This window comes from Trachinotus anak, unplaced genomic scaffold, assembly GCF_046630095.1.
Source record: "Trachinotus anak isolate AG129_WGS33_773 ecotype Australia unplaced genomic scaffold, CSIRO_AGI_Tana_v1 ptg000008l, whole genome shotgun sequence".
Taxonomy (NCBI): Eukaryota; Metazoa; Chordata; class Actinopteri; order Carangiformes; family Carangidae; genus Trachinotus; species Trachinotus anak.
In genome coordinates this window covers 20086334-20230512 of record NW_027273859.1, presented here as the reverse complement: position 1 = coordinate 20230512, position 144179 = coordinate 20086334, and the positions used below count along the sequence as shown (strand labels likewise).

The 144179-nt window shown below is 42.5% G+C and overlaps 1 protein-coding gene and 1 long non-coding RNA gene across 3 annotated transcripts; one reads left to right on the top strand and one right to left on the bottom strand.

Annotated features, from left to right (window-relative positions):
* Positions 1-51706: 51706 nt before the first annotated feature.
* efna5b (ephrin-A5b) lies at positions 51707-143884 on the bottom strand. 2 transcript variants are annotated; one of them, XM_071483375.1, is made up of 5 exons: positions 142702-143884; positions 71755-72047; positions 58511-58576; positions 58058-58138; positions 51707-56432 (listed from the first exon to the last, which is right to left on the bottom strand). In XM_071483375.1, exons 1-5 carry the CDS (start codon positions 142824-142826, stop codon positions 56308-56310), a joined length of 690 nt encoding a protein of 229 aa, XP_071339476.1. In that variant the 5' UTR covers positions 142827-143884; the 3' UTR covers positions 51707-56307. The 2 variants fall into 2 exon arrangements, with proteins under 2 accessions (XP_071339476.1, XP_071339477.1); XM_071483376.1 differs by lacking the exon at positions 58058-58138.
* Positions 56337-57771, top strand: LOC139624329 (uncharacterized). Its single transcript, XR_011691648.1, has 3 exons — positions 56337-56456; positions 56706-56878; positions 57410-57771. It is a non-coding gene; the product is annotated as an uncharacterized lncRNA (long non-coding RNA).
* Positions 143885-144179: the final 295 nt, after the last annotated feature.

Here is a 144179-nt window from a genome sequence, read left to right as displayed (position 1 = left end):
ACGTGTGCGTGGTCGGAACTAAAGAAAAAGAAAAGAGAGCGTGAGAAGGGGCATGTGTTTCCTCATCGTTAACCGCTATGTTTCACTTAAACTGGCAACATTTAATTTGGCAACATCGTATTTTGCAGCTTTGCCAATACAGCATAATTGAATGAAACTGAATGGAGTGCGAGTGATTATAGAGAGAACAGTAAAAGTAGTTCTCACATTTATTGTGGACATAATTTCCAACAGACAGGTCATTTACAGCTCTCTATTCAGTTCAGCCACGGGAGCTCAGTGGACTCATTTAGTCGCTGTTTTAAATTCTTGCCCATTTGATTCAAATTGAAGGAGAATGCCATTAAATCTAAGAACGATGTTAGGGATTTAAGGCAGGACACTAAGGCAGGAGATCCCTCTTTCTTTATATTGCCGGCTATAAGACACAGTTGTGTGTTTTTCTAACACAGCAAATACTTTAAATCATTCTGGGCACAGAAATGTCATATTTGATGTTAAAATTCACAGATATTCCCCCTTGAAATATTTATGACTGCATAAACTCTTGCGGCTGGAGATTTTCTTATTTTTTTATTTTTTTATTTTTATGAATTTTAGTGCGTATGTTTATGTTCAGCAGCAAACTCTAGGGACACTGAAAATGTATTGGTTTGTCCAAACATATTCAGACATATCATAGTGAGGACTATGTTGAAATTAAATATGAATCAGTTCATGTAAAATCAAATAAATATGTACATATATTAATAAATACTTTACCACTTATAAACTTATCTTTTATCTTTAATTTTTTTTTACATCAAAAAACCTCAGGTAAAGGCAAAATATAGAGAAATATATTTTTGTCGTGCCCAAAACTTTTAAGTTATATTACAGCTTTCATGTCTGTGTCACTAATTTTATATCTGCAGTGTATAAACATTTTTCCATTGTTTTTGCAGCCTCACTGTGCTCGAGAAAAGGGTAGGGTTGTGCTGAAAACATAGATTTCAACAATATTGCAACAACTCTGGGGACTTTCTGGAGTAACTATAGCTCAGTTAATAAGACTTTTTTGATCGTGGATTTGTTCATGGATTGTTTTTTTGTTCAGTGGCAATCGCCACCAACTAATTCTGAGATAAAGAGTTGAGAAGGGAAAAAAGCTTGTCTTGGCTGCAGGAAGGGAAGTGTTGTTAGAATGATAACAAGTGTTTAAGAGGAGGAGCTGGCACACGGGAGATCTCACTTTGAAAGCCATTAAAAAGACATTGATGTTTATTTATTGGGAGATGTAACCAACAATCTTTCATTAATAATACAGGGAAAGCTCTTTACGTTAATGTACATATGTTTATGGGGTATGTGTGCATGAAACGCATATGTGTGTGTGTGTGTGTGTGTGTGTGGGTGTTTTAATAGTACCTCCATGCAGACACTCCTCACCTCCCTACACTGCCACGCAAACACACCTAAGCACACACAAACACACACATGAATTGTAAGATCTGGGCCAGGGGTGAGGGAGCTTTAGCTGTTTGCTTAAGCCTTGAGTTTATTGGGTGGCAGGAGTTGCCTCCCCTTTTCACACCATTAATCTTCTGGAAGGTTTCTTCCTTCTGAGATCCTGTTCTCACAATTTGGATCTAAATTTATTCATAGGAACATTTTTGTGGTTGTGATTTGGCAAACAGCAAGGTGTATTGGGAGGTTTCGGAGAAAAATGCTCTCATCGCTTTTTAAAACAAAACAAAGCAAACAAGGCATTGAACTATTATACCCCATAATGACTCCTATCACATGCTTAAATAGTTTCCACAGAACCTGAGGTCTAATACAGCATGCACAGGGATTTCAAGTAATAATTATATTTAAAAAAACTACTACTCTTTGCTGCTCTAAATCAAGAATCCTCAGACACACGGGAAGTGATGCATTTTACATTACTGGCAGTGGAAACAGTGGCTTGTTTGAATAAACAGGAGAAGAACTGTGTAGTTAGATCAGAGCTGACCATTACTGAACCAGCCTGGTATCACCAAATGGTGTATGAATAAGGTGCCAGTTTGCTTAAGTCATTTCATGCGTTATCACTACACAATTTTTGTAACAACCCTTCAACCTAACCCTGGTTGGAATGTTTTTGAATGACAAAGAGCTTAAAACGTGTACACATGACATGCAAAATGTCCTTGACAGTGGCGTGCTTTTTATACGTTTTTATAACTCCCATGATATCATATGTAACTGAACAAAGATGATCTCCTTTGCAGGAGATAGCATTTTAAAATTACAGTAAAAATGAAATAAATGCACATTTTAAATGCATAAAAATTGTGTATGGTGATGCTTTTGATTACATTCAAACTTTCTCTGTCACAGTGCATCAAGGTTATAAGTTGATTGAGAAGTTCAGCAAAAGAATTTGAAGTGTGGAATAAAAGATTGAGAATACAACAAAAGCTGTAAGAATGATTCTGGTCAGCTTGTGGGCTGTTAAGATACAGTACGTGCGGTTCATGCTCGCTGGGTGCTTATGTCGTACCCTGAATGCCTCATCGTTAGTCATAGTTAAATAACAGTAAATGGTGGGAGCTGCAATGCAGAATTATCACAATACTTAAAGAACAGAAGAAAAAAATTGTTCCATCATTTTAATTGATTTATGACAAATGTCCATTTCAAGTAAAACATGAAATCATGACTTTGTAATGGAAAAGCATCACGTACATTTATCGGTGGAAGCATTAACATGTAAGCACGAGTTTCATTTGGCAGACAGGCAGAGCCAAATGTATGCCTCTGGTGTATCTCTTAACCTTCAGCATATTCATTACATGACTGCGTCATCTGTAGCAAAAACAATGACCCCATTGTTTACCTTCACCTCCAATTTGAGTCAAAGAAGTTCCTGGCTGACCTGTGTGTGTGTGTGTGTGTGTGTGTGTGTGTGTGTGTGTGTGTGTTGTACAGTGTTATTAGCACATATAGCAATACTAGCAAAACTCCAGGGGATATAAATAAGTTGTGGTCTGTTTTAATATAATTTTATTACTTTTGGCAAACTGAGTCTCTAAACAGATGCACTTTTGTGTAGTAAAGTGAAAGTATTAAATGTCCCATATTTCCACAATTTTATTTGAGACTTTCATATCCATAAGAAGATATATTTGTGATGTTAAGTAACAAAAACCATCACAATGTAGTTCTACATCCCCTCTCTCAGGCTTCTTTCTGGAACTTTAGTAACAACAATTCAGTGAAGGGCTCGGAGCCTCTCTTCTGATTGGCTGACTGTGTTCTGAGTAATCTAATAAAAATATAGAAGATTAAAGGTAAACACTCAGAGACATCACAGTCCTGCAAGTATGGATGGTGGGTGTGGGTGGGCTGGGCATGGGGCATGACTGCTTTCTTGTGACATCACAAAGTTACAGAAGTCCTGAAGGCTCATTTTTAGGCTCAGTTTCTGAATACTGGCTGTGTGCATTTCTCTGTGGACTGAGCGCAGTATTAATATAAAATCCAGACCTGCTTTATAATTAAGAAGACATGGAGATCTCACTTTTTACAATATGGGGCCTTTAAATCATAAAAGATGAATTTTCTCAACTGTGATGGTGCTTATGAGATGTTAGGACTACAGAAATGTATCTTGACCACAAAAATAGAGTGGTGGGACGGCGTGCGTGTGAGAGAGGATATGAACAGTCTGGCACTGACTGTGCTTAAGGCGTCACGCCGTGCTGTCTGTTTGATAACAGATCCGATCTGGAGCTGAAAAATAGAAAAAGCTCAACAGTGCTGGGGATACAGCACACAGGAAAAAATAAATAAATAAAAAATAAGACGACAATAGCTGGAAAGACCATGCAAGTGGAAATATATAGAGCAATATGCTTTCAACCAGTGTTTTCCTCATTGAAACTGTTTACTGAAATTTCACTGTCATTACAAGCATTATTTAACAGAGGCCAGATGAAGGCAGTTTAAAGCCAGCTGTTTATTATTTTGCTTTCGTGGATGTAACAGATGATGAGCGCCACAAAATACACAGTTATAACCTGTGATCTTGCGGTGCTTATTACAGCCGATCGGTCTGTAGCCTGTATTGCCATGTGTTTTATGATATGTCAAATTGTGTTTACCCCACTTCCTTGCTTTCTAAACATTAAGTTTTATCAGTGGTAAACAGAATCACCCTTGTTTGGGCTTCAAGAGAGCATAATGTTTGTATATGCAGAGGTTTTTATTGTTTAATCTGGCTTGTGTTAGGTAGCCTTAATGAAAATGCGATGGGGTCATTTCTATGACCTCATTTCTTTCTGATAAGCCTGTTTCTTGGTTTGATCTTTCCCCAGTAACCTTCTCTTAGTTATTAACAACAATGCAGGTGTATCAGCCCAAGTTAAAGCATTAATAATGGCAGTCTGAACTCAAAGCTTAGGCCATGCGTTTGTACCTCTGGTTTCCCACTGCTGATCATGACTCCCAACTTAAATACACGTTAATTACAGTTGGAATTGTTTTCTGACTGCATGCTAACCCCTGGTCGCCTAATAACCTAGCATTTACACACAAACACAAATATAGATGACTATATCTGCTCTTGTCTTAACACTTGTGACACCTTGTATTTCCACCTTAAACAAGCAGCTGTGGCTCAGCTGTAGCAGGACGTCTGAGTCTCACTGATAGTTGGAACTATCATCACAACCAGAGAAGAAGCTTGTGAATTGTGTGACCTTTCTTATAGTGATTCCTTTGGTCGGCGTTGCCACCCTGCATCTTTTTTTTTTTTTTTTTTTAATATTTGAAGTATTTATGTCGTTGTCATTTTAATTGGTTGACTAGTTTATCAATGTCATTTTGATATGTTATCTGTAATATCCCCAATGAGTGCAACCAACAGAGATATGGCCTCTTTCACCTCGCCGGGCTGCTGAGAGATCCAACTACTCAGTCTGTGCAGGAAAATTAATGGGAACAAAAATTTCCCTCAGTGGAAAAACAACTGTGCCATAGTGCACTTATGAAGCATTTTGAACATATCCATCTCCTTAATCTCGGAAATGCATCTCCAACATAGTGATACTCCATCTGTTGTGTTCTGTCTGCTTTGATTCTGATGTTTTGCCTCTTGCTGTCTTGCACTTCAGTACACTGAAGGGCATAGGCTGAAACATCCTTACCTTTCTAAACCCCTCATTGAACTGATGAAACATCTTTGGCATAGATAGCAATTTTTGGAGTGCAAACCTGAAACTATTTACTGCTCCTCCACTTTGATCAGCCTCTTAAACTGTGATTGCACTTTCCTTTTTGGGGCTAGCTCGCCTCATCTCTGTCTTCACATCAGGAGTGGGAGGCTACAGTGTGAACTCTGAGGAGTACTCCGGATTCTGACACATAACCCGGGTGTTGCCTGGCTAATTTTTGAGAATTTATTTGTAGTTTCTTAGGCTTATCAATTCTAACCTTTTAACCCTGTGTTGGTGGCAAAAGCTTCTTTCTTGTCCTTAATGAATTTTAAATGTATTTTTCCACATGTGTATTATTCATTAATAATTATCAGTTTTCCAGTAAAATCTACCAATATTATTATAGTCATTAATACAAAAAACAAGCAAACTATTGAAAAATTCTCAAAAAAACAAAACAAAAAAACACTACCTTGTCAAATCCTGCAGGCATGGTATCTGCAGGCTGCCATGAGATGAGCATTAAACATACTGGATATCAGTACTGGGACTAATTTGTGATCAGAAGCATGCATTAAATGAGCAGCATCTCCAGCATTTACTACCACCACTGAGCTGAAACTAGCTTAAGGACCCTCAGACGCCCTCGGCCATGTGTGGCCAACCATATGCCCACGACAACTATGGACTACTTACTGATTCTGCAGGTGCAGAACATGCATGTTGCAGTCATCTGGTTGTTAAGTGTATATTTGTATGTATTTGCCTAAAATGGCTTTATGATCTGTACATATATACCCTCTATACATACCCTCTATACTTGATCTGGTCAACAAACAGCAGCATGTGAATAAAAACCTGACACATCAGCCAGTTTTTGTCAGTGCTAGTTCCAGAGGTCAGCTTGGCACATCAGGGTCCAGAGTTTGTACAGATATAGTAAACTCTGAGTGGAAAATGTGCCACCACCCACACGGGTAAATCTACAGTTTTTCACACTAACACAGTTCAGAGTAAGTTTGTAACAGTAAATGAAGGCCATAATGCTTCTGTTACATTCTCTGGCATTGTAGATTTCACAGAAGCCAAGGGTAGGCAGGGGAAGGTGAGAGTTGATATCCTCGGAGTAGGAGGCTGTACTTAGTGGAAGCAGAACATACCTCTGTAGATGCACCAAGCTGAAAAAGTAAATAGTATTAGAACATTGTTAGTTCATGTTTGCCTAGTACAAGCCCCTTTTCACTCAAAGTGCTGTCTTAGCTCCTCAGGCTTGGCTCTCTTGGCAGCTCTGAGGTTAAAGGCAGAAATTGATCCGCTCACTCAGAGCCCATGTGGACTGCCCTGTATACGGGGAGCTCAAACTGGCAAAATACAACATTGCCTGTTAAGTCAATTGGAATCTGTGAAATCTGTTCCACGACTTGCCTCAGAGTGTAGAGTGAAGATATGTGAAAATGTTTCAGTATGGTGTTCTCTATGCCCTTTGCTTTTACACACTTCCCTCATATAGCAAAACCATCTGTGTAACTTATTGGTCTTTCCAGTTACAAGCAAAGACTTAAATTAATTAGCCCTAATAACTTTTAATGTCATCACATTAACTTATTTCATTAAGATGTTTTATGACTTATTTAAGCAATTTAGAAACAGGATATTCCATTACATTTTGATATTATCCATCAAATATTAAATTAACAGTTGCTGCAGCCCATTAATATTCTAATTAGCAGTTTTATTACCAGTTATCTGATCACAGGTGGTATCTGCTGGCTGTTTTGTGTTGTGACCTTTGAAGCATCTCACCTAGCTCGCTGCCTTATTCAAGGCAGTAGCTTTTTGAGGGGCGAGGGAGGTCTGGAAATAAAATCTACTCTGCATGATCTGTCATTCAAGATGCTAATGCTAATGCAAAGTTACGTGATTGCTGCCTAATGTTCATCAGGACGTCTATTGCAGTGGAGCACACCTCCCTGCAGGTTTGAGCATGTAAGCTCGACGGCGTGGACCCCTTCTCATTAACTTTGACCCAGCAGATTTCTCTACTGTAGCTACCAGGGGATTTAAACCTTCTGGTCTCAAAATCACTTCCTAATATAAGCATAAGGCTCACGCTGTCTTGAGTAATCCCCATGGCACACCCCTGATAGAGACCATGCTTACACAGTTGGTTGGGCAATTATAAATGCTTAATCTTAATGTGTTTGGTTTATAGTCACCAAGAAAGTGTTTAATTTCTTTAATCAACAGTCTGCATTTGAATGAACCACAACTCGGATCCTTGAGAGGAGCTTGTAATTCAAAAATATTAAGCTGCTAGACTCCAAACAACATAAGAATGCAAGCCTCAAGGGCACACACCAGTCTTGTGCAAACACTAGCGCACCTCTTTGGTATGGATTGTGCACTAAGGATCTCCAATCAGTGCACTGGTCTATTAGTATTGACCCTGAGAGTGGAAAACAAGACCCCTCATACCGAATATTGATGCCAGCGAGGCAGCGTACAGGATGATTTGTGCTGCACATGCTTCCTCATTGATTGTTTATTACAGCTGCACACTATGAAAAAAGGCTTCATCCATCACCCACCAGTAATGAGTTTTTACATGCAGACTCAATTCAGGGTCTAGGCATCTCAAATGGGCTGTCTCTGAAAAAGACAAAGATTGAGCAGCAATCATAGCTTATTATGTGACTGCACTCGAAGACTGGAGAGAAAAGGAGGCTGTTGCTGAATGGATGGTTGGAGGTGGAGGAGGGGGAGGTAGGTGGAGGTGGGGGTGGGAGGGGTGACCAGTATTGGGTGCAGCCGGGGACCTTTGCCTCAAGCTACCGTCTAGCCTCCCTCACCCTACAGGGCAAGTGCTGGATCAATGATAGTGCTTTATCACATGATGGCAAAGACTGATGTGCTTCTGTTAAAATGCAGACAGGAGTCCTGGGGTGAGCTATGCATGTACACTAATGAGCTGTGCTGCTGCATGTTGTCGTGGTGATTACCATCTCTTCTGGACATTGATCCCAGCAGGGTAAAAAAACAGGAAGGAAAGAGGAAGGCGACTAACAGCAGCAGCGGCAGAAGAAGAAGAGAGTGGCACACTAGCCTGGCATCACACCAGGAAGTTCAAGGTCTTTTCAGAGATGCTCTCTCAAACCACGGAGCCTCCTGTGGACCTTAATTTGAATTACATCAGCATATTATTATTTTTTGTCTGTTGGATGAATGTAAATCCCAGCATGGAAATGGGAATTATTCACAGCTGTTTTTGCTCTGGAAGTTTTGGCTCCTGCCTGTAAGCGGGAAGCCAAAGATGGGTTATGTCCTGACAGCTAATGATAACAAAGCCAAGTGCCCCATGCCCCCCTCAGGACCTGCCCTTCAGCCAGATGTGTTTTGACTGAGCTAATGAAAATTTGTCAGGTAAATCTGATATGTTGGACTTGACTTCTGGCCCTGTTGTAGTGTAGGTCTGAATCCATTGAGGCTCCATTAAAGTGGATACACTGCCTGTGCTGATCAATACACTAACACAAGTGAGAAACAGCATCATTTTTATTGATGAGAAGGCGCTTGGACTTTATAGGAAAGCTCTCAATAGACACTTGGAGAGAGGTTTGTCTTTATCACATGGTGTGTGCTTGTGGTGTGATACGCCATTGCTTAAATACACAAGCATGACTTCAAGGGATTAGAAGGCTCCCAAATGATATCTGATACAATTATGGAGAAGCTTTTAAGATAAAATAAGAAAAGATAAAGCTTTAATCATCTCTGTGGGGAGATGGTTTTGGGGACAACGATGAACACTAGGATACTTTAGTGGAATAGTAGTGTATAAACAGAAAAATAGAATATCACATGCGGGGCGATATAACAACACCATAGCCATGCTATAAATTTTCATTTACAGTTTATAAAAGGCTAATATGAGATGGCAAGGTTTAAATTGCCTTGACATCTATTAGCATAAGAAATTTGCATACAGGGATTTCCTGTTTGTCTGTATTATTTTCTTTAAGGTATTGTCTTTATGTCAATTTAAACTGTCAACTAAGACTCCTCCAATGAAACTGGAATTTTTTTTGTTTTTTTCTGGGTGCGTATTGTGTGCATTGACAGTACCATGGATGGTAGGAATGCATAGCCGCTAAATCAAATGAGCTTTGCATGTTTTGCTGCGGACACACAACAGGTCTGTTGTACACAGTCTGTCATTTGCAATCTGGTCGATCTGCAATGAATAGCCTGTTCCGCAGGGCTGCCTCCAGAGAATGGAAGCTCGCACAGCTCTGAAGCCTAAAACAACAGAGAAGAATCTCTCATATTGTATCTCTGGGTATAAATTTACATTTCTAATTTTTCTGGCGTTTAGCAGGCAGCCCCACAGGCCAATACAGATGTCTCTGGCAATGACCTAACTCTTCATTAATATGTAAGCTGACAACCAGCCAAAAAGAATAATAAAATTGCTCCTCTCCAGTTACAGCTTCTCCAGGCTCCCAGAGCACCAGGGAGAGCGAGAAGCTGTCCGAGTGCACATCACGAATTCCCCTCTCCTCTCATCTCCGTGCTGCTTCTCCTTCATCCATCTGGACCAAGTGGGGTGGTCGGCTCTTATTAAGAGACATTTAAAGAGGATCCTTTACCCGCTTCTCCTTTAATGTAATTGTTTAAGTATCAGAGCTCACATCATAGCATGTCAGAGAGGAAGCCTCTTTTGTTGGGAAAGAGGAAACAGTGATGTGATTGTTCAATGTTTTTCTTTTTTCTTCGGTCACATCTTAGACAAGTTAACCTCTTTAATTAAGAGTACTTAGCTGTGTGGGCCCGGATGGGGCAGGAAGCGATTGTTGAGACCCTGCCAAGCTGGATCGGGTTTCTCGGCGGCCCATGCTTCCAGCCAAGGCTGAATGGGAGGCTGGCTTGTCAGCAGATGCTGTGCTCAGGGATCAGTGTCTCTCTGTTGGGTTACAAGAGCCCTTTTCCTCAAGACAAGAGAGGGGGAAAAAAAAACACAGAGGACGAGTAAAGGGTGTAGTGGCGAAACAAGGATGTAGGGGAAACTTGTATTGTGAGATATGCGCTCTGATGTTAGAAACTGAATACTTGGCATAGGCTGTCAGTTTGTTTCTGGCCCAGTGAGCATGTCAGCACAGCATTGTCCTCTGTGGGGATATCATCAGTAGCAGTGCAGTATATCAAAATCTTCGTAAGAGAACGACACAATCCAGTCACTTAACACGAGGGAAGGAAGTTGCATTAAATGCTGCAGTGTTCAACAGCAGTGGACACTTCTTAATACTTACTTACTACTTGTACTCTGGGACAAAATCAAAGAAGATCAGCTAACATGTGTCGAGTTGATCACACTTACATGGCTGTCAAAAATAAATGCGAATACCCCGCGTCTATTAAAAGATGTGTGGAGCTGTTTTGAAGTCCCACATAATGAATCGCAGTTCTAAGTCTTCAGTTCCGGCAATAATAAGATCCAGCCCGCTGTGTTTCGCATGGTAATTTCATCTAGCGTCTAACCCTAAATGAATACATACGTCATGTGGTTTGCATACTGTATCTGTATTAGTTTCTCCAGAGCTCCAAGAAAGACGCCTCTAATTTCAGTTTTTGATATCCTAAGTATGCTTTATGCTTGTGGTGACATGGAATGTTCTGGAGGGACAACCCCGTAATCTTCATGTTTATTGGTCTGTTTGCCAGACACAAGAGCGGTGACGAGTGCAGAAAAACTTTCCAGTGTATAAAGAGACACAGCGAAATACAGTTCACGACTAAAGATCTCAACATGAAGCACAAACTTGTATGATAGCATCATTTATGTAACTGCTAGTGAGTTATCACTTGAATGACTTGCTGGAAGGATGTCAGGCTGGTTATGGAAAATTTATAAATGAAGTAAAAAACTTTTCATTTACATTTCTATCTTGCCATATATGCCACTGAAATGTAATCTCATGTCAAAATTCATATCAGTCATGATATGTATCTTCATATTTCCCTACTCTACATTACAATATAAGGTTTTTCATTCTTCCCTCCTTAGGTTTGTGAGTGTTACAGTTTTAAGATTTTTTTTTAATAAGACATTCGCTGGAATTGTAAACATTCCTAATTATGTTGTTGTCATGGTAATTCATATATAAGTGTGTTTGTGTGTGTGTGTGTGTGTGTGTGTGTGTGTGTGTGTGTGTGTGTGTGTGTGTTGTGGTCGTGACTTCTGGGTGCCCTGGATTGATAATGTGCCTTGTCTATTATCTTCTTAACGGTGACTTCTTCTTTACCTTAGCTCACTGTGAACTGAACCTGGCAACCCTCTAAGTGTATCAGTGTACTGAAACACACCCATATAGAGTTTCCCTGTCATGAACTAACATACAGACACACCGGGGTCTACAAGAGTTCAAAGTTCTTGGGTGTCCTAGGGGACAAACCAGAGTGAAAGGATAGACTTATTTTGGTCTAAATTACTTAAAATGACTTTCAAATTACACCCTCCGATGTCTAGACTCTTTAAAAATGCACTTTAATGCCTATATGGTAATAACATCCATTAAAATGAGGCGTCTGTAGTGAAATCTCAGCTCGAGCCATGCCTTTATCTTTTAAAGAGAAAAAGCGTGTAACATTTAAAATTTGCACCTGCAAATGTCACCCAAGTGTTCCCTTAACAACATTTTCCTGTGATCCGAAGGAGATTACAAATGAAATGGATGACTGTGTCTAATTGGCTATTCTCTTTGATCTGGGATCAATCTCTACCATATGAGCTGCGGTTTTTGTTGAAGGGAAAATTGAGAGGGATGGCAACCTCATTTCCCAAGTTTACCACAAGGTTCAAGCGTCCATAGCCTGTGGTCAGTGCCTCCTTGCATGCTCTGGTTAGGTCCGTCTGCTATGCTCTTCTTCTCCTCCTCAGCCCGTTTCTCGTGTTTCTCGCCGCCCTCTCAGGAATATACTGACCCTGCAGGGCCATTGAAGTATTCACCTTAAAGACCTTTGAAGCTAAAGGTGACGGCCTCGCTCGTATCTGACAGATTAACGACTAACCACATCCAACATGACACACATGTCCACACTCTTCAGTGAGCCTTCTCGCTTATATCATACCTGTGACTGATTTGTATTCATCCACAACGACGTGACCCGAGGGTAATGAGCGAAGATAAAATAAAAAGCATGACTTTATTTAAGTTCTCTGCACCTTCAACAGACCCTCCATTGTTACAGAGCCGAGTCCCACTATCCAACATGCATATTTTGGCATCTTGAGATGTTTAGTGGCAATGTCAACAGCAGCAGCGGCAGCTCAATTGAAATGGAAAAGTATTCTGAAATCAGAAAGGGGGTCTAGCTAGCTGCCTGTGAAAGCACTCAGGCTCATCTGGAGCTGTGGGCCGCGGTGCAGGGGGATCCAAGCCCCACCTGTAACTCATTATACCCAAGCCCGGCACTATGCACCATCCACATTTTGATCTTTCTCCATTTCATCTGAAATAAATTCCATGAAAAAGAGCAGCGGATTCAGGGCGTTAGTGTGTTAGGCTCGACGACTGACACAGCTGCATACACCGACTTCCTTTCCCCCCTATTAGCTAGCCCCTGACTGTGGAAGATTAGAGACAGATTGCAACTTGGGACTTTGGCCTCACTGCAGGGAGAAAATGACAAGGAACGTTCACCATCACCAGGCTGCAGATTTTGTACTGATTTAGTGTTTATTTTACATTTAAAGCGAAGGACGGAAACTATGAAACAGCAACAGGTTGGTATTTGATGTTTGTTCCTCTTTGCATTCTTCATATTTGCATTTGGCTGCAGGTGCTTGCATTGAAATTGTGATCATTTAAAACAAACATCTTGTACCTCTGTCGTGCTGTAATAAAACTACACCACAACAATTATATTCTGCATAGTGCAAAAATACACACACACACACAAACACACACACACACACACACACACCCACACACATATATACACCCACACACACAAATATGTATTTAATGAGATCATCTATGAGATTTAAACAGACAAATTATAAAAGCTGCTTTCGAGACGCCTCTTTGTCTTGTAAACCGTGAAATATTTGATCAAGGTACGCAGCTGACAAGCAACCTTAAAGATCAAGTATCCTCTTCAATTATCATTTGATATTTTTCCAACATACTAAATCTCTGCGGTCGCCATTTTACAAATGTATAGAGCCCCCACGGCAGGGGTTTCAGGTTTTGCTCTCCCCGTCTGAGAGCTATAATGCTCAGAACTTGGCATTGCTGCTGTCTGGGCTGCCTTCCAGAAAGCCCCAAAATGCTCCAAAATTTTCAATGTCGATCCTTCATTCTCTAGTTTAGACACAACATTAACAAGCGAGCTGCTTGCCGCAGAGTCAGATGGATTGAGTTAAACAAAATGAGCCATACTAATATGATTATTATGTAAAGAATTTAATGGGGGTTGCTGATAGTGTTTTGCTGAACACACTAGTATAAAGGATTCTGGTCGAGTCAGGTATGTTTAGCATTTAGCATATTCCTTACTGTAAGCCAAACTGTCTTCTGTGTCTTTATGGAAAATTTGTTCTCTGCAACAACTGGCTGACAAAGTAGCAATTTGCCTCTAAGATGGTGCTTGTTGGGTATTTTTGTTTCCCTCATCAGCACAATTAGGCCCATTTATTTCTTCCATCTTCTGCTAACCAGCCTTTTTCCTTTGGAGAGCCAATTCTATCTCAGTATGAGTAATGCCATTTCATCTGGTTTAATAAATAAATAAATAAATTTGCAGAGTGCAAACCAATTTAATAATGAATTCCTTTTGTAGGGGAAGGTCACTGCACAACAGCTGGAAAAAATATGCTCTCCTATAGCGGAGTAGCATTTTTTTTTTTTTTTTAGTGGAGTAGATAAGCATTTATTTATATTTTGCATTAACTGATAACACAACAATGTATTTTGAGTAAAAAAAGCTTGTCCATTTAATTTCAAAAATACCCACGAAGCATTATAAAAACCGAAGAATTAAAAAGTCTACAAGCTTTTAAAGGCGAGAGCCCTGTTGTCTGGTTCACTGCAGCAATTCTACTGACTGAGATGATCTTATGTGTGTTCAGTAATAATTACCTAGTTTCAAGTGCTCTCTTGGAATCCCACTTTATTACCGAAAGTGACCTAACTCTTATCTTGTACGTGCCACTTCTTTCCAGAGACTCGCTCAAAAGGATTTTAATTCAATGCTAAATTACTTTTCATGACAGACAGTCATTTTGTGACTCTTCATGATAACAGGCGGTCTAATGTGAGAACACCTACTGTCGTTTGAAGGGTGTAACACGCGGTAATACATATATACTGCGTGGACAGTAATGATGGCAGGTGTTTGGAGGCTGGGCAGGAAGGTTTCCATGTGTCTTCCTGACCTTGGGCTCATTTCCCTGTTGGCACCACCCCTGCAGCACACAGGAGCCCTCTGTGAGATGACTCATATTTGACCCCGCACATGTACGGGAAATGCATTGGGAGAAAAACATCCTAGCATACATGGTGCATTGATACAATATGTATATGTATATGCAATATATAGGATATTTCCTATTTTCAAAGTTATGTGAAATTTAAATGCAGTAATTATAGAGCAAAGATGCAGAGACTATTTGTGATGTTCGGTGTCAAATTTATGCAAAAAAAAAGATTCCTTGCAGATTAGACTGATGCTTCTGTGGTGGTTTAATTGGCAATGTTATTTAAACTAGTCTGTTTCAGACACGGGCAACTGGACAAATGTAAAAACAGTGATGAAACAACCAAGAGAGAACGTCCAGTGTGCATGCGTCTTTCTTTTCTGTTTTAATATCTCCTCATTTGAATGAAGCACCTGGCCAGTACTTTGAAAGTGCTGACACTCGCTCGTTGCAGAAAATCAAAATGAAACAAGCGTGCCAGTGTTTTCCTTTCAGACACCTTGCGCGAGTGTCGTTCCGAGGCAGGATAGAGTCTGAATGAACTCCCTGTGGAGTTGCCAGAAGGAGAGTCCGGCTCAGCAAGGCCAGGTGATCTTACCTGCCGACAGATGATAGCTGCATTGTTCTCTCTGACTCCTCTGTTTGAAAAGTCCTCTGGATTCAATCGCAAATGCCCCCGCTGCTTTGATACAGTTGCCTGGATACCAAGTCCACCTGGACTAGCATATGGTCACAGCATGCCGGTCTTCATGTGAGAGAACCGCTCAGCCAAAACTGTCTTTTCCTCCCTTTCTCACTCCCCCCTCCTTCTCTCTGTCTCTCTCTACCTTTCTATTGATATCTCACTTTTTTTTTCTGTCCCACTGAAAAAAAATGTGCTCCTGTGATATAGTGGTGTGAATAACCTACACAAAAATAACAGGATTATACAGCATCAACATAGCTGCCAAGCCAGCGGAAACACATGGTAAAAATCTCCACACAACTGCCCCCATGCCGCTTGAAGCCGACACACCTCAAACTGTCTCCGAGGTCTTAATTCTGTCACTGATGAGGTTGGCCTGCGTGTCTCCAGCTCTAATCACTTCTGCAGATAGTCTGAGAGCAGACGTTTGCGGGGCTCGCCCTTTTGTCGAACGCAGCCTGTGAAAGTTACAGTGACAAGCAGAGCGGTAGCTGTACAGAGTAATTATACACCGGATGATGGATGGGTCATAGGCAGTGAATGACAGGGGGGATATGGGGTACGGTTACATTGCCTGGCCCCTTGGGGACTGGCTTAAAGACGTACAGAACCAGGCAACTGAGATGAAAATCATTAGATGTTCTACAGGCTGTCGAGGATGACATGGAGCAGACAGAGACCACATGGGTCCCGGAGGGAGTTTGATCGTAGAACAATAAGCAGCTAGTCACAGCACAATGCATATCAGTTCCTCTGACTGATTCACTGATGGAGATAACTGCTTGTCTGTATATGACAAAGTGCTTTTTATAATAACGCCAGCTCTGGACTCTGTTACTTTTATCATGATAAATGCCTCTATTAGGTTATAAACAGTAAATATAAGATTCTCAGAAATTTAGATTTCATCAGAAAAATTAACCAAATATAGGACATAATCTTATTTTCACAGTCAGTTTCTAACTCTGTGAGACAGATCTAAACTTGACTGCACATCATCATCAAATATGAATGGAAACAAAAAGCACATTTAGACACCAGCTGTCTTATCAAAGCTCTTGCAATCAGATACTTTCTCCCCCATGTAAATTGTAGCACAGTGTAAATTAGTGAATGAGTATAATTAGCAGTGTACAACCGGCACAAATAACTCTGATGCAACATGTATGGTTATTGTGACTTCAAAGACGTCTTCATACGCTGACACCTCTCTCTTGAGTCCACATACTTGCGAATTGCTTTTTCCAACCCTCAGTATTTGGATAATGAATATGACATGGATTTATTTTGTAAGCCACAGCAACAGTGATTTTGCTATTGTTCTGTGTCTTTTCTTTGGGGGGGGGGGGCATACCGACAAGTATGGCTCCATTGTGATCAAGGCACAGAACTAATTCATAAAGAATTTGTTTTTTTCTTTTGAACTTGCCTTTTATGAGATTTCTGCACATGGACACACACAGACTTGGACTCAACACTCAGTTTAGTGAGTGTTGCTGCAGGGGAGTGATGAGAGATGAGATCAGAGGTCAGCAGTACATATGGCGAACTCTGTGGATGGCTCAGGTTAGACAACAGATGCAAACACCTGCTGCTTCAACACACTCACCTCTGTCAGGCTGATGTTGGCACAACCCCTCACTGATCAGATTAACATTTGTGGGGGAGAATTTTTTTTTTTTTTTTTTTTTTTAAGGATCAGCATGATAAGTTTTGAGTTTTGCAATTCTGTGGCTTTACATACAGGTATCATGAAATAATGGTTGTTAGCAGTTGGCGGTGAAGAAGTAATTGATTGACTTTTGAGTTTTAGAAAATGACGTAGGAGCACAAAGCAGGCACTGTGCTGTCTACATTTTGTTTAAATTTGTAGACACTGCAATGACCAGAGAGCTTCTCCCTGGACTTCAGCTGAACTGTGACGTGTGAGACGTATCAGATTTTGTCTTTTTGTCTCTCATTGTTTTTTACCAATTTCAGGTGTGAGTGCAGTGCATTTATATACTTTTATAAACTGTATTTGGCTAGGGCAATTTCTATAGTACTTGGAGAAGGGCTATCATTAAATGTATTATTAAACAATTAAACCAACTGTGTAATTTATAAATGTAACTTTGTGAATATAAATGTAAAATGTAAAATTTTCATGGAATTAAGAAAGTGGTTAACTTGCAGCTTTTCTGTTGCAAGTAGAGGTAAAGGAAGCCTTGAAAAAACAAACATTCCTACAGGTGCTTTACCTGTAGGAACTGCCCTCTGTCTGTACACAGCCAGGGAACAACCCATGTTACTATACTCTCTGCTGCATCATCAGGACAATACTGCACTGCAGGAAGTATCACTGTTCACAGTTCTGAACAATCATGAATGGTGAGAGAAAGGGAAGTAACAAAGAGAGACAGACAGGTTGGTGAGGTGCTATATATTTAAACTTTTTCTAATATTCCCTTCGTTGTTTCAGTACTCACATAGAAGACTTTTCAACACTGACCTTTGTCAAAATAGACAATTTTAGGTACAAGTGGTATTCAAACTGTTCAGTGATTCAGTGCTGACAGTTTATTTAAAATTCCCTCTATTATTATTTCATTTTAAACTGCAGTTTGATCTCACAGTTTCTATAAAAACCTTCCAACATATGTCACTGGCTGGTTGCAGCTCATGAAGCGGCTGGATGAATAAAACATGACTCGGGTGCATCGTTTAGCCGATTCTGCATCAAATCTGGCCTGTGCTCATCTTGAATAATGCAGATGGGTCCCATCGAAAAGGTCACTGGATATTACCTTTCATTTTGAGCTTTAATGTGTTTTCTCCAAACAGGTGGTATCTGTTGCAAACAATGTAAAGTCAGCAGGCTTCTCCCGAGCCACCCAGGCAGAACTGAATAAAGAGAGTTAGTAGAATCTCAATGTACAGCGGCCGGGGGGTTGTCTTCACTCATATCATAAAAACAAAGATTGGAAACTGTGTTACATTTGGATATGAGAGCTAAATAGTCAAAGACCTCAATGCTCCTTCAATTACAAACAGAACAAGCAATGATCATAAGCCACCATACATGCAGAGCTTTCTTTGTATTCAGAAATCATCAAGTTTTCCTCTGAATTGCTCCAAGCCACAGATCTCATCAATGATAATTGGTGCTGATAGTGTCTTAAAAGGATTATATAACAGTTATGTCTAAATAATTTTTGTCACCCTTACTTATTTCGGATAATGGGTCCCAATGCGCCGTGCCATCTTCTTGAACTTCTGCCATAGATGCCAACAACACCACTCTCATTGCACTAAATTAAACAATCATTTCTAAAATCATAACGGGCTGCAATTAGTTAATTACACAAGCAAGAGCAATTAGGAGGTGAGGCAAACAATGCATCGTGACTGGAAACAGCCAAGGGAGTTCTCCTCTTGTCAACACTGATTAATTCAGCTGAACACTATTTGTCCCACAGAGAACAGTGCTTTTGACAGCTCACGTGTCACTTGCAATTTGCGTCACATCCAACCAGAGATGATATGTTATGATACTGACAGATTCTCCGGGTGGTGAGGGAAGGCAGGGGGTCGTTAAGTAGTGATTTCTGGTCAAATGGAAATGCCCCCTTCTCGTCTCCTTCGCCAGCTGTTCCTTGGTAAGAGGAGGCTCTCAACATCTTCACCAGCAGGTGTTTGACAGGTAATTTGCTGCAAATTTATCTGCCGCTTTGAATCATGTGACAGTTTAGGGCAGGCCTGGATCATGGGTCATAGTTCAAGCCGGACATCCTGTAAAAGTGTCACCGAAGCAGATTGCCTTGACGGTCTCTACTGAGAGAGGTAGAATAGCTGGAGGGGGAATGAGAGAGGGAGGGGTGGGGGTAGGTGGGCAGCCATAGTCAGAGTCATAGTCAGGAACATAAAGAGAGACAGATAAGTGCCAGAGCGAAGAGATCGCCCATGGGCAAATTCACGTCAGCCTGAGGCTTCCAGACAAAGCGTCACAGCTTGGTGGAAATGTGTAAGAAGAGCTGTGGACTGGAGGTTTAGGAGAGAACAGACGCGGCACGTCCACACCACAACACAGCTGGCACGGAAACACCTTTATATGAGGCTTTTCTGGCGAGGAGCCGAGAGTGCGAACAGAGCAGACAAGTGCGAGTTTAGTGCTTTTCATTTAACATGTGCCCAATTATGAGGATTGATAATGTACTAATATAAACTTAACTACTTAACACCTCCTTACCCTTCTAGCCATCCATCTCTTGTGTATACGCACGGACTGAATACACACACCCACTCACACAAAGTTTTAATTTGATTCTATACATTAATTTCCCTTTTTTCCAAAAGCCAATAGAGGTCTTTAGTATTAATTCATTTCAGGTAATTTAAAATGATGTGATTAAACCAGGAGAATGTCAGATACTCGGCCTCTATAGGAAGTTTGCTTCTCCAGCCACTTTACGGTCTTTCTATTGATCGTCTTTTTGTCTAATGCTGATCGATCTCACCTCCGGGTCTATACCCCTCTATCTGCTCCGATGGCTGGAGTCTTGTCAGTTGTCTGTTTCCCCTCCATTGGGTTGTCCTGTCAGCCTTTAGCCAGCCTCCATCACCAGCATTATCTTTGCCTCTCCCCTTCAATATTCATCTCTTCCTTTCCCACCCCATAATACCAGACAGGATGGGCCCTCTGCTGAACAGCCAATAGAGCGGCTGTCTCAACCAATTAGAGTTCAATAAAGGTCCTGTAAGAGCAGGGAGAGAGGTGCATTTGTCAAATCAAAGATATCAATTGGAGTAATATGTTGGTTTATAATGAGTTAGTGTTTGTCTAAACTTAATTTTCCAATGTGACAAGTGTGTAAAATAGTTTGTAAAATCTTAAGGAATCTTAGATACTGTCTTTTATATACTTAACAAATAAGTATGAAATACTGTATCTACTGTATAGTCTTTAGGGATTACAGACATGTATTCCCTATAATGATGAATGTAAAAGCATAAAAATGAATCAGAGTTGCATGTACTGTAGCGAGGAACTCAGTATAGATTTAGTGTATTCATATGCTTTCTTACTTTGGTATTACAAATGTATGAATGTATGAGTCAAACAACCTGTTTCACCTCTGACAGGTAATAATGAAACCTTTGCCCTCAGCAGTAGGCCCTTAACATTCAGGGAAAACAGTTCATCCCCTGTGAGGTCCTTGAATCCTGAGCGAACAAAGATGAACACACTCTTGTGTACACACACACATACACATGCACACACTTGTACCTACTTGTGGGGAGTAATCTTAAACTTAGCCTAAACCTCACTGTAACCTTAACCCTGCAACAAAGACACCGTTCTCCCAAGGCACCAATAAGTCATGATAATGTGTGAAGCTGTGCTGGTGACAGGATCGGTAGTTCAGAAAATGCTAATATGTCGCATGTCGTTCTTTTGGGATGAAAACACACACACACACACACACACACACACACACACACACACACACACACACACACACACACACACTTTTATCTCTCTGATTCCCATTGTTTTAGTCATCTTTTGCTTTTAATCTTCATGTCTTAAACACTGTCAAGGACTGTACCATTCATTTGCACTCATCAAGTTCCACTAACAGTCTCGTTAAAACGGTTTAAATGTCACCTTTTTTTTAATCATTATATTTCTGGATTTGCAAACAGTTGTGCAAAAGTATAGAAAGACCTGCACATAGATACACACACATACATGTTGACACACAATGCCTAGTAGGCCCATACATTGAAATGTGAACAAATGCACATAAACTTACAGCACACACACACACACACACACACTCACATGAACACGCGCTCGCACGCAAAGCTGGGAGGTGAATAACCATCTGGCTTCTGTTTCCCTGCGCTGTGTGATTTACACTCTGAGGCAGAGGGCTGAAACTTTAGCTTGACGTAGCACAGTGTGCTGCTCCAATCACGGCCTCCATCTTCTGTTTATGGATCACAGCTACCAGCTGTTAAGCACTTCCACTTAAACTATAGTCATTTCCTGGCAAAGACGAAGGAGGCCAGCTAGTCAAAGGTTCAGGCCGACCCAAGAGGAACAAGGAATGCTCGATTCAAAGTTCAGCTGGTAGAGAAGTTTCTCTCAGGTACTCAGAGAGTCAAGCGACAAGGCAAGAAAACATAGTTCACCTTAACAAAGTGTAGGAAATCACTGTTTGTGATGTTTCCAGCAAGTGCACTGCATTTGTTTTGAACTTGAGCTGAGACAAGTAATAGTATTGGTTCATTTCCAAAATGAAATTGTGCTGTTTGTTCTGGTATTATATTTGATTGTGGTGTTATTATTATGAAGCATTTCTGTTTCAATATTTTGCTCCCCCAAGCATGCACATGGACTGACAAAAAAATTAGAAACACTTCAGTGTAATCTCAGAAAATAATTTAGATTTAAATGAATTCCTCTCTGACACTCTCATGAAACAGGTTTTCATTCTACGGGGGAACCTATTTTCTGGTGACAATTTATTGTTTTAGTTGTGTTGTTATTATAGAAAAGTTTTACTTTTTGACAAACAGATTTAAGATCATATTTTGGAGAGCATTGAATAATATTGAATATTGCATATTTCCCTCTATTTCTAAATCTAATTAAGTTCAATATTTTAAATTTTGGTCCAGAAATAATATTTTAAATTTTATTTTGAATGTGTGAATGTTATTTAATTAACTGAGAGAGGCATCATTTGAGAAATTACAGGAAGCTCTCCCTACCACAGGTTTGCATGAGCACATATAGACGAGAGGGAAGAATCTTCATGTGCATGAATACAACACACAGGAAAATTAATACATGATTATAATCATCACGATAATTAATGTGAACAGGGCTAGGTGTTGAATGGAAATTTTAAATGCCAGTTCAGATGTCATGGCAGGATTTATAGCACGGCCAAACGGCCAGTGCCTTGGATCCCCTGGGGTGTGGCCGTAATGCCCCTTCTAAAATTAACTACCCACAAGGCCAGTTTTGCATGCTCTGTTTTGAACTGGTCATTGTGCCCTTACAAGAAAGTTGTGCATTTCCTCATTTAAAACCACATGCAACGCAGCAAATAAACAATGTTCCCAGTGTCTCCATCATCATGCTGACAGTAGCACGAAAGTGAGTGAGTAAATATCATAAACTTGAAACCTTTTCACTAGATAACTTAAGCCCAATCTACATAACGTTACAGCATTCAGTAGTATTCATTCAGTATCTGCCTCAGCGTTGATTTTCCTTTACTGCACAAATGAACAAAGCCATTCAAACCTTCATGATAACCGCCATAAAAAAATATAATTTAAACCTCAGATGTAAAATAAAAATAAGATAATTTGTTCCTAAATACAGTATGGGCCCGAACATAAGGTGAGCCTGATTATCAGATGACCCCCCCTTAACGTTACTTTTTGAATATAACTTACATCATAGTATAGTTACATACTCACACACTCTCCTGCCAGGCTCTTGGAAGCGGTCAAAAATGATTTTCTCCAGCAGTTAGCGCTTATAAGACTGCCTGTTTGTCTTTTTGAGCTCCTCATCTGTCACGGTGGTGTTTGACATTATCCTGTTCTGCAGCAGAGATGTCCGAAGATGCTTTGGACTCGTTTTGACTCATGAATTATTTCAGTGTTCAGAAACTTCTGCAGGTTAAACCGGACTAGTGAAACACTTTAAGGGCTGACTGACTCTAACATACTCACTATAAACAGACTTTAAGACACTTGCTAGCCTAGCAACATAAAGGCTAAAAACAACCCATAATGCAACACTCCGTGTAGGAGCCGGTTTTACACAGGTGTTATGCTGAGTTGTGCCTGTCCGCAGAGAAGTACATGCACCTCGCAGGAGCGCGCACAGCAAAAGGCAAAACTTTCCTACAGGACATCGGAATGATTTTTAAGGCAAAACACTGTTTAAAAACAGTAATCGTCTTTGTCAGGTTCATCAATGATGACAAGTGATCTGAAGTCTATTGGTTTTGAATGTTTAGAGTCATCAGTGTTTTATTAGACTCAGTAGTATCAGCATTTCCTTGATACTATAGAGTATTTTTATTTTGATTTCAATACCACACCTACACGTGAATGCACTGTGTAAGATGATAGTGTATCTTTTTTCCTTCTCATGGCTGAAATGTTGTTTGCTTAGAAACCTGTGAAAAAGACGATCTTATGAAACCTCAGGAGATCAATATGTAGCTACTATATGTCCTTCAGTTTCTACCCACTCTTTTAAATTGTGCATATTCTAAACATCTACTAAAGCAGTTACATTCATGCATCTTGCATTCTCACACTCTCAGCAAGACATGAATCCTAGGTTTAGTATCCTTTCTACCGCATGCTTGATAGAAGCCGCCTTTTGTTTGAAACCTTGAGGGCAGCGTGATCTCAAAAGTTAGCTATCTTGGTCATTGGTTGCTATGTAACCACTCATCATGATGGCGTTGTATCTCCAACAGTTCTACTTAAAAAGAATCTTCAAAGAAAGCACCACCATTTACATCCAGACTGAATGTACATGATATTTCTGTTGACTCTGAAAAGAACCAGATAGGGGGAGAGAAAGTGAAATGATTGACAGATACACAGAGGAAAGAGAAAACAGAAGGGGTGGGGGGGGGGGTGGGGTGGGGGGGGGGGGGGGGGGGGTGATTAGAAAAATCTGAGCACATGTTCACACGCAGTACACGAATGACGCAATGCACTGTAATTAGTATTTTGTTTAAATTTCTTACATGTGCAATTCCCCTGAATGATTGTGATTAGACAGATGGGAGATTAATAACATAAAGAGACATCAGGATTTGGAAAGCACTGTGTACTGTCTGGCTCCTGGTCAGATGTGCCACAGGCGATCCTCAGGAGCTGAGCCAGTTTTCTCTGCGGGATAAACCTCCAACATTATGATTCTCCTCATACTGTCAAATCAGTGGCATCTCCTAACCCAACCCAGCCACTGATCTTAAATTACTATTGGTACTATTCATTATGAGAGCTATGTGTCTGTTTGCTGTGATGGCAGGGGCACTTACAAGTGTTTCAGGGTTTATTTTCAGTTTTTGGCAGCATAAGGTCAACAACATTACATCTTTACAGTGAACAGATTTCTAGTCCAGAACTCAACACAAAGAGAAAGGTCGCATTTTCTCTATGTTCTGCACAACAGAAAGGAAACAGCGCTTAAACCTGGGCTGTGCACATACAAATCAGTTGCAGAGCCATCATTCTTTTGATGCTGATTAGCATGTAAATGCCCTCGAGTTGTACCAGGACAGCTAAACACTCTGAAATGAAAACCTTGTGTTATTCTGCAAGAATTGGAGTCTTGTCTTTCAAACAGCAATGCCATAATTGCTGTAGTCCTGCATAAGCTACAGTCAAGCATGCAGCTGTACAAATTCTAAGCCCACACAGTAATCTTACATTAATTCAATGTAGGATGTACTGAATGTCCCTCGGGGAGTAAAAATAAGGACCCTGTGATGGATTTGTAAACTAATCAGACTGAAACATCAGAAAAACTCAAGGGGACTCATCGAGGTGTTTCTGTCCGTGACATGCACACGACAGGACAGCTGGCTTTTACCGGCAAACATAAAATAGAAAAACACAGGGAATATTAATGAGTGGAACAGGAAAGTGAATGAATGAATGAACGAATGGGTCAACACAGCACATGGGGAGGATGCAAGAGAGAGAGAGAGAGAGAGAAAGAGAAAGAGGCAGAGAATGAGAAAGCAATGACGGTGTAAATCTCTCCGTGAGCATGTAGTCTCCTCCATAATGGAAATGGGAAAATGCATTTTCTTGATTCATGGTGGGCATTTCCACTTATGGTCTGCAAATCATTAGAGCACCAGACGTCATATTTCTGTGGCTTAAATGGCAGCTGAAATGCTCAAATGCTGAAGAGGGAAAAAAGCACACAGAGAGAGAGAGAGAGAGAGAGAGGGAGAGAGAGAGAGAGGGAGAGAGAGAGAGAGCGAGAGAGTCAGAGAGAGTCAGATAAAGAGTGTAAAGGGAAATGGGTTGGGATGGATGAACGACACAAGGTCTGGATTTGCCCACTGGCTCCTGTCTGGTAACTAGTGAATACAACATATTACTGCATAACCTCTGGCAACCTCAAACTTCACTGGCTTTTATAGACAGAGATAGGTGTAATTAAAGCTGAGGGTGTGTTTGGTTTGGTTTACTGCATCAGGAACAGGCTTTACAACAAAAACCCTGGTGAGAGCACGGATTTACTGTGGCTGGAATACTATTCAACACCAGCACAGTTCTTGAGCTTGCACCTCTTTTCATGTTGTAGACTCAGACTCTGCCGTGGTTACCTCCTGTGAGCCCGTCTCTCTCCGAGCTGCCACATCAGCACAGTGTTTTATTCAGATGTCTGGCAAAGTCACATTCGGAAACGCACAAGTCATAACCACGAGCATATGGATGCGCACAAAGCACAGACGATCACATACTAACTAACTTCACTCCAACAGATGGGTGGCTACATACACAGAGAGGGAGGGAGGGAGGGAGAGGAAAAAGGAAAAGTAACATTGCAGTGGGTAACATAAGGGATTCATCTGTTCCAAATCCAAAACAAATCAAATGTGTCCAAATTATTTCAAAATACTAGTTTTTCAAAGAGATGTAAAAAAAATGAGCTCGAGGGAAAAAATAAATAATTTTTTACTTAACAGCCAAAACCTATGTTTTGAAATTTTATTGATTAAAATATTGGACGGACAGCTGTTCCTATCTGCCAGACAGTGGCTTATTTTAAAAAATAAAGGTTGTCCGTATTAATCAGAACTTTAAAGGAGAGTGTGTATTGGTCTACATGCATGAGGAGAACTCGTTTTTATATATGTTTTGTTAAGCTCATTCATGAAATGGACCATTTGTTTTGAGCCCAAGGTCCTACGGGTTAAATTCAGGGCTGATCAACTGTGAAATTGTGGTGATCAAAAACATTTCATTATAATGGACCGTGAAAATGTAATACTTCCACAGGATTCACATATGCCAGCAGAGTATGAATGTGTTTTATTTCATTTTTGCTTTTTTAATGCACTTGTTCTTTGTGCATGGTGTATTCAGTCACACGTGGCACTTTATTGACAACCTTGTGAAAAATGGTTCTACATTTACAAGAACTCTCTGACAGGAACAAGTCAATGATCCTTAAAGGTCTTAACACCCCACACACACACACACACACACACACACACACACACACACACACAGAGGGACAAAGACAAAGAGGAGAAAATAATGCTACAAATGTACTTTGTTAGCCTCTAAACATTTTTGAAATATTAAGGTTAATTATGGTGCAACATCATCAGGTTTGTAAGAAGAATTTGCATATTTCATTAAAGGCGTTTGGTTGTATGCAGGAACTTACATGACACCTTCAAAGAGCTGCCTATTAAAGTGATAGCCTCCGTTGGTCGCCAGCTATTTGGGACAATTCGTATCTGCATGGCTGGGGTTTAATTGAGCTGTGATTGCTCCCTCCGAGTACAGAGGAGGGCAAGGTCAGAATGCTAATATGTGCACTCATTCTAGCATATAAAGGGGGACATAAATCATATTTTCTTAGGAAAAAAAACACTCACACTTCGATAGCTTGCAATTAAGATGCGAACAAAAGGAGTGCAGAAACTGAGTTAGAACATCCAGTTCTCTCTTTTTTTTTTTTTTCCTTTTTTTTTATGAATCATAGCCTCTCTGTCTCCACTCTTGTGTCCTCCCTCTTTGAACTTGTCTATTCCTGGAACTGAATGAACGTCTTTCTCTCATTTGCCCATGCAGCCCCATTTACTGACCCTCTGCACTTTCTCAAGCCTGATTGGTGGAGAGTTCTGCGCAGCCTAAAGCCACACGCTGATTCCAGTAGTAGACTGTTTCCACTCCACTCCAGTGTCTTGAGACAGTTAATTGCACTTAACATCTCTCATGTGTAAAATCAAAGCCCAAGACAGTCACAATGAAGATAAAAGGAAAGAAAAGAAGGAATCATGGTGCCACATAACTGACAGTGGAAATATAGTGAAATGTTATGACCCATTTTGCCTGTGTAATCACATTTTTCCTTTGTTGCGCCAAAAGAGGTGAAATCTAGACAAAAACAACACACAAAACAAATAAAAAAAAATTCAAGAGGCTTTTTTTGTGTGATAGGCTTCTGGAGCAATTTCTTGCTTGCCTTTGCTGGGTGTGAACTTCTTGGTCCGGCACTGCTAAGTGATGCTTAAAATCCCACTTGGGTGACTGCCTTGTCTCTGCTGTACAATCACACATCCCCTCTCATCTCTCCGTCTAAACTGCTGTGTTAGAGCAGAGTCACAACCCTGGCACTCCTGGCTCACTGATGTGGTCTGGCTCACAGTTTGTCTGCCGCCGCTCCTGTATATAAAACCGCAGGTCTGCTCTTCTCCGCCTCTTGTCTCGAGAGGCCCTTCTCTCTACACCTCGGCTGCTTGTTCTCTGTGATTGCGATCTTCGTGTCTTTGGTGGTGCCCTCCGTATCCCAGCTTTATCACCCACCGCGCACACGGCGTCCCCGGACGAATATTCAGGTGGCCGACTTGTTACTGTTTCCCTAAGGGTGGTGCCTATCAGATAGAGATAGACAACACATACACACCGCAGTCACATGCAAACGTTTGTGTGTTTCTCAAAGTAAAAGACATTGTCAGTTGTTATCAGTCTGTCTCTATGACATTGAAACCGGCGATGCAGGCAGCCAAATCTAAACAAGTCATTCATAGTGGAATAACCACAGAGAAGAGGTTATTTAATTCCCTCTTTAATATCTGTCTCTGCTTTCATGAGCACATCTCAAAAACATCTACTGAGACACGGTGCTCTGCTGACAGCTGTACGAGGAGGCAGAGAATAGACGTTACAGTGGCCCAGAGCAGCATTATAACAGCGCTGCTGCGAGAGGCCTGCGCAGCATGGGGTGCGGAAATTACTACTGCAGAAACGACATCATACTTGGAAAAAGAATTCATGCAAAAAGGAGGAAGTTAATTGCTCAGAGAGAGAGAGAGAGAGAGAGAGAGAGAGAGAGAGAGAGAGAGAGAGAGAGAGAGAGAGAGAGAGAGAGAGAGAGAGAGAGAGAGAGAGAGAGAGAGAGAGAGAGAGAGAGAGAGAGAGAGAGAGAGAGAGAGAGAGAGAGAGAACAAGGCCTGCCAGAATTACAGACACTCTCTGAGTGGTGTTCACAGATTCTACTGGGAACGGCTTATGCTCAGATGTGGGTTGGAGGTTGCCTCGTGATGGTGTTCTATTGTTAGGTACTGGGGTGTGTTTGCTGTTGTTGTTGTGGTGGTGTGGTGTACACACACAAAAAAAATGTGGTGGGATTTACCCACACAGGTTGGCAGTGATGGTCAACATCCCAATATCCAACAGCCTGGGAAGCCCACAAATGCACACATGGTCGCAAACAAAATCTAGGCAGCTGTAAACTAACTCAGCTCCATGCCAGCATGTCCTCCAGAGTCCAGCTAGAGATAGCTGTAACACAGCTAAATCTGATTGTGCATTATGGCTTCTCTCTGTATGCACTGTTTTATTCATGACTTTTAATCTATTTTGGAAGCAAACTCTGCAAATAAATGAACAGTTAAGTCTATTGAAAAAGCATCAAAATGACCAATGGACAGTGACTGGGATCATCCATCCAAACAATGGACATCCGTTCCATTTGTTTTATTGGAATGCCTACAGTTAAAATCCAATATGGTCACTAATGTAGCCCTGTAACTACCAACGGATGATTTCACTCATCCTGACCACAGGGCGAGGGAACGGATCAACACTGAGTCCCCTCAGCTTCCACTGATAACATCAGTTCATTGGTTTTCCCACAGTAACTGCAGTGGGAGACACTGTAGACATGTGCAAACTAATGAATCTGTCCCATAGTGCTAGAGGATTTTCCAAAAAAAGATCCTTTTGCGTGTGGTGCAATGGTGCAACAGGGAGACATGTATGAGGTGGTGCATCAGCTATACATCAGTATTAACCCAGGAGTTAACTACGCTACTGCTAAAGCAAGGTGCGTGAGCAGCTGTGCAATGCTCGTGATACATCAACTGCCTGTTTCACAATCAGCAGTCAAAGCTGGTACAGCAAATCACTCACTTAGGCTGCATCAGAAAATGGTATCATCTCATTTGTTGTGGTTTTTAGCCCAAATTAGTTAAGGGATTCTGGGATCCGATGAGAATGAGGATTGTAACGGCTGCGACATGGGGATGCAGGAGTGTGTGAGTGTATGTATAGGTCTGTACGTATATCTGTGAATATGACTGTGATTGTTCTCTATTTGTAAGTTTGTGGGTCTGTGAGATACACAGAGAAACAGCTGATTGTTTCTGTGTATATGTTAGCATTTGTATCTTTTGTACATATATATGTGTGTGTGTGTGTGTGTGTGTGTGTGTGTGTGTGTGTGTGTGTGTTGAGTGTGTGTGATTGATCCACAACCACACAGCACTCTCCGTCACAGATGGTGCGAATATGGATGCCAGCGTGATGATTCTTCCAACCCCAGTGGGGGTCAGAATGATTGTCTGAGATCTTGGAAGAGCTGGAAAACAGAATGAGGCACAAATTACACTTGTTAACGAAGGACAATGAGTCTGACATGCAGCTGTCTAATCTCGTATCTTTGAAGCATGCAGAGAACGTTCGGAGGAGAGCTGCTTCTCAGACTGAGGCCAAGAACATGCTCTTTCTGCTGCAAAAAAGGCACTTGCCGAGCCATATTCTTAAGATCTGGCATGAGATGTCGGATATTACACAATGGGGAAAAGCACTTTATTCATTCACTCATTTCTGCATCTTCAGACCATAAATCACCCACTGTGTTACTGAGTCTGGTCTCAAACTTATTTCACTGTGGGAGTAAATGCATTCAGATCCCCTTAAGAAATCAGTGTTGATCCCTTGGAAATGTCTTTCGATTAAGTGACACCATTTTTATTGCCGTTACCGAGCAAAAACAAAATGTAAGGTTATAGTGCTAAATCAAATTGCGTGCTGGGCAAAGAGCATCTAACAACAGAGTTTGTGCGCGTTTTTTATCTGGTCCTTCAACACATTCACATGCAGTTACTGCTTCTTTCTGCTGGATGGCTTGGCCAGTCTGTGATAGCTGCCTGCCAAGAATTGGCCACTATTACTTAGCATTTATAGCTGGGATATAAACTCTAAGAGATACAACCATATTGCATAACAAATCAAAAAAGAACAACAAAAACAGTCATTTTCTGTAAGTCGCTTTTTGGCTCTTTCTCTTTTCCTGTTGCACTTACACACTTTTTATCAGCCTTAAAACGCTCTCAGGGTCAGTGAGTAATCATGGTGCAGCTCTCCTCCCATTAATGCAGAAATCATATATTGTATTTAGAGAGAAACCAAAACGATCACTGCTTATGTTACAGGATATTCTCCACATGTATCATATACATCATATAAAAGCTATCTCATAAAGTTAGCAAATCCAGACGTGGAGTGTGGGATTTGGATTTCACCACACACTCCTTGGCCTGATGTTTACTTTCTTTGGCATGAGTGGAAGCTGAACTTTGAACCTGCCATAGTCTCCAGAGTGTTTGAGCGCTCATGGACCGATCACAGGAGGAGTGGAAGTGAGACGTTTGAATTTCAGCACCGTGCGCGTAGCCAAGAGCACTTAATGTTATTTCTTTCCCTCTGTCAGGGATTACAAGGAGACAAGTTTAAGAGTTATAATGTTCTCCTCCATGACCTTACAAGGCTAAGATGTGTGATTTTAATGTGTGATTTTAATGTGGCTGTTCATGTGTGTTACATTATTGTTCTCCTACCTCACAGGGGGATTCATCCCCCCTATCACTTCCTAGCCGTTGTGGTTAGATAGACCTTGTCAGCATCACTGTAGGACCAATGATGTCTCCTCACCTGAAAACAGAGCAGAAATCCCTATAAAGCATAAATTAGCTGGACTATAATAATGAATGAGGGGCATAATGAGATGCTACAAATTGCCTTTCGTTGTGTTCTCCCTTTCGGATCATTAGCTGCAGGCTCGCATGACGCCGCAGATCAGGAAACTACATGTAACCGTTGGAATACCAGTCAGGAACATTTTAGGGCTCATTTGCACAGCATGTGAGGAATGTAGCGCTAAGAGCTTGCAAGTCTGGTGATTAACTCCCGGCTCCATTTTATTCTTCACGAAAATGGATTGCTTCAAAATAATCCCATTTATGGGATCATAAATATCTTGACTCCGAATTCATTCGTCTTGGAGCCTTCAAATGTTTGTGGCAGGAAAATGTTTTTTTCACATCTGGAGTTACATATTTGCAAAAGGGGCGCACATGTAGGCATGCACGCACACACATGCACACACGTGCGCATTATGTTGATGTTGCTCAAACAATAGCCATTGTTTTAGCATTTGAATAGGAAACTGGGACAGTGTCTAAAGAAGCCAGGTCTGCTGAAGAAGGTGCGAATGGAAGCAGCAGCAGTGTGCGACTCTGGCAAAGCGCTCAGCCTCTCTCTAATGAGCCCGGGCCTAAACACTTCCTTTAGACTGGGCCGGGTATCAAGAGTTGACCCTCCAGTCCCAAGTTGCATTTAATTACTACTATGACTCAGCGAGCTGGACAGCCAGCAAGTCACTTCGCCTGCCTGCCTGCCTGCCTGGCTGACTGGTTCAACCCAGAGCCGCAGCAGAACAGAGCAGGCTCTGACATTTTGAGAGATAGCAGCCGCACGGCAGTCTGGGGTTTACACCAACTGTCTTTCTTGGCCCCGGATAGTGGGGCCAGTAATATTCAGCACATTTCCTACACGGCTAATATCTTCTGGACAGTGTCTGAGCCAGTAAAAATACACTCATTTCCAGGCCTTGAAGCTGGTTTGCATCCAGGTCTCCTTGACAATTTATGGAAAAATATAAGAAAAGGGGGGGGGGGGGCTTCATTTCTTGCATTGGGCGATGTTATTTAAGTGCCACAAAGAAAAACAGTAGCATACAGCTTTTAGTGTAATACTAAATCATGACCTAATGTTTTTTGATCTGGACTTCTTCCTGTGTAGAGAGCAAATAATGAAATGAATCAATTAATATAGCAGGCAAACATTTTCTAAATAGATTTTTTATTTAACAAAATAAAATAAAATAAAAGAGCCCTTGAATTGGTTAGTAAAAACTAGAAAACAAATTATAGAGGGAAAAATTCAAGGGGAGCAACAGAAAAGAGATCAGGGCTCCTTTTTACTACTATATTGTTCTATTCTGTACACACAACATTACACAGTGTGTACTGCAATGGAAAGCCATAGTGATGGAGAACTTGCCCCATTGCCCCATTATAGCCGTACGAGAGGGCTAAATACAGATAACGAATATAATGATATAGGCTGTTGTCTGACTGTAGGTCTAGCCAAGTGCAACAGTGCACATACACATTTAAACAGACACACATGAAATACAAACAACATGTTGGCAACACAAATTCAACGGTTCTCACCGAAAGATGTTTGCTATTACTAATCTACTGGACTGAACCAACGTGAACTCGTCTCAGCCTGTTTCCCAGCTCGCAGCCAAACTTGGCTCCGCGTCAGAATGCTGCGGTTTGCATTCTTGTGGAAGATTTTGGACACGATGGTGGACAGTTTGAGCTGTACCAACATTTCTCTGTATATTTCCCCAAATCTATTGGTCATCAGAAAACACTTAGGATGAATCAGCGCAGTTGTTTTTGGACACACTCGGTCATCCCACATGAAAAGGAAAACGTTTCAGCGATCAGTATCAACATCTGCCTGTCAGCATGCGATAATCAATTTTGTCTACTGAAATATTAGTTTATGGATTCAAAGGTATTCATTGGTGGTGTTCCTGTTAAGCGCCTCATGATGTTTTGACATTAGAGTACTGTTAAAGGAAACCAATCCCTTGCCTGCCTCAGGTCAAGATGGATGTGTTGAGAGCCACAGCCCAGACCAGATTCCCCATGGTCCTTGAGCAACTGGGCCATTCTGGGCTCCGCTCCCCTCTTCCTGCCTTTTCCTTCCCCCTCATCTATCCCCTCCACTTCCCCTCCCAGGGACTATTCCACCTCGAGCTGCTGGAAATCCCCTTGTCTGTTGAAAGGCATCCTTCACTGGCACTCAGCAGCCATTTCAGACAGACATGTGATTCGGCCCAGAATGAATACGACAAGCATCTCAATCTTTTCAGGCGCTGCGAAATGACTGCTGACTGGTTCAGGGGAAGGAAATACTTTGACAGGAAAAATGTTTGTGCCTTGAGGTCTCAAGACATGTAAGCGTGGATTAGGGACAATATTTCAGGGGTTGAGCAGTCAAACTGAACAGGATCATGTTTGCCTATCTTGACAAACTGGACAAGGGCTAAGCAGCATGTTTTCTGTCCAAATAACTGTCATGTTTAGCCAGTGACAAACTATATTGTTTTAGGGACAATGGACAATTTATTGCAACGCTACTGTGGAGTGAATGGAACAGCAGCTAGGGAGCAATTAGACTCTATGTGAAATTCCCAGCCAAATAAGTGACAAGTGACTATTTTGTACAATTTTCCCATAAAGTCATCACAGTTAATGGTGGTGCAGGGTAAAATTCAAATAATTAAGATTACAAAACAGTAGCAAGTTAGTTAATTAGATGCAAAAGAAGTCAGTTTATTGTGTGCATGATTTTACTGTGGAACCACCCTGAGGTCTAAAAGTATAACTATATTATATAATGTTATTTAAAATCCAGCCTCCCTCTATTTTACAAGGCTCTGTGTTATATGGCTCTAGATGCGTGTCACCATCCTCTAGTCTCAGGTTTATGATTCTGGCTGTTGTAGCCAGAGGTATGTTTTGTCTCAGCATCTATCCCCATTTCACTTTTTAACACTCCTTGTCAGAAAGGGGATATGTCATTTCCCTCTGTAAATCTGAGTGGAACGTTAGCTTCCCCTGGAAACACATGTTTTACCTTTACAGACCTGATGAAGGTTATAGCCTCTCAGTCATCGTAATATTGCACTCTGTGACATTCAAGCACACGAGAATGCAATTTCACATGCACAAGCTCCCCACACACACACACACACACACACACGTTTACACACAACACTCTTGCGGCGCACACCAGCCTTCTGCTCGGCAAGAGTGATATCATGTGACAGTGCTACGGGCCTTAGATGGCGTCCCATAGTGAAACTGTGAAATGTTATTATTTAGTTCCTTGCCAGTGGTCTGTGACGCTATGAAGGACGGCAGGGCATACAGAGGAGGGGCCTTGGGTTAAACACATGGCGATAAACACTGAAAAGCTCCAGCTAAACACACAGTCCGACTTAATTCAACTGGTGCACTGCATTTCAACTATGAACCAGATTTACATGTTTTTATTCCTCTGCTTCAAACTGCATTAAATTACATTACGCACTGAGTCGGGTCCGATATACATCCGATGAGTTTCTCTTTAGCTGAAAAATAATAAAATGATATAGTTTTTGTTTTTTCTTCCAACTTGCTTTCCCCTATTATCATTTGCCAGTGACCTCTCTGGTAATTGTTCGAGTAATTTCCCATTAGTCACAAGTGTTTTTCTCGAGTTCAATGGCCTTGACTAACTGTATCTCAAGGTGGAATTTCAGTTTGAGGACAGACTTTGGACAGATAATGTCTGTGGGAGAGCGCACTGACACAATTACTTTAACCATTAAGGTTGGTGTAGGCTTACACTAGACCACTGATTAAATTAATGCTTGGAGGAGGAGGGGCAGATGGCCTAACAGCCAATTACACCAACCCCGAACCGCTGGACTGCATTATCTAATGAGCACTTACTCACTGATTACACAACAAAGGAGGAGGTGAGAGGAAGGCCCGTTAACTGTAAGAAACTTCCACCCCCACCCCACCCCACCCCACCCCACCCCCCTCCACTGCTACAATTTGTGTGAAAAAAGGAGATTTTCTTCAACTTTGGATGGATGTCACATCCTGGCTATCACTCACAAGCGTGATTGCTTCCTGTGGTGTGTGAAGCAACTTTTTTACTTCTTAAAACACACACACACACACGCACAGCACATAGGGAATGTCTAATTGATAAAATATGGCATCCATTAAACCTAATGGGTGCTCCTTTCAGCCGCTCACATGATGGGGACTGGCAAAATGGCTTCACCTGCGCCCTGCTCCACACAGGCACACAGCTCAGGGTTCGCCATAATGGAAGCAGGGCGCTAGTTACAGGAGACATTTTAAGTGCACAACTTAAAAGGCCTGTAACCAGATACAGTTCGAGGAAAGCCTCGGCGCGTGTTCCACAGAGGACAGAGACCTGCAGATTTAAAACTACAGTAACTTTTTACATGCAGCAAATCAACAAAACCTCCTGTTTGCTCTGCAAGTCAGTTTACATAGATTTGTGTGAGAGAGATGAGATACTCTACATGAGTATTCTTGCACAACTCAATTCAAAAATCTGTGTGTAAAGGAATAAAAAAAGATTTTCTTTTATTCTAATTATATTTTCTACAATTTTATACTGGTATTTGCCTGTTTATCAGTTTATCAGTTCCTCTATCTCTCTGTGTGTATAGCATACATTTAAATACACATATGCAATCATATAATTTAATTTTGAGTGAATATAAACCTCTGTGACTTTTAATCGTCTGGGTTGAAGCAGATTGACGCTGCTTGCCAACAGAGCGAGCAGACCACTGCATCCCTTGTTATAGTTGGCAGGACAGACAATAAATGATCATTGAGCTAATGATGTGCAAACCAGCTCCGCTCCCTGTTAGTCTGCTAGCCTGACCTGGCTCAGGGCACTGCAGCTGTGGACAGACACCGTGCCAAAACACCAGTATTAAGGTTCGTGAATAAAAAAGTGGGTAGTGGGGATGTAACAATGATCCCAAATAAAGGGAGCATAATTTGTGACTGTTGTCCTCTTTTGTTGTAGTCTTGTGTAACAGAAAATGCGCAGAGTTCACAGAAAATACAGGGCCATCAAGTAATCATCGTTAATATTAAGTCATAGCAACAGCAAGAGGTTGTGTGATGGCCACAAAGCAGCAGCAGTAAAATATATTTTTTGTACAGCTTTCAGTTATGTAAATTAAAGTTTACGCAGGCCAGAAGTGCAATTTCACCACAGCAACGCTAAGCCACATCCAGCTAGTGATTTATTCCACACAGCACCTCATAGATGTATGATGAATGGAGTTAATTTATTTCTAATCTGTTACAGATCTAGCTGGGGAGGAATAATGAAAAGTGATCATGCGAACTAGTCCAGCCAACCACATCAGTTAACGCTGAGGTCGACAGCCTTTGTGCCCCTGACAAATGTATAATACCTTGTTTGGTTTGTGGCGCACAGTGCTCTCTTCTGCAGGTGCAACTGGGGACTTACAGCAGTGCATGATCAGTTTTAAGATTTGGAGAAATTATATAAAAGTAAGACAAAAAAAATAAATATATATATATATGTATATACATATCATCAATCGTGCAGCTGTAGCGATGAGAGCTTCTCTGTGTCATTTGATTAATTTGGAGCATTAGAAATCAGGATGTGTAACTGTGACTGAAGTGTGTGTGAAATGTGTTGGTGCCTTGAGTAATGTGTGTGTTGTTATCTATTACCCTACAGCACAATTAATGATTTTCCAACCATGAGACAGGGATTATATATATTAGAGAGCAGACAAACCACGATAACAACCTTATCTCATACACACCATACAGTAAATGCATTGTCAATAAATTTTATCGGCATATTTTCATTGATCAAGTGAAGACACACTATCCAAATAGACAGTGAAAAAGTCTGGGAGGGGGGGATCCATACATTGGCAAGACTGCCACACAGACTGCAGAGAAACAAGAAGTTGCAGCTCATAAATGAGGACATCCACTGTGAGAGAAAGAAGCAAAAAGAAACTCTTTTCCCCTGCTTAGTAGTGCTCTCATTTTGTGGTGATGTATTCAGCACGGTGATGTGATTGCAAAATCCCATCTCATTCTTCCAGACCCTATAAAAAGCGAGTATGACGGCGGCAATACTGATGTGCGACTGTATGGCCCTGAGCGCGCCACCAGGTGAATGTCCCAGAAAAGCCAGGAAACACAATTTTTGCTATGAACTGGGGGGATTCTGTGGCCTCTTTCTGAGAAGGGAAGACAAAAAAAGAAAAACAGTTTCATTCAAATCAATGGAATACCACTCATATTTTAATTTTTTTTTTTGGTTTGGCAGAAAGGAGGATGAATCGGTTGGCATTGTGAAGCTGTAAAGAAAGAATAATCCACAATATTGACCTGTCTGGATATCTTTTGAGAAATGGCAAGCTTCCTTTTGCAGTGTTTTACTCCATACCTTTGTTTGGAATTTGTTTTTTAAAGGAGACAGAGAAACACTAGGTGAAAGGAAAGAAGACAGCGTGACAATACTGGGAGTGAATCCACAACAAAAGCATTGCTGTGTGACCTTGAGCTGAGCTGCCGGCGCTGTGCATAGCGGGACCACAGGAGAACAGCAAGGAGATCATAATTACAATTAAAGGAAATAAAGGCATAAAATGTTCAGGTGAGAGATGGAGTTATATGTGAATGAAAAAAACAAACTACACACCTCCATTAGTGGTACTTAGCAGGGCTCTAAGAGAACTGGACTGAAAGCAGTTGAAGTGTTTCAAGTGAGTTGAATCTAGAGGAAAATCAAAGACATTTTTAAGCAGCAGAGGGCTGTGTATGCTTTTTATAGCCAGGCCTAGGTTTTGAGTTCGTTGGAGGGTGGTGTAATGCTTGGAGTCAAGCTTGATAGAGGCTCTGAAAGCTTTTTACAGAGACATGGAAAGTAGATTCTATTGTACAAGTATGTTCTAATAGGACTCACATTACTGCCATGGCAACAGGAGACGCTAAATATAAAGTCACAAAACAATACGAGAGGAATATGATTGAGATCATAAGAAAGGGGAAAAAAAGTTCCCTGGATGAAGTGTATCATCTGAAGTAAAAGACTAGTTTGTGGTCTACAGTGGGAGAGAGTTCTCCCCCAAAGGAGCTTATTATCCACATATAGACACATCGCCTTCCTTCTGAATGACATAGAAGACAGGGGCTAGCTACAGATGGTCTTATATACACACACACACACACACACACACACACACACACACACACACGTACACACATACGGTCACACACATGAAGACTGGTCTTAAAGCAGACATACTGCAGAGAGTTTCCACCATGTTTGACCACCCCGCTAATCTAAGATGATGAAGTGTCGGTGGCTCTCTGCCATGGCAGATACGCATGTGCGTGATTATATGTGTGTGTATTTCTGGGTGTGTTTATGCAGGCGCATACTGTTTGTGTGTGTGAGAGTTTCTTAAACTATTGGAATCTCGCTTGTTTGCTCTTGCTTGCCAAGAGAGGTTGGTTTTGGGGTGTTTTTTTTTCTCCTTTTTTCTGTTTTGGAGATTTAGTGACAGGGCTTTAAATGGACCTCAAACAGCTTCCATTGGAATGTTGCATCCAGAGTTTTTATTGTGTCTACGGGAACAGCTGTTTGAAAAGCATGACCGTAAGTCCAACCTCTGGTGGTATGGATCAACAGGTACTTTCCCACTGTATCACTGGCTACTGTTGCATGCAATCATTTCGATTGTGGTTTTCATATTTGGTGCAAAATCAGACTCACATATGGTTATGGGAACAGTGAAAGCCCTTTCCACTGGTCAAAAAACCCTCTAAGACCCACTAACATTGGGTTCTTGTCAGCAATGGAAAAGGGTAAAATTGGCATTCGCACCTGAACAAGCTAATTTTCGCCTCTTTTCCAGCTCTAACGTCTTTCAGAGCACAGACACTGTAAACACACCAGTCACCTGCCCAGCACGGTACTGTTGCACCAGAGACACCGCAGCTACAGTGCGCTCAGGGATGACAGAGTGAGCTGCAGCACCGGAAGTTTTCAAAACACACAACCACAGATTGAAGAGCTGTTGCCAGTTTGCATGGCGGCGAGCAGCTCACTCCACCTCCACTGCGTCTGCGCTCTGTAACGACATCGCTCCTTGCAGTTTTGCGTGTCCTTGGTGTCCTTAGTCCAAACAGAAAGGCAAACTCGACTGGCAGTTGAAAAAGGGGTCTATCGACTATATCTGCATTTTAAAAAAAACAAACAAACAAAAAAAAAAACGCCTATACTTGCTAATTTTGGTGGAAAAAGGGTCTAAGATTTCAACAAAAATATAGCTACATATAGCTATGTTGGTCTATATTGAGATGATGGTGGATCATTCTACCTGTGAATATTCAGTTAACTGATTTACTTATTACAACTGGGATAATGTTAGTGATCCATTTGCAGGTAAACTGAATATGTAACTGAGATAAGACCTTAACCAGATCATCATAACCAACAGCTGCATTACCCTGCACATGAAAAACATAACCACGTCATCAGTCACACCATCCTGAAGTGAAATCTTCCCACAGTGGAGCAAACATGACTCGTAGGAAATGAAATCCAAAGAATGAGGAACATCATCATTTCCATTAAATCAAAAGGCCCATTGTAGCAACATGCTGCAAAGCCAGCTTTCATATTGCCATCTTATCATCTAAAGCAAAGAAAATCTGATTTTGTGTGTTAAATCTGATATCTCATGTCTCATTTTAACACTGTTCTATACAAGTGAGCAGGATTAATGGTGAATGGTTCTTACGTACCAGCATTTGTTCTTATATGCATTGTGCACACTATGTACTGTGCATACAGGCGTCTACAGAATAGATTTTAATCTCACTGTCTGAATCCAGACACAGCTACATCCTGGCACTTTTGTTTGATAAATTGTCATTTCCAGACAGCTTGTGTGTAATGTTTTGGGGAGCAGGCGTCGGAGGAGGTTGATGTTCACATGCATTGTTTGGTGCTAGATAATTGTTGCCATATTCCTGCTGTTTACCACTGGAGTGACATCCCGAGACCAAGCATGTTAACCAAACATCACAGAGACTAGATACATCGGTGAGACATATGTGACTGGAATTGCCTCATTTAATAGTGGCTCATGAAATAACTGGATTTCTGACACGACAAAACAAAGATTAAGAGTTGTGGGACGTCAGTATCACGTGTGTCCAGATCTCGGAGTGCAGGTTCCATGTTCTCCCCGTCCTCATGTGGATTTTCTTTTCCCCCAGATGCTGAACTGACAATCTGTTCACGACATTTCCCAGCCTTGAGCCCAGTGCATGCTGGATCCGCTCCATGCCACTTGTGAACCTCAATAAGCGGATGTAGAGAATGGATGATTGAACAATTAATTTTCTCTGCACTCCCCTGATTAACAAGCTCCTTTAGTGAATACAGTTTGAGGATGTATTATTCGCTTTTTTTTACTATTCTTAAAAGACCTTCACTGCATCCCATTTGGTCTCTGGATGTCTCCAGTCAGTTCAGTTTAGTTGGGCCATCAATCTCCATCAGGGAACCCTCTCCACTTGTTTCATTGGAGATACTGCATACTTAATGGGCATTATTTTAAGACTAAAGAGTTACATTGCTCTAAGTGGCCAAGATAGAAATAAATGAACTGAAAACACCATTATCTAGAAGAAGAGATAAAAATGCTTATTGGCTGTTAGGCTCAAAATAAAGCAAGAGAAAAAACACTTTATGTGACTTTATTTCTTTCTGTTTGCATTTAGTAATGGTGCACATAAACTGATTATTTCTCTGTAATCCTTTCAGGATTAGAGCTCTTTTAAGACTTGACAGTTTATAGCCATACCCCACGCAGGCAGCTCTGCCTGGCTCAGCCCAGAACATGTGTTTAAACACTTCATTGTGAGTTTCCATGGTTGCGCTGGCTTCCAAGATGAACTGCGATTCTGGATTTTTTTTTAATGTCCCCCCAATAAAAATTCACAGTAGTCCATTTATCTCATATGCTGGTGTATGTGATGTGTGCCACAGTGCTGCAGGGAGGTCCTTTCAGTCCTTCCCAGGTGACCTACAATTTTCTGCTCACGCACACCAAGGGAAAAACTCCTGCAACCCAAAGTAAGGGGCCACACACACACACACACACACACACATGCCATCCTCCCGGTTTTATTTACTTTTACTTTCTTCTTGTGCCCACGTTCCCAGCATCACCATATTCATGTTTATTGATTTGGCAATATTAACATGATGTCTGTAATAGAGAAGTCAAAGCTATCTAATAAAACCAGCCCAGTGATGTAAGTCTGATCAATACTGTCGAGACAGTGGGATCGCACATAACCCTAAAACTAAACCGTTTTAATGGTGTTTTGGGAGAAATAACATTTAAGGGCACTTGGATATTATTTCTGGTTATTACACTGTGTCATCAAATTATTTTTCATTCACTGAATAAACTTTGAGACACACAACTCATCAGAAAGGGGTGGCAGGGTGCCTTTTCTGCTATGCATCAGTAGCTCACCGAGGTTTATGTATGCCATATGGATTCTCACTCACTCACTCTCTCTCACAGTCAAAGGTAAAGAGACGTTAGCACTTTGTTATACTACTCTTTGCTTGTGACACCAAATATATATTTTTGCTGTTGTCAGATCTGAGATAAATAATAGGGCAAATGAGTGTCGTTGTGCAGGGGTGAAATACGGGAAAATCAATACGACTAATATAATTCAAGGAGTGAGTATTATTTAGAGGAAGAAATGAATATAAGTCATCTACCCTCAGGGACCAAAGCCAGATGATATCACTGAGAGCCTGTTGACGTCAAACATCAGCTACAGCAATATAAAAGCACGATAAGCAGCATGAGCGCAATATGAGTGTATTTCTGTCTACATGAAGCAAATAAGAGGGTGAACTTGATAACATGCAATTCAATTACATTTTTATCAGTTTTTCCTGATTACTGTTATTATTTTCATGAGACCTGCTGTAGCACAGCTACTCACTGCTGAATACATGTAATCACTGAAATGTTGCCTGTAGAAGCACTGAGCGAACCTCAGCATGGTCAAGCTGACCGAAGCCAAGGCGTGATGTTTACTCTCTTCCACAATCCACGTTAACGCAGCTCACAGCAGAACATACGGGCTCATACAATGACAATAAGCTTGTTCAATTTCACTGAACATGGAGGGTCATACTGACTCAATTTAACTACAGTGCTTTGTGGCGGCCATCTGAGGGGGCAGAAACACAGAAAAGTGGTTATTGGATTGTTGGCAATCTGGTTTCAGAAATGGATGTGAGCAACAAATTATTGTGTGAAGCAGGCCTTGACATTGGTGCCACGATTTTGATTAATACTCTTTTCACATATTACCACTTTGTGATTTCAATGTAGGACATAGGCTGGTGTAAAAAAAGCGATGATACACTATACACAGCCCTGTCCAGCTGTTGTCCGGTGATATGAAGTCTGTAATGAATACCTTAGGACAGAAAGGACAGAGAGGAAAAATGTGAGTACAGTAATAGTGTCTGTTGCCCGGACTGTTTCTAATAGGTCATTTACTCATCCGTCCTTTTTTCATACACAATATTTTAGAAATTTATTTTAGCACTTTATTTTACATGTGTCATTTCCTAGGAATTCTTCTAGATAGCATTATGTACTTAATTATTCAAACAAAAAAAATGGAGATAGTACTTAACTGCTATACTTCCAATTATTATATTATTATTATTATATATACACACCTCCTTTAGTCAGTGCACAGCAGGTCAGCTAAAAATATCAAAATGTGAAATTTGTCTATAAGCATATAATTCAGTATATGTGAAGAATAAAGTTCCCACTAATAAATGGGCTTACTAATCTAAACATAACTCACTAAATTCTAACTGTATCTAAACTTCTTTTATTTTTCTTACACTTTGTACAATATTACATTGTTCTTTTCAGAAAAAGTAATCGGAAGCTACTTCATTTTAACAGGTTTTAACAGGTGGATTGGCCTAAGGAAGGTGCTATAATTACATATCAATACATATTGTTGTACCTACACATCGGCCCACTGGTTTCATTTTCATAACAATATGGGGTTTTTTTCCCTGCATATAGTCTTTTAATCGAAGAAACAGAAAGAAATTTGCTTTTGTCTGTCAAGTTGCAAGTTTTTTTTTTTTTTTTCCCTGCATTTTATCCTTGAAAATCATGTCTCTCATCCTCGCATACTGCACTGCACCCTCAGATCCTGGCATGGGTTTGTGGTTTTAGCCTCACATTACCACAGTTCACTGTACATTTATCTGGAATTAGTAGCTAAGCCTACATAAGAGGTGCCCACCCGCCTGCTTAAAGCATATCACACTGTACACCTTTGCTCTGTCATCATCCACCTACCTCCCAAACCCACAACCATCCCAACACATTCCCAATCACTCACTCAAAAGCTTAAACACAGACGGGCTTTGAGTGCTCAATCTAATACACACACAAGTGCGCGCACACACTTCACTCAACAGCTACATTCCAGGTGGGTTACCTAATTTAATTGTCTGCATCTAGTGGGTTGGGTCTCCTTTGTCCTTGACCCCGTTGCTGCTGGTCGTCAGCCCCCTGCCAGGGGGGCCGGCCTGCCTGGCATATTTATAACTGGGCAGGAGAGGGACAACAACACTCACACCAAGTGCTAAATAAACTCAAATTCCAAACCTGCCTGTCATCGCTCCATTTTCAGTAATTACACCAAATCAACACACATACAAGCAGCCACTCTAATGGAGGAGGAGTGCTGCAGGTTAAACAGGATAAAATGCGGTTTCCAGATGAAAAGAGAGTTTTTTCCATGTTGACACATCCAAACATATCAACTCATCATATGCTGATTTTACTCAGATGAGTCGTGTCCTAAGATGGGGGGCTAAAGGCTTATGGGTCATTACATAGAGCCCCCTCACAAGCAGCACTAAAAGTAAGTATGGAGAATACACAACATCATGTCAATGAGTTGTTATTGGTTTTTTTTTTTTTTTGCTGCTAACCAGGTCAGTCCAAGTTGTTCAGGCTTATGCGCTCTTGTTGATGTGATCATGTTACATCAAGACTGTGAGACATCGACATGACTAATCCTCCTACGCCCCATCCCAAACTTTTGTATCTGACCATAAGGTTATAGTCATGACAGGTAGTGAAGTGCACAGCATTTGCTCACACAGTGTATGCAAACTCCCTGTCATATCTGCTGCCCACACACCAAGCTGGGCCTACTGCACCTGTCAGATAACATCTGTTCATCTGTCCTCTGTCTTTCTGTGCTCTCTCTCTCTCTCATTCTCCCTCTCTCCCTCTCTTACACAGTTTTTATTCAGTATCTGTTATACACTTTTACAGAAAAGTGTATAACTTTGATGTACCAGCATCCAAAACACGATCCGGGCTATTAGAATATTTGTGATACTGAAAAGCTGTTTGCTTTTCCCTGTACACACGCCACTCGACATGAATAGGGCTTTCAGTAAACTAAATAATGCAGCGTGATGTGATATGATAATTGCTCTGTTTCAACAACCTACGTGGAGGCTTGCAAGAGCGTCCAGACGTAAAATGCTGATAATTAAATCCCCACAACAGCAGGACAGGACCCCATGAAAACAACAGTTGCATTACAAGAGTTTTATCTGAAATTGCTCTCTCAGTCATTTCATGCAGCGAACAGACCTACATTATTTTTGCTCATTAGGTACATTGCGTATCACATAATTATGTAATATCTTTTATTAAGATTCCTCTAAAGGACCATTTTAGGACTACTTAAAGACTTAACTTTTGTAAAGTCTCTGTGGTGCCAGAAGGATGTGAATATTCCAGCCTTGCCGTTGCCCTTGATTTCATCAGCCGTAGCTTCCCAGTGAAGAAAGAGATTTTCAACACTTCGTGAGAAATGAGCATAAATACATATTGCACTTGTCCATGTGTGCTTGATCTATCCTGTACAACCTTTAAACAGCTCAGCATTCAGTACTAAGAAATATATATGTATGAATCCAAGTCATTCAGCTTTTATCGACTGCATGACTCCACAACTTCTCTCTCACTCATTTACTGTTATATCAAGGTCTAGAACACATACAGTGGAGTGTTTGTGTGCTTGCATCCATTCTAATAGACATTCCTTGTGTATTTATACTGATGCAAGGTCACATATAAATACCACATATCCCTATGCACAAAGTATAGTGACGTAGTGAGGGTGACAGCAGATCAGCTGGGACAACTCATGTACCTTTATTTGAATGTTGACCTCATGGCCCCTGACATTTAGGACTGCCCCCGAGGGGTAATACAGGAGCGCTTAGCAACCAGACTAAAAAAGTCAGGGGTCAGCAGTGGTGCCAGTCATGTTAAGGATCTGACTTCAATGAAGACATGTAGTTGTGACTGAGGAAAGCTGAGGAAGCCAGTTTAATATTTTTGTTTGTCTTTATTATGACTCATAACCTGTGCACCCAGTTTGCATATATCTATGTTCCCTGTGACATTAAGTATAATGTGACCTGGGCTGACGTGGAGTTCTACCACGGCCTGTCTGCTAAAACATCATTTTAAATGAAAGTGAGAGATGAATATTAGAGAATTCATCACCAGCAATCAAATGTGTGTGTGATGAATGTGTGTGGGAAAAGAGAGAATAAGCAGGTGTGTGTGTGTGTGTGTGTGTGTGTGTGTGTGTGTGTGTGTGTGTGTGTGTGTGTGTGTGTGTGTGTGTGTGTAGGTGAATAAGAGCAAGAGAGGACAGCAGGGAGGAACGCGGAGAGGCGGACGTAAGGAGGGTCATTTGCATGATGTTTGGAAACATCGCCATAGCCTCGGGCTTTTGCTAAGAATACTGAGCTTAGAACAAACGCAGCTATTTCCCATACTCTGTGTTCATTCTGCCAACTCAAGATAAATAAATGCACTTCCATGGTGCATTAAAACAACCATATCAAGTAGTGCTCTCACAATTAGCTTTTCCTCTCCCCTTAATTAATGTTATTCAGTAACACTTCAGAATAATGACATTTAATAAGATCCAGTAGTGAAGAATATGATTCCTAATGCATAATTTGGACAGTATTACCATAATAATCATTTAAAGTTTTATAATAGGCCTTCATTCCTTTCTGTGGGGACTTATGTAAGTAGCATTTTTTAAAATTGTGTATAAATTATGAGTTCATTATGTTAGAAGTAACATTTTAATATTAAATATGTACATGCATGTTGCTTTGTTGCATTAGAATGTAAATTATTTGGTGGTTCATTATAAACATAAACTGTATGTTTAGCTGGTCATTAAAATGACTTTCGGTGAAGTGTGTAGGTTCATCTATTTAATTGCTGATTGTATTGCTTCATACTTATTTAGAAGCATTGTGTGCATAATTTTCACCAGCCAACAATCTTCAGTCTGCAATCAGGTCAAACAATAAAAGGAGGGATGAACTCTTCATTTATGCTTTTCCAATTTGCTCATTTTTCCATGTATGCAGCTTTTCTTTTATGGGCTATAAAGTTTATTCCCTGCTAAAGGAGCCAATCAGCTTGTGCTTGCCAGGTCTGTAAAATTAAATTTGTACTTGTGATGTTAGTTGGACGAATGCGCTGTTTCACATGAATACTACGACATGCAACACACTGAAAATGTTTGGCGTCCTCAGTCTAAAGGTGGAATGAGTTGACAATCCATTAAAAGTTAATGATTTGTATGTCACCTTCAGGGTGACAAAACGAGGGGAAAAGTGCAGTGGCAGAGTTAAATTATATCACACTCGCTGTTAGAAACTGTGCGAACAACAACGGAACTAAACATTTTCAAATGATTTTGTCCTTGGCCAGATGGTCGATCCAGATCAGATACAGAATGACCAGTTCTGGGTCCGTCCATGCAGTGACTTAAGGCCTGTGGATGCTCATCATTCTAAATATTTACCAGTGATTCAAACTGTAGTGAAATAAAGGCATGAAAGGGCTCAGCTCTAAAGGGTGTCAGTTAACTTTTTGTAAACTTCAGTAGATTGAGTTTGTATGTAACACAATGAATGCAGATTACTTAGGATGCAGACAGTGTTGTGTATATTCACACTAGCAATCATAATCTAAGTGTCAGGTTTTTTATCATCTTGATGTCTTGTTTCAGACTGAACCTGGATTAATGAAAAGCTGGACCACTAAATCATGCTGTCCTAATCTGCTAATTTGATCTCAGACATACCGCGTTCTCATTTGAAATACAATATGATGCTATCAACAGCAGGCGTGATAATCCACCTGAGGACGCATTTGCAGAGATGGAGGCTTCAAAGAAACTGAGAGAGAGTGACGTGATCTACTGTCAGAGGGGGAAAGTCTTGAATTAAGAATCAGATTAAAGTTGTGGCGAGCTTCATGAATAATGCAGCCAACGTTTATTTCCCAAGAAGTCAACTGTAAAACATAGTCCCCTCGCCAAGTCTCCCTGCTCTCAGTACTCTCTACATTTCATCCACACCAGTAATGATGGATGGCATTTTAAAGTAAACTAATTAAACCTGAAAAGGAAAATGGATTGTGACAATATTTCATCCCATCAACATCATAATGGCGCAAGTGTCAGACTATTTCTTGCCATCAAAAAATTAAAAGCATAAATCAAAGGTTATAGAGCTAAAAAAAAAGGAGACTGGGTTTGAAAGTTATTGTTTTAACAGGATGACAAAATCATTAGAATCTAATTTATGACCCCGGGGCAAAGGCTTTTCTATGATCTAGTGTTGGCATGTCAGTGTAATATCCCTGTCATCGCTTTTGCCTCATTCGTCCAATGGGCACTGGCAGGAAATATTCTCATTTCAACGGCACACTCACTGTGAGTTAAAGGAGCAGCTCAGGAGATGTCCAGGCTCCACTCCCCTCTGGGGAAGCTGGTGAATCGGTCAAAAACCACAGCAGTGCCCTGCAAATATCACCCAGCCGCTCTGTGAGGGAGGGGGCAGATGCAGATGAATGTACAGGATTTAATTCTGATTCTGTGGTTTCCACATAGCAACATTGTCAGTGTATTTCAGTATTTCTGCAACTGTAAAAATAAACACCCTCAAAGTGTATTTAACACCAGAAGTAAACAGTATCAGTGGAAAAACAACTCTGTGATCAACACTTTCAATAGCTATTATTGAAAAAATCAACACTTACTTACAGTGGAAAATGTGCCATGTAAATGTTTTTTTTCCCAACCATTGAACAGACTCATTTGTTTTATTCTAACCAGCTTTGTGTGTTGGTTTGTTCATACCCCAACCGGCGGTTTCACAGTGTAACTTTTTGGGTTCCAGTATTTTTCTCACAGCTCCCTGTGAAAATGAGCTGTCACTTCAAATGAGGATATCTTCATTTCAGCATGTGTGAATACTTAGCGTAACACATCAGACGTGGTGTGAAACACGGTGTGAAAACCTGCTGTTTTTCGTAGCTCTTCGTAGCATCCGACTGCCTACACACAGCACCGAAAACATCTATCATCCGTCCAATTCACATTTCACTGGATAATCCCCATTGTTTTCCCTCAGTCAAGATTTGAAAATGAGACTACAATATCAGACATAAAAGCTTGAAAGGTGTGATCCCCCCCCCCCCCCCCCCTCCCCCCCATCGAGTCAGCCCTCACCTTCCACCACCACCGCTTTCAATATCTGTCTCTCACCAGCGCTTGAAGTTGATATTTTGTAGTGGCGTCACATCTTCCCATAATCCTCCTCTGGATTGGCTGCAGCCCCTCATCTCTCAGCCCTGAAGGTCAACATGTGAGAGGCATCGGTAAAACAGAATGACCTGCATGAAACACATTGCAGTAACCTCCACCTGAGCCCAGGGTAACCTACCTTGGATGTATGGAGAGAGAAACCTTGGTCACGTGACAACTGATGAAAGCAAACATCTTTATAACCCTCCGCAGACCATTTCCTTAAACATTCATGCAACCAAAGCATTGCACCTTGTTGTTTCCAGGATGTTACTTTCTAGCACTTAGAGCCTGAGACCTTTTAAAGAAGAAACTGAATCTCATTCATTCAGTCTGAAAGATCAGGATCTGGGAGTTGTCTGTTTTCTCTGAGGAGCTGACTCTGAAAATACAATAACATTTCATTTTATTTTGATCAAACACAGCTGAGTGGAAAGATACACTGCATCTGCTTTGACAGAGACGATGTATTTCTAATAAATGCTTTGAGCTTTTCCGATAAGTCTTCTCTCAAGCCACATGTAATATATTGATGGCTTTGTTGAGTGCCATCAACAAAGCCCCCCCCCCCCCCCCCCACACACACACACATTTTCTATTTTATTTTCACTTCCTCTTCATGTAATTATTTCTATCCTCCTTTCTGAGCTTGTTCTTCAAACATGTCAAAGCTGTCATAAATCATAAGTCCTGACCTTGAATTCAATTCCAACTTTCTACCCGAGTAGCACTGTGACATTCCACACTGTGACTAAGACTCTAAAATTTATTCAGCTTATCAGTTATTTCTGGCACAAGCAGCCACCCCCCCAACTCCCTCTCAATAAATATGGGGTTGACTAAGTTGATATGCCTCGGAGGCATTTTAAATATTCCCCCAAAAAATATCTATTCATAAAGCGGGGCAACGTAATTGGGTGATTTATGACCTTTTCACACCACTGGAGCGATTAACTGAAGACATCATTCAGAGCTGTCAATCAAACTGATTGTTCACATGGAAACGAAACACCGTGCAGCCAATAACGGAGCCGGCTGACTTGAGAACGATGCCTTCAAAAGCCTTTCACTACGGTGGCCTTTTCAGGGGTGTCACTCGCGTTGTTATTGTGTTAAGATGAAACTTCTTCTGTCAGAAAGCTGCACTGGCAGAAAGTGAATTAGGATCGTGGGCGCAGGTAAATCACCCACATACATTCATGTTACCATCTCAGGGGTGACTTGATTTCAGCTGAACGCCATCTCATCCCGATGCCTTCCTCGCCGCTGGTCACAGACCTCGACTATGTTCATAGCTTAATAGCACATCTGGGACACATCTTCACATAAAGCTATCATTACCCCAGATTTAATGATCAGGCGCAGTGATTTGTCTTTATTGGTCTTCACATACACACACACACACACACACACACACACACACACACACACACACACACACACACACACACACACACACACACACACACACACACACACCTGCATCTTCAGAGCCTTCTTTTTGGTAATATCGCCAGGAAGAACAACTTGACACTAATTGGCTCATCATGTCAAGTGTGTTCATGCATAAAGTGTTTCTTCTTCTGATGCTTAAAAAAGGACCCGCTTTGGAAAAGGGATGAAGATTGGAGAGGATTGCATCCTGGATGAGATTTCATGTCTTTTGCGTCAACACATTTTATTCCAGCCTACAGAGCGTCGTCTTCTTAATCTTCACTGTAACCCACAGTGTTTCTGGAAAAGCCTTTAATACCGGCCAATACTGGCGGCGTAGCTATTCAAGAATCCAAGCTTTCTTTATTTTATTTATCGAATATGCACTCAAATCCAACTGTTTACATGTACCTCCTATTAAAGGGTAATGTTTTTATTCTGTCAAGTCAAATTTGACTGATCTTCATCACGTTGCAAGGATTCAATTGGCTTATCAGGGGTCCCCCTCCCACCCCTTTGGTCCTCAGGGCTTGCTGGCTCTCAGTCTAATTACCAGAGATAATGGAGGGTGAAGCTAAATGGTGCTGATGGGGTCCAGCAGAAGGTTATTAGGTGTCCTCATTAGTGCCCGACTGAAGTGAAAGGAGGTTTAAGGTCTTATTCTGATCCTGATGGATGGTGTACCTCTCAGTCGGTCTTTAGACGGTGTGATTCCAAAGTGTAGACAGCTGGGCTGAGGGACAGATAGGGAGAAACATACAGAGAGGAGGAAGTGTATGTGTTTTTGTGTGTGTGTGAGTGAGTGTGTGTGTGAGTGTGTGTGTGTGTGTGTGTGTGTGTGTGTGTGTGTGTGTGTGTGAGAGAGAGAGTGTGTGGTAATAGCATCTAATTTGGCACATGATGAGACACGATTCTGCTTGAGCGTCAGAGGAATATGTTCATTTTCTGTATTAGTTACAGCAGCGATGTTTAATGCAGTAAATGCAGTGACAAATCTGATCTGAGTGCCTCTGACTAACACCAGGATCGCAGAACCCTGAAGCTGTGCCGACATAACTTTGTAAACAGGTTAAAGAAGAGGAAAACAATAGCACAATCATCAAAGCAATGTATTTCCGTTTTATTGTATTACTCATAGTTGCTCAGACACGTGTATATACAAATACAGATCATTTTTTGTCAAATTTTTTTGTTGTTTATATACTGTAAAAGAGCAGGTTGGAAATATTCCCCACTGATGTCAAAGTGGGAGCGGGGTTCAAAGGTGAGGGAAGAAGGACAGCAGGTGGTGTGGTGGAGGTTACACAAGCACAAGAAGAATGGGACGGGACAGGTGCACAAAAAGAACAAGTGGCTCATCAGCACGGGGGGGGTGGCTTTGCCCTGGACACACAGAACCGGGATCGATGACAGGCTTTACCCCACTCACAATCCAGTTTAGGATGTGGCGGTGGAGTGAGGGGGCCTGCACTAATCCTTGAACTGTACTCAGGACCAATGTATACCGCAGGGACAAGTGATTCAGGGTTTTTAAAAAGGGAGAGAAAGTGAAGGGCCCTGTTGTAGTCTCTTCGACGCCAGCAGCCATTCCATGTAAAAGCACAATGGCAGAAAGCGTCTTGTACACAGACCGGGCTGCCAGGGCAGAGGCTGAAGGGCTAAGGCATGGGAAACACTCTTCTTTGCCAAAGAGAGTTGCCGCTTCCCATTCACTGCGGCAACAGCAAGTGAGACACGCACACACACACAAACTCAAAGGTCTCACACGTTTTTTTTTTTCGTTTTTTTTTTTTGTGTTTTTTTTTTTAACCACACTGAAAAACGTCCACACATTGATGTATACACTCCCAGACGCCTCCTCTTGGGAGAGCAGAGGGGGGATGAATAGTCAGAGGAGACAGACTGCAGCTACATGGGATGAATTCAGTAGATGGGTACAGAAAGAGTCATTCATAGGAAACGAAAACTAAAAGTTGTTTTTTGAACTACAAAATGACCCACCCCCACTGTAACTTCACAACAATGGTTTGTGTTATGTACATTTGTCATCTGAAACTACACAGCTCAATGACATCACTCAAATGGGGGAGGGGGGGATGCAAAAACACACAGCATGACAGTGATCAGAAAATCTAATACGTCTTAAAGAAAAAGAAAATAAGAGCAAAAGAAAACATTCTTTTTAAATTTTTTTTGTTTGTTTTTTTTGTTTTGTTTTGTTTTGTTTTTTTTTCTTTTCAAACATGTCATCAAGTTCATGCGCATGCCACATAATGAAACTGGCGAGATCCTTCCATTAAAAAGCCAACAGTCCACTCATGGCAGAGCTTTCAGCTGACCAACATGCTTTCGAACATTGAAGGCAAAAAAGTACAAAGAAGCTGTCCATTAAGTCCCAAGTGTTTCTTTCCAAGGCAGGATCCTTATGTGAAGAGATGGTGAGGGTTGGTGACTGGTTTTGAAACATGTAACAGGTGAGCCACTTGTTGGCTAACGTCCAGCCTTCGGTACACTGGTGCGTGTACAGTTCCCACAGGTTTCCCCTTCGTATGAGCTCAAAAGTTTCATTAGGCATTGAGGATCAAAGCACACAATGCATTGTTTGAGGACAGTACACACTCCGCAAAACCCAGAGATAATACCGTATTCATTTTTTAGAAAAGACATAAGAACCAAATTAATACTTTAATATCAAACACTATTTACATCAAGAAGTTTTCCTAATAATAATAATAGTCATAATCATCATCATCATCATAACAATAATAATAATTATACAGTTTTAACAATGATGTATCTCATTTTTTTCTTTTGTCCTCCAGAAAGGTACAAAACAGATACTAACCTAACACTACATGTTTTATGGTTGACTACCTCAGGATACACAGTATCCAGTTTATAAGTTGATCCTCATTTCCCAAGTTAAGGTGTGTACAGAATAAACCATGGTAATAATAGCAATAATGACAAATAGTAGTATTGGTAACTATAAGAGAGTACAATTGAAGCTGGTTTCTGATAAAAGTCTAGTGTTAATCTGCTGACAAGTGTCCATTTTGAATCTTATGCGGTCTCATTCCCTGTGGTGTTAGCCTGAAAATTAGTACCTCATTAAATGGCCTTGTCTCCTGTTAACCCCCATAGCTGAGCTGCTATTCCACTGCAATAGCATTGTTACTGTAGCACAAAAAACAAATGGCAAAAGGCAAAGGCAGTCTTTCTGAGGGGGGGTGGGGGGGGGCAGAAAAAAAAAACGCAGCCACAAAAATGAAAACAAAGCAAAGGCAAAACAGTACATGCCTTTTAAGACTGAATGGTACTGAACAGTGTGTTTTGTCATTGAATTAGGTGTTTTGTTTTGTTTTTTCCAGTAGTGCTGCATGGATTTTTAGTTATTTTGTCTTGTTTTGTTTTTTTGTAGGCACTGTAGTCACACTACCTTAGGCTACCGCCCGTGTCTTTCTCTGTGTGTGCGTCTCTCAGTTTAATTCTTTCCGTCTCCTTCACTCACCAATTCTCTCAAACTGCAAGGTCATTGGTGCTTTAAAACCCCCCGCGGTGGAAATCTACACCCACCTCCCGAGACCCCCCAAGCCTTCCACCATCTATTTTTAATACCAGAAATAACTCCCCTTGCCACAACATGGGGTCCACATGCCTGTCATTTTGAACCTCATTAAAGAGTCACTTAAACCAGTAACACTAGGAGCTGAGGGTGGACACGCGATTGCGCCTGCGCTCCTTTTCTTGCTCCGTTTCTCTCTTCCTGTCTGTCTTTCCAAAACGATCGGTACCTTCTTTCTCATACAAAACCTGACCCTGAAAGGAAGTCTCAGCAGAGTTCATTTCTTTATCTGTCCATACTTCTTTGAAAGCAAAGAAGCAAGCCACTCTGTTTGGGAAAAAAAAAAAAAAAAAGACATAATAGCTTTCATTATGCTAACTCACCATGTGCATCTGTGGGAGCTGAGGGAAGCTGAATATCATTATAACACAGTGAATTCCTTTGAATATAAGTGCTAACATAAACCTGGCCTGACTAAACAGAGCTGTGCATTGCCTTGAACTACATGGATACTTTCTGTCTTCATGCAGTGTGTTCTCCACTAATTGGAGCTACGCATCAGTCCTGTAAATGCTGCATTGAACTGAACGCGGGAACCAGCTAACTAGTATTTGATGAGCATGACTCAAAGCTGTAGTTATGTATGAAAGATGTGAGGGAAAAAAAAGTGTGAAGTGAAATTTCTCTTTAAATGCCTTCCCATGACCCCTATTATTGTTCTCATTTGAGTGGACCTCAGACAGTGAGAAAATATAAGATTTTACTGTGTCTGCAATGTGAAAGTCAATGTTTGGAGACACCATTAGCAAAGTAAAATAACTTAATGGTTTAGAAAAGAAAAATAAAGTGTGCAATTTTGCTGTGAATCACTGTTAAACAAGCGCTTTAACAATCAATTGCGAAGGAAAAAAACGCTGTAGATGCAAATGGTTATGGGAGTGTTAATATTGACTGATACTCAAATGGAACAGACAACAATTGCTGCCCAGCTCAGTAAACACAGAATAAACGACTGTGACTGCTGCTGTGAAATTATGTGATCAGCTTTCAAACGATATTGATCCTTGATCCTCATAACAGCCCATAAAGTATCTGGTGAGAAAGTTTCAATTTCGCAGTTTTGTGAGTCAGATTGAAGCAAATGCTTTGGGAGGTGTGTTAGTGATTTACAGGTGTGTTACACTACAACACAACAGAGGACAAGAAAAGGTTTTTCTCTCACTCACTCAATATCTAAGTAGCTTATCCACCTACACACACACACTTCGTATTCAAGAGGAAATTGGGCACCATCTTCAAACCAGGACAGTCTGGAGATCAGGGGCTAAGGTGCATGACATGTACGTATTTCTCAGTGCTGTGGTTTCCAGTCTGACCTCTGCCTAAAACCATCACTCTTTCAGTTTGTACCACACAGTAAAATGGGAGGTGCAAAAAGTCTCCTTCTGACCCAGCAGGCCTTGATCAAATTATTTTCTGAAAGGCTTCTTGAGAGGTCTCGGGGTAACTGTTTATTTGTGTATGTGTGTCATTTCTAAGACCTAGAACCTTCACTTTCCTACTGCGTAACGCTGCTACTGTATACAACTTTCTAAAAACCCTACTGCTATTGACTGTTAGTGAAGAGGCATTTCTGTTTTTGACTCTGTATGCAGTGTGTGTGTGTGTGTGTGTGTGTGTGTGTGTGTGTGTGTGTGTGTGTGTGTGTGTGTGTGTGTGTGTGTGTGTGTGTGTGTGTGTGTGTGTGTGTGTGTGTGTGTGTGTGTGTGTGTGTGTGTGTATGTGTGTGTGTGGGTAAACATCAGTGCTGCAATGGCATAAACGTGATGTAAAGGGATGTCAAGTCACGGGAAAATAAGAATCACTAAGTGTCAAAAAACAAGATTTGGCATCTTAGTTGAAGGTTTCAGAGGGAGGACTGTCTCTCCCCCTTCCAACATCAACTTTTTTCACTCACAGACGGAGAAAGACCACTTAAATATTTTTCTGAAAAAAATAGAGGGTTCCTTGAGAAGCCTGCTCTGATGCCCAATCAAGCAAACACGCTGCACCCAAAGCCCACCCCCTTTTCCCTGCAGCCTCGGGCAGATTCAGGCCACACTAGGTGTAAATGCCCTCCGGGACAGAGGGAGGCGCTATAAAGTGAAGAGTGCTGCTAGGCAGACCAGCAACGAAGCCAGGAGCGGACTTGTGTTCTGCAGGTGTGGCGCAGCATTTGTTTCGCTTCGGGAAGGCTCAGCTGGTTCGTGACTGGTATCATCTGAAGGATAGAAGAAGAAATAAGGTGAATTGCTGTTTATGGTACAGACTTTTTTTTTTTTTTTTTTTTACAACACCACATTACAGACAAAAGACAACATTATGTGATTACTTTCATCTCAGATGTAGAGACATGAGTGCATAACTGAGATACTTGGGCTTAAAGGCACACAGTTTTGTTGAGTGTAACAATAATATTTATGGCTGTAATCGTGATTTCTGAGTTGCCATATGAACTTCAGTTGCTATATAATGTTTCTATTCTCATCCTCAGAAGCATTTTGAGTTCATCTCTCAGGTGAGGTGCCTCCTGTGTCTGCCTGGCAGTGGCATCAGTGTGTGTGAGCAGCCATGTGCCTGCTGCACCATGGGAAATGAGCTGGACCATGCGCAGCAAAGGACAGGCAGACAGAACAGAGGACCGGACAGTTACATAACTATACAAATGTGTGTGTGTGTGTGTGTGTGTGTGTGTGCGTGCATGTGTGTGTGTGTGTGGTAGCAGGTTGGGGGACAGGGCAACAGCAGATGACGGATGAATGTTTTTAATTTCCCTCCTTTGGAGAGCATAATAGGGCAATGAGCCAAAAGTAGCATGCAAGGTGAGAGGCAGCCATAGAGGATGCAGGCAGTGTAGTGAGGAGGACAAATAGGGAAATAGATAATCAGGCAGGTGGCCATCACCAATGTCTTATGCTATGGCCTTGATATGGCCCTGTGTGTGTGTGTGTGTGTGTGTGTGTGTGTGTGTGTGTGTGTGTGTGTGTGTGCGCGTTCCCCATTTAGATGGCAGTTGATAATATCTAATCGTCACATAAGCAGAGCTTTGAATAATGATTATATAACAATCTTCTAATTTCAGAGTGTAACTTTTAATTTTCTAAACTAAAAAAAAACAACACATTTTTTAAAATAATACTTGTTTGTAAAGACTAATGTCTTGTATTTGACAGTTTGTTCTCTACTGTATGTTTCCAGTGAGGAGGTCTTGGTGTTGTTTCAGACAATGGGGTGAGCTGGTGCTGGGAGTGTTTCACTCCAGTGACTGGGTGAGACATGTATGAAGATGTAAAAGTGCTGTGCATCCTGAGCACAGACAATAATCAATGCTGCGCCACACAGCCAAACAGCAACTCAGTGAAGAGTGAAACAGAAAATTGAAATTTGCCAAAAGTATTGTTGCTGTGTGAATAAATGCGTATGTACACATATTATTGAATGATTTTGTGTTTTTTTAAAACTGGTCATATTAATTAAGTGAGTGAGTGAGTGATTCTGGTATTCAAGACTAGAACATGGAGCAGAACGTGCAGCTGGAAGTGGCAACAGTGTGGAACATGCACGTCTATGAGAGAATCACATGTACTGTAAACTGACACATCAGCATGCGGTATACGGCCACAGTATAATTACAGAAACAGCAGTTTCTAACATGTAAACAGCGACAGCAACGTGACAGCACTTTGGAAATCTGGAGAACAAGAAGCATCAGGCAGGGACGTGGGAGGACAGATCAGCTTGCAGAGACAAGGCACAAAAGGAAAAGAGGCACAGAACAAGAGACACAAGTACAGATGTATGGAGGTCACACTGAAGAGAATCAAAAAAGCAGGAAGCCATACTAACCTCGTGGTTCTAATGTATTGTCTACTTTGTCGTTTACATCAAAAACACGGTCATGTACGCCTATAGTTTTCACACAGCTGTCTATAACAGAAAATAGGGAGAATGAGAGATCATTAGAGGTATATGCCAAATAGGTTAGTGACATTTGAAGCCCCCCTCTCAGCCCTGAAATTAAACATCCCAAGCAACAAAGCTCATGGCAACATTCAGATGAGGTATGAAGTGACCTGAATTCCCTTTTGATGAGCTCATCTATCAACCTTTTCATAAAGAATCTGAGAAGTAAAGCAGTTCTGTGGTACATGACAGGGGTATGTTGGACAGTGGGCAAAAGGTAATTGAGGAGGCAGCGAGGTAACAAGAGAAGTAGACATAAATTGTTTTGATTTTGAATCCAAATGTATACTTCAGCAAGCTCTATTTCAAAGCCCTGTGTTGCATGCAAACACTTACTTGATGGTCGGACGAAAACTTTGAGCTTCAGGCAAGTTTTCCTCCCGTTTTCAGCGATGGTGGAGGCTGCAAAAAATGCAGTAAACACAGGTAAAGAGGGTGTTGCTACAGTACCACAAGTACTATCACATGTGCAGTAAACAATAAAAATTCCTGGTTTTCATTGCCACTTTCTGCATGAATACATTTTTAATAATGAATATATTTTCTCTCCTGTAGATAACAGTTTAAACTGAGGTAGTTTATTCAGTGAAAAATACACTTTAGTAGTTAATGTTGACTCTTAAGTGGATATAACAGGGTTAGACATGGTTCTTGTGGAATAATAGCTAGAAAGTATTTACAGATGTGGTGGAGAATTCTCTCTGGGGAAAGTGGAGTACTTTGCTCACAGTTTAATTGTAGTATTTTAGATTTTTTACATCTGGCAGCAGCTTAGGAAGGATCGAGGAATTTGCATAATATCCCTTATATGATAAAAAAAAGTTATCATGTTGTGCCAGTACTTTATGTTTATACATTTATGTATTTTCCTCTCATAAAGACCTCAACACTTTTCAAAGTTCACACGGTGAGGATGCATGTGGTGCATGTACGGATGGTTTGCGGTTGCTGTCAGGAAATGGAATCTTTCCTGTCAAGCCCAAGGGGTGTGAATCTCTGAGCGTTAGCCACTGTGGCGGTTGTATCCCATCCCCTAAAAATATCATGTGGAGAATGTGAGTGAGAAAGTGTGTGTGTGTGTGTGTGTGTGTGTGTGCGCGCATGCGTGTGTGTGGCAGACCACTAATGGTGTTGTGGTGAGGCACCAGGTGCTGTCTCCTATAGATGGGGATAGGGGTCAAACACATGGCAGTCGGAGCATGGTGGGTGCGTACTGCGTGCATCCATCATAGCAACGTTGCATAGAGTAGTTTAAAAAAATATATGTTGTTGTCTTATGTCAGGACCTCATATGAAATGGAGAATGGTGTAGGCTTTTTCCCACTCTGGTGACATGTTAATGTTATTTCTGTTACTGGTTTTCATTTCGACTCTCCCCTCCAGCTCCAGAGAGACCATATTGTCTGTGAAGCTGTCTTTTGGGCATCATTTTATGTCTTCTGTGGATCATTCCACAGCTGATGCAATGAAGCCAAGCATTTCCAAAGGCTACCATTAGGGATCTGTCAACTCCTCTCTAGTGAACCTTTACCTAACCCCTCCCTTCCCTTCCCTCTCTCCCAGCTGTGTCACCCTCTCCTCTCGTCTGTCAGCGTGGCCATATCCACTCATCAAAGCTCCACTGACCTGCCTTCATCATATTTACAGCACATGCACTAGCAAATTTGCAAACATGCACACAAGATACAGATTTTCACGTCTGTCTGGTAGTGTTGCTACATGTTTTTTTTTGTTGTTTTTTTTACAATTCTCTTCCTGTCTGCAGAATGTTTTACATTTAAAAATGTCTCTCAATGCACATCACTGCAGTTATTTTCCCAGCATCCATTCCATATTGAGGCAGTGGAAAAAACAGTGGGCTATCTCTGTAGCCAGGAGGTGTGTTTATTAAAAGAATTACTGACTAATAACTGCAGAAAAAGGTCAGAAGAAATGGAAAATCTATTCCTTCTCTTGCATTTTGCATGCTCTGTGCTCCTGATTTACCGTGAGATCCAGATGACAGTTTCTTATCAAATGCACGCTGCATCCTCTTTCAATCATTTTCATTTCCTAAAGCCTTCTCTACAGCTCATCAAGATTTCACTCTCTCTCTCTCTCTATCTCTCTCTCTCTCTCTCTCTCGATCCCTCTCGCCTCACAACCTCGCTTCTACCATTTTAATGCTGTCGCTTCATCAGCTGTTATCTCTTCCTTAGTCATGTGTCAGTGTGCAAGAGAGGTGACTTGAGATCAGATGCTCTTTTTCACAGCTCAGTTCATATTCAGCAGTTGCAGGAGGGGAAGAAAGTGGAAAGGAGAGAGAGAGAAAGAGAGAGAGGGGGCCTTATTATTTCGGTGTGGAGGCAGCTGATGACACGCTAATGAACCTCGGCCACCGTCGCTCACCCACTCAGTCACATATACACACCAGTACCCACACAATTTATGTCACTCCTCTTATTGCTCCACTTCTCTTCTCCACCACCACTTTATGCTCCCATTTTCAACGTGCGCACACACACACACACACACACACACACACACCATCTCCAGATGTCTTATCTTCATCATTGTTGTGGGCAGAGCTGAGTCACAGCCATCGACACCAGCCACTTAGCAAAGGCAGCTGATCATGAGACTAAGTATGGCCCTGATGAAAATGGCAAAGAGCATGTGGGACTCTCTGTCATGATGACAGTTTGTGAAGCTGTTGTGATGTTTGTGGATTTGACCATAACAAGCTATCCACCTCCTACACACACACACCAAAAAAAAAGAAAAATCATGGACATGAGGCACAAGAGCGAGCACATATCACGATTGTGTCACAGAGCCTGTGGAGTTAAGTAATTATATGTTTTCCTTCAGCTGTTTGCATTAACTATAAAGCTAAGCCATTTCATAGTATGTGACATTGGCCAGCACACTTTCATGTTGTTCTCTTAATGTGGGAAAAGTCAAGTTTAACTGAGCCTGGATGTGGCCACTGCGTTGACATGCTGCAGATGACTGAGGTGTGTCGCTGTACATTCTTCACTACAAAGGAAAGATTAAGCTCTGGCTCTACATTCCTTTCTTGGTAGTAACTCTTCATTCTGTGTTTGATGAGGGTCCCTCCACCCGGGCCCAAAACGTCCGCGCCAGCTCCTGTTTATTTTGGATTAACATGCTGCAGAGGGCCAGCTTATTGTTCTTGTAGGCCCAAACATCAACACCTGCTATTCTGGTTCCCATCGGGCCCACAGCCTCAACCATCAATCCATCCAGCCTGAGCAAGTGGCTGCTTTGAAGGACAGGGACCCTGAAAAGAAGTCCCAGGAACAGGGAGGGAGGGAGGGAGGTGGGGGTGGTGGTGGATGGGGAGAGCGAGGTCAGGTTACTCCTCCAAGCCTTGTCCCCTGGCTGGTAATGGCTGGTCCCCTCAGTACACTGCATTATGCATCAGCATTAAGGCAAATGGAATGAAGCAGAATCCAATTACGGAAGAACAAACAGGTGGGCTCAGTGCGGCTTAGGCGCGGTATTGTTTCAATCACAGGCCAAGCCAAGCTTTATTGCAACTGTAATGTTATCTGGAAAACACATTTCCTTTGCCTTTCAATGGAAGATTCAACAGCGCATTCCAGACATGAGGACATAAAACCATGTGTATGGCATGATAGGAAGCTAAAAGCAAAGTTTAGGTTAGCTGAATACAGCACATAATATAATGGCAGGATATTGATTTGGTGTAATGGCTATACTGTAAAAGAATACTGTAGGGTGAGTCAGTCCGACTGCTAAAAGAGGATTTGTTAATGTTTTTGAATCCAGTGTCATCTGGGATCTTCTCATAGTCAGTGAACCTTCGCCAAGATTTGGACATTTGGCAGTCTCGACACAAACATGAGGCTTGGTGCAAAATTGCAGACTACAAAGGAAGTAATCCACTGAGAGTACTTGCCTCAAATGTCCAAAGCTAAACATCGATTTGTCAACATTTCATATGAAACAGTATTTTACTGTAAAGCATTCCTTCAAACTGAGTTTCAAAAGCCAGGCCCTGCATATGCTTGTATGGCATCGTGTGAAAGCTTAACATGACTAGCATCATGTTAGCATGCCTCTCGTCTGCATCACGTCTCTCAGTGGCTTTAATAACGGTGCTGTAATCCTTTGATCCCTGCTTATTTGTTGGGATGGGCCGAGTTAAACACAATGCTCGGTAATACTGTGTTCAGCATTGAGCGCTTGTAGCTAGCTAACTCTACTAGCTCACTGAAAAACAGGTCGCTGGCCTTGTCTTTGATTCACTGAGAATGCTCCTGTGAAGATCCAGCACTCCAAGTTTACATAAACCTGAATGCAAGACAGAGAATACACAAATATACACACACACACACACACACACACACACACACACACACACACACACACACACACACACACACACAGAACCTTTGAGCCATATTCTGCCCACCTTTCCATCTAGCTAATTAGACCGTTTGCAGCCAGAAGACATTTCTTCTTTTCCATGTACAGAAATCACTGCTGGGATTCATTAATGTTGGTTTCAGGGTGTGGAATCCGTGAAAAGAGGCCAATTTTGAACTAAACAAGTGGAAGAAAACCTTGAATTGAGAAGTTTCAGACAGAGAAAAGAAGAGAGAGAATATTTACACAATTCCTTCAACAGGTAATATCAGCTGCTCCACTGTCCGACAGTTTAATGCCCGCAGTAACAGACGCATGCTGAATGAACTCCATACGCACTGACATAATTACTGAGTGTCCTTCACAAAATGTCCTTCCCACATTCAACCACCTACAAAGCAGCATACTTTTCTATTAAGACACACACAAGAGGGAAAAAATATGATAAAAAGATTTGAAACTACAGACCAGAGTATGCGCATGTGTGTTCGCCTCCCTACACAATATGTGTGTGTGTGTGTGTGTGTGTGTGTGTGTGTAAGAAGATGGAGGAGGCTATCCAGTGAAGAGGCCCATTAAGCAGATGTTACAACAGTGAACACACAATAGGAGGGAATGAGGGAGCTGGGAGGAGCAGTGAAAGACGAGGACTTGGATTCAGGCAGCAGAGGGAGCATAAACTCTCCCCCGTGATAGCTGGCCTTTTGCTCTTTCCTCGCATCTTTTCAGCTTCAACCAAAAGTGAACCAAAGTCATCCCTCATGCCACTCGCACCAAGGTAACAAGGTCACCGAGGTAACAAGCAATGAGGGGAAGAGGGAGTGAAAGAGTGAGTTTAGAGGGGGGCAGTGAGTTGCGTAATTATACAATCCACTGGTTTCTCATAATCATTTCCCTTCTCTATTGTGTCAATGTACATCAAGCATCATCATTTCATGAAAGACAACATAATGATGCTCTAACAAATTACTCCGTATTCTTGAAAGTGAAAAGCGAGGGATGCAAAGACTGAAAACCCCTGAATTTCATCATCTCATTCATGTCTTTATGCTCAAATTACAATAAACTTGGTGATTTATTAATCTAGAGGGGAGTTCAGCTTTTTAAAGCAGCCACAGAATGATGAATCACTGTACACAATAATGTTTCATTACTGCACTTAGTGTATCACATAGAATCATAATATTATTGTTATGGCCTAAGTATCCACCCACTGAATAAACTGTCAGAGTGTGTGTGTGTGTGTGTGTGTGTGTGTGTGTGTGTGCAGACGTGTGCAGATGTGTGTATTGTAATAGAGGAGGAATGAAAAAGAACAAATAAAAGAAGAATAGCCAATTAAACATAATGACTAATGCACTGGGTTAATAATATATGTGTTAATGGTTTAATGGCCAAGGATAAAATGTCCTTGTCTTTGTGATGATGAATCCCAATCAGCTCCTGAAGACGGCTGTTAGATGCATGAATCATAATGGGCCAAGAGGAACCTCGTGCCCTTTGAATCACAGCTCCCTCCTGCCCTACTTTTCCCTTCATCTCTTGGCTTTTTGCAGCCTTTTCTGTTTTTCGTCGGACAAAGTGATGACCAATTTATTGCCGGTCAAACTGAAATAACTTGATTAGAGACTTTTCTCTCGTGCTCCTTGTCTCGGCTGTCACCAAGTGTGCCATGACCTAGCTCATGGTCTATTATTAGCCAAGTGTGGCCAGTGGGCTAACTTGTTGTTTGACTGTTTTCAATTTATTTTTAAAAAGAGGACTCTCTTAACAGGTTTTATTCTTGTGACAGAACTGATTTATTACCATTTTCTAACGTGTGTTTCATGTCTCTACACAGATGGGAGACAAATGGAAGAACCTTCAAAATAAAGTGTCTTAGTAATGAGGTGTTGGGCAACCACGGGCCTCCGGAATAGCTTCAGTATACCTTGGCGTTCATTTAGTGAACACTACTAGATGGACAGATGGATAAAGCAAATGATGTTCCCTCATTTGGTGTTTTGATGATGGTTGTGAAGAGTGCCATCACACATGAGCCACAATATTTAATAGGTGTTCAGTGTGTGTAGAGGTTGCTGCATATAATTCACATAATTTTCATACTCAACAAACCACTTAGTCACCCTCCCATGCCCTGTATGGAAATATCTGCATTTGTAAGTTTTCTCATTCATAAATTCAGGTCTGTCACATACAATCTGGAGGGCAGCGGCAAATATCTGACAGGTATCTGGTGAGAAAGTGACACAGGGAGGGTTAGTTAGGGAGTTCCTTCCTAAAGTCCTGGGAGAGAGGTGGGATGAAAAGGGGAGGCAAAAAATGATGTAGTATCCAGGGGAGATGGAGGCTGTGGCACGTCCATCCATCTATCAGGATTATATTAATGCATTCCAGACAGTGTGCATCAGTGTGGCTTTTCTGTTCATGCCTGTGTATGCATATTGTACATGAGTGCATGTGTATCTCTGTGTGTGTAGCTCACTGTCACATTACTCCATGTTGTCGGATCATTTCTGAATGCTGATGACAGGGGTTGATTTTTCATGGAAATGGATGAAAGGGCTGAGTTATGATGGTGTCCATATGCAGGTTCCCTCCTTGTACCGCAAATGGAACAGCACTGGCTCTTTATCATTATTAGCAACCCTCCCATAGCTCCCAACAAAATACAGACTGCATACACCATCCCCTGCCTCTGGTTCATTTGTCCATTAATACCATTTTCCTGTTGCTGCTACTGCTGCTGCCGCCTCCTTCTCTGCTATCTCGACTCCTTTCTCCTCTTGAGAGAGCGCCTTGAAGTCGCGTGGTGCATCACAGGATTTATGATCCATCACAAGACAGCTATAGTCCATGTCTTGGAGAATCTGTTTGAGCTTTGTGTGGATGTAGCATTCCAGTAAAGCAGAATAAGACCCAAGAAGATGTTGTGGAAAAGCCTTATGAATATCAGAAGGTTTTCTCACTTGTTAGCTTGGTCTTTATGATCAATCTTAGTCTTGTGTTGCATTTTGCATATCGGCCTACAGGCATGTGCAGAGTGATTGAAGCCTCACAGAATGTTTTTCCATTTTGCAATCCAACCTGGGTAGAAATCATTGCCCGCCCTCTCCCTCTGGATTTTGTCAGCCATGTTGCAAGTGTTCATTTGAAATCAGGTGCCGACTCCACTGCAACGTGCCTCTTTCTCGCAGTGTCAAACCCAGAAATATCTATAAAATAACTCCAGCCACAAGTGAGGCGCAAAGGTGTTATTGATTGTTTTCTGTGTGCAGCAGTTCCAGTCCATGTAGGTGAGCGAGTCAGATGGCAAGAAAACGACATCTTTTCTGCCGCCAATCTGCCACTGCATGATCACACCAAGTGGTTTCCCATTTACCACACATCTTACACGCCTTAAAACACCATAACGCTGCTCACTCATCTCTTGCAGTGAGCTGCCACTGATATTGGATTTCTGCCCTTCTCAGATTAAAATCACTCAAATACAAGATTGTGGATTGTGTCCATATTAGAAAAATGTGCTCGCATCAGCATTCTGCGAGATGGGTTTCACTTAAACCATGAATGCACTGTGAACTGCGACCCGAGGAGTGCTTCCACTGTCCTCGCTTTTCCTGTCTGTCTTTCATAGAGGCGTATGCTTCCAAAGCTGGAACTCCCTCACTGCTTATGCTGCTTTTTGCCGAACTCCTTGCATGTGTTTCCAGGGTTTGACTGCTCCCCTGCATCTCCCTGAATATAGTCTATTGTACGTATATCTCTGTCAATTCTGTCTCTCTCTGCGCCCCTTGTCAGTCTATCTTGTGTCGACCCGTAGAGAAAACACAGCGGGCTCTTGTCTACAAAAACATCAGGCTCCTGACTGGCTGTAGTTTTCCTCTTGTCTTCAATTACCTGCCTCCGACAGAAAGAAGAGGCTGACGCTAACAAAAATGAAGAATTATGACCTCCATTTGAGTCAATTCCCTCTGTACTGCTAGCATTGATTAAGCTGTTTCTGTTGTGGAGGCAGATGACAGCAGAACCCTGTCTCCTTTATCTAATTTTATCAGAGATGCAACAAATCAACCTTCGACCCGCATCAAACTCATAGGGCGAAAACACCATTAACGGGCATTTTCTCTGCAGGAATATGATTTGACATCTTAATTTTCATCTACAAACAAGGAAGCTAATCAATCACGTCACTGAGGGCAGATTTTTCATCCCCGCTTCCCTCAGGTCATTTGGCTACAGAAAGTTATTAGAGATGAGAAAAAGATGAATATTCTGATACTGTATATGTTTATATGCATGATAAGGTCTCTGTTGTTCTGTATGTAGTTAAACACTGGCCCTTCTAAATGAATAAAATCAGTGAAATATTATAAATTTTCTATCTTTATTAAGACAGTACAGTCACAAAAACGATAATAGAGTATTTCATCAATCCCCATAGATCATGTACTGTTATGTCTCAGAGACCTGAGCCCATTCTCAGTAACTGCTGCTAACCTCTGCCTCATGTGCTCATGTACAGTGACCTCTGCCTCAGGACACAGTGAAATCTCTATCTAGTACAGGTGCGTGGTATAGCCAGCTTCAGCGGGTAATGATGCATAAGATTTCCTCTGTTAGCTACGCTGCAGTACGCATCCACAGACTGCAGGCAAATGGGCTACAAGGGCAAAGTCTGACCACTGACTTTTTGCTGACCTGAAGATGCTATCATACCTTATACAGTGGAAATGTCTTTGCTGTGTTGAAGCTAGCCGTTGTCACTGTTTGTGGCGTAACGTCTGCACTGCTGGGCAAATGGATATTAAAATGTGACCTATCATGGACCTCGTCTTAATGAAAAAAGAATAAGTTACTAAATATTTCAAATATGAAAGTAATCAGTCACTAATTACTGTTTGAGATTCATTATTTAGACATTTGGCCTGAGGTGCCTCAACATCTCTACTCAGTGTGCACAGTAAGAGATGATAAGATGAACATTTAATAATCCTTGTGGCACACTTGGGTAAATTCACCACAGCAGGTGAGCCCGTTCAGGGCTTTTGGCCCCCGCACATTCCTCAGTTGTAAATGATAATTAAGTAAAATATTCAAAAGATTATCTATATCACTGTAGTAGCTTTAGTGTATTGTTCACATCACAACCACCAGTGACCACCACAGTCTGAAAACTGACCTCTACCCCAGTTTGGCCTCTGTGTTTGCATGTACAACTAAAGAGCCCCTAAAAAGATGCCTGAGCCTGGAGCTAGAGTTTAATCAATGTTTACCCATGGCTGCACAGCAATACACATTGGTAACTCCAAATTTGACAACAGTCTTTATTCTCATTAGTAACAGTAATGAGACTGGATATCATCACAAGATAGCTGGCAAACCGCTGTCATAATAATAGTCTTGAGTTCAATATCAGCAAGACTGTTTCATAGTTCGATAGGCATCCACATCTCAGGAATCAACCTGCATGCCTGAGATTAAAAAAGCGCTAAGCTGTGCCTTCACTTCATTAAGCAGATGTGACAAACTACTGACACCACACCACTCAAAGTGTTTCATCAAAAGGCTTTGGGGCTGTTCATGACAACAAGGGCTGTAACAACTGCAACAACTTACCTCCTCCACACAGTCTTTGCTGCAGAGATGACATGCAAGCAGTCCTGTCAGGCGTATTGTTCCTGGACACAGACACTGTTTTCTTTTGGGGGTGGGGGGTTATTGGGTCTGGCTGTATTCTGTAAGCTCTGACTGAGGTTACCCAATATCTCTAACCCTGAAAGGTTATTTATCTCCACACTGGAGTTTATCTGCACGCCATATTTAACAGGCACATTTAAAATTCTGAGATATTCAACATCTTGCTCAAGACCACTTCAGTAAAACAGATGCTTGACAATGTGCATCTTTTCACAGACGAGGTTGTTTACCCTTCATACAAACTCCAATGATAATATTCTGCGTATTTCAGTTTATAAATATTTTAATGTGCGCCTACTGGACGTTGTGCCAAGCAGCTGACAGACCTGTTTCTGTTGGACTGTGTAAGCGATGTTATGAAATGTTTTATTAACGCATCAGTCAAAAGCACTTAATAAGCTGATCAATATAAATGCCTGAAAGATTGCAAAAGGGAATATTTTCACTGTCTAATTTAATGGAGTTGTTGTGCAAGCGGAGGAAACCCCATAAAACAAAGTACAGGCAAAAGTTGACCAGGAGTTGGACTTTGTATGGTGTTGTTAAATAAATGAACTGTGCATGTGAGCATATGGTGCACAAGGGAAATAGAACCTGAAAAATCAGCCTGAAAAGTTTCCTCAGATGACCATAGGTTGTTGCAGTTTGATGCCGAATCGACCTGCTTCTGGCCTTCCAACAAGATTAGGGAAGATTTTCAATTGCTGTGGTGTTCAGTTTTGCCATTTTAAAAAGATTAGAGATAATCAAGTCTGAGCCAGAGTTTTTCATTTGTTTTTTCACCATCTTAACTTAACTGCTGAATATTTATAATAATAGTATGTTAAGCCAGAATGTAATCTCTGAGAAAATGACAGTAATTAGGGTATACTCTTTTGAAAAATTCCCTGTTGTGATTTAATTTTGCAGCCTGTTTATATTATTCCTCAGTTAGAAAGTTGTATTTATCACTGAATTCTGAAGATTAAAGGAGAATAAAAATGATGTAAGTCGATGCAACCTGAGAAGGTCTTGTATGTTTCTAGTGCAAGGGCATGAGGAAAACTTCTTCATGGTGCTGGGGGTTATGATGAGGATAATGGCAATAGTGATAGAAACCTGCTGCAGATGAATTTGCAGGTGTAGAAATGTGACTGCCTCTCTTAATTGCCCCTCTTCAGCTTTACATTCTGCTTTCAGCTTTACACTCAAGAGACTGTCACCGTCTCCCCTGCGTCTTATGGACATTCAGGTTGGACACAATGGCACTGGGAAATCACATGTCAGACGACTTCATGGTAGATGACTTTAATATCCAGCACAGTAGCCAGAGAGACTATACGCTAGAATCGTTCAATAGCCAATGAAGCCGCGGGCCACTAAACCAATATGGCGTGCTACAGCAGAATGGATGTGTTCCATGGAAGCCCTGTCGGTTGCAGTGTAATTTAATCCAGCCCTTAGGACAAGCATCTCTCAACAGAAATGGAAAAAAAAAATTTGTTAGAAATAGAGACTTGAGGGAGTGGATGAATTGTATAACCCTTCGCTAACCCCCATCTACGCTCCCAACTTCAGACTTCCATTTTTCCCTTGTCTTATTTAATATGACTGTCAATGCAGATTGGCTATAAAAGCAAAGGGAAACTGGTGACTTTTTAACAGACAAATGGGCAAACACCTGACTGCTGAAAGGCCTGCAGAAAGGATCAATTTTTTTTCTGGGCAAACTTGAGAGAGAAAACAACGATTCACCATGGAAACAACGAAAGACATTTTTCTTTTTTTTTCTTTTTTTTTTTACTCCAGTCCGTAACTCTGAAGCGTAACAGAGGAGAGAGAAAGAGAGTGAAAGAAGTGAAATGAGTAAAGGACAGAGGTCTCGGCTGGCTGTCGGCTTAACTGCTTCATAAAAAAGTGCCAATTTAGAAAACAGATCTCAGCTCGGCTCAGCTACGCTCCTGACTCTTTCAACGCTGTCTGCGAGGCAAAGACACAAGGGTTTGACAGCCACCTGGAGCTGCATTAACATAAGAGACCAAACTTCACAGATAAACCGATACAAGTGTGGTATAGCCGGCAGCATTTAGCACAAGAGTGTTACCTAACTGACGCTCCCTCGCTGAGAAGGAATCTCCTCATACATTAGCCCACAAAGTTCACAAAACCTCTCCACTTTTCCCTCAACAGCTGAAACAATATTACAATCCACTGCATGATACTACACTAATGACGCCCATATGAGGACATAGCCGCGCTTCCTATTTTGTAATATCAGCGAATCCCTATGACAAATGTGTTTTGAGCGAGTGACAGTGACTGCGCCTACCGACAGTGACTCCTCCGTCTCCCGTGTGCGTACAGTCTGTGGTGGGAGGACAAACTCAACTCAATTCCACTCTATCACCTTGCTTTGATAAAACCTAATTTCCCAGGGGCTTCAAGTTCAGATGAACTCAGTTAGGCTGGGCTCCTACGCCAAAGAAGCAGACAACTTAACATCTAACGTGAGCTGAACAGGAGCCTGGCATAATGCAGAGAGGGGGGCACTCCTGTTTGAAGGATACAGTGCAGTGGTGCAGCAGGGCGAGTGAGCTATAACTTTCAAACTGTCTCAATTTTAACTCCCCCGTGAATTCCATTGCCATTTTAGGAAAGAGTTTTCCTCCAGTGATGAGAGCAGTGTGAAAAGCTTGGCTGAAAGCAGAGCATGAAAGCACCTACTCGGATCACTGTCACGCCACTCTCAAAGCTCTGTAGTGAACTTGTGAAAACATGGGTGAGGGGTAGGATATGTGTGTGTGTGTGTGTGTGTGTGTGTGTGTGTGTGTGTGTGTGTGTGTGTGTGTGTGTGTCTGTCTGTCTCCCTCTCTCACTCTGTTGTATTAGAAGAGAACCATTAGGTCAGGAAAAGGTCATCTAGGTTTTTTCATCTAGGTTATTTGCTTTCATATTTTTTCTGTTCTTCCAATAGTGACATGAAAATAATATTGAAACTAGCTGCAATTGTCTCATCAGTATCATTGCAGCTCCATGACGTTACTGCACTCTGTTGGGTCTATAGAGAGGTGATAGAGGAAAAGTCTAAATAAATATGAGGAAGAACATGACAAATGCATATTCTCGGAGACACACAGGGGCCTTTTGCTGATTTGGGTCCACTTTTCCCTTTTGAGTGAAAGTTCACTGCTAATCAATACAACTTTTTTTCTGACGAGAATGAAACTGACGTGAATCGCATGCTATTAACTTTGCAGTCACCAGATTCCGAGGCATAGCGTGAGAGCTAACTCCGCCATATTGAAAACACAGAAAGAGGGAATATCATTTGGAATAACGGCGTTCCATCTCCCAAAGACTGTGAAAGTCTGTGCCAACGAACACTGAAGCTGTTAACGTCTGTGCATGGTGCGCCCAACGCCTTACTAAAAAACTTAATGTAGGTTTTTCCTTAAATTTAATTTCTTTAAAATGCTTTGTGCAATGCAATCATGACAAAGACTCACAGATGTAGTAGTATTCTCTTCCCGGTCTGAACTCAAAGCCCAAGGAGAAGGGAGTGAAGAGCTGGAACTTCTCGGAGAACTTGAGCGGCCCGTTCGGGGAGTGCGGTCTGTTGCACTCCCAGCGTTTGAAGCCCTTGGCGGTGTGGTCGCACGTGCTGTAGCCATCGTAGTTGACCATGTAGAGGACGTAGCGCTCCGTCCGCTCCTCAGGCACTGTGTCTTCGTAGTGAGGACAGTAGACATCCAGGTAGTCATTTATGCACACGTCGATGTGGTAGTCCCCACGATGGAACCTAGAGGAGAAGAGAGACAGGGAGAGGTTAACTTTTTTGATATTTAGAGAATTTACAAATACAGACCTCATGATTCTGAATGATTTTCACGCACTTCCATAAATCTAATAATCTCATTTGTGTGTGCGATGCATCAACATTGCTTCAGTTATTATGATTAAAAGCTGATTTGAATTCAGCGTGTATATATGAAGGAAATGCAGGTTTGATCTCTCAGTATTTCTTTCAGTGGAAATTTACAAGCACTGGGGCTCTCATCCTCTGGCTTCAATAAATTTGGGTGGGTCGGTTTATCTATAAATCTATCACTGCAACAGATATTTACACACACATACACACATCTGCCTTCCCAGTGATAGCAAACTGAAGTGTCCAACTCAGAGAAAATATGCTTTCAAGAGAAGAGTTTTTTTGTTGTTGTTGTTGCTTAAAAAAAAGACTTTTAGGTAGGGAAAAAAATAAAAAATAAAAACATACAGACAACCTCAGGCTGAGTGCACAGTAGAAATGATCACGGGGATACAGGATGGTCTAGACAGTAAATGTCATGATAGGAAAAATACACAGCCTGGCTGTCTCTGAGGGCTGTGCACTGAGGCATCTTTACGGCTGCAATGATCTAGAACAGGCCACATAGGGTCAGAGGGCTTGAATACATACAGGCAGATTCATCAAAAGGCCACACACCGTCCCAGGCTTACATCTACACACACACACACACACACACACACACAAACACAAACACAAACACAATTTAATCTCTGCTGCCCACAAAATAGGTCTCTTACCCATGGAATTTTCACAGCTACCAAAAATTAGAAAGAAATTCCTGCTCTGTGAGTTTCTGGTTGGGTCAAGGATGGTATGACCCTAACCCTGCGGTCACAGGGGGCTTCATAGAGAAAATACTGAACACCTGTAAACTTACTAGGGATGCCCTCAATTTGGCGATGACGTGACGACATGACACAACTACACACACACACACACACACACACAGCTGGTGCCACTGACTCATTCCACCCAGAGGCCAGGTGGTGTGAGTTTATAATTGAGACCCAGTCTTTAATGTTGTAAGAGCACAACCTGACAAGAGTTTTGACAAAACTTTTAATTGAAAACTGCCACTGCTGCCTATAAGAAGAGCTCCTCAAGCCCCAGAACACACGAGGGGCAGGGCGTATAACAGGCTAAAATAATTTTATCCTCAGGACTCTGGAGCCTCAGGATTAACATACTGAAGCAGAACTCTTGCAGCATGGTGACCTCTTTCTCTCGCCATGCAGTCGTTTCTGATGCGTCCATGTACAAAATGTCCATTACACCCTACAAAGACGTTCTGGCTCCTTTCCATAAGGGTAATAAAAAACAAGGACTATTTTCTAAAACAGTTCTTGCACTTAGTCTAAAAAAAGCAGTGGAAAAAGAAAATATGCGATTTACATTGATTGGCACCAAATGTCTCAGACATCTTCAGATGCTGATGAAAACATGGTGCCGCACAATGGTATAAAAATGTCTCTTTCTAAATCTTTTTTTTCTCCCTGTGACTGTCTTTCCACCCACTTATTTGCTTTCTCTATTCAAAACAGCTCTGCTGTTCTCGCCGTTTGAATGTGATGTTTGAGTCCTGACTCTAAAGAATGGATTTTCTAAGATCAAATTGCTGCATATGCGCTGAAAATGCTTATTCTGCTCGGCTGCGTTTACTTCAATCTGCAGCATGTTGAGACAAAGTATGCAGAATTGCAATCACAATGTAAACCACACCACTTGTTTTTGAAGATCAAATAGCAATTTGAGCAAAATGTGGTTGTGGCACCTTCACTTGTCACTTAATTCATGTTGGTAATCAGATGATTAATGTAACAATCAAGCGACAAATCGAACCACTGTCATTTCTCATTATTGTGGTCATATGTGTCCTCTGGCTCTGCTCCGTATGTCTGTTTTTGTGTGTGTGTGTGTGTGTGTGTGTGTGTGTGTGTGTGTGTGTGTGTGTGTATATGTGAGCATGAGCTAGCATGAAATGCTGTTTTTCTGTGTTTACCCATGTAGGGTAAATACCAATGTGAGGGTGTTTACAACCAAGGCATGGAGTAGCTCATCTGTAACATCTCATTTAAAACATGTCTGTAGAGGTCCAAGAGGAGCCATGCATCTCCCTCACTGCTTTAAAATGTCACTGACTTAATGGTCACATCCTCCCATCCGCTTGCCACAGCATCTGTGTGTGTGTGAGAGAGAGAGAGAGAGAAAGAGAGAGCACGAAAGAGAATGAGTGTGTGTATGTATGTGCGTGTGTGTGTGTGTGATGTTTCAGCTGCCCTTCTCTCCCTGCCTCAGCAGTCAGAATAGTGGCTCGTGGCCCTGACTGCAAATGAAGCTGAGGATGTTTGGGTGAGTGAGCACATAAAAAGGGACAGGACAGGCGTTTGTAACACGTAACACACACTCACACACACATGCACACATATATATGCAACAAATACACGACCAGTACACAACTCCATGCGCGTACACACCCACCCACGCACATACATTAGGTTTGTGTTATCAGTTCAGTGAGCTCCCTGGCACACTGGCAAAGGAACAGAAGTGAGACAGCCAGAAGCTGCTAATGGCACCGAGTGAGAAAGAGAGTGAGGGTGAGAAACAGACAGGGAGGGAGAGAGAAAGGACCTGGTTCCAAAAGAGAGTGAGGGAATACAAAAAAAGAGGCAGCAAGACTGAATACTGCTGATAGTATTGCCAGGCTCCCAGTGAATCCAAGTCTTTGCCCGAGTTATTCAACCGTGCATTTATCATTAAAAGAGATTGACTGTAAAATTTTCTCCAGATCTATTCAGCACAGGATTGTCATCAAGATGTGCCCCAGAAACCTTCTTGTATTTTGTAGAAAGCTGTGTTTATTGTCCTCATAAAAACCCTGTTATCAGGGGACTAATGTGGGAGTTTTAATGTGGCGGTTGCCTTCTTTATAGCGATAGCAGCCTCAGTCGGCTGCTCCTGCTGCAGCAGAAAGAGGAAAGCATTCTCCTCCACAAAATGGACATGTGTTGTTCAAACATACATCAGCCTCTGTGCTGGATACACAGGCAACAAGAGGTTGCACCAGTGGAATGTAAATCAAGGCTGTGCTCTACAGTTAGCATCCCAAAGAGTGAAATATAGGCAGGAGTGACAGTACAGTAACACTGGAGTCAATAGAAGAGAGTAATTGCGAAGATACTGCAGGATCAACTAATCCTCTGGGCACAAAAGAAAATGCAAATTAAAGCTCCATCAAAATGGGCTGTTTTGTGTGCGTCTGTCAGCGACACAGTGTCTGGAGTGGGCCACTAGAATAATTATAGATTTTCTCAGTGTTTAATTAATAAATGTATCAATTTCAAAGAGCAGTTATAGGTTGATCTATTAAATTTACATCCACTTATTGCATTAAAAATATAATTAAATTGGCCACTTGAAAAATAAATTTCAACAAGCGGTTGAGCTCTGACACAAGAGGGCGTGGCTCCCCCCACTTGTTACTGTGCAAATAAAAGAAGGTAGCAACAATGTGCAACACGCAGCAACAAGCCAATCAGAGGTGCTGTGGCTGCATTTCAGTGGCACACCCCAGAATCCATGCAGTAATGGCTTGCATGTTTACTCCTATCAATGTGCCTAAGATGAAAGATAAAAGCTGGAACCCATCCCATGAGAAGTTGTCCAGATGGAGTTGGCACTGTGTTACCCCTCGCTGCGCTTCCAGTGCCACACACATGCAAGGACTCCACCCAACCACCAGAGTCACTTCCCTGTATTTCACAACATACTTGTGAGAACTTTGTGAGCAGCAGTCTTCTCCATTCTTGGGAGAAACGAGGAGCAGTGCGGAGTGGCAGCGGAGGCCTTCTAGCAGTAAATAGATAATTAAGGAGCAAAGTTGGATGGCAGGCTAATTGTCAGATGGTGATAATTGCATGTCTTTGTTATGACACAGCTGTCCCAGTGAGCTGTGGACCACAACACAAAGCCAGGGAAATCAGCTGGACACAGAGCGTGGGTGCATATGTGTGTGAGTGAACGAGTGGGAGGGAGATAATCTTTATTACCAACTGATTACATTTTCACACCGCGCCCTCAGGGCTGAAACTGAAGGGCCAAGTATTGTCAGCACGAAGACACACACACACACAGACACACACACAGATATACAGAGACACGCAAACACAGTCACAAACGGAGAGAGAGACTTTGGAAGAGCTTGAACAGTGAAGTGAATGCAGGCTAAGGTGGCACACCACTGCAGTTGCTGATTGGCTCATTTCCATTTCAATTACACAGCCCAGTGACACTGCTGTGCATACACTCGGGCACACACACACACACACTCTCTCTCTCTCACTCACACAGAGACAAACACACACAACTACATGTACACGCAAAAGAGCTGTGTGCACACACACACACACACACACACTGTACCCAATGAACTCCTATCAGCCACTTCTCTGAGCTGTGCACCGGTGGCTGCAGACAGAAAGCGAGAAGGACAGGGAGAGATAGCTAGCCTGTGAAAGAGGAAGACAGTGAAAAGGAGGAGAGCAAGAGCTCAGTGGCAGGTAGAGGCAGAGAGCAATCACAGTCATCTAACCAGCTGAATAAGTGAGATTCAATAGAAAGAGGAGCTTTTCAATGAGCTGCTGTAGCAACGCGCTGCTCTAAATACCACTGCTCAGAGGTATAACCCTGACGGAGAGGCAGAGAGTGATTACAAGCACAGGGTGTCAGGGGATTAAAAAGATCCTGTATGAAATGTGTTCCTTGTTTAGTATGTTTGGTTTTTAAAAAAAAATTTTTTATCCGAGACATACAGGGCAACAGAGTATAAAATCATGGTGAGGCCGTGCAAGCCAAAATGCTCTTTTCCAGGCTAAACCTTCTGCAAAGAAAACAGCACACATTGTGAGAGACTGTCACTGGTGTCACTCTAAAACTAACAACAACACTTTGACTTTAAGGATGGACAATTGATGAACACACAATGACAAAACGGTGAAAAGATAGTGAAAGTTTTATGTAAAAAGAAACGACTGCAACAATCCTGCCTCATAAGCTGTGGAGACTGTGGTGCTTCCACACTGCTGACAGCTGCATGCATTACACAGTCAAAGCCCCATCTACCTGAGTATAAAAGATCATCTTTGTTTGTCCTTTTTCCTCTGCTCTGTTTTCTTGCTTTCTTGTTTTTCTTTCTCCTACTCCTTCTCTTTCTTGATTTGTCCGCCTGCCTGAGTTTCTCGCTTGGCCCAGTCCCGCTCCTGACCCCAAATCAGCTCTATTTACATTATTTCACCTCTCCCTGTTGAAATTCATACATCTGATATATTTCCAATTCAGTATCCTCAGGCAGTGGAACATAAGCCTGATAAATCAAATCGCAGTAACCTAGAAACTAGAAATGTACCGGGTCCTTAGGCTAATCTCTGACTGTTTTGTTCCCAACTTTTTTTCTGTATCCTGTTGAGTGTGTGTACACTTATGCGGTTGTGTGTGTGTGTATTTGTATATGTGTGCATGTTCCTAAAGTGAAAGATCATTTGTTGATTTTGGTCCGAAGGGAAAATATGTTTGGCCAAGAGGAGATGAACTCTGACTGAACCCTGACTGGAGTACACTCGCTAAGGCCTTTTCAGGAGCCTTTCAACACATACGCCACAAATGCAAATCACAAACACGTCTTGATATAGTTTTAGCAGTTGTCTAATTATGGATAATTGGTCTGGGAGCCAGGGATGAAAGGCAGAGAGACCGGAGAGAAGGAAAGAATTGAAAGACAGAGAGAAGCAGAGGGAGTGAGGAGAAAGACTGTTGCAATTGATCACTCTTGTTTTTAACAGCACTCAGAAAAGGACTTGGCCCTCTACCCAGAGAGGTATTCTTCCTATAGCCGAAGGGAAAGGAGTCTAATGGAGAGCAGGGAGATGGGTGAGGAACAGATAACTGCATTCAATATTTACACCTCGCAATCATTTTGACTGTAAAATTAAATTCCTCACCAGCCAACCATTTCAGCAGTGGTCTTTTCTTTGGGACCTGCAGATGGAAAACATTTTTCCTTCAGTCTGATGGACTGGCAAGAAATGACAATACCACCTTCTGGGATATTCATATTACAGCTCGTGATACACGACCGGTCCAACAATCACATGAACCTTAACTGTAACTCAGCATGAACACTGCTCGAAAAGATTCAATGTCAGATGTCAGAGTCTCATAGTTTCAAGAAACACAAGTGTCCAGACTGGCTGTAAACAAGCCAGTGGTGTAGCCAGATTATCTGGACTGCTGTAAGGTTATAGTTGAACCAGAAGTAGGTCTGCATGAAGACTTGGGCAAGAATTTTACAGTTCCCCTTGTTTTCTTCCAGGAAGGCAGATCAGGAGGTTCGTTAAAAACCCTCATCATCTAACTGCTTGTGTTTCTTGTCCCATCAGACTGGGTTGAAGCATGTTTGCCCTGTTCCTTGAGCTCAGCATTTCTCTTGTCAGTTAGTACTGATGGCCAAAACTATGAAAAATAAGACCAAAGCTGTAGTAAACCTGAGTTAACCTTTCAAAATCTAAGATCCTGTTTCACGGTCTTGCTCCACTCTGATTTGCTTGTAGCACCTTCTGAGATGTTTTTCAAAGCAGAGAACATGATGCAACCACCAACACGCTGTCACTGAGGTAGAGAGGCGGCTCAGGAGAGGGACAGAGCAGTGAAGTCAGAGGAAGAACATGTGAGTGTCACTCGTTGATATACAGTGCGGTCCAAAGATCTGAGACCACTTGTGGTCTCAAGACTTTTTGGACCCCACTGTATGAGTTGACAGCCACATTCCTTTGCGGCTAACTGGCCGATAGGCTTACAGCACTGGGAGGGGTTTGGGGAGAAGACATGGAGAGATCAGACCTATAGAGTAACATGTATTACTCATATGTCCTCTGGGACCTTGTGGAAGGCTGGTGTGTGTGTGTGTGTGTGTGCGTGTGTGCGTGTGTGTGTGTGAATATAGCAATATTTTAATATATTTATACAAGATATCTGCTGTAATGGACAACACACACACATAGGAGTACATAGATGCTGGTCATGGTGCATTTTACTGTGTCCATCTGCTGTAGCTTTATGGAGGGTTTACTCCAGGCTCAGAGCAGGTGGTCAGCCCAGTATAATATACTGACTGTCATCAGTGAGGGACACAGAGACGTACCCATGCATTCCTCTTTCTCCCATCTCAACCTCTTTTCTACACTTCTCCTCCCCATTTCTGTCCCATCTCTCCATCCCCCCTCCCCCCCCACTACTCCCTCACTCTTCTCACCCCCTGCCCCCTCAACACCACTGCCACCCTTGACTGTGATCTTATGATATTCATTTCTGCCATTTATGTCTGTCAGCGCTCATTTTGCCCCAGGGAGACACTGAATTAAGAGCAGTGACAGACAAGTTCTTGTTCTGCTCTCGGTGCGGAGTGAAACCGCGAGATGTAGGGCTCCACTGAGCGCTTGATGTTGTCTGCATCAGCATGCTGCAGCTCCAACCCAAAACAGAGGGGGAAAAAAAAAAAAAAAAAAAGACAGACAGATACTTCCTCTGAGCTCATCTACTCACTCCTCTGTCAAACAACCATTTTTATGGGTGTATAACACTGATGTGTGTAGGCTATATATGTGAGTGAATGACTGAGTGTATGTATGTGGGTCTGTGTTTATCTCTCTGTGTGTAAAAGGGTTTCTTTATGTCTCTGCTCGTCACTAAGGGAGTCAGGGAGGAATGACACACCCCCCCTCCCCTCCCCCAACATCCTGTCAGACCCTGGGGCCATTCTCCTGAATCACTGCTGCCCCAAACCTAGTTCAGTCCCTTTGTAAATACTGTACGCTCTGACATGTTTACTGGGACCACCGTGGGCATGTGCACGCCTGTAGATGCATGTGAGTTGATGCACAGTCACACATGGGCAGTTAGCGTCAATTAATAGCTATACATCACCGAGCGGTGAAACGTGTTCGCCATTAATCATAAGTCATTGTTTTATAGTGACAAGGTATTTGGCAGCTGAGACGGAACAGCGGCAATGAAATGGCTCTGAGGCGTGTAACAAGTCCTACTAATGTGAGAGACGGAGAGATACGCACTTCCTGTACAGACAGGGACGGAGATGAAACCTTGAGCTGCTCTTCACCCCCTTTACCTGCGCTCAGGCCAGCTTGCAGTGAATACGTCCCAGAGAGTTAGAGAAACACAAACACCCCACATGGCTGCTAAAAGTTCCCATGTGTCTGCAGCAATTAATGCTTACATAAGTGTAAGTGACATAACGGAACACTTTGATGGGTGGGGGGGAACACGCATATGTAAACACAGATACAGGAAAACATCCCCAGGTGCGTGTTTGAATTCGTAAACAGTCGGCGACATTGCATAATGTCCCTGGATGAAAACCTTAAATGGAGCTAAAAGGGTCTCTTCAAAGTAGATGAAGCAGTGGATTGAACAAAAAAATTGGGGGGGGGGGGTTCAAATTCAAATGTTTATCATGTTCCATCACTTTCTTCTTTTCATTCTATTCAGAAGATCATCATATGCACAGTGCAGTGCTTAGGTGCGTTGCATAAGGTGCCAGTTTCTGCAAATGGGGTTAAGCAGTAACTAAAGTAAAAAAAATATATATAATATTTTAAAAAATTTTAAATGTGTAATATTTCTATGACTTTTTCTCACACTTTCAGGAACTCATTGCACTCAGTTTGGGTGCAGGAAGGCCAGAAACTCATATATGGAGGATGGAAGCCTCTGCTCACTTCAGTCCAATGCTAGTGTTTCATCCCACAAGGGCAAACATGCATAAAGGCACAATAAGTACATTCTGAGCAGTGAAGAACAACATGGCCTCCAGAGAGCTGAACTACTACTGTACACCCACACTTTCAGACTGACAAAATAACAGTTGATCTCAATGCGTCCACACATCATCTAACATGGCTTTGCCATCTTCTTCCTGACCTGGGTTGAACAAAGACTGAGCATTTCACTGCTTTTGTAAACAGACATTGTATTGACTTTTAAAGACCTTAAACCTACGTCCTGGTTTGTCTAAAAAAAGACAAAGAAACAGAAAGATGCGTGTGTTCAGTAGACCTACGTCATATCTCCTTTGTGAAAGGGCTATTACACACAATCCTCTCTCCTCTATCTTCTTTTTTTACATCATCCGCCTCCTGTGACCCACCTGTGCATAGCGCATTACAGAAAAAAGTCGGCCCACTTTTCTTCTGTTGTTCCTATGTAAGCCCCGCTCACTCCCTGTCTCACTCTGCCTCTCAGGACAAATGATCAGCAGATGGGTGGAGGAGTGAAATGAGTAGGAAAACTGGCAAAAAAGGGCATAGATGGACAAAGAAATAACTGAAGCATCGCATGTGGGAGATACAGGAAGAGATGCAGAGTGGGAGGAGGGAAAAGAAGAGACGCATGTATCAAGGTTTCAAAGCTGCAAAATATGGAGGAAAAGATGAAGGGAGAGGGTAAACGTGGGGAAAAGATTACATAGATGCAGGGATGAAAGGAGTAAGAGTGGAGAAAAAAGCAGGCTCACAAACATGTAAATGCCCTGCTTGTTTCCTCTCAGCCCGCCTGTATTTTCACCCAGTGCACTGACCATTAAGACTTCCATCACACCCATGCACATACTGACCCACACTGAAATCCCCCATATACTGTATATACACTAAAGCCACACGGGAATACACACACTGACCTTCAAAGTAGGTTGCCATGGAGCTGTGTCAGGGTGTTATAATGTCACCACTTCCATAAAACCCTTGCCCCTTTCACAGTTCACAAACTACTGATATGTGTTACTGTGTGCGTGCGTGCCTGCATAGCGCGTGCGTCTGGGCTTTCTGTGATCTCGGCCGAGTTAAGTATGTAAAACTGAAAGAGGGAGCCATGGGAAGCCAGATGGTAACAGTTATGAGTTATCTGTGGGATGCAATTGCTTTGCTGACAGAGTGTAGCTATAGTTGTGCCTTGTCTCTACATCACCGTTGTCATGCGAATACCCTCATTCCTCGGGGGAATCCCTGTTATCAAGTGAGAAAACTCTACAGTTAATAGAACCCTTTCAAATCCCTTCAGATAACAGTGAAAATGTATAGTCATCAAGCTACCAAAAAGGCAGCTGTTTTACTTTGTCTTCGCTCATAGATCTCGATTGCAATCTAGACTCAGATTTTACCCCGAGGACGCCGAGACCAAATGTGTGTTCGCTGTTAGCGGTTCATATGAGATGCTCAAAGACGAACGTCACACAGCTGAAGAGAACTCCCTATTCAGGGTTACTTTTCTTCCGTTACATAAATGTTTCACCTTTTATTTGTAAGTCTTTAAGTGCATACGCGCGTGGTCGTGCTGCCATTTCAATCTCTGCCGAGGAGACTGTGTTTTCACCCGTGTCTGTTTGTTTGTTTGATGTTTGTTTGTGAGCAGCATTATACAGAATGTACTCAAACGGTTTGTACCAAACTTGAGAGAGGGATGGGTCATGGGCCGGGGAACAACCCATTAACTTCCTGGGAAGATCTGGATCATTTATTATGTATTTGATTTTTTTTTTTCTTCTTCTCTAAAGTCTGGCATATGGTGTTTTACATTGGCCTTGATGAAGGTATGCGTTACATTGAGTGAATTTTGAAATATGAAATGTATTGATCTACTGTGTATGAAATTGTATAGCTGCTGGGAATCTCAGGAATCTTAATAAATGAGAGATCTCTGCACTGGATAAAAATCGGCCTGTGTCTTTCAGCTTTACTTGCGAATTTTCAGGGTCATTCTGAGATTTCAGTCTCGATTGCTCCTGGATGGTTTCATATTACATGAGCCTCACCAGACTGGTTTAGATAAAATCATGTTTGGAAATGTTTTTTTAGGCATCAAGCACCCACACAGCTGAGTTAAAACTACATGACAAAGCCTGTTGGGATTCCTATCACAAGTGTTTGCTCCAGGCTGAGTTTCTCACTCTAATCTATAGCTTCCCACCGCTACAAAGTATTACTTTAAAAGTATTTCATTTAATGGATTTAGCTTGTTCACATAATGAGAAGATGCATCAACCATTCATTTTTACACTGATTACTGTCTTGGGGAAATATAAGTGGGCTGTGAAGTGAAATGCAGTACAACACTGGCATCTTAGATTAAAGGAAAGCAGCTCATTGATCTAAACTTCACCCAGCTAATTTATGAATAGTCTAATTCTACCTCTATGTTGCCCAACAGACAGTTTTTTTCCCCCATAGTATTTATTATTTGAATAAATACTTGTGCCAACAGCTTACGTGCTTAGAGTTTATGTGATGACATGTTTTGTCACATCATGTCATGTTTTGCCGCTACTCTTATCTGCATCAGTCTAGACAGTGTACACCTGTCTTAGTCATGATGTAGTCTACACAACACAATGTTGGGAGACAGCATTGGCACAGCCATCAGATAAAAAGCAAAACAGCAATATATCACCCAGGTAACTATCCAAATCGAGTTTTAAAATTTGAAACCAGGATTCATAAAGGTCTAATACCGTCAACTTAACAGTGAAAACCTATCTCAGTGAATACAATCAGATTAAAGGAGCTGCACAGCCCTGCTTTCTCACCAATCAGATAACAACTTTCAAGTTCAATCACAACTTTTAAGAACAATCGAAATTCACCGACATCCTCTGTGTTATGACTTTGTTATTGGACTGAAGATGTGGGTGATGTGGTGGCAGAGGCAAAGAGGAGGTAATTTCCACAGCATCTGCTGATTGTAAAAGGCAGAGTGTTTTAAGAGCAGATGGTTCTGGGGAGATGATGGAAGTCCTTCATAACCCGCCTTGGCACACGGCAACAGCAGCAAGGTTTTCCATAAAGGTACTGCTGCTTCTAGATATTACAGAGATGTTTTTTTTCTAATCATGCGCTCAGCCACAAAACAAGCATAAATGCAAACATGCACACACATGTTCATGCACCAACTACCTTCATTATCTGTTAATCTGTTAATTATTTCTTCAAAAAATGGATTAATTGTTTCAGCTATTAAATATCTGAGAAAAGGGGCCCACGGTGATGTCTTCAAATTGCTTTGTTTTGTCTGTTTTGTCTGTCAACAGTTGAAAACCCCCAAATACATACAAAACAGATCTTCGATTTGAGACTGGACTGGAACGAGGGAATGTTTGGAATTGTTGCTTGAAAAAAGTACATGCCTTTACATATGTGTGTTTACATATATTTCAATGCGTGTTATTGCACATGTGTGTGTCAGAGGGAGATATAAAGAGGCAGGGAGATGTGGCGAGGCGGGTCAGGAGGACAGAGCAGTAGCTGTACCTCCGGTGGGGGTTTGTCAGTGGGGCACTGACACATGGGCCTCTCTGCTAATTCCTCATGCCTGTTTAAAAGCTATATGGTCCTTTAGCTCCCACACTGTATACACATGTGTGGCGTGTAAGTCTGTATTAATGCAGGGAGTTTTGTGTGTGTGTGTGTGTGTGTGTGTGTGTGTGTGTGTGTGTTTGCTATGAACAAAGCCTTTTCTAGGACCTTCAGGGTCAGCCTCCCATGGAGAAGCTGTCAAGGTCCCAGGCAGGGGGTTAAGTGGTGTGTCGGGTACTTGGGGCTGTGTGTCTTATTGTGGGCAATGCCTGTCTTATACAGGGCAAAAGGTTATACACTATATAATAAAGACATATGCATGCACACACTCACACACATTTCCCACCACACACACACACACACACACACACAAAACTGAATGCATACATTCACACGACATGCGTGCGCACACATAAATCCCTCAAAAGTTAAAGTGTATAGTTCAGGGCCAGTTTGCAGTTATCCTTGTATTGCCCTCATTATAAATGGCTTACATTACTGAGGCCTTGGTCTGGGCTCTTTTTGTTGTATTTATTGCAGACAGGCCTTGTTCAGTGTGAATGTACAGACATCCAGGATACTTGACATATCTGGCAGACAAATCTGTTTAACAGGAAAATAATTGTTGCAACACAGTAGCAGATAAATGCTCCATATTTTTAAAAAGCCTGAGTGACCTCAGAGTGAAAACGTATTGTATATGTATTGAAAAGGTTTCTGTCTGCGCTGGTAGTGATCCTGCTTATTAATACTTTGCAGAGAATTGTGGAACTTTCCTTCCCTTTTCTGTTTCCCTCGGAAGAGACTAAGTTTGTTTCCATTCGCAAAGAGCAGCAAACACGATCAAAACATGCAAAGTGGGAGCAGTCAGTCCCGTCCTTGCCTTTGATCCCAACTCAGCCCTGTTTAAAAGGCCCAGTTTGACAGAGCAGCAGCTCTGTCAAGTTTACAGAGCTTTGCGTCACGTCAAACAAGCTAAAAGATGCTTAGTGCGCCTTTGTTCTGCTGTCCTAGAGAGTGGGCCGTGGGCGATTAGTGTGTGTGTGTGTGTGTGTGTGCGTGTGTGCGTGTGTGCGTGCGTGTGTGCGTGCGTGCGTGCGTGCGTGCGTGCGACCTTACTGTATGTGCATATATGTGTGTCTGTGTGTTGATAGCGGTTGTCTGTTACTGTCTCTATGTGTGTGAGCTTCAGAACAGGGATAAACAGTCTGTATCCAAACCATTTATTAGTCAGAGAAAACCTAAGCAATGTTGATGATCCATGCGCACACAAGCCAAAACCTCATCTTTCCACTTGTCCAAATATATGCACACACCCACATATCCCTTCCCAAATCATTCCTCTGATAATTGAGATTCTGATTGATTCTTGCTGAACCAAAACTAGTTCTGCGTTCAAACTAATTGGCCTAGTTGAGTTTCCCCTGTGGAGGCAGACAGAAGGTTTTGGCACTAAAACAAGGTCTGTGGGTCATGTCTTGGTGGGTACAAGCTACATTCTGTTCACACTTCCAACTGTGAGTTCATGAACTTTTGAACCGGCCTCAAAAAGCAGGAAATTGAAACAATAAGCTTCTGGAAAGAAAATGAAATTTCAACACAGAGGCAGGATTTGTTATACTAGCAAATGATTTGGCCCCTCTGTGCTGTTTATTTATGCAGTGTAGTTGGTTTGAGCAAACAGAGAAACGTTCGCTCAAAAAAATGCACACCCACACACACATATTCACAAAGGGGGTTTTATGGAAGCAAGTGGTGACACACTGTGGACAGGTTTTAGGAGGTTTACCGACATGTGTGGTCTAAAGTTAGCGCAGTTGGAGAATGCCTTCCATCCTTGCCTCCATCCATCCCTGAACGTACACTCCTCCCCAGCTGTCTCCCTCATCTCATCCTCTGACCTGAGCTGGCTGTCAGGGCCTCCTGCTCCAACACACCATACTGCACATTCACCACATACCATGGCTGGGTACAGCAAGACCTCATAAAATAAAATTACTATCAATCTGTATTATAAAAGAGGTTCCAATTGTCACTTAACGACTGAAACTAGCGCCATATGTTGTACTGCATGTGGTACATATGGTGTATTATTACAATAATCGTTTGAGGCTGAATTGATTTCGTGTTGTTTGGCTGCATCAAAATGAATTCTTTCAACCTTCTCGTGTGTTTATTGCAGCAAAATCGTTTTGCTGATATTTGCATTAACAACACAATGAGTCTCTCCTGTCTGTCCTCCATTTTGTCCCTGTCTCACTCCACCTGCTGGTCTCTCTCCACGCTCTGAAGCCAGTGTGTCGAAAGCCTAAACCGCCTGGTATTGATGTCCCCATCAGGACACAGCGGGGGCCCCTTCATCACGGACACACATGCAGACGCACAGATGCCTGGGTGAGATGTCCCAGTTGACGCATTAGTCAAGTGTGTGTGTGTGTGTGTGTGTATGAGCAAGGAGATGGTCCATATCAAGACAGCGGCGTGGGTTTGGCTGAATCCTCCCACAGGTGTTAGGGTTCAGTTCGAACACAAATCATTTCACACACTAATCCCCACTCACACCCTCACCTGCATGTTTTACAGTTTCTGACATCACACAGCTGTTAACACATCCAGCCACATCTCCTCCTTGTTTTTCCACTGAGGAGTCGGCCCTTTTTCAAGCAGTGAGATAAAAACATAAATTCTCATACATTCTGTGGACCTTTTGTTTTTTTTATTACAGGAAAAAGGAACATCAGGCAGATATCTGGAAAGTAAGCAAAAAGATGGATCAAGATAAGGAAAAGAAAAAGACCACATGAGCCAAGACAAACTTTTTTTTTTATGTCATAAAAAAAAAAAATTCACATTTCAAAGAACATCAGGGGTGTGAGCTGAAGAAATATGACTTTTGAAAGAGTGAGAATGTCAGAAGGTAACAGACAAAAGAAGAAAAGGAATGGAGATTATCAAAGTTTTCAAATGAAAATCATACGTTAGTATCTAATCGACCATCTCTGCAGTTCAGCACATCAGCGTGGAGTGTGGGGGGGTTCACAAGGGCTGGTTTAATATCAGACCCTGGCTTCATACTGTTCCACTGAAATACGCTTTTGAGAAACACTAACTTATGGACAGAGAGAGAGAGAGAGAGAGAGAGTGAGGCAGAGAGAAGAGACATCTGTTAAACTACAGAGAGCACTCGCACATCTCATTTGAGCAAATTTGACAGATGACAATGGATCAAAGTAATACCAGAAACAATCAGTGTTTTACAAAATACTACAGAAGTCGAGGCTGCCATTTAACTCACTGACTTACAGATGGTCTTTAAGACACATGCACACACACACGTACACACATACACAATGTCACAGACACTTTGATAATTCATCAGGCCCAACTCGATATATCTCCAGAATGAATGAATGGTGAAATATTTGAAGTAGATGAATCATGAATAAACAGCTGAGGAAATGATGGGCTGGAAAAGCTTATTTATTTATCGGGAGGATGCAGCAAGGGTGGGGAGGAGATGAGGGCGGCGAAGGGAGGGAAACCTGGGATTTAGTGAAGTGGGTTGTGGGTAATATTGCCACATGCTTCCTGGTCACAGTTGGCTGGCCTTAAATTAAACCGGCACACAGGAGGGCACAGCAACACTTTTGAACATGTATGTATGCACACAAACAAACAAACAAACACACACACACACACACACACACACACACACACACAAGTGCAAAAATAACATGCATGTACCGCGCAGACACATTTTAAACACGCACAGACTGGCAAGGGACCGAGTGCATCAACAGAAATTGTGTTTATATACCTACATCCAATTGAGCAGCGCAGATTTTTTATTATCAGCATCGACGCTGAACAAATAGTCTCACATTAAAAACAAACTGATGGCCAACCACCAATGAGCATCATGAGGAAAAAACACACTGAAATGCATACACTCAGGGAACGCAGTAATATGGCAGGCGTACACTCCTGAAGCTGAGCGTGCTCTTGCATAAAACATCAGGCGTTGAGCATTTTAAGTGCTCCCATTGTAATCAGGCCAACGCCATAACGGCTCCCATAAAGGGCCTGAGGAGAGTGGCTGAAGGTCCATTTAGACATCCAGAACAAAGAGCATCACTTGATCAATAGACGGCCTCGTTAGGGCAATATGCTGTGGCGGGCACATTCTGAGACACAAGGGGGATGATGGGAGTTGGGAGTTGGGTGTGACGGGGCAGGCGTGGATGGACGATGGTCCCTGTGGTGGTTCCTCTGTGCACGTGGGTTTGAGCAGGAAGGCAACAGTCCACAACGTTAATATGCAGACATGAGAAGGACTGTCCAACAATCACTAACTAACAAAGTGCTTTGTGCTTGTGAAAAACTCTAATGAGGCCTGTGTGTGTTTTGTGTTTTTGTGTGTGTGTGTGTGTGTGTTTGTGTTTTTGTGTGTGTGTGTGTGTGTGTGTGTGTGTGTGATCGAAAGCCACTAAAAGCTCTTTAGGGGCACCTTAGGGAGCTATCCTTCATGACTTATCAACTAGGCAGACAGGCAAAAGTGTGTATACACATATACACGCACACACGCGCACTTATACGCACAAAGTGGATCCTTAATGAACCCTTGTCAGTTTGAGGAGAACAAAGGTTAGAGAGAAAGAAGAGAGGGAAGGGGAGTGGAGAGTGGAAAAAGGAAGAAAAGAGTGGAGGGATGGAGGGAGGTATTGAAGGAGGGAGCTCCTCCCTGGGCTGTTTGGCCTTGAGATCGATCGCTTATCACTGTCATCTAATCTGTCCATCTCTCCTACCCCCCCCCCCCCCCCCCCACCCCACCCCACTCTGTTTCTTTCTCCCCCCTTCCCTCCATCTCACTTCGGTGCAGAAAGGTGTGGAGAAAATGAAGGGCAGACAGAGATACAGGGAGACAGAATGATGGAGTGTGCACCTCTCATGAATAGAATTAGAGAGGAGAAAGAGGTAGAGGAAGTCAGTGCAGAGATTGAGTAAAAAACAAAGGCAAATAAAGACCAACAGAAAGTGAGGTAGAATCACAGTAAGCACCAAGCGACAGAGAAACAGAGAGAGAGAGGGGAGGCTGTGCAGCCTACCAATAAATCTACAATAAATCTTTTCAGCAACACACTTCAGATATACTGTATGAGCGAAAACGAAGAGACTAAAAGAAAATGTGAGAAGAATCAGACATGATCAGACCCCCTGGTCACTCACATTGGCAGAACTACCTTCCACTACAAAGAGGCATTTCATCATTTTATGTAACCTAAAGAGCGATGGGTCAGCTTGGCAGCAGCAGTTACATCTTCAACTCAGAATTTTGCACGTAAATCCAGTTTTTCCCTGCAAAAACAGCACGTAGAGGTCTTTCCTCTTCAAAAACAATCTTTTTTGTGTTTCTTACTCCTTCCACGGTCTTGAAAAACATGAATGATACATACATTCTACATGCACATACTGTACATACACGTAGTTGAGCTATAAGACTGGGCCAGACCCAAATTCTGTCGACCTAAAAGAAAATACCAACATCAATTATATATGATGTTCTTTTTCCCCCATAATTCAAAATGTAACAACATCTGAAGCCACACCTGAGCTCTCCAATCAGCCGGAGTGCAGCAGGTGAAAACCATCGCTCTGTACTTTTCTCAACTCCCCTCTATCGCACAATTATTACACACTGCTTCCCCTCTCCTCTCACTATCTCCCTCTCCATCCTCCCTCCCTCCCTCCCTTCCTTCCTTCCTTGCTTTCCTCCCTGTTATTACCCCGCTCCTGTTCCCTGCCTCCTGGCTGTCTTTTGGCAGCACAGGAGGGATGACAGATGAGAGGGAGGAAACAGGAGACGGAGACATCAAGGAGAGAAAGAATGGGCTGTTGTTTGGTGTTGCACCTCCAACATCTTATGGTAACGCTATGAAGATTTCACGCCAGCACTTGCAGGAAAATCACTGTAAACAACAGTAATGAAACGGCTCTGCGCGCAATTTTCAATATTTCCCAAATATTCGGCAGCTTTAAAAAAAACTGATACTTGGCAAAGCAAATGTGCCTCGTGCAAGAGAGGGAGACAGACAGTGAGACAGGGACAGACTGAGACGTGAAGTGGCCCACTGTATTTCCCAAAGGGTCATGTGGAAACAATAGAGGACGGATGATGGTGTAAGAGAAAGAATAAAGGACATTAAGGACGGTGTGAAAATTCCCTCTTTAGCTGCAGCGGGGGCTCCACTTAGGGCTGCAATTAACCTGAACACTTAACCCCCATCAGAGAGAGAGAGAGAGGCAGAGAGAGAGAGGAGGACAGTCAAAAACTGAGGAAAAGCAAAAAAAAAAAAGTTTCCTCAGACAGCTCAGAATGAATGTGAACATTCTCCGGTTCACCACGTTCACCGCACGTGATTACATTTGAGAGAGATGAAAAGTAGATATCTAACGAACCAAATGGCAAAATTACACAAACTACATCCACAGCGAGCGAGCACTTTTGTCTCGTCCCTTGAGTGCGCTTCTCAACATATGCTGTATTATCCTGTGTTAAAAGCACTCTTTGCCAAACTGCCAAGCCCACAGCATGCCTCCACTTCAGACACAACGGATTTCTACTCTGCGGTGGAATTTGTTATGACTCTGACGTGGTTTATTAGATGTCTCCCTTTCACTTTTCCTCTTTCACAGAGAGGATTTGTTACTCTTTTTTTTTAGTGATATCTTTTTAAATCCCCACATTGATCCAAGCCAAAACTCTGAGAATAAATTCCTCTGGCAGGGTGATAAGCAGCTGAAGTATTGCCCTGACAGCAAGAAAGGAAGCCCAGTTCAAGTCTCTCCTTTTGTTTTCCTGCACTCACTTCTGTTCTGCGGAGTGAAGCTTTAATGGCACGACCATTGATTAAAACTAATGCCAGAATGCATGGCACAGGGGCGCAGAGAGAGGTCAGAGATGTTTCGAAGCAAAAGAAAAAACAGGCAGGATGTGAGAGTGATGCTTGATGTCAGGAGATTTGGAACAACTTGGAGACAGACACTGTAATACAGTGTTGTGCTTGTGCACTGCATATGACAGGCACACATCCACCCATGCATACACACACTGCAACAGTCACAGGACCATTGCTGAGAGCAAGACTTTCAGACTGTGATATATCTGAACAGCTCACCGCGTGGATGTGCGCGCGCGCACACACACACACACACACACACACACATATTATTCTACATCCTTTAGTCTGTCCATCTGCAAATCCTTTCCCCCTGTGCAAATCCTGTCTGGACATCTAACTCCACTTCTGCCTTGTCACTCTCCCGTGCTTTCTCCCTGTCATTATATCACACTCCCACTGCCATCCTCCTACTACTGTCATAATGCAAAGGCAAATTTGTATTCACACATACATACACACACACACACACACACACACACACACACTCAAAGTCCTGTTAGCTGTGGTCTCTAAGACATTTGCAGGAGAAAGTGACAGAGGACATTACCAGAGAAAACAACTTCTTAAAGTGTTATTACACATAATTGCACAATTTAGCCCAAAAGCACAGCGAGAGTTTAATTTGGTCTCAGTGTCTACTAAAATGTCTCTCCTCTTGTTTAAGTGCCTGCGAGACACTGCTGTGATGGGGCAGACCTGCCTAAGTTTAATTGCCTTCCTGTGCGCCTGACCTCCTCTGGGGCATCCCAATCATTAACAAACATGGCTGACATTTTCATCAGTTGTCTTGTACTTTGAGCAGTAGAATGAGCTCCATTATCACTCAGCCAACATCAAGACTGAAATTTTTGCTGGGTGATGTCACGAAATAACACGTCGAGTGCCCAGATCGAGATATTGATACACCTTGTATCATGATGCCACCCTCAGAAGCCATCACAGGTAAGTACACTTAATCAAATGCTCAAATAATAACTCATCATTTCATTAATTAAGTATTTTAAGTGTTATTTCATATTTGGTTCAGAAGGACACATACACTCAGTTATCAGTTTATAAGGAACACTTGTTAAAACTGTGTTAAAGAGGTGTTATATTCAATTGTATGATCATTTTGGAGGCTGCAGTTTGTGGCGCTGTTGAATGGCTTTGCACTCTGTTGACAGGTGTTTCTATTATTTTGTTCACCCCATTCAAACCAATAACTCCTCCACATCTTTGTATAGTGCAATGCAGTTAAACAGGAATTTAAGAGGCATTGAAGGGGAGAACTGAGTGTAAACTCAGAAATCTGAAGGGTACTTCAAGATAATCTGACTGAAAGCTGGAGCATTTTCTAATCTGGGATGGATTTATCATGTAATGAGTAAAGAGTAATCTGAGAGAGCTCATCGCTGTGATATATTACCAAATACCATCTGGCAGGGAGGACCACAGTTAAATGTTGACAGTAATGACAATTTAGATCACCGGCCTTATTAAATAAAGAGCTCATTTGTGCAGACATATGGCCAATCAACTCATTGCCTGGCAGTTCATCATGCACGCACACACCCACGTGCATGTACACACACAATGAAAAAGATAAAAGAAAAAGAAAAAAAAAAAGCACTAAATGCATGCACATCCACACACAGATGACAAGATATCAAGTTCTGCCTTTGGCTGAACACTTACTATGACATGTTTCATCGTGGGCCAAGTCCCGTTTGCTGAACATAATTTACACTTTTGCATCAGCACAGTGGGCATACGACAAGATTAGCTGAAGACATAGACTGGCACATGAAAACGTGCAGTCTGGGGGTTCACCTGCTTGCCCAGAAAGCATCCATTTTTTTTCCAGTTTAAACCTGATCTTACTCTATTCTACCTTCACCCCGGCACATAAATCAAGCATCTGCCAGTTTGCTAACCAGCTGAAGCTAGAGTTGTCAAAAGCCCAAGAGAACAAGAAACATTTATAGCACACACTCACACATACACACACACACACACACTACTCATACAATAATTTTTTCATACATGTAAGACGCTGTGGAAGCAAAGAGAAGAGCTGTGTGATTATTGGTGCGGGGACTTAGAGCGAGGACAGACAGACAGCTGGGACTATCTTTATTGGATTCCACATAAACACTCCAAGTGTTGGTGAGAGCGGGTGTCTGTCTGTCTGTCTTCCACATGCCTGGTTTGTAGGGTGGGTGCAGGTGTTGATCTGTGTAAAATGCTCATGACGCAGCTCCTGTTTTCCACACTTGCAATTGGCACTTGGCTCTATGTGAGTGAACACACACGCGCACACACACACACACACACACAGGGATAAGTGGAAGAACATGAGAGCGACAGAAAGCGTAGAAGGTAGAGGGAGGGAGACAAATATCCTTTGTGTTCTCCAAACACAACCGTCTGCATCATCCATCTCATCTTTTGCCTTTCTGTGGCTTTGTCCATCCTCTGCTCCTCTTTAGCTTTCAGCAGCCTCCAGGAACACGATAGCTCCTGTTACACACAGATCCCGGTATATTGCTGTGAAAGAGACCTTTCATTATGCCGCCTTTGCTTGTTTACACTGAACCAAACAAAGCCGGCATATTGCCGCCCCAGTATGTGATTTTTAGATAGGATGCTGGCGTTTCCAGAATCATGGGCTTGACATGTAACACCACAGCATCAGCATCTGTCCCCGCCATGCTGACTCACCCTTTTACACAGACGTCCACCCCACCTCACCCAGCACAACATTCCCGCTCTGCACGGGATGTGTATAAGGCGCTTTTGTGATTATCTACTAGGTTGTTGTGTCTGTGACAGAAGGGAGCAGGTTAGCACTTTGAATAATGAAAATAAAAAACAACTTGAAACTCATTACTTATTTAGATCAGGTCCAAAACATCAATAATAAAAGTACTTGGAAGTGACATGTTCCTTTGTTTCTGTTTCTTGATGTCCACATAGTTTTGTCTGGTTTAATTCGCAAGACTGCAAAAGGTAGAAGTTATGTCTGTATTCATGACAACCAAAACATATCAGTGCAGGAATCACATTTCTCACAGATTCTCAGAGTTGATAACGTATATTAGAACTATTACTCAGCTTTCAGCTGTTTTTGTTAAACCATGTATACATAACTGTTATTACAGTCTCCCCCACGGTTTCTTTCACTCTCGTCTCTTGTCGCTTTCTCGTCTTCACACCTCTTATATCTCCAGTCCTTGTCCATCAGCATGTAACTCCACTCTCCCTTCCATCTTTCCTCTACACATTCCTCATCTAACCATCTTACTTTTCTCATCACTCTTCTTTTTTTCCTCTCTCCGTTCACACCTCTTCCCCCCACCTCCCTTTCTTCTCCCCTCTCCTTTGCTCTCAGGTGAAGTTTAGATAAGGCTAGAGGAGGGGATTAGTGAGAGCTCTCTGCCATGTTTGCCTTTGGCACAGAGGACAAAAGGACTGGGACGTTTACACTGCTCCGCCATCTCCATTCACCTGCCTGAGTGCGGAAAACAGCCATGCAAGGACGGACACACACATGCACACACACACACACTCACGCTCACGCTCACCTGTGTAATGACTGTGTCACTGTGCCCCAGTTATGAACTGAATCAGCATAATCCCTTCACACTCCATTAATCAAGAAAAGGCAGGCTGTAGTCTCACAAAAAAGCACAAACACACACACACACACACAGAAATACAGTGCTGACACACATCCTCACCCTGTGTGGTCTGCCAATTTTAGCTGGTCCCATGGGCTGATATTACTGGTCTAGTGAGCCAAGTCAGACACAAAAGAATCCACAATAGCGTGCACAGTCTACAGGTGTGTACGTGGGTGTGTGTCTGTGTGTAAGCCCATCATTTTTTCCAAAAAGAATATGACTCAAGCTACTGAAGACGACATACTGTGCAGGGATATTACAATATGATTGGCCTTGTTTCCACCGCAGGACCAAGCAAAGCTTAGCAGGTGGTTCTCATTATTGTAATATTCGATATCTCTCAACATTTCTGTTTCTGTCCCCCCCCCCCCAAATCTCATGTCCTGCAGAGATGATTAGTCAGCTCACACCTCAGCCTTTAATGAGGAAATCTGACTTTTGATCACGCGGTGAAAACATCCCATAAACACAGTGCCAGCACTGGTGCCATATGAGCACTGCGGGTCATGTTGGTGGTGGTTCGTGGCCCCTCGTAGTACCTGTCATCTCCGTCCCTCCCTCCCTCCCTCGCTCGCTTTGCCTAAACACTGCAGTTGCTCACACTTGTGCATGTGCCAGCTGAAGCCACAACACTCTGGTGCTGCAGGTAAGAGAAAAGTTGCTAGATTATCCTGTGTTTTTTAAGACCTCCTGTGTTATGATCACCGATTATTCTTCTTCATTTGCAGAACTTTTCCATTTCTCCTCCCACATGTCTAAAAAAAAAAAACCAAAAAAAAAAAAACCGAAGAAAACCAGTGCAACATGAATCTCCACTGCAGGCCAGTGATGACTGATCTTTAACAAATGAATACTGGGACAACATTTCTGTTAGCAGGTCAAGGCTAAACATCCATATCATAGTGTACATTTATATTGGAGTATTTTGGAGCTGGTAACACCGCCTACACTCTTAACTATCCGCTGCTTATCCGTCTATCAATCAGTCTGTCAGTCCCAGCTGGGCATAACCTCGGGGCTGAATTGGTTGGTGGTCCAGAGCAGACTGTAATCTGGAGCTCCTATCATCGGGGATTCGCTCGTCTGCCTGTGTGATCAGACAGACAGAGTGCTGAGCATTTGATCAGCCTGATACCGAGCCCAGTGGGTGTTGAGCCACCGCGGAGAGACACGACAATCAGTGAAATATACACACAACAAGACCAGAGTGCATAAGTACAGATTTACACACACACACACACACATACACGCAGGACACAAGAAACCGTATACATGAAGATAGACTGATCCAGTGAGTGGGCAGAAAAAATATTGAGTTAGTGAGAGAAAAACAAAGACAGAGGAAGAGAAAATAAGCAAGGGAGGGGGACAGATATGTGTGTATGTGTGAGAGGGAGAAACCTTGTATTTTTTTTGTTTGTTTGCTATTGGTTGAGTGTGTGCGTTGTTTTTCCAGCACCCACCTATCAGTCAGGGCCTGTGGGCAGGGAGCAGAGCAGTGTGGGTAGGAGAGGTGTCAGCTAATCTGTCGTGATTGATGTGGAAGTCCAAAACTGTTGAAAGTTTACTGTACACTGTAAAGGTCTACGCAGCATCACACACAGGCACACGACGCACAGCAGTGAATGGCTGTTTCTGCGGGATGCACACGTGAAAATCGCACGAGCACCATGATCCACTACCATTCACAGCTCATCTCTAAGCCGCTGCCTGCATCCTCTAAAGCCTGAGATTTTCTGCCATAGCTGAGGTTTCGGTGAGACATGTTCTCCATTTCACCTAATTGGCCACGAAAAATGGATGACAAACATAAACAGCGACCGTCATTATGTGTGTGCATGACCTGCATGTGTTTGTGCGGTGTGAGCGAGAGGAGGGGAGGGGCTTTGTGCTTGTGCGGGTCGGCATTTATATATATATATATATATATATATGGAGACTGGAAAGCGTAAACCGAGGGTATTCTATTTGTTTTTAAGCCTAATTGCCGAAATAACAGTGTACTTTCAAACAGCACCCAGATGTGGTGAGCTGGCTCGACTGTCAGGACACCCACACAGAACTGAGAGAGGGGAGTGGAGAGAGGCAGAGAAATAAACAGAGGAGGAGGGACAGAAAGTGAGTTTTCCTTCTTTCTATCAGAAGATAATTTTCAGAAAATAATCACTAAAAACAAATACAGAAAGATTGAAAAGGAAAAGTGAAAACACAGCTACATTAACCTCATCTCTTCCCTCCTCCGTCATATGATCAAAATCTTATTCTCCAAATAATGACATGAGCTGCAACTTCACACACACACACACACACACACACACACACACAAACCCTTCACATCCATGAAAAAGTACCTCCTCCTAAACAGTGATGTCATCGACGTGAGCAACAAGGAGTGCAGACAGAAGTTTCTTGTTTTTCCTTTGTTTACAATGATTCACCTGGGTAGCACTCAATCACAGAGTGTTTATAAAGGAAAAGATCATCATTAAATATGCTAAAGGTCTGTGCTTTGAAGCGAAAAGCAGCTTGAGCGAGTGAAGAAATATCTTTACATATAAGCCTTTAACTATTTACATAATGACTCACTCAGTGTTTTCTACGGAGCACTTCAGAATCACCAGTGCGGTCTTCTGCAACACTCTGTATGTTTTGTTAATTCCTCTCTTCCCTGGAGGCTTTGAATCACAACCAGACTTTGTGCTGGACTGCGGTCAACCGCCGTACTGCACGGATACAGTGTCCGCTATTCAAACACACGCAGCCACAGTATATACAGCTATGTCCTGTAGTGTAGGTGTTGCTATCTGAACTCAATCTGTTGGGTCAAAGAGGGATTAAGTGATCTGTACAGTACAGATGACACACACACACACACACACACACACACACACACACACACACACACACACACACACACACACTGGCAGTAGATACAGTAGATGTATGTCACAGAGGAGAGCAGTGCAGGTGGTCATTACTATAGGTTTAAAAAAAAAAAAAAGTGATGTGAGTGTTTATGAACATTATTGTGAAAAGCATGGAGATCCCTCTACAAGAACAACAACAAGCACCATCCCTTGAGCCCAGAGCTGTCAAACGATGTTTTAATTAGCTCCTTTTGCATTGTTATTGTTGTTGGCAAGACAACAGATGTTTCATGTAAAGAAGCCAACAAGTTCTCATAGGTTAATGACAAAATAGGTGATTTGTCTTTGCCTGAAATGACCTGCGTGACAATTAGAGTCTCAGCGACTGTTTGCTGATCTGCACCCTCTATGGTAATGCTCCAGTTATCTTTAGGTAACTCACTGTTATGGGAATGATCGCTGCTAAAAGAAACCGAGTTAACTGTCAATAGGAGACAAAGTAGATGTCGCAGTCTAATATTCTGTGCATCCATCCATCCACCGACCTCGTCCCCACAGCTTTTTGCAATGCTGTAACAATGTCATGGTTCTTCCAGGACTGGACCAGTCATCATAACCAAAACCAGTGCCAGTGTTTTGGCAGTGAGCTTGGTGCTAGAGGAAAAAGGGGAAAGTTGCATGTCAAACTTCTGAGGACAAGCCTAGCAAACTCTCTCCCACCTCCTGCCTCATTTCCTGCCTGAAGTGTGTGAGGGGAGAGGGCGTAGAGTGGTGATATGCAGAACTAAACATTAATGCAGGAATGTTTTTGTTCTCTGTTAGACCAAATCCAAATTCCCACCACTACTTACAAACACTGTCACACACACGCGTTGAAACCCACGGGACACATGCATGCGCACACACTGAAACAGCGCAAGTCCTCTCTTTCTTTCGCTATTGCAATTAAAACTTAGAACGACCAGGCAGTCAGAAAAGAGGGAGCCAAATGCAAAGGTCCTGCAAATTTCAAAAGCCCCCCAAACAAATCTTCAGTAGGTCCCTGGAGCGAAGGGGGCCTGGGTTAGGATTAGAATCCGAATCAGTAGTAGAAGACATTGACATTCTACACAAGGTTTGTTGATGGGAAACTTTGGCAGGCTTGTTCGGTCGTGCCGGCCTGGAATTCCTGATGAGGTGATGTCTATCTTATCTGGGAGAGATAGTAATTTCTGAAGTGTTTTACATCAATTCAGCTAAAACAAATGGGGTTTGGACAAACAGCAGTGCTGCATCCAATCAGAAAGGGAATGCTGGCTGTCACACAAAATATCACCCACCTCCAAGCAGCCTTGCAAACACACTCGTATGCACATAAACACATGCCCTTAATGGTCAAAGCCCAGTCAACTGTGTTCCCACTCCTAGTGAGTGCGGTAATGGTGGTCCTGCTGCAGGACAGGAATGAGAAGAAAGTGTCCTCCTTCAGCAGTGAGTCTCTTGAGGGCCAATTAGTCAGAGGAGCCATGGTTAATGTAACACAAACCTCTTCTCTGCTTTATTTCCTTTGATGGCTCCTTTACCCACTGCTAAAACATGTATAACAAAGCACAGCAAATTGGGGGTAGACAGCCATTCAGAAATTGGCAAATATAAGGATTTCACACAGTGAAACGTGCAACGGTTCTTAAATCGTGGTCTGGATCAGTTATTTTCTGGATGTTACACAAATGAACATTATTCTTCTGAATAAAGGTGCTACTTGAATTACTTCACATGTACTCTGAGGACAGTTATGTCTGCCTTCCAAAGTGTGAGTATCGATACGTCTGAGGAAGCTTTAATCAAAGCTCTAACACCTGATTGGTTCTTGCTGGCTTCCTTCCTCCTCTCCACCGGCATTCTTTCCTGGTGCAACAAAAGTAATTACCAGAGACCTCTACCTCGCCCTAGGGACAGAGAGGAGAGCATATGCTATCAGACAGACACACACATACACAGACACACACACACACCCCTACATACACACAGATTAATACTGTCCAATACGTGTTCACCATTTCTAGCTCCCCGGCCACTGAATGACAGCCTAGCTAATTAGAATCTGATTTACCCATTTAATGAAAAAAGGAATAATTAGATAGCGGCCAGGAGACATTTATTCAGTATGCGTTTAGAGTCATGGCGTGTGTGTGTGTGTGTGTGTGTGAAAGTGTGTGTGAGACCTGAGGGGGGGGGGTAGAGTTTTGAAATGGGTTGCCTGATTGTCCCCCCCCCCTTAACTGCTTTCTAAATGAAATTACTGTTCATTAGATACACATATGTAGACGCTCATGCTCTCTCTCTTTCTCTCTCTCTCTCACTCACACACACACACACACACACACACACACACACAGTACATACTGAATATACACAGATGAAAGCACCAGAGCGCTGTGTAAACATGTAATTGTTTCCCATCACAAAGCAGTTACACTCCTGCCTCTGCTGCTCTGTAACACTGACTAGGTGGTGCCTCCTTCCTTTTCCAGTTTTTATTTCCATATGGCTTTCTCTTTAAATTGGTGTGTATTTCCGTGTCAGATTGTGATTGGACACAGACAAATTTGATTTAGACTCTGGGAATTCATTTTGTCTTGCCACAGCTCCTATTCGAAGTGTTTCTGAAGACGTTTTATGCCATTTGCAACTTGAAGCTTCAAAAACTCTTTTGCCTCTGAGATACCTACTGTGTGAGGGTTTTGTCATTACAAGCATGGACTTCTTAAATCCATAGCTAGAATTTAATATCTCTAAAGGGGATGACACATGGGTCTTTTTGAGGAAAGGCAGATAGGCATTACTGCCTTAAATTCAGTTGAGAATGATGGATGGCATGGAGCTAATGTCTGTAATGCAGTGCACTAGGCAACATATAAAATATAGCTGTCACGGTTGATAGTTAAATTGTTCATCCTCACTGGATTTGAAATGTTGTGTGTAGTTGTAAGGGCTCATACTAAACTCTGGGACTGCGTTTAAGATAGTGGTAGGGATAGGCAACCTCTTACAAGATGAAATTTAAAAACTCAAGATGCACAAACTTTGTGTTGAAGCATCTTGAGTTTTTTTTTTCATTGTCAGAATGAGAGAATCATCCAATAAACAAAGCACATTGGTTCATGCATGATTTTGGTGCGTTCCTTTGCTTGCAGCAAACTTGAGCATTCAAGATTCACCTGCCAAAAAGCATCACTTTCACAAGCGATGTTGTCAGAAAATCAATTCTGGGGAAAAAAAGCCATACATGAATGATGTGAAAAGGATAATGAGAATTTCTGGCTGTTTAGCAGTAGGAATCTTTAGTCTTAGATGTCAGCTTCCAACTGAGCGAACCCAAAAGGGAGAGTTCTCAGAATAGAGTCTACTCGCATCTGTACCATCCAGAGATTTTGAAGCCCATTGCTAAAACTAAAAAAAATAATAATAATAATTTGTCTAAAAACTTGTAGTAGTATACATTGGAAAATCTTTCAGTGATGTGAGCTATGCATGATTTGTAGAGTGGTGTAAAAACATGCAAAACATGTAAAACATGCAAAAAATTATCAGTACAATCCTTAAGAGTGATAAAAGCCATGGATAATTTATTACATTTGAGTAGATGAACAAATGAATGCAAAATATTCAACTACAAAAACCTGCACACAGATGGACTCAGAGGCGTCTGCTATTTCTCCTTTAGCGCAATGCTCAGGCAAATACTCATAATGGGCAGCCTCCAGGTGTGAGTGTATGTATGTTTGTCCAATCCTGTCTCACATTGCAACTCTTCCTCTTGCCTTTTATGTACCAATGTTTTCTTACTGAAACTCTGAGCATAAAATATGAGGTAAGATTTAAAATGAAATTTCAATTTGAAGGTCAAAAACTATTCGGGATGTAAAATGAGTTGAAACCTTCTTTTACCCTTCTGGCTCCAAACGCTCCATATGGTGTAAACAAACACAAAGGACATTTGGTAATGAGATGGCATTGTTACAGTCTCAGGTTGTGGGAATAAGAGATTATGACTAATGTGTGAACATGTGGGGATGAGAAAGAAATTGTCACAGAGGCAGCCTCTGTGCACGTACACAGATGCCAGTGTTTCCTGACATTAACCTTTTTTCTAAATTTTTTTTATCTAATCTCAGCTCTGGATGGTGGAGAGAGCACTGGACAGCGAGTAAAAGAGCAACACACGTCCACTGGCCTACAGTGAAAGGCCAAAAATGGTTTTGTTACCTTCCAAAACCTTCCAAAGAACCACTTTCTATGCTGGAAGTTTGAGTAAGCTGCTCTTGAGGCAGAAATGCCCGCCCATCCTCAGAGGGTTGATGGAGCATTCACCTTATGCCTCATTGAGCTGACTCACTGTAGCATTGCAGAGGATACGGCATATGGGAGGAAATAAATAAACAAATGCCCCAAGTGTCCTCTCTCCATCTTGGCTCTGTGTCGGCTCACAGCCGGGGGCTGTTTCCCCTTCCTTCATTCAGCTCTAGTGAGAGCAGCCCCGAGTGGCTGCTGGGACCTATGTTGATCCATCATGGTTCATCATTATGCTGGATCAACCACCATCCTGATGCCTGAAGAGCAGCGTGTGTCACAGAGGAATCTGTCACACTCGTCTTTCTGCTCTTGTCTAATTCTCACAGTCCTCTACGCCGTCTTTTCCTGTCTCTCGCTTTCTTTTTCTCCCTCACATATACACACACACCTATACCTATTTACCTATATACAACTGGTCAGACAATGCATTCCATCTTTGCCATGCCCTGCAGCGTGCTTAGTCTGAATGGCAGGCAACTGTCTCACACTTCCAAGACAGCACAGCAATGCCTTTAAAATATCCAAATACACACAGTGGAGCTGGTTGGAGAGCTGGTAGACAGGTTGATACCTTGCTACACGACAGGAAAGGTAAATAGACGGTTATGTCCTCAGGGCCACTGATTAGGTGACTTACTGCTGGCAAGCATTGCGGAATGGTATCAGTGGCACAGATCAAGTCCTTCCTTGTTCCTGCTTGGGCTTCAAAAACACACCTGAGTACAAGAAATAGGGCGTTTTGCGTGCAAGTGAAAAGAAAATTGTCTACATTGGCATGTTTGTGAGTATACATGTAGTGTTGTTTGTGAAAATGCAAGTGAGACATGCCTGCGTGTATCAACAATTGTTCTGGCATGTGAGTGCAAGCTTCAGCCCAAAGTTTTGAAACTTGCCCAGGGCAACATGCTAGCTTGGAGTCCCAGCGCTGAGAGGGAAAGAGAGATAGAATGACTGGCATGAGGGTGTTTACAGTAAACAGGAACAAGGGCTGGCAGGCTGGCTGGCTATTACGCAGGAATGCACCCTGCTCTCACCTTCATTCTTTTTTTTTTTCTTTTTTTTGGGGGGGGGCATCTTTGGCTGCTTTATCCACCCTCAACACCAACAACTGACTTCAACAGTATGTGGCAGTGTATTGTATATACAATGTGTTTAACTGGAGAGGGAGAGTAGGGTTAACAAAGCTGTATTAGACTATCTATCTGTATTCGTCTGTTAATAGCAAAAAGATACTGTACCACACACTTCGTATGTGTAAGGTCAAATGACCTGATGTGGCTCTTAATTAGAAAGTGTAAATAAAACTCTTGAGGCGCAGTATCACTGAGAGTTCATCTGCATGTGTTTCTTCAGAAAGGTTGCTGTACTTTTAGAAAACATACTGTGCATAACTATAACTAATAAATACCCCACTGATACATCTTGTCTTTTTCTGCAGCTGACAAACAGTAGGTGCCGCTGCCATTTGTAATCATTATCTTCTCTCCTTCGACAAGCAGCTCTCAATCAAACGGATTCACAAACACATTTTTATATAGGTGCATGTTCACAGACACACTCGCGCACACCAGTGACTCTTTCATTCGTCTTCCACGGATCTATCTGCCAAGTCACTCTTTCCTCTCTATCTGTCTGTAGGTAGGGACGTTAATTATCTTAAGTCAAGGGTGGCACCACCAAGTCAATTTTGAGATATGATCTAATCTCTCTTTCTTTGATCCCCCTTCCTTCTCTTCCTGTCTACTTCTGTTCCATGCTAACTGCGCTCACCGTCCTCATCAACGTATGACATGCTGCTGTTAAACAATGACTTGGGGCATCATTAATATAAAGTGTTATTTATAGTGAGTTGTACGCGCCATGTAATTATTCCAAAAGACCATGCTGTGTGTTTTTTAACTGCTGTTTACCGTATAGTTCTAATCCTATTATCTATTGTTCCTCCTGGAAACAGGTCTCCAATTATCTGCACTGTTCCCTTTTGCTAGATGAGACGAATACTTAAACACACAAAGCGATTACACATAAGCTTACTCATATATACAGTTGGTTTTCCTCTGATCTCTGAGCTTGTGGTGTCCCAGATGAGTTCCTTCACTCACAGTTTGTTTTACAGAGACTGGAACCAAAGCCAAAACTTAACACGTCTGCATGTACACATTGCATATAGTGCAAATAAAAGGCATGCAGCTGAAATAAAACTGCAGACATATGCATATGCACGCACGGCCATTCATCCTCATTTTTCCTTGCTGGACGCACCGTGGCACCGTTGTCAACTTGGCAAAAACAACAGCAAGGCAAAAGAAACGTCAAAGCAGCCTTGTGTTGTTTCATCATCCCTGAATTTATTCCCATTTCTGTTTCTTCCCTTTTCTTCTTCCCCCTTTCCCAACTGCCTTCCTCTCATCCCTCATCCACTTTTACCTCATATTCGGAACTCCAAGCTCGATTGGATTGCAGAAGGATCCTCCTCTGATAATTCTCTGTCTCCTTCTCACCCACACCTCCACCCTTTTCTCATCGCCGCTTCGTTCCAAAATGCCTGTTCTGGTTAGCTGTCTGGTCTACATTCCTTTACTCTGCCTCAGACCTCACATCATCCCAAGACAGGTCCAACTCCTCTCTCATAACAGGGTGTGCCCTCATGTCCTGGTTTCGGGCCAATCTTTTTCTTCACTTTTCTACCCTTTATTCCTATTAGACACTTTTCTATATACAATCCATTCCTCTCCTCTCCTCCATCTTCCCCTCATCCCATGTGCCCTAAAGCTCAGCCCTCTTAGAGATATAGTAAATCCCTGTTGTTGTCCCTTTGCAGGTCCATAGAGAACACAACCACAGTACTCCTCTCCTAATCAAAGTGTATTTCCCCTTTCAGTCTTGTAAAGGAAATCAAACAAAGAGAGAAGAAATGCATAGCTGGTCCCCGTTGCTAGGAGACCCTGTGTCCACGCTTCAAGCAGCTATTCACAAGCTTTTATTTACTCCTCCCTCTCTCGCTCTCTCTCTCTCTCCCCTTTTTGTCTTCTTCATTCGATTTTACTCAGATTCACTGTATCTAGTTATTGTCCTATTACTTTCTCTCTCACTATCTGGCGAACCCAGACAACGAGAGAGGGATGAAAAGAAGAGAGATGAACTCAGATAGAAAGAGAGAGCTGTATGTTGCAGAAAGATGAAGGGAAACTTGAAGAGGAGGAAAAAGAAAGTGAAAGTATTGATTTTCCTCTCTTCCCCTCCCATCTCCTGCTTTGTGTCACACAGGGGGACAATTGTGAAATCAAAAGCCCTCATACAATTTCTCTTTTTCTTTATTATTTTCCACCTTTACACCCCCACCCCCTATACACACACACACACACGCACACACACACCCTACACTCCCCTCTTTCTCTCCACTATTCACTATCAACATCCCATTGCTCTGCCAGATTTCTATCCTCATCTGTCTCCACTCCCCTCCCCTCTGGTCACCTACAGCCCCTCCTCCCTGTATATTTTTCTGTCTGACAGCAGCGCCGGGGGCCTGGGGCAGTTGAAAGGAGGTGTGGTACCCATTAGCCAAACACCTCGGGTCTGCTACAGGCAGGATGAAGGAGGAAAAGAGGAAGAGGAGGAGGTCGTAGTGTGGCAGATCCAAGATGATCTCAGTTGCATGTTTCCTCCTCTGTTCTGTTCCGTTTCATTTTGTCCTTCCCCTGCATGCTCCTAATGGCTTCCTAATGACAGCTTGCAGGCACCACACACCCAGCCATTTATAACCATCTCGAAAGAGAGACTGGGTTTGTGCGTGGAGTGTTTAGAAGACAGGGGGGGACATTAAAAAGCAGATGCACCTCATTCACATTGGGTGCACAAACACACACATGCTGTTAGCCGTCGGCCTACACCATCCCTGAGTAAACAGAAGTGGCCCCAGGCAGGTCTACGTGAACCTGGAGGTGACAAAGAGTTTTAAAGTCTTAGAGTCGTCCTAGCCACATGTAGTGTGGAGGCCATCAGCGGAGGCTAGTTTCTCTAAATACCTGCAGGCTATTTTTACATGCAATTCACAATCGAGCTCTAGCTCTCTTTCTTTCTCCACACAAATCACACAGAGGTGCAAACAAACCAACAACTTGGCACCAAACTGTCAGATTTTTCACGGCTGATTGTTAAAGTAAATGTTGACCTGTGACTAATAAAGCAGCGTTTGAAAAAAAAAAAAAAAAAAAAAGGTGTTAAACAGCTCCCACTGTTGCTCCCTTTGTGTGCAAGTTGCTATTTGTATCCAGTTTAGTCAAGAAGACTGTTTATAGTTGTATTCGACAGTACAGGCTCTAATCCAGCAGCATGCTAAAGATTTAACTCACTGCCCAGGGCTAAGAGAAGACAACACAACAAATATTTACCGTTGACATATGGATTACATAACTTCCAGAGACAAGCTTTGCCCTGGCAAGTGTGGCATTTCATTAGAAAATGGACTATAGAGGAAGCTCGGGTAGTGGAGGCAGCGTCAGCAGCAACAGCCATGTGTGTCAAGTAAGATCAAGAGGGATGAATGAAGGAGCTGTGAAATTCAATGGACCGCCTCAAACCCAAACACATAGAGGCAGTTCTACATCATCATACCACCTGCATGGTATATATATGTGAGACAAGTGAGATCCTGTGTCTGAAAATCATTAACTACATTCCTCTTGGGCTGAAAGGGAATCCCTCAGCCGATGAAGAGAGTGTATGTCTGTGTGTGTGTGTGTTTGTGTGTATTGAGGGTGTGGATGTGGGATCAAATCAACACCTTCTCACAGGCTCTCTCTGATGTCTCAGCATCTGTTGAAAAGGTACGCCACCCCAGTCAGAAATAACTTTGACCACACACATAACCAGACAGACCAGTTACCTGAGAGCAGGTAACTTTAATGTCAACATTCCTAATAGAGCACAGCTAATACCTGTTTGCCTCACCTCCTGTCCCTCTGTGCCCCTGCCTATCAACGTGTCCTTATTTCTAGCAAATTCATGTCTTCTCCTGAGACTGAGATTCTCCTGAGGTTACAAAACACTGAGCTGCCATTGGGAGCGCATCATCAGCTGTTAGCAGAGCCGGTAGCAGCCATATGATCACAGTGTTGACAGGCCTCCATGACCTCATCCATTTAAGTCCATTTTCGGCTCAGAAGCAGAAAAGGAAAGAAAGGAGGGAGTGAATAGAGGAATTGAAAAAAAAAATGAAGGAAAGGGGAGGAAGACAAATACAGGGGTAGAAAAGGTAAGGGGAGTCAGGGAAATACAAGGAGGAAGAATCAGAGAGAGTGCAGAGGGGAACAAAGGGGAGAGAGAATGAAGAAGAGAGGAAGGGGGAGAGACAGAGAGGGGAGAAAGAGCACCTGGCAGCCAGTCACAATGCAAATACACTTCAAAGCAGCGCTGCAAAAGTTGGGATCAAATAGTTTATGCTGCAGAGAGATGGGGTTCTAGGAGGTGACTGGAAAACTTGACCTGCATCTTCAAAACTCCCACAAATGTTGGTGTGCACCTGAATAACAAGCACACGTGCACCTGAATAAGCCACAAGCACATGGAAAATAAAAGGAAAGAGAAATCTGAAATTCTGGGAAGAAAGAGTGCAAGCGTCAAGTGTGTGTGTGTGTGTGGTGACGTTGTGAGAGTTCAAGCAAGGTAATCAAATTGGACACATGGATCAAGTGTATTATTGTTATTATACTGTAGACGTTCGATAAACATCATCTTAACGCTCTCTTTAAAGTTGTGTCAGCTTCTCACACTGGCTGTCTCATCAGCCTCTTCTCTTTCACTTCTAATTCACTTAACATGGCCGAGATGAGAAAAAAGAGCTGATGGACGAGATAATGGAGCTGACTCGCAACCTGTCTGTATACCAGTGTGTGCATGAGGCCAATACACACACACACACACACGTACACATTAGCATACACATGCACTCATGCATACACCTGCATGCACACAGACAGATGCACTCGGCCACAAGTCAGAGATCAGGATGGAGTGGATAATGAAGCTGCTTCTGACCCAGTCCACTTATGATCCTCTGTCCATTACCCAAATGGACACCACTCTTCTATTGATCACAGCCCCTTCTCTTTCACTTCTTGGTTGCTCTTGTCGTTTTTCATCTCGTTACCTCTCCGTTCATCTGCATCGCTCCGCTGATGGTTTCCGTGGCTGTTGATGGGACTATAAATCAGGGGCCACGCCTGGCGATTATCACCACAGAGACCAACTGAGCACACACTCCTCGACCCTGAAAACCCCAAATGTCCTCATTGGGAATGATACACACCTCCTAAGACACGCACAGTGGGTATCCAATGGGCAGGTGTCCTCTAGCTCAGGTCTTCCTTTTGTGAGCAGGTGGTAGACAGAAGCATGTGTGTGTGTGTGTGTGTGTGTGTGTGTGTGTGAGTTATGAGTTACGAGAGCAGTAATGGAATCCCTTCCTTGACGTGAGGTGCTCGGCTCATTCGAAGTCCCGTCAGCTGTGAAAATGTCAGCGATGATGTAGAGGGGCTGGAGCAGGTTTATGACATCATCAGCATGCTGCCACGGCAGAGATATGGTACAGAGAGGCCCGATAGGCTGATATATCCACAAGGTCTCAAGTCATCCAAATAGTAACAAAATATTAGAGCAAGCTATGTTCCTATGAGCTTCATTCTTTCCTGAACAGAATGAGACACTTCAGATAGCAAGGCAGCATGGAGAGCGGTTTGAACTCAATCACAAAGGTACACACTGAAAGCCAAACAGGAAACCTACGAGTGTGTTGCGGGTGAAACAGAGGGACATTGGATACAGGCATTTTAACCTGGTATTTAGTCTGTGGCATGGGCTGTGCTACTTGTCTGGTGTTTCCCGTGCCACTTTTGGTGCCAATCCAAGCAAACTAGTGAGGCTGTAATCAGGACAGGACAATCACAGGGGGATTGATACTAGCATACACCCTTCACCACATATGCACATTAAGACACTTAAAAATATGCATACACAAGCATGTGCATACACACACTTGGGCTTACACACAAAAAGAACCCACAGATGTACACAGTGGGCGCTCTAACCCTGAGTCTCACTGAAGATTTCTAAACATATGGTCGTCTCCATTATGGCTGTGGAAACGCGAGAGGCTGAGCTTATGGAAATGATGTTTCACTCACTGTCAGGGGACTAATGTAAATAAATGTTCTCACAACAAGGACTCACACCCACAGTGAATTTAACATGTTGAGAAAGCTTTGGCTTCGCAGTGTATCTTGGACAGACAAATGATGTCGGTTGCTATTCAAGGCCACCGCCCCGATTGTTGTTTACCAGATTCCTTGGCAACACTGAGTCCACTCTGCCATTAGTGCCAAAGATCATAGTCGTACATCTTTTCAGCGCGGTGAAATGAACACCAGCGTGTCTGTTTGTTTGCATGCAGGCAGGCCTATCAGTTTCTAAATGCCTATAGATTTGACAGCTTTCATGAGAGAAAACACTGTGTAGCCTACATGGAAATAAAATTTTTATGACACCCGGGACCCTGACACAGATACAACATAACACTGAAGGCCTCAGAGGAACCACAGGTGGAGAAACGGGGAGACGTAAATGAGAGAGAAAGCAGACAGAGAATCGGGGGAAAAAGGGAGGAAAGAGAGAGAGAGAGAGCACGAGTGAGCAGGACAGAGAGGAGTAAAAAGAGCACTATGTGGATAGTGGTAAATGATAGGGTATAACTAAATGAGGGTATGTAATTTGGGGTGTTTAGTAATTACACTGGTTTGACAGAGCCATGTCAAACCATCCCTTTCTTGATCCCCCGCTGCTCGGCTGCCTGTTTTTCTGCCAGCATCCTCATGTTTTCCACATTTAGCTCTTCTCACTCTCCTTCCTGCCCTCCCTCCCACTTGCTATAGCTTTTAAATGCTCCGCTCCAGTCAGCAAGCATCAGTCAAAACATTTTACCAGCTGTATATCCCATCCAACCCCCACCAACCACCCCCTTCATTTGACAAGCTTGAAATATAGAGGAAAATGTTAATATATGTTTTCTACTGGCCACTGGTCACCAGCCAGGCCTCTGAAATTCATTTATACTGGTGGATGCTGTGCCAAGGAGTTGACTGCAGGTGTGTGTGATCTTTATGGTGATTTATTTTATCCCAAAAGCATAATATTCTGAAGTGTGAATGTGGTGAGTGTGTGTGTGTGTGTGTGTGTGTGTGTGTGTGTGTCTGTAACAGCAAGAGAGAGAGAGAGAGCCAGTGTTTATGTGTTTATATATAGGACTTAAGTCTATGTGTGTCCAAGAAAATTCCTAAAGCTCGAGCACCAACTGTGTCATAGAGGGTTTTAGTTGGAAATGTTCAAATAGGGAAATGTTACTTTCCTCTCAAACATCTATATTCACATGCTGTGTTGATAAAATCCACATTAGCGAGGCAGGAAACCGGCAATAAAACCCGACACATGGAAACAGTCAGGCTCCTGTGATTTTGCAGTAGTATATGGGCTCCAATGAATATAAACTATGATACATCAATGATGAAAGACTAAATAGAGAATAAAGTGGGGTATGGAGGGATAAAGAAATAAAGAAGGAGAAATGTGTGAATGTGTGTGTCTGATTATCTTGGATCCAGTAACAGTTGATATCACTAACCACTGGGACAATTGAAGATCTGATTAAGTTTTTCCAATTCAAAGTGTTTCTTTCTCGTGAATGGTGAACACATTTAAGTTAATTTGGCTGTTTCCATACACAGAAACCAAAGGACAAATGATAATGAGTCCCTGCTGCAATCTGGAGCCCAAATAGCTACATACACCACACACGCATGGACACACACACACACACACACACACACACACACACACACACACACACACACACACACACACACACACACACACGGGTAGAAGAGGACTGAAATGGTGTTGAAAAGAACATAAAGCCGGCATTAGTTTAACCACCCCAAAACCCTGGGAGAGCTGTTCTTTTCAACCCACCCCTTATTACATTACATGACCACAGATTTTTAACAATTGCACACACAAGCATATAAACGTGTATCCACATACCCAGGTGCACACACTGAAGCATATGCGTTACACTGCTTCCCAGTTCTATATGACTGCCCCAGGCCCCCGACAGTGTTTGAACCCTGACCTTGTCACATTCGAGTGTGTCCGAGGGGGAAGGGGGGGGGGGGGGATTCTAAGGATTCGATTTTACATGGTAGAGGTCGCCGAGAGCTCAATCCTCAGACAAAAGCCCTGGTTGTAGCGGGTGTCTGTGGGTCGGGGTGGGTCACGGGTCAGCCCCACACTCTAACCCCCTTTCTGTCTCTTGCCTTCTTCTCTTCCTCTCTTCTATCCATCTCTCTTTTCAATGGAGAGGAAGATCCGAGAGGAACAATGGCCTTCTTCTGCCCCCACTATCATCCCAGCAGTGGGAATGCATACTGAACAGGGGCCACACTGAGCCAAGGGGTTCCTCTTGCTGCTTAACCTATTTTCTCCTCTCCTCCATGCTTTCACCTCCCCTCATCCATTGAACTCCCCGCCCTCCATCCTCTTCACCCATCCCTCCTCCCTCCCACATTAGCCCCATTCTGCCTCAGCAGAAACTAACAAACAAATGTTTTTTGTCTTCTAAAAGCATCATCTGCTCTTCACGTGTTATGATGTAATAAACATTAGCCAATCAAATAGTGAATCTGTATTGTCAGCTACCTGCCTCTGCATCATTTCCTACACTCCACTCCACTCCAACCATTTCTCTCTACCTTTCATTCCCTCTCTCCCTCTTTTGAAGTCTGCCCATCCAGTGGGCCTCACAGGCCTCTCTCCAGCTGGCACTACAAGCTGACCTTTGCCACAACAAAACAGCTAGAATGCTCTCTGTCTACCTACACACATGCAAACACACACACACACACACACACACACACTCACGCAAACACACAAAGACACACTACTACGAATGCAGTAGGAATGCCAGCAGGAGCACGAATGAGGCCATGCTAGAATACAAAATGACAGCCTTGTTCCTCTTTCAGCTGAGGGGTTAAACTAAAGAGTTCCCCCTGTTCTTCCCTCAGCCCTCCATTTCGTGCTTGTCTGACCCCTCTGGTCCTTCTAGTTACACCTTAGCGAGGGGGCTCACACTGAAAGGTTTGCAGCCAATAAGGGTCCAAATGTGATTAATTTGCCGCATTCACCGGGGTTGTTCTCCACACACAATAGAAATGGACTGTCTAGGAGTCCATTAAAAAAGCCTCACAAGCCAGAGGGCCCCCATCCCAGGCACTTGGCAACAACCAGGAGGTCACACACTGCAGTCAAGAAGTTTTTAAAAGTGTGTGTGTGAGAGAGTGTTCAAGGCAGGGCATGCATGTGTATTTTTAACAGGAAAAATACTCTTTTGACAGCCTAGCATATCACAATATCTGACAACAATTCAGCATAACGAAAGGAGCTTCTTAAACTGTGTGATGGCAGCCCATTAAGAGGATTTCCTGTGGTAATCAATCATGAAAGGCATTTAATGCGACAGCCATTAAAATTAGTCCCCATATATGAATGGAAAACCATAGAAAACACTTGTTAAGTCGCTTTTTTTTAATACGTGTGCTGTGCATATTGTTGGCTTGCATGTGATTGGACCCCCTGCTAAGTTGGAGATGATGATCTCCGTTGTTGAAAGCAGTGCATTTAATGCCAATTTTAAATTAAAAAGCACTAGGAGGGAAAAAGTTCAGTTCAAAGTAATACTGGACTGATCACAGCACACGGATTTCTCAGAGGCTTAAAGAACTACACACAGAGTGGATATACACTATATTTTATATGCTGCACAGCTTCACACGCATTTGTATTCGTGTTCTGCTCCACTTATGGCGCGTCCCTCTGTCTTTGTTTCCCATCTCTCTCCCTCGCTTTCACCCACTCGATCTCATTTGCTGAAACAACGCTGAGTGCTAAACAATGTCATAATTAGTCCTGATTGATGTAGCATATTAAGCAGCAAACAATTAACATACTGTATATTGCTACTCTGGCCATCTGAGAATGACTGATGTGACTGACCCGAGCAAAGCACAAGCTCAGTAACACCGAGAGAGAGAGAGAGAGAGAGAGACGCACACAAACAAACACACGCTCAGAGAGAGTGAAAGAGTGTTGCTTCACATGGCAGGGCCACGGATTCAAGCACATTCTGTTGGAAACTTTTTTTTTTTTTTTTGGGTCTGTTATTTTTCTCACAAACAAATCAATTCAATTTGTAAGATAAAAGGTTGAAAGCTCTCATGAGTAATTTTAACACTGCACTGAATACTAAATAAGAGCCTATTTGCCTCAATATGCCGGAGGTTTTCTTTCTCTCTCTCTCTCTCTGTAAGGTTCAAATGGTGACTGGGAAAAAAGCTTCATATTTCAAGCATGAAAGCAAATGCTCACAATTCATTATGCACTTACACTACAATGTACGCGGAGAGAGTGAATGAAGAAAACACCAGGATTTCAGAGACAAAGATCAAGAGATTAGGCGCAACATGATATATATTAACTCCAACCACGCATGTTTAATATTCGTCATTGTTCTCTCACAGTTAAGTGTGATCTGTCATTAAGAATCCTCCATTCACACAGGGGAATGAGAAAAGCCTGCCTATTGTAAAGTTGTCCATCACAGCAGAAAGTTTACACCTAGGCTATATAACAAAGCAGAAAAGATTACAGGGTGTATATGTTCAGCTACTGGAAGGCACCCGGCACATCAGCGAAAATGCACTATGCGGGCGCGGAGGCAGAGAGTGACACACAGCTTCCATTTCCTCACACACTGTTTCAGTTCAATCAACGTGAAACCAGAAGGGAACAGTGTGAGACATTTTGTTTGCGTTTCTGCCTGTTTGAATGCCTGTGTGTGAGCATGATTATGCTTGTCAGTGCGTTCATGTGTGTACACATATGTGTGTGCACGGGAAGCTGCGTCTGTCCAACAGGCCACATGTGCCATGCTAGCTCAGTGCCACTGACGGGGGTCAATTATCCAGCTTTGTTCTTAGCATGGAACATCATCTGATCCCTGTACAAAGCAGACACCGAGGCAGGGCCCCTGAAACCACTGCGACCAGTTGTCCTCTCTCTGTCAGACAAATGGGAGACAGGGGTAGGAGGGGTTTAATGCATACGTGCCGGGGGCCTTTGCTGTTCCATTCCTGAAGTGAAGATTTACAGCAAGCCTTTCTGATTTTAAATATACACAAGAAAACCACTTTGTTCCCTGAATTTCTTTTCTTTTTTCCCCCTCTCTGTCTGTCTTGCACTCTATTTCCTCCCCGCTCTCCTTCTTCATTTCTCTCTGGTGCAACACAAGACCTTGTGCATCTACTACAGGATCTCTAGGGCTTGCAAATCCCTGTGAGGGCTCCCACGGCAGCTACAAGCCCCGCCCGGGGCTCCATACCTGCGGCTCTGTGCTTTGGATGCTTCCTTAGGGATCTGGAGACATGGGGGAGGCAGGCTGGAGGGATAAACACAAATTTAATACTACTGGGAGGATTTAAAAGGCGAGAATACGGGAGAGTGCATGGGAGGTTATGAAAGCAGATGAAGTCAGAGAACAACTGAGTCAGAGAATTGGAGAAAGGCAAGGGATGAGTGAAGGATGAGTAAAGTAGTCGCCAGCAAAGAAGTGTTGTCTGTGAAGTCAAAGTACGTCGCTGTTTTCCCTTGGGCATGGGCAGGTGTGACTGGGCAGGTTTCCCAAGATGTAAATGAAACAACAAGTGACAGCAGGTGAATAAGGTGTCTTTCTTTAACAGAACAATGACTTGCATAAAACACCCAGCAAACTTCTGTCAGCATTTTTTTTTTTCCTTTATTTCTCGCTCACTTTTGAAGCTCGCAGAGCTGTCTAGCCTGTTTCTGGTTTCACCTACAGCAGAAGACGCTTCGCTATCACACATATCCTCACTAAACAAATCAGCCCTTTTGTAACTATTTGTAGCATAGATCGATCCAAACAGAGGCGTGGAAATGACACCTCTGAGTGTCTATTTTGTACATGTGGCTGAGATTGGATTACTGTTTCTGATTCTACCATGCATCTGCCATTTTACAGACTATGAGTACATACTTGAGTATATGCATGCAAACGTGTGTGTGTGTGTGTGTGTGTGTGTGTGTGTGTGTGTGTGTGTGTGTGCGTGTGCGTGATGCACCATGGCGTTGAAAGAATGCTAGAATAAAGCCACAGGGGATGGAGGGCGCTCCTCATCTCCCGCCAACAGAAAAGGTCAAACTCCTCAATATTAACTCTGGCTCAGGTCACCACGCTGATTACGCTACAATAACCATTTTAACCCACCTCCACCCCCACTCCCAACACACACACTCACCCCACATACGCACACTTTGCCCTCAGCCCATCCTCACACGTCCATTTGGAATTAAAACCCTCCTCTAGAGAGAGAGCCCTGTCGGCGCCCAGCGCAGACGCACATAAACACATTCTCACACAATCGTCCGCAATCACGATCCTTTATGAGGGTCTTAGCCTAAACCCAGACCCCTCGGAGACCCCCATGCTCCCCGTGCCACGCCACACGGTGGAAATATAAGTTGATACGGTAGAAGTGTGAAAATGCACGCAGACACACATCCACAGATCACAGCAGGCACGATTGCAATACACCATTAGAGCCTGAAGAATGTTGTGGGTTTCCACTGGGGACTTGACCTAACCTCCAGCCACTGCCTGCACTCAGCATTTCTTCACATGATGCCAGATTGGAGGTAGATTAGGCTAAAACCTAAACCCCTTCACTCCTCTCAGTCCTGCTATCCCTTCACCCCCCCCCCCCCTCAAGTCCCCGACCACAAAAATGACTTTTTCCTCACCAAGCTTCAACAGAGAGGAGTGTGGAGTAAGGGAATCTGTGTTTTCTGTCATACTGAGAATCTGGATCATGATGAATTATGGCATGCTATAACATTGTGGGAGAGATGATGCAAAACTGTTTTGAATTCATCACTCACTCTGTGTTAGCTGGATCCTTCAGCACGACCCATCATCTGACCAGTTATGAAATGTGGTCACTGTTTCCCTGTGTGTGCATATAAACTATTTAACATGAAATCAACTGTCTAGATGACAGTAAATCACGTCACAGTTTCTTGGCAAACCTGTTGACGGAGCAAGCTGCTGCAAGCTTCAAAGAAAGCAGTAATGGGCATGTATGAGTGTTTCAAACACACCCACTCCCTCCCCTCATGTCAATAATTACAGAGATAAAATGGGCTAATTTTCCTGCAAATTGGTGGTATTCTGATTGCTGCCACACTGGAAAAAAAAAATAGTATTAAATAAATCCATTAAAACTGTGAGGAAAAAGGGTAAAAAAAATAAAAGAGGGAGACATGGGAACAAATGCAACAAAAGTAAATATATAAATAAAGAAAATGAAAAGAGCAGAAGTCATCATGAGTGAATTAATTTTGGCTCAGCAGTGGAGCTGTATTAAATGACACCTAGTGAAACGTGTGGCTAAAGCTGTCATCTCCGGCGCTGAATCATCCTAATCCTATCTAATACTCTGCTGCTAAATGTCTGTCTTTGCTGCCTACAGTGTCTTATATTAGCCCAGTGTTGTGTTAAATTATGAGGCTGAGCTTTCCCTCCCATTGTGGTAGCTGAGAAAAAGAATGGGGATACCAACAGAACATGATTATATTTAGTACTAAGGTCGTAACATTCATGGTTGCAAAAGGGTCCCGGTGAGTAAAGAGGTTTTTGATGCATTTGAATTTTCATCTGTTTTTCTGTCTTTGTTCCAATTTCCATGAGTCAAAACAGCAAAATTTCATTCTAAAAAAAGTGATGATTTATTAGTATTTCACATAAAATATTTTCAAATTACATGTTCTGGATAAAAACATAACATGATGGACTATCTTTCTGTCTTTGCCACACACACACACAAGCACATGTGGGCATCTTTAACACTAAAACAAACTCCACCAGAAGCATCTTCATTATCGTCGCTGCTGATTCAGACTTGAGCTAGCAGATAAATCAGTGTTAATTGTGAGTCTGGATGCTCCTATAGCCACGTTGGACACCACCGAGCAACAGCTTAGTGGATAAATCACATTTACCACTAAGGGATGCCACACAGTCCCCTATCCAGGAACTGAAAAATTAGCTCCAAATACAAAGGGGACTTGTGACGGATCTCCTCCCTGGTCTCATATCTGCTCCCACTGTGATCTGGGCCATCCGTGGGTGAGGGATGAGACTCTGGGAGCAGAGAAGACACACTTTGTCATCTCTGACGATGAGAAGGAGGAACTGTCAGGTATAATCAGCAGGGTGACAGGGGTGGAAGCAGAGATGGGCACATCTGAGGATGGATGGAAAGAGGCTAGCATCCCTCTCGTTAGCACAAATTATCAATCCTGCTCTGTTGGCTGCAGAGTTTAGAGTAAAACAAGAGGGAAAGCAATCATTTAGCTGCCACGATCCCTTCTGGGAATTTATGAACAAATTGAACAATGTGCTGTATGTTCTGACACAGTTTCTCCACACTACTGGGATTGATGTTGGTTCTTGTGATTGTGACCCCCTAGATCAGTAGCAATCAGTTGCATAAAGAACATATTATACAAAACAGTGGGTGAAACTCTGCAAACAAAGAATTGTCCTCTGCATGTTGGACTACCCAGCTTCTTTTCCTTTCAAATGACCTGCTATGCATGTCATCATTAGGGTGAGCAGGCTGGAGGAGAAAATACCAGGACGAACTTCTTTGTTGTAGGAAATAATAAGGACATTAACAGGAATACTCCTACACCACATACCATGCATTTGTGTCTTATTAAAACTGCAGGACATGTAACATAGCTTCTGTACTTATTTTTTATCACTTTGCCTTATTTGGTAGCAAACACAGAGCCTGCAATTTTGCCTGAAGTTAATTATTTACCCATTTTTCCCATGGGAAATATGGGTAAATAATCTCTGCCGATAAACAGTCGCACACACAGACACATTGAGCAGTAAACAAAGGGGGAAATGTATCATTTCAAGCTATCAATTACCTCATTTGATTCTGCGGCTGTAACAGAGACAGTGTGAGCCAGCAAGCCCCAGGGCAGACCACAATGTGATTCAGAATGGCAGAAAAAATAAAAAGGGGAAAAACATGGAATCACCACTACTGAGCAGCTACTGAAAAACTGAGTGGCAGATGTATGCATCTTGGTTTTTAACAACACACACACTGTAATTAAATTAAACATAAACAAGACCACATAGGAACTGGTTGGATCCTCACATTCAAATTCATGCACCTTCACCAGCTGTTTTACTTACATAACATTTTAATACATTTTCAATTCTGCTTCCTCTCCTCTTTAATCCCCCCCAAGTCTCTTGCGCTTTCATTGGAGTGTGCAAACACACCCACACACACACACACGCTCACATAAACCTGATGTTCTGACCACAAGGGAAAGAATTCTTTATCGGGAGAATAAAGTACATCCATTACCTTATGAACAGCTGTAATTGCTCTGTAACTATACGTATCCACCCTGAAACAAAAAGACAAACATACACACACAAGCACATCGTGCATGCGTGCGCACATATATTTTCATGTGTGTCTGACTTGCCTAGTTGTATTTATGAACGTGTCTGCATTTGCAGAACAAGATGTGTTGAGCCTTTAATTAAAGAAAGAGCTTATGATCCAACTAAGTGAATTTGCAAAGCAATTCCAGGCTGGATCTTATTTTGCTGTTGCAAAGCACAGTTCTTAATTTCTATTGATTGAGGAAGATCGATGAGATGAGCAGAACAAAGTTTTCACCTTTCTGTCAGGCTGGATGCCTTAAAAGAAAAAGAGAGCATGATGGCCTTGTTGTAGTACGGGAAAGGAGAGAGAGAGATCTTTTTATCTCTTTTCCACTCTCTGACCTCCAGATGGAATCAGGGAGCCGTCATGAAGCACTGTGCCCAAAGAGGGCACAGGTTCCTGGGCTACCTTTTCACCATGAGGACCCTACGACCAGAGTCCCCGCGTGGGAATGAAAGAGGAGAGATAGATGAAAGCGGCAAAGAGGGGATGACTTCCCTGATCCCCTCCTGTCTTCTCCGTCACCCACCCGGAGGAAAATTTAATAAAGTCCACATACCAAGAGCCACACAAGACAGAGATGAGAATACATGAAAGGAAAGATGGAGAGATGGAGAGAGGAGGAGATGGAGGGGTGACAGTGATGACTGACCCCTCTCCTACGGTGTCATCTCTGACCTTCAGAATAGCCAGAGAGCATTGAACCCCAGGAGGCAGGATGAAACACAAAGATGCCACACACACACACACACACACACACACAAGAAAAACACAAACAATGCTGACACAAAAATAGAGCTTGTGCACCAACTCACTTATAAAAAACACGCACGTACATACAGGCACACTAGCTCACACACAAGTATGCGCTCATTTATTTAAGTTCAGCATCAATTCCTGTGAAATTGGTCTGCAGATTATATGCCAATTTCAAAAATAGGATTTGAAAAATATGTCTGTGATTCAGCAGAGAATGAGCCCTATTCATAAAGGTACAAGAAAGCAAGAGTCATGGGATCAGCAACAGACTGAGACGTGTACACACACACACACACACACACACACACACACACACACACACACACACACACACACACACACACACAAGCAGGGAGAAAGTCTGGTCCGAGTGAGTGTGTCCTTGAGGGAGGATTTGGTGAGTGAGTGAGGAGGGAGTGCTGGGTGAAACAAAGTGGGCCATGTTGGCATCATGGGCCACTCAGACAGCGACACACACACACGCTCATGCACAGAGCCAACAGTGTTAGCTGTGGTAACATTAATGTGTCCTCTTTCATAGATGATTACTCCCAGCAGGAGAGGGGGCATCTCTTTAATGACAGTCTTTCACACCCAAACACTCCCACTAGACAGAGGGAGTGGGGGGGGGGGGTATCTGAGGAGGAAGTAAAGCAAGAGTTGAGGATAAAGGACACATGGAGAGAGGGGCAACATGAGGCATTGAGGGAGAAGGATAAAGAGAAGGAAGAAAAAAAAGAGCGAGGGCAAATGAAATATGGAAAAACAGTAGAGGTATGGCAGATATAAACAGTGGCTACAGGGAGGAAAAAAGGACAAGGTGAACGCAAAAGACCTGTGACAAACTCAGGAAAGATTAAAGAAAAAGAAGGTGAGAAGACAAAGGTGAATATGGGAAAAGTTTAGAGGAAAGATAAAAGAATAAATCATGTAGAAAAGGGTGAAAAGTGCAACAGATGTGTAAGTTTTGTATAAGGTTATGTTTGTGTGTGTGTGTGTGTGTGTGTGTGTGTGCGCGCGTGCGTGTGTGCGCCAAGAGGGCTATGTGTTTGTCAAGTGCCAGCCAACAGATGGTGTCTAATCTATGAAGGGCACCCCCTCCCTTAGGGCACAGCGGGAGTTAAGGACCCCAAGTGGTGCTCATACACTCATCACCCACCAGTGGACTTGCTCTCTAAAAAGAACTACACACACAAACATACACACAGGCGTGTAAAACACAGATTTATATATATAACCCATCAATGCAGAGTATGGTTGTATAGACATGACAGTTAAAGGGTCTGCTCACCCAAAAATACAAAACTAAATCATCCTCTCTCATTTTTCTCTGGTCGTACTCTGGCATATGTAGCCATGTGGATAGATCCATGTTTTGTTTTTTTTTTTAGATATCTGAGATTTCCGTCACTGACCAAATACAATAGAAGTGAAATGAATTTCAATGTTGTTCTCACAACACATAGCAACAGCAACACTTCTTTCAACAATACGTGTCCCAGTTACTCTGGATAAGCCACAGCATACCATGGAAATGTTTATATATTGAAATTTTTTTTTTTTTTTTTTTGTAAGCAGGAAATAGTGCCTCTGAAGACTCTCGGATTAATGGATTATCCAGGAATGCTGCTTTTAGAAAGGGATCTTGCTACTGAATTTCTTAAAGGTCATTTTTCAGTCCTGTGAGCAACACAACCCAAATTTCATTCACCTCCTTTGTATTTGGGTGATTTCAGATTTGGGTGAAATGGCCCTTTAAAGTCTGGGGGTTAATTCACTTTCCCACTGGGTTAATGCCATAGGTGAATTTTCTTCAGACTCAAATCACTGAGAAGCATTTTGTCATGAAATTGCTGTCATATCCAATCTGTCACAAAATTAGGTATTTTAGCCGACGCTTTTATCCAGGGCAAATTACACTGAATGAGCAGGTGAGGCGAGAGCATCAAGAGCACTCAACACTTGATGCTGGCTGATGCCTGATGCCGATTTTTTATGGCACCATCTCTCTAACCATAAGGCCATCCTGTCTGCCCCTATAAAATAACATGCAGAGTGCCATTACTGCATTACATTTTGGTTGAATACAGCATGAAGTGAATTAACCTAAACCACTGATGGATGCCCTGACACATATCACATGTACCCCCCCCCATCTCCCACGCCCCTCACCTCCTCAAACACACACATACACACATACACACACACCATAATGTCTACGTGGCTTTGCATGGTGTCTGTCTGGCGTAGCCCCCAGTGCTGATGCTGCTGTGACAGCCGTCTGAATCAGCAAGATCTAGCATTGACTGACTGGACTGACTCGACTGGGCAAGGTACAGCCAAGCAGGAGCCGAGGGCTGAAGGTGTACGCTCGTGTGTGCATGTAATCGTGTTGTCTTTGTCTGTGTTTGTACATGCACGTGGCTGCTCAGGCTCTGCGTGTGTGCAGGTATAATCTGCTATGTGTGTGCCTGAATGTGAAAATGAATGACAAAAAAAAAAAAGGAAGAAAATGAGAGAAGGAATAGGGAACCATGTGGGATGAATTAGGCATTTCTGTTTAAAAATTGAGGTCCTGAAGGCCTGATGAAAACCTTGGCACGAACAAAGAGGAACTGTTAGTCACACCGGCCCCCCTTGGGCTCCTCCGTCCCGTGACAAGCAGTGAATCAGAGGCCATTTACTCTGTAATACACAGAAATAATAGCGCCTCCAATCACCAGCTATTCTAATAGGCCTAAATTACTCTGCAATACCACCTTGTCAAATTTGAAGTTATTTTTCCTTGTGCTGAATGTCTAACGGGAACCTATTGTATCCTTTGTCGTGAATATCCAGAGGACTCAGTGGAAATTGCAACCGCTTCATTGTGTTCGATAGGTGTGTGTATTGAATTGTGTTACATTGTTGCTTGATTAATGTCGTCTTAACTGACAGCATAGCTGATGTTTTAACTACATCGAAAAAATACACACATTGCATTCTGTAATCGAAGGTAAAGGTGACTCGGTGAAGAGAAAGGTGAATGAGGTCTGCGTTGCTTTAAAGGGTTCATTTCTCACAGATATGGGTCATTCTATCTCTCCATGTCCCATTTTTTTTTCTTTACTGCCTTCTACTAGTACCTTATTAAAATTCAGTCCATATAACCGGGCACTTTACACTATTAAACCCTCCCTCACCCCGCCCCCAACAGCAGCTCCCAGTGTCTGATCTAGAGACACAGGTCATTTGTCATCAGAGAGGGGAGCTGGAGGAAACAGCAAGCCCAGCATGGGAGCTCCACACTGGGCCTGACAGCTCTCAATGCTGCTCCACAGAATTGCTGAATATAGTCAAGTAGCAGTCGGAGAGAAGGAGAAGAGGAGAGACAGGGATGAAGAAGCGGTGTCAGTGTGTTTGCAGCTGTGTGTCAGTCCACCTCACTGATTGCTTTTCTGCAAAGTGTGTGTGTTTGTGTGTGTGTGTGTGTGTGTGTGTGTTTGGGCCTACATGCACGCGCCTGCTTCTGTTTTCTCTCAGGACAAAGCTTGACTGGGGACAAAGAGAAGGTTAAAACGGAGAGGACTGCAGATAGAGTCAGCTCTGTGTATATAGTGTAACCTACACAAGCCACACACACACACAGACACACACTGAAATGCATATGCATATAGACTTACACTCAATATCCACACAGGGTAAGGGGTTATAATGGCAAGTGTTGTGCTCTGTTGTGCGTGCTCACTCTCACTGACCCCATTCGAACTGTTATGACTCTCATTACTTACACACACACACACACACACACACACACACACACACATAACACATCCATATACACACATTCAGATTCTCATTACAGGCCATCCTGAAGAGGAGGAGGAGGAGGAGGAGGAGGAGGCGGCACACAGGAGAAGAGGGGCACTGTGTAAATGTATTCTCAATCTCTTAACTTTCTCACCTGTCTGCATTACATCCTCGTTACGATGGAGCAAGGAAGGAGAGGAGGCAACATAAACTGAATAAAATAATGAAGAAGCTGGGTGGAGAATGGTGGACTAGAGGAAGGGGGTGGGGGGAAAGACACCAGGACAAAAGAGAGCATGTTAGTCACAGAAAACAGGTGAAAGGATGAATGAATAAGAGGACACCGCCTTAAGAATGACCAACCCCCGCTGTGACGCTTTTATAGTGTGCGCTTGTATTTTATTCCAGTGTACATGCAGATAGTGTATTGATTTGGGCTGTGAGGGGTAGGCGATGGCAGAGGGGTATTAAATAAAAGAAAGAGGGGGGAAAAGAAAGAATGAGAAAATCAATTCCCCCTGCTTTAATGGCAGGCAGCCCTTTGAAAAAGAGGAGAGAAAAGAAACAGGCGAAGGAGAGATAGAAGGAGAAGAAGGGAAGAGATGTAAAATAGAGGAGTGTTGGTCAGCAAGCCAAGCCAGTTCATTTGAGCCAGGCTGTTTATGGTATATCTACTTTCTCTGCACCCTTTGCCTCAGCCCACACTCCTCACTCCTTTTGTCGCTGGATGCTCTGGTCAGCACATTCTGCCTCTTTGTCTGCAGAACCTTCACCTTTCCTTCTGTTGTCAATACCTGTACTGCAACCAAGGGTGGGTGGAAAAGCACTGAGCCAGACACGGATGCGCGCTCATATACATGGATACAGACAGGTGCACAAAGTGCACAGCACAGTTCACACGTGCTCGCCCCAATTGGAAGCCAGTGAAATGATGGTTTTCTGTGTCTGTGAATGTACAGAAGGAGTCTGTCTGTGTGTATGTAGAGTTCAAAACATTGCGTGCCAAGAATCACCCAGGGAAATCTTTTTTTGTGGGTCTACCACGTGACCCAGCCTACCCCAACCTACATCGACAGCATAAGCCAGACATCGACCACTTATCTACCGGCTGCCACCCTCCTCCTCCTCCTCCTCCTCCTCCTCACACCCTCCTCACTCCATCCTCCACCCAAACCCCATCAACGACACGGGACCAGGCAAGCGTGAGAGAAGGGCTGGCGATAGACACGAAATGTGGCACGAAATGCAGAAACGGAGCCCCCTCAGACACACATAGAGTCAAGCACACAGACATCTCAGCCTTCCAGCCAAGCCTACAGTGTGGTTAACTCCTGGCATGCCATGCAGGACCAGAGGCAGCTGTTCTTCAGGGAGACACCATGGCTGGATGGAAAAAAAATCTTCCTGGTGGTGTCAAAGCAACCAAGAGGCCTACTTTGCTTGCATCAAAATTTTTCAAAATAGCACAGTATGTATATTTCAAACTAAAATACCCTTTGTATATAATAATACATTGATATAGTGTTATTTCACTTGATGCAAATCATGGAATGGAAGGAGAATATTTGCAGCTTTATTCTCCGGAACTTTTTGATTTTTATATGGTCTAATTTAGATGATGCTTCATAGTTTTAGCCCACTTTTACAATAATAGCATAATAACTGGAAAATTACATCTTTATGTCTGTGGGGGGGTTTGGATAACCTTTAAATCTGCAGTGCACGGGTGATCTCCTGCTACTCTGAAACACGTCCCCCTGACCTTCCAATTAGAGCTCGCTACCCAACGGCGGCAACACACTAAATCTTCCCCAGGCTGCAGGTTTGGACACCGGCATAAAACAGCCTGCTATAAAATCATTACTGGGCTGTAAAACACTGGAAAAATTCACAATTAAAAGACCAGCAGAGACACAGAGAAAACAAAGCCAGACGGAGGGGAATTATTGTGTGTCCAGATATGTGAAAGTAAAACATTTGCGCAACCGACACAATAACGTACGATTCCACTGGGAGATCAGGAGGTACCAGAGTAATGTTTCTCTCTGGGTTTCAAGGGTATGAATGAGAAAAAAAAAGAAATGAAATTACCACTGAGATATAAACAACTCATATTCCAACGATGCAAGTGTTTATACATTAATCCATATGATAAGCCGTGACAAGCAAATAACACCACATCAATCATAAATCAATTGGCTTTTTCTCAAATTCTCATACATCACAATATGCACTGTGAGCAAATCAACATATGACTAATCTGAGCTTTGCTGTGACATTTACTTAATTGGCTATTTACATAAAAACTGCACATAAATAACACATGTTCAGACAAATGTATCAAAAAGACAGTAGCTCGTCCTCCATCAGCCATGTGGGTATTTAAACTAAATGCCATCCGTGGGCATTAGCAGTGACATTTCATGATGAGACTTTTTCTTGATAATACACTAATTAGGTGTTGGAATTTGAGGAGTTCATCACACCATAGACAGGGGAAAAATAAATTTCTATAGCTTTGCTATTACGCACAAACACATGTCGAGACATGTAGAGTAACTGCACAGTTACATGTAAGTATGTAAAAGTAAACCACTAAGTGAAGCAATTAACAGGAGAGTAGAATGATAACACGTCTAACTGCTGTACAATCTAATTAGTGACACCATAATAAGCCATTATATCATATTAATGACATTACATCAGAGGCGATGGGGGTCTGGGGAGGGGGTGTGATGAGGAGGGCTTGTTTCAGATGAAGCATGTAAAAGGTCACAGAGAAATGATTTATCGAATGCGGTGTCATCAGATTGAGAGTCAGAAATCGTCCACTCAAATTAAAAGTGAAACTGTAGTGCTTTGTGAGCTGAGTCTGCACGCAGATCTGAGACAGTCCCAGTCAACTGTGGGAGGAGGATTCCCTCAATTAACTTCACAGTGAGACAGAAAGGGGTCTAATCCATACCTGCTACTGCTGATAGCATTCCAGCATTGGCACGCTGAGCCAAGCAGTAAATAAATAAGCATATGAGCTCAACTAGGCATACTGGCCTCATCCCATGTCCCACTGCTGGATGACCAAGAATGTATTTCACATGGGGGCTGCCACTATTGTTTCTCATGCACCAGGGCAGCAGCGCTGTTTACTTATTATTGAACTGTTGATTATTGATGTTTTCTTTAATTAAATATTTTCTCATTTGGGATATCAAAAATGAATTATTCGCTTATAAAAAAGACTAATTGCGATAAAATGCATTCTGCTCCCTGCAATTTCTCTTTTAATAAGATAAAGGCGAGTCTCTTAAGAATTTAAACACTACAAAAGATGAAAACATCCATTCTGGAGGACTATTGTGAAAACAGCTCAATGCAGCATTTAGCCTGAAGTTGGAAGAGAACAATAAAACAAATCAATGGTAAGCTTGTAAACGCTGCAATTGTAGTTTGAAAAGGAACTAACTAACTAACATTAACAGGCCCTCTATCACTTATTGATCCACATTTATTACTTTTAAATGTGGGTAATTGGGGAGGGTTTGGTGCAATCTCTGTCTGCATCTTTATAGAAAGGCTCCAGTAGGTGTATGGGCCTTAAGTGCACTCGTAAATTGGTTTTATGAGTTTCTGAGACATATCGCTGCTAATGTTTTCACTCGACGGCTTTATGGCCACATTGTAGTGAATCTGGTGAAAGATACTTTCTAATATATTGCAAAAGTGATGTTGACAAAAAAAAATATGGCTTAGATATACAGCTTTCATTTAAACAGTGTCTTGGCGTTGGCGGTAAAGATGTATCAGTGCTTTGTTTAGAATACAGAGGAGAATCACAGGAAGTGAGGAGGAAATCCACTTTCAATTTCAGCGAAAATTCATAATAATGAATTTATTTGTGACCAGGCATAAGTGTATTTGCATACATGTAAAAATATTTAACAAATAAATTACTTTTCTGGTAATTAGAGGGGAAACGCTGAATTAAAACAATATTAAGAAATAATCATAAAAAACAGCATGTAACACTGCTGTGATACTTGATACATGTGTGTGTGTGTGTGTGTATGTGTCTCAGTGTGAGCGAGCATTAGCGCACAACTGTATTGTTCTCCAGATGTTCTCTTTCACAGCTCAGTAAAAGACGACCAGCATTCAGCCGCCCTTCTATTTTTCCTCATCCCCATTTCTCCAACTCACACCATCCGATCCCTCCATCAAAGCGGGCCACTTTGCCAAACATGATCCCCGCCTGGTGTGTATTGGTTTGGTTTCGAGAGGCGGATTAAACAGTTCCCACCAACCCTCTGATGTGGACCTTATCTCAGGTTTCTCTTGACACTGGCAGTGCTGTGGTGTTATTAGAAGCTAAAGGGCTTTGTTATGAAACACAAAAGGCAGAGCTAGGCAGCAGTTAGTCAGGCTTTGTTAAGGGTCAGAGAGGTGTTAAATAGACTACACCTGGGGCTGTGTTAACACCTTCACCTGAGCCATTCTAACTTCCATGGAAGGCTGTTCCATTCAACTCACAGAGAAGACTGGACAGGAGATGTGAGGAGGCAGGAAAAAAAACTGACATAAATATCAAGCCACACAAATATCTGGCTTTAGAAATTAATGTAATACAATTAAAAAAATAAAAACAATAATTTCTCAATAAGTGGCCTCTCTTTACTATTAGAATAGAGCCAATCACAGCACATCTCTGGACATTGGTGTTTATTGATCACTCTTTCACGTGATTGTAATGCAATGTCAGTGCCTCTCTTATCTACCCGAGCAAACAGGTAGTGAAAAAACCTGCTGGATTAGATCCAAATGAAAACAAACTCATGAGATCTACTGTGAGGCTGCTCAGATTATAGAACACTTGTGATTAGACCTCTCCAATGATAGAACGGATAAAAATAAATTTTTTCGGTCTATAATCAAATTAAATTTGATTTCAAAAATATATTTGACCACTGTGGAGTCCCAGAGTAACTTTGAAGGGTGGGGGGTGGGTAGACCACATTCTGGGACGGCTCAGCGTCAGGCCTTGTTACTCTGGTTCCCCATCTCCTCTCCCTCCCACCTCCTTTCATCCCTCTCTTATCCCCCTCTTATCCCCCTCTCCTCTCCCCCACTAGACTAGTCTGGCTGGCCTACACACGCGATCCTCACGCTAGCTGGGCCTAAGCCCCGTAAAGGCTAACACAGCCTCAGTGTAAAAACTCCTATAGGGGCCCACCTCCATCCCTCTACCCCCCTCACTACCCCACCAAACCCCCTTTTCCCTTCTTGTGCTGCCTGACTACACTTTCGCTTCGCATTACTTCTGCTATTCTAAGTTTTCCACTTCTGAGCACTATCAATTATGCACTAGAATAACAGTGGGGCCAGGCTTGGCAGGAGGACATAAAGGCCGATTATGAGTGTGAATAATTCAGCCATCTTCGTGCCATGTTCCTCTTACCAGTGATACAGGCAGGAAGGCTTTGCTGCTAATGTACGACAGCAGACACAATCTGACCTGGCCTTAATGTAAGGACGGCTCTCTACAGGGAAAGGAGAGGATGGAGAGCAGAAGATGGTATAAAAAGTGCGGCTGTGTTGCATTATTAAAGCAGCTGTGAACCTGATTTCATTCACAGATTGACAAGTCTGTCACTTTCACAGGCTTGGTGAGTGACACCTGTCAATCTGTTAACAAGAAAACCAGAAAACAAGCCAGTCTTTAAACAGACTGATCAGGATATTTATGTTGTTCATTTATTTAAACAACTTGTGAAAAGTACAAAAAAAAAAAGAAAAAAGGATTTTTTTAAATGCTGAAAGCAGACAAAATTCTCATAGAGGAAATGTGTGCAGTCATAGCAGCCACCATAAATGTTTATGGTTAAGGTCGTACGAACCAGACAAGCAGACAACCTTCCATCACCTTCCTGTTCAAAACATCGTCTACCTTGACTTCATTTTTCATGAATTGCGTGCGAAGGTTTGCAAGTGCTACTTTTCTTAGAGATCACAAACAGAAATTAATATTTCATCACCGCCCAAACCCAAGCATAAACTCTAAGGCAGTACGAGAAATATGATGCATCTCTTTTCCCACAGGCTTATAATTTACTTCAACTCTGTGCCTCATAAAAAATAATACTACTCAAACATGTCCAAATTGTCAGGCTTTTCTATAAAAAGGTATAATGAACGGAAGACAAGTTAGCATTTTGTACAGCTAAGCCGAAGTTTAAACAGTGGAAACTTTCAAATCCATTTAGTTTGACTGAGGAAAAATATATAATAATAAATATCTATTTCAAGAAAAAATAAACCTGAAATTTTTCAATGTAAATAGAAACATAAAGGATGGACCAAAACAATTTTACTTTAAGAATTGGAATGCAATTCACTTTAAGCTCTTATTTTGTTAAGTGCAATATATACATATTTTTATTTTAATATTTTATACATATTTTTTTCTAAATTGTGAGAATTTTTTAAATCACCAAATTAGTACAGCTGCTACTTCTTCTCATTTTTAGTAGTTAAAAATTACTTTTTTTAGAATTTATTTTTATTGTAAATTGGTGAAATAAATTATTATTATTATTTTAAATCTTAAATGTATTGACAGTTTAACTTTTAAATTGTGATTTCAATGCCAAAATGCACAGAATGTTGGTGCCACTTTAAAAATGTCAAAAGCATATTAACCACAAAGCTGCCAGGCTATTTCATGTCTTTAAAAAAAAAAAAAAAAAAAAAGACTCCTTCACTCCCTCTTATTTGTGCTTCCGTTTGCCATGCACGCTCTAATCCTGGCTGGAATGTCTCCGGTCGTGGAGTCCTGCGGCCCTGAGGAACAGAACAGCAGGTGAAACTGAACTCTCTGAGGACTTGTCCCGCCTCACAGCTACCCCAGTAGTTCTAACTGCTGAGTTCAGCCAGACCCTCTGTTAAACCAGAGTCCAAATGTCCGGGAAAACTATTCCTTTATATTTTCCCTGGGCCAGAAATGTGTTTTTCATAGAACCAAAAAGAAAAGAACAATTTTTAAAAATTTTTATTAAATGCATGAACTTTTCCTGTGTAATTTTTAACACACGTTTTCTTTCATCTCTGTCCTCATTGCTTCCGTCTACTGACTTCTATACCTGGTTAAGTATGAGCAGATTATTACAGATTATAGATTCATTTGCCTAAGAAGGTTATTGTTGCTGAGTAACTTTAATTACACTTGCCTAATTAATGCAATTCTTAACTGTCTCAGATTCTGAACATTTCAAAAATAAAAAAAGAGTGATTCAGACATGGCAGCCATATTTACCTCTTTGTGTCTGGCTAGTGCCACACACACACACACACACACACACACACACACACACACTGTAGCTGTCTGTCTGTCTGTCGTGGAGTTGAGCGCTTAAGAAGAAATGGGGCAGAGGTTAGGGTGGTGCATGTTATTAAAAAAGATTAAAAGAAAAGAAAAACAAACAGGAAAACAGGGGGAAAGAGAAAGAGAGTGTAAGCAACTGTCAGTCAAGTGCTGCAGCCACAACACTGAGCCTAATGCTGACAGTGGGCATGCTGGGTCCCCTCAGCAGGACCCCCGGAGCCACAAACAAGGACAGTACAGTTACAGATCTGGTAATCGCAGACACAGGAGAGAGGAAAGGAGGGAGTACGGGACACAGAAAAAGAGGACAATATGGCACGAAGAGCAAAAGAACGGGAGCAACCGGACTGCCCTATATTCCAGGGATACTTGGCGGGATAAGGAACAGAGGGCATGAGCTGGGTGGGTGGGGTGGGGAGAGGGGGGTTTAGGACAAAGGAGGGAGTTATCAAGGAAAAGATCTGATGGTGGTCAAATTCACAGATGCGTTAACTTGTCAGCCCCTTAACAATCCCAGGACCCAGAACCCAACCAAAATCATCAAACCACGGCGTCATCACCTCACCATTCACGAGGTAAAGTGATGATTGTCTCTTCAGTGTATCTAGTTTAGTGGTGCCTCGGTTTTCAAAGCTCAGCAGTGAGATTAAGGACATTAAAAACTTTAGTATGCATGACAATGCTGGCGAAAAACACACACTCCCGAGGATGTAGCCATAGGCAGCGCTCATCACCTCTGTTTATCCGGAGGGCTTAGGCCACTTTGGGGACTCCCCTTAAGTCTCACTTATCTCATTAGACCCTTAAAACTGATTAATATGAATGCCAGCAGAGGCCAGCTCAAGGCATTCTTAAGAAAGGAGGGAAGGAGGAAAAGAGAAGAGGAGGATGGGGGGGATTTTAGAGGAAGGGGTTTTTGTGTCTCCGGACAATGAGCTGATGGCTTTTTAAGCCTCTCAGTGGCTCTGGGTTAATACCCAGGGCTGCAGTCATGGGATAGGCTGCGGTTCAAAGGCTGCTGCACTCCAAGGCTCACTGCTCGCTGATTTAGAGGAAGAAAATAAACAACCAGAATAAATACCACATCTCCTGCAACTTGAACCTCACTAAAGAAATAATGAACTGCCCTTCCAAACGAGAGTGGTGTCTGTGTGTGTGTATATGTGTGTGTGTGTGTGTGTGTCTGTGTGGGTTTGTCGGCCTATGTTCTTTTGGGTGTCATATTTGGCTATGTGGGATAATGTTCGGAATAAGCCAGACCAGTCAAAGCTGCACTCAGATGAGAGGAGAGGGTGAAGATGGGATTTATCACACATTCTGGGGATCAATCGTTTTCCCTGCAGGGGAAAAAAAACACACTCAGTACAGTTTCACACTGGAATACCAACCACCACACATAAACAAAGATTGACATGCACACACACACACGCACGCACACATACACACAATGCAACTTCACAAAAGGGGAAAACTATCAAGCAGCTCTCAGAGGAGGAGGCTCAGAGAATTGGGTCAAGAATAGTGCTGTGCTCTGCTATAGTAAAGGGTGTGTGTTTCTGCTGCTTCATTAAAGCGGGCCTCGAAGCAGAGGTCGGCTAAGGATAACTGCATGCACGCACACACACACACACTTACACATGCGTACAAGTAACTATGCAGATGTGCATGCGCACGAGTTGCCAGCAAAGACACGGACATGCTCACATAAGGCGCACGATCGTGGACACACACAAACACAAAACACTCGTCTGTCTGAACATCAAACCCGGATTCAACTGAAGACGTCAGACTCAGTTCTGAGTTCTACATTTTTAAAACATGATTTATTATCTGCTTGATTCCAGATTCTTCTTAGAGCTCAGATCAGACAAGCATCTGTTGCCTAATAAAAGGCTTGGAGCCAGGAGACTAGATCTGAAAAGGAGCTTTTCAAGCCAAAGTAGTAGTTGAAGTTCAGTTTAGCTGTTTTTTTTAAATTTCCTCATAAGAGACATTTAATACAGTATGACAGAGTAAAAAGAAAATATTTTAATTTAGCATTTCATTTTTGGTCAAAATTGCACTTAGCCTTATTAGACCCCAAGCCTTCAAACTGATGCAACTAGAAACACAAGCTGAGTCGAAGACAAATACAAAGAGATTTGTTTCCAAATGAGATATCCACTATTGAATTACAATCGTGCATAATTATCCACATTATTCATCACAGTGAAAGGAAACTCATCATTTTATGACCATTGCTTGCACAGTAGATCTACTTCTGAGGACAAAAGCAGCTCATTCTTATTGCACCAATTTGTCTCCACAGCAGATATAAAGCATTTTGGAATGAAACCCTCCATTAAGCCGCTACATTACACACACCCTTGTATTCCAACTGTGATACATGCATTTCAGTGGAAAACTTGCACTTTCAAGGTCACCATGTGCAATGTGTCACAGCAGTTAAGACCAGGATGCAACTTAGTACCACAGCAGCAGCTCCCAAGTAAACACAGCCCTGTGTGTGGGAGTCTTCAGTAGCAGGGGAAACAAAGCAGGGGTCTAAACCTGAGCAGGCTTAATCCTGTCTCTGTAGAAAATAGCCCCAGTGTCACTAAACCCCGGACCGCAAAAACAACACCTCCTCAGGGTGACGACCCTGAGGAGTCTGTCCCCTGGAGAACCACCACCAAACAACCAACCGCAGCCACCGCCGGGGAGACAGAGACAGACAGCAAGCCACATGCATCTTTAAACCTTGGCGAGGACAGAGCAGGAGGGGAGGGGGCCGATGAGCAGGATGGTGTGGAAGGAGGCAGATGAGAGAGGATGGATGAGGCTAGCTGGAAATGAGGGAAACTGCTACCTCTTCTCTTCCACACACTGTGTCACCCCTGGCGACTACATGCTTCACTCCTCGTGTCTGGCACTTGCATTATACTCCTCCTCTCCTCCCTTTCTCTGTCTGAAAGCGTACTACAACTTCAGCTGTGCACTCTCTCTTTCGCCGCACCATTCACACCGTTCTCCCTCACTCCTCTCCTTTGCCCTCCCTTTTTTTTTTTTTCTTTTCTTTCTGCCTCCGTTTAAAGCGCGTGCATTACTTTCAGCCCTGGCTATGTGAAGTGGACAGAGAGAGCAGAACAATGGCCGCCTTTCAGTCTCATGGCCCACTATTGAGGGGTGGGTGGGGGGGGTGGGGGGGGTTCGGGGGTGCACTGGCTGCTAGTATTTTTCTCTACTGTCAATTCAAACAGGCTAATGCCGCTAGCTTATTATTGGCACGTCTTGCCACAACGGTAGACTGAACAAAGTGAAAGCGACATTGTTTGATTGTTTGTTTATTTATATTTATGGCAGTGGAAAATTGTTGCAGCAGTGGGGACTTTATAAAGAGGTGTTCATATGAAAAACAAGACCAGGGAATCAATTAGTCCTTTCACCCGAATTCACTTCACCTTTTTATGACTGTGCCAACGCAAACAAAGAAACACCTAAAGAAAACATGAGAAGCTGAGCACGCCATCTTAGGAAATACACCACACAACAGGAGAGGAGATGATAACACCATCTCCAGCTAAAAGCAGCATTTTATGACCTCTAAAATTTCTATTTGGGGATATAAAAGTTTGGAAATAAAACAAGTAGACTGTTTCAATTCCAAAGGGAAAGCAGACCACACAATTGCACAGCCCCTGTGTGTTTCTCAGTCTGTCTGTGAAGACGAATTACCTCATGAGTCATTTACAACAGCTTACAACCCGTCAATTAGGTCTTTATTCACAAGTTGGAGATGTGTTCTCTTCTGGGATCTATTCTCCACACTGCTGCCCAGCTAGAAAAACATCCAGTCACTCCCCCGCAGCCCCCCAAGTTAAATAAGGAAAACGGCAGTGTAAGGTCCGAAGCCAGCCTACCATGAAAGGAATTATCTGTGGAAAATGTGTCTGGCAAAAACCGAAACAGTCTCAATCGTTCCCGTCACATTTTCCAGTTGAATTGTGGACAGTGACAGAAACAGAAAAGAAAATTGAAACCCGTCAGTCGTTCTGGCCTTCTCATGCTGTAGTGTAGGTCCTGTAAATACAGTTTGACTTTGACAGTAAATGACTTTAACGAGGTCAAATCAAGCAAAGCAGAAAGAGCTGGCTAAAATCAAGCACATGTATGTAGCTTTCTGTCCAACTGCACACTTGAAATGTCTTGGGCTGAGAGCAGAGGGCACAAGAGGCTATCAGACCCCTCTCAGTAGCGCCCCTTTCTGGTCAGGGGTGATAGATCAACCAAGCGTTACTACAGTAACAGCTGCTTCTAAGCCTCCATCTTACAGAGGAGAGCAGAGGAGCTGAAGACGGATATGGTAGCGCCATTTTCAGCCGTGAACGAGGACCTATAATACACGAAAGCGGGATTCCTGAACTGGCGTCTTGACCCTTTTTGGACCTGCAGAGATCCTGTATTCCTGTTAATCACTCCTTTTTAGGGTCTGAAAATGAACCGTGCTTTTCTGTGATGAGAGTCAAATTAACCTGACAGCAAAAGAAGTTTTTTCCCTTTCTCTGTCTACTATGTTCATATAAACTGCAAATCTACTCAAGTGATCGCAGTAAAAATACAACTTTGGACTGACTGCAAGGTCCCACAGCTGCTCTGGGGTGGCACAAAGTAACTTTATGAAAAATAAAGAAACAGTTGGGGGGGGGGGGGGAAACTTTCCCCAACTTTGAAATTTAGAGTCAAACTGAGACAGCGAGAGCAGGGATAGAGAAAGAAAATTGCCCCTGAATAAATATATGCATCTCGTAGAAAGGCAACCAACTAGCAAGAAAGGGAAAAATTATTTTTATCGTTCTCATGCCAGAATATAAGTCTCGCATCGAGCTGTGCATATGTGGGTGTTGCATAAGCTGGTTAATACTTTATTGTTTCCAAGTAGTGCTATACAGAGTGGTCCTCTGAAAGCCACGGGTTGAATGAGGGCTAAAAGACAGATCGCTCAGCTGATAACAGTGTTTCAGTACTCCATCTGACCTTGGAGTGAAAACAAAAACCTGGACATTAAAATCTGGTTCCCCAGGCAAGGCAGGGAAACATGTGCAACTGAAATGAAGCTGCCATTCAACACTGTCCATTTCTGTCGGTATAATAAGAGTTCCTGTCTGCTCTCTGATGGGTAACCTAACATTTAAATTGATGATGGTTTTTTAAAGGCTGTTAATACCAATCTCACATTTAACCTTGGTCAGGCTGAGTGATATCTACCTAATCATGAGCAAACACAGTTTTGTCTGATGTTGTGTTCAGGTGCATGAATCACCAAAATGAAGCTCAAAAAGCTGTAAACACTGTTCAAAAGCATAAGCATAAAGGCATAAAATGTGTGAAGGTAGCTACTTATAACTAATAACCTAACCCACTTTTAAAGCACAAAGCATACATATATATAGAAAATACATAAAGCTTAATAAAAATATAAAATATTTATATTTAGGCTGAACGATACACGAAAAAAATATTGCGATTTATTGCCACTTTGGCAGATATTGCGATTGCAATATGAGTCACAATTTCAGTTGAAATGGACATTTTTGAATTTCATTTTCATTTAAAAAAAAAAAAATAAAATTATAATGATGTGATTTTTGTTGTTGTTTGGTTTTGCATGCTTTATTTATAATCAAAAAAATTGTAACTCCTACGATTTGGAAATTGCACTTGGCCAGATTGCAATTTCAATAATATTTCCATAAATTGTTCAGCCCTTATATATATAAAAAATTACCTGACTTTATATACATATACCACTAGATATAGATAGATTAGATGATTTGATGGATAGATAGATGGATGGATGTACGCTGCCTTTATCCACTAGAATTAGCATATCCAAGGCTACAGCCTGCCCACCAGGCACCCCCGGCGACAGGGCTACTTCTGTCCGCCGCATAGCACCTCCACAAGGGTCACGGCCAAGAGTCCTCCCCCTCTTCCACCGCACGCTGAAGAACAGCTGCTCTGCCAAGCACATTGACTAAGCATTGACTACTGCCTGCTGGGCTCATTTTCTAGTTAATAGGAAAAAAATCTAATTTAAAAGGAAAGTGCATTTACAGGTCTGGTGAGAAAACACAGAGTGCCATTTAAACCTAATAAAAGTATTAAATCGTACAACACCATCATTACATTTTGGTGGTTTCCCATCAGGTCGTGTGTTTATTTTTCAAGATCCTCTGCCTCACGGTCTTTGTGTCCCCTGCACTCGCTGTCCCTGCTGCTCGGTCGGTGCTTGAGCTCACCAGAGCCACAAGCATAAAAGAATGACAGAGCAAGGGGTCATTAACGAGAATTAATCACTGTGCCGACAGAGAGCAAAGGAGGGGGAGATCGAGAGCCAGAGCAGTGGAGAGTAAAACAGCTTCAAGCGAGTTAGTATGAAAATGATCAGGTGGACATGAAAGACTAGCATGGGGTCAAAAACTAGCCACTTCAGCAATCAAAGGCAATATAAACTTGATTTTAAAAAAAGTTTTCAGAAATGTAATTATAAATAAAAATTACCATTGTAATATACAATTTTTACAAATGTCAGACTCAGATGGGTGTACGGACGAACTTTCCACCTCCATGCCTACGTGCCTTTGTTAGTGTACAGCCAGCTTTTGTGCGCACACACACACACACACACACACACACATATATGCACACCGAAACAAGCACAGATACACAAGACATTTATTCATGTTCCACTGGTCTGTGACAGACCAGTGGAACATGAATATGGACAACGATTGTTGGACGATGAGAAGTACATGGGAGAAAGATGGAATTATTCTGGTATCTATGAGTCTGAGGAGAGGAAACAAGACCTATATGACCTCATGGCTCACACACACACACACACACACACACACACACACACACGCCCAAACACAAAAACATGCACAGACAAAGACATGGCTGCAACAAAAGAAAGTTGTCTTTGATACCAGCGACATAACTACTTTATGTAGGCCTCCAGTTACAGCACACAGTAAAAAATAAAACTACACACAAAGCAGCATGTTAAAAAAATAATTTCCAGGCTGTTTGTTGCACTACAGATTATGCTGCAAAATACATATCACCTTAAGCAATTTGCATGATCACAACCGCATCAAACTGTTTATGTTAATAACACCTTCCACTTCAAGGAGAGTTCTAGTTAGTACTTTGTCATTCACAGGCCAACTTTTTTTTTTTTTTTTTGGCTTCGTTATTCCTTGCCGTATGTGTGTGACCTCTCCCCTGAGCTCCTCTCAGAGTGTGCCTGACCTCTGCACGTCTTTTTCCACCATCAAGTGTGGAGGGACTCCCGAAATATCTAATTGTATTCATTCCTTTTCTGTACCCAGCAAGGAGAGACAGAGGCAGGGAGGGAGAGAGGGACGTGGAGAGGCAGAGTGCTGAGAGGCAGCACGGGAGAGAGGCGAGGAGGGGTATGGGGAAGAAGAAAGGGCAGGGGGGAGAAAGGAAGGAAAGGGCCATGTCTTCGGTATTACAGCTGAGACATCATTAGAGCAACGGTCTGTCCCCTCCTCAGAATAAATAGTCACAAGCAAAGACAGTCAGAGAGATAGCAGAGGGCAGAATCCACTGAGAGAAATGTCCCTGTATTTTAAGTAATCTCAAGTTGAAGGATCTCTCTATGGACAGATACAACTTGCAGATTTCTTATACTTCTCGAAATGGGCTAAAAGTGTATATTAAGGTGCTATGAGCGAAATCTGAACCACAAGCAGAAGAGAAATGTGGGTGTGTTGCAGAAAGACATGAGATTAAGGTGTGATTCAGAATAATAAAGAAGTTAGCAAGTTTCTGGTCTCAAGCTGGAGTTGTGAAACACAACGGTGGAACGAAGCCAACAAAATAGCAAGGAAATCCCCTTCAGCCTGTACCCAACTCACCAACAACACAAACACTCAGCAGAGACAAATGTGGCACAGCTAACACAAATAATGATACAATTCCACACTAATCTGTCAATTGCTTGTAATTCTGACCACTGGAAAACCAAATATGAAGACATTCTAACTGGCAAAAACATATTTGCCAGCAAAAGTTTCCATTTCAAACACAAAAAGTCCTTATCTGAGATCCCCCAGTCGATATATCTCAGCGTATTTCGTCTCAAAGAACAACTGAAGTCACCTCTTGAGTTTCAAGCCATGTCTTTTACTTCACACTTTCCCCACATCATCGCACATTATACACATGTAATATAATATTCTGATCATTCTAAATACAAATTTTTTGTTTTAAACTTCAAATGATTTGTAGTTAGACACCCCGTGGAAAGTGAAACAGATGAAGAAAAGTTTTAGTTGCGGTTTAGTAGTCTGTGTCTCTGTGCACAATCTCTCATTTCTGACTGTGCGTTTCAGATGATGAATTACAAACACTGATGGGAAATATCCAACTTGGGCACAATGAATTGAAAGCTAAACAGATTCTGTGACAAACTCAAACTACAGTTTCATTGTGATGGATTATCTAGCTCGGGCAATTTTCAAGTCTGTGGAAGCTGCGATTTCATACAGTGAAAAAAAAAAATGAATGGCAACAAATGGCTTCTTCTGGGGGTAGTAAAACAAGCCCTGAATGATCATGTTCAGACACCAATGAGAGAGAATGTAACGAGAGAGTCAAACTACAAGAAGAAAAACATCCTTCAAGTTACCTGCTAACATTATTTATGACAAATTACATTATTGCTGCCACACCGTCACATGTAACTTTGGCTCAACTGGGGCCATTTGTGCGCACAGGGCGTTCACAGTGGAAATTCTTGGAGCAGCCGTACTTTGGGTGAGACTGTGCAGCCTCAGAACAAAGGCAGACGCAGGCAAGTTACATTACAGTGCCACACCAGCTTTCTACAGTAATGCACAAAGAAAGGGACTCGATATTTATTAACTGAGTCATCAATAAGACGAGTTTGCTATCTCTCCCTCGCTCCGTCTCCCCTCTGCTGTTGTGTTACCTTTCTGGCTTCCTGCCTCAGCCCTGTAGGGCTGAGAGTCAAACAAACTCTATTTGGAGTAAGTAGAACGGAGTGACTGGTGTTAGCTGCATTACAGCCTCTGTGAAAACCTGTTTCCTTTCCTCAGGCAAGTCAGGGCTTCAGAAACAGATGAGGCTCAGGAAGCTATCTCTTCCTCAGACTTTACTGCGGACACAAAGAGAGTCAAAGGCGCAACATGCATGCAGACTAGAGATCACAAAGTTCCTCATTTCTCTCCCTCTCCCTCTCACTCACTCTCTCTCTCTTTCAGTGTTAGTGTGTCAGATCTGAGATTAACAGGATTTACTTTAATTTCCCTTTTTTCTAAGTACGCTTTTTTTTTTCTTTCACTGAAACTGAGAAAACTTGTCAGCACATCTGGAAGATATCAAGTTAACTGAGCAGCCAGTCAAGACACAACTTTTTTTTTTTTTTTTGTGGAAAAAAAAATGTACAGTCTAATTAAAGTAGGTCTATCAGCAGCAGGAATCAAGATTTAAGTCAAAATTGTGTTTGCCTCCATTGAAGAGAGCGCTCCATAAATAAACAGTCAGGCTAAGTCGCAGTAGAGACCAAGACCACAACAGTCATGGTCTACGGGATATCAGGCCGAGGATCTACGCACCCTGGTAGACTGGCCCTGACTTCAGGGGAGCGCTTACAGTCAGCCCTCCGTTTGTACCCCTGACCACTAATTGCTTCAAGCAATAAATCATGTTTTCCCTAACTTCAAACTGAATATAAATAGTTGTGCAACAAATTCAGCATGTGCTATTAATGGCTTTGTGCACACTTGGAGGGTAAGCTGAGGATTTTATTCAACAAATACTAAGTGCCGTTGGCAGTTGAGTGAAAGATCTATGTAAACTCCGCCAGCAGTGTTTAGACTTAATAAGCGCGGGACAAGGCTGTACAGTCTAACTCCATGAGGGACTTTTAGTGAGGAAATGCTGTCTCGACAAACACGTACGCTGAACACCGAGACTGTCCGAGCACAGAGGGGTCTGACTCGGGGGCTAAAGCACATCTGAGAAACTTATATTTTAACTTCGCTGAAGTCCTCTAGTGTGGCCCGTCTGAGCCAACAGCACATAAAATCTTCACTTCACCACTGACAGATTTTATATTCTGTTGAACACGGCTGTCCTTTTATTAATATGTATAAAATGTGAAAACACTACACTTTTAATTCCACAAACATGTGGTGATATTTAAATTAACTGTTTGAAAAAATATGTGTATATAAATATATACTTTGTTGAAACATTTGTTCAGGACAGTGTGCCTCCAAACGTCTGAACAAGTAACCATTCATACTCACCAAGATGTAAAATATAGGAAAAACAATATGCAAAACTTCATTTCACAATAGAGAAGCTGTGCACTGTTAAACTGAGAGAAGGTTTTCAAGAGTTTTGAAAGGTTAAGTCCCTGGTTTCCACCACTCCTACTTTAATGAAAGCCTTTTTATACAGTCACTGCAGTGGCTTTTATTTTCCAGAATTCATTTGCATTCTTTAGGTTTCATTTTAGCCAATAAATAATACAATACTAAACCAAATTTCATCTGATTTTTTTTTTTACTTTACAATAGTGTACTTCAAATAACAATTGTCCAAATATACAACAGTAGCCTACATTATAATGCTGCAGAGTTAAAAAATAAATAAATAAATAAAAATAGAAAATTTTATTGTATTGGCTGGAAAATATTTACATTTAATCAAAATTAATTAGAATTTGTTCAACTTCTCAGGGAAATGTGTCTTCACATAAGTTAAGGATTAAATGTTAACATTAAAAAACTAAAGCTCTTGAGAGCCATAAGCACTAACACATTCTAAAGTAAAATCATCATAATATTCCACTTGGGCTTCAGCTTACTGAGTTTCATCATTTGATGTAATTCTTCTGCCATGGTGCCTCTGCCATATTCATGAAGCTCTGCTTTAGGTACTTTTAGAAGTGCTGAGACCGCTGCATGGCCAATAAATGGCAGTGTGATAACTGCAGTGAATCTCCTGGAGGAGCTGTTTAATATTGACTGATACATCACGCTCTTAACGCCTAGATGTAGTATTTTCCAGAGAAGAGGCCACACATTATGACATTATAACACAGACGCTCCTCACTACACAGCTCCAGACGTTGGGCCCGTTTGCCTACAACTTCACGCAGTCTGGACTGAGGAGGTGAGCGGCCAGATTCAGCAGGTAAATAGACTTTGTGCTGATGTGGACCTGATAGGTGTTCAGCCCAGATGAGACTGGTAACATACTGGTGTCACTGGTTCCAGTGGGGTTGTGTAAATACCTGCCTGAGTCCGCTGGCGAAAGAGAAACAACACAAGGTAATGCTCCAGGATTCACAGCTCTGTCTCTGTACCTACAGCTGAAGAACTCACGGTGAAACCATGAATTTTCCTTGTCCGGCAGATATTAACAGCGAGTGAAGCCATGCAACAGCAGAGGGTGAATGTTATGTTGAGGCCTTATTACGCACGGTTTTAATCTACAGTTTCCTGGGACGCGCTGTTTCTGAGCAGCCACGTATTAAAAACAGACAGCAGCCTTTTACTCTCCTGTTCCCGTCCTCGGCTATAGCCTGTACCTACAGCTACTGGCAGTATGCCCTCACTGCGGAGAATAAACACCGATGTGGTCCAGCAAACCTGCGAACCCCGTGGTTCATGCAGATGCGAGGAGACGGAACATCGCCGACTCTCCGCGGTAAACCTGCCCGGTGTGAGGCCACTTACTTGGTGTTGGTCCGGTTCCAGAAGACGGCGTAGCGGTCGGCCACCACTTTGGAGCTGGGCTCCTGGCTAAAAACACACATCAACAGCACCAGGCAGACAAACAGGACCATTTCCACTTGCAGCATCACTACAGCGAAACTTCGGCACGTATTCCTCTTCAGTGTGGGTCAGTCAGTCGAGTTGTACGAGCGCTTCAACCGGGACAGGTGACGAGTCTCATTCACCTGTGGCCGTGTGTTTCTGGCGCAGTTTGTGAATGCTACACAAATAGAAATGCGCGCAGCACAGAAAAAGGCAAAATTGTGACCATTGAAGGGGACACTAGAGCTGGCACTTGTTCGGGCTGACGGAAATGTGAAGTTACAAAAGCAGCGCGTCAGTGTGTTTTCTCTCTGATGCAGGGCGAGGGTCCAGTTGGATCATACGCTTTATTTCATGCGGGATGTCAGCTCTGACAAATCCGTGGTGGGCTGACAAAATACCTCTCCCTCTAACGCACAAACAGTGAGATCAGCGCATACAAATGCGCAGCACAACAGGCAGTGTCTTCTGTGGTGTGGTAATGTTCCCTTTCTGCAGGGAGCCGCTGGATGCAGCCTGTGTCAGGGCAAATGACAACTGCTCAACACTTCTTCTTACTCCAAACCCAAAGCGCAGGGGATTATTCAGTCCGAGATGTGATGGAGAAAAGAGAGAGAGAGAAAGAGAGAGAGAGGCTCAATGTGTCCAATGACGCCGTGTGGCGCACGTCAGATGTCCATGTTCTCCAGGCAACTTTTTAAAGCCATACAGTCAGTCAGTCAGTGGCATTTGAATGGCAGCGTTAGACCCGGTCTTTCGTCGCCAGTAAAAAAAAAAAAAAAAAAAAAAAAAAAAAAGGCTGTTATCCTTTCTCGGCGATTTACCGGGAGGTGTCACGGCCGAGGTGGGGAGGAGTCCTTCTCGGTGTCGGAGCCTACGGACAGCGTTGTGTTTTCTCATGCGCTTTTCTCTCCGTGGAGACGCTTGTTTATGTCCACATCCCAAAGTGTCCTCCTCATATATAAGCCATCGTGCGACGTGCAGGCGTGAAAAAAACCTCGCGTTCTCCCATGTGCGTGTCCTGTAGTCTTCCTCTGTTCTTGTGTTTGGGTTGAAAACGCCGGGACACGCAGGAAGGTGAGGGCAAAGGCAGGCAGCTCCAGACGCCGACTGAGAGAGTGGGTTTGGTTACGGAGGAGCGGGGGATAGTCCCATTGGTTTGAAATTATTTGAATGGGCGTCGCTCGAACAAAGCCAAGCCCCTCCCCCGCCTAAAACCGAGCTAATTCAATTACCGGGAGGTAGAGCTGGAAGGGGACGGGGGGGAAGAGGTGCACAGGACAGGGACCGCTTTTAGATACTCTACTGTCAGATGCGTCCGATAAGTGCGCACGGCGCTATTTAATTACACGCAAACGGACGCAGCGGACCAAAGAGGACCGTGGGCTCCAGTTACT

Coding starts and splice junctions, on each gene's coding strand:
- efna5b (XM_071483375.1), bottom strand. CDS start 142,826: ATGCTGCAAGTGGAAATGGTCCTGTTTGTCTGCCTGGTGCTGTTGATG. Junction 72,048..142,701: donor TGGAACCGGACCAACACCAA/GTAAGTGGCCTC, acceptor CTTCTCCTCTAG/GTTCCATCGTGGGGACTACC. Junction 56,433..58,057: donor CAATACATTAGAACCACGAG/GTTAGTATGGCT, acceptor TCTATCCTTCAG/ATGATACCAGTCACGAACCA.